This window comes from Cygnus atratus, chromosome Z, assembly GCF_013377495.2.
Source record: "Cygnus atratus isolate AKBS03 ecotype Queensland, Australia chromosome Z, CAtr_DNAZoo_HiC_assembly, whole genome shotgun sequence".
NCBI classification, from domain to species: Eukaryota; Metazoa; Chordata; class Aves; order Anseriformes; family Anatidae; genus Cygnus; species Cygnus atratus.
The window spans coordinates 23,632,815-23,776,993 of record NC_066396.1 but is presented as its reverse complement, the minus strand read 5'-3'; the positions used below and the strand labels follow the sequence as shown (position 1 = coordinate 23,776,993).

Below are 144,179 nucleotides of genomic sequence, written 5' to 3'. Positions count from 1 at the left end.
ATGAAACAGAAATAAGAGACATAATGGCATCCAAAGTTCTTGGTTTGCACAGCAAAGGTTGCATTTTCATTTCAGCAGTTTAGGATTGTTTGATGATTTCTGGGTCAAGCAGCACTGGTGCAGTTGAGCACTGGTGCTGGGCTGGTGCAGGGTGCAAGGTTATAAAATATTCCCATAGAGCAGATCCCGGGCTCCCTGGTCCATTCTGGCACCCAGCCAGCAGCAAAGGGTGAGGAAGAGAAGAGGACCTGAAGGCTGAAGACCACCTAATAATATCCTTAGTCTGTGCTGGCCTGCCTGGCATCCATGATGGTCTGTGAGCAGCCCTGGGCCAGCACACCCCAGGCAATGTGGTCACCATCCCCTCTTCCTCTCCCAAATTCTGCTGTGAGTACTTGGGGCAGCTGTTTTGCTTTCGGTATCATGGATGTTGGGGCTAAAGCCCTTCGGGTTTAAGTGTGCTGCTGCAGACTTAGCCTGTCTTCTTGGCATCCTGGGAACCTCGCTTTGCAATGCTTTTCCTCAGCTCCTGTTAGTCATTTTATTTTCCAGACGAGAAAAAATAGCTGTGTCACAATTCAGTAAACCATCCCTAACCCACACAACACTTCATCACATACTTAACTGTAACTTTAGCACTGACCTGAATGAGATCTGAGCACAGACTCAACTTGCTGTCCATGCTAAATTATTTTCCCGAACAAGGACTGGCAGAAGAATCAATCCTGAGCTGAACTGGGGCTTTGCCAGCTTTTATTTCTTAGAGCTCAGCTGTTTTCTTGGTATTGTTTAGGTTAAAACAAACAAACAAACAAAAATCCAACAGCATTGCAAGAACTTATTTTACAACACAAGAAAAAATGTATTTTTTCTGCTCTGCCATAACTCAGTAACAATGGAAGCGATGAAACTCACTACAAGGATTTATTTCTGGCTGGAAAGCAGAGATGAATATTTTCAGCTCAAAAAGTGAATGTTTTTTATACTCACAAAAGGTGAGAGCTCAGGGTGACAACGGAGGCTGCCTTGTGGTCTCGCTGCAGGCCTGCTAGCAGCCTTCATGCAAAAGCTCCTGGGTAAATGAATTCTACTTACACACATTCTCTGGCAGTATGTTTTTTTGTAGAGGTCCTGCGAACATAAGATCACCAGTACAGGGTTTATATTTATTTTTCCAGCGGTAGAGCTCCAAGCACATCTCTAACACGAAACAAGTAAGGGATAGCAGCGGAGTACAGGGTCAAATCCACCCCCAGATTAAAAATGCAGCACTCGTGATTGCATTAGCTTTGGCTTGGTACTCGCAAAGGCAGCGTTTTCTGGTTGTGTTACAGTTGTGGCCAGGACAGGCTCTCCACCAGCTCTCAGCAACCACAGCTCTCACCTGGGGACGTGCATTTCAGAGCCATGCAAGGAGCAGCAGTAACAGAGAAACCTCCCCCTCTTCCCACATCCTTTGCATGTGCACTGCACCACTGAGGCAGAGCACTTGCTGCAGCACTGCTGACAGCAAGCTGCTTGTGGGTCTGTTGTGCCCCTGCTCCTCTTTCTGGCACAAATCCTGACTCAGCGGGCTGGGTCCCTGTCATGGAGCCCCGCAGCCTGCCCAGCTGCTGCTCCCTAAGGCGCTGCCCATGCTGGGGTGCTGTGTGGAGGCACTGAACTCCTCCTGTCGTGGCCCTGCTGACACGCTCTCCCCTTTCAGACCTCTAGAAAGCCTGCCTACAGCCTCTGTCATCTAGGGAGGTGGATCTGCTTCTTTGTGGGATCTCGTTGTGCTCCTTTAAGAGACTGGGTAAATAATTTCCTCCTCAGAAACTGTTCTGCAGCTTTACTTCTAAATCCCCTGTGACTCACTGCCCTCATGAACAGATTTCTTTAACCATTTTTTATGTCAGATACAATCTAAATTATATTTACATGTGTCCTAGGCTTCTGCTATGTAAAGGATTTCCAACATATCGAAGCGGAGCCTGACGACTGCTTAGGACTAAGCAGTATTATCTGATTATTTATTTATTTTTTTAATAGTGTCTCAAGAATAGTAATCATACATTACTCTGCAGTAAAGCCATTATATAATGACCCATCTGTGGGAGAAGAATCCTCATGAACCTAGCGGTAACAAGGCGACCCATTTTAGCTGCTCGTCCCTTCCACGTGAAGTGGAAGTGCATGGCTGTGTTGCCCAGAATTGCCTCTCCAGGATTGCTGGTGAGAAGGAGAACCCTGTGGGTGGAGAATGGTTTGCTTGAATAGCACTTAGTAGGGATAGGCTGCATTGTTATAAATATCTGTAGCAGCTCAGATTTACCTCTGTGGTCACTGAGGGATCACAGTAGCAAATAGTGTCATTTGCAATCACAGGCTCCATCACTCTCCACATGGGAGGGGACAGCGCAATTTTCATCGAACATCCTTTTACCCCAAGCTAAGAACTGTGCACAACTGATCAATAACTTGGAAAGTAAAACACATCTTTTATTCAAATTAATAAAAACTCAAACTGAAGGATAAGCACAAAGGGTCAGTCTGTGATGTCCTTATGGGCAGAGAACAGCACTAAATGCGGTTCAGTGGAAACAAATAGCGGACACAAGGGACTATGGGGTTAGCCAGTGTCAGTGAAGCACCACAGTCATATGAAATCACAAGAAAGAGAAAGAGAAAGAGGGGTCAAGTGAAGTGGAGACATCTGATATAGCTTCGCCACAGCTGTGTGGAACTGGGTAGGTTTTCCTCAGCAGAGGTGAGCGAGGCACTTTTTCAGGTATTCGGTGCTTGGCACAATGACTGCCCTCTCTCCACAGACTGTCACAAAGACATCCCATTTTAGATGTACCCATCTGAAGCTGCATGATATATTGCTAAATATTTGTTATCTGTACACGTTATATGTAGCTATGTGGTAGCGAAGTACTAGAGACTATATGTGACTACATGTTACTTGCTCTACAGTGGCCAGAATAACAGATAGAAAATCAGCAATAATAATGTAAAGAAGTCTTCCACCTGCTCTGTGAGGTGCTTTTTGAGTTGGCTGCACTTCCTGGTGATCATAAGATTTTGGTTTGTTTGTTCTGGGGGGTATTTTTTTTCTGCAAGTTCCCTCACTTGGCTTGCAGGTATGATTTATAGCTTGCTTTATTTTTATGCAAGAGCAATTATTCATTTCCTTTCTGCATGAAAACTTTCATCTGCTCTTTTGTGCCTGCTTTCCTCTTCAGGATTGCAGTTTCAGATTCAAGAGGTCCTAGCAATAATGGTAAAATTTGCTGGTGGGCAGTTAGAAGACACAGGACATGAAGGCTAGATGCAAACTGCAGTGCTGATGGGGAAAATCAGCCAGGTGAACAACGCCCATGATCCCATACCCACTGCTATGTGAGCCAGATATAAACATGGGGGCGAGGGGGGCTGTCCGGTGTGCCTCCCCCTGGATGTGCATCTTCCCAGCACGAGGCCTTATGGTGATCACTTGCAGGGCCTGATAAGCCTTGTTCTGTTTGAGGAGCTTATTCTCTTTAACCAAGAGGAGACTTAGGGCAGGCTTTCAGTACATAAACAATGAGTGATGTTAATCTCACCTGTGTTTATTACACACTAAACTGTCTTCCTTCATTTTGCGTGTCAAAGACAGACATCCTCCTTTTCTATCCAGCTTGGTGTGCACCCATCTGCAACTGCCAGCATTGCCCCAGAGGTGACTGATGCCTTGAGAAGTCTTTTGAAACTGAGTCCACAAGCTTTCCCACAAAGCATAAACTCTGATTTATCTCTGTGACCATGCACAACTGCAAATACAATAGCCTGTGACAAAAATAACCTCCTAGCACCCAGCCCCAGCTTTTAATTCTGCGGCCATTTCTGAAGCACGAGGTACAGATATTCACAGTTCTGCTGCCGAGAGGTGGGTTTGGAGGTCATTGTGTCCACCTGGGTGACAGCGTACACAGCCCATCAGAAAAGAATATTTTATCCTCCTCTAAGGCAAACTCCCGAAGTGAAAAAAGCGAGACCTAAAAGGATAGCTCTAGGACATGCAATTGAAGGTAAGCTTGTCTCTAATAGCTTCAGGAGCATTCCCCAAGCTTCTCAGCCTATGGAAAGTGCTTATGGATGCTGCAGGTTGGATGTGACAGACCTCAGCACTTCTCACACGTCGTTGTTAGTGGTGAGGTACTAGAAGCTGCACGGAATGAATTTTTGTATTGATACAAAGCAGCTCCCCAGCCTGCTGCTTACAAGGCAGTTTGCGAAACATACATCTGCAGCGTCCCTGCACACGAACAGGAGTTGTCCCATTTCCACAGCTGAGTAAATCACATCACAGAGAGGCTGAGCGATTTCCCCTCAGTCACGCAAAGTCAGAAACAGCACAGGGACATCTGATTCATCTGCTTGGCTCGAGCCATCAGATGGCAGTCCTTGGGATGAAGAAAGCATGCAGCATTTTCAGTAGTAGGTTGTCATTGCTCTACCACAGGGTAGGTTGCAAGGCTGTTAGTAAATGGTATTTGTAAACCATAAAGGACACCATTTTAAGAGGCTAACAATAAGTGAACCATCATCGTCAAATGATTGTTACAGTCTCTGCTCTTCTTGGTACTGGCATCATCACTGTGATCCCCTGTGCCTTTCTGAAACTGCCATTTTTCTCTCTTCTTCTTGTCTCTAAGAATTCCTGCCACAGGTCCTGCATGTAGATTTCTTGGTTTAGATAAATATTTTTTTCAGGGGCTGTAGAGAATAAATGCACCAGTCAACTCTTACTCCCTACCTACGTGCTTCCAACTGCCTACTAACCCTGCCACAAGTCAGCACAATAGGGCACACTGTCCCAATAAAGACCAAGATTTGACTAACCAAGTTCTTTAATAAAATTTGAGAATTGTATAGAATATTTGAGAACAGTGTTGAATAGAAAGAATGGAAATAGAATTGGATAGAATATTTGACAACTGTATAGAATATGATGTCATCTTTTTTCCTTAAATACTCAGTTTGAGACAGATTTAAAACAAAGGATGTGGTGGGATGTAAAAAAGAATCCCAAACCCATGACCTAAATAAGGAAATAAAGAGAAATAAGTAGTGCAAGGAACATTTTTAATAATGCAGGAATTCAGTTCTTCAAGCAGAAAGAAGCTTAATCGATTTTAAATATTTAAACTAGGAAATCTACTGTAGAAAACATTTCAGATAATTCATTCCATTAAAAAATCCCTCAACAAACAAACAAACAAACAAATAAAACCCAAGCCCAACCACATTACCAGAGTTGTGGGTGCACTGGAAAGCTGGAATAATTTAAACCTGGTCTGGTAAGGGACTCATGGAAGGCTCCTGACCACTTTCTGGGCCATTACTTCCTCACGCTTCCTGGCTTCTACTTTCTTCTAATTCTGTTGCCAGCTATACTTTTACAATTAGGATTAAAAATTTCAGTCTCCAAAACTCATAGTAGTTCCCCTGGACTCCTAAGAGAACAAGACTATGACATTTATTTTGCATTCACTGGGAGTGGATCATGGAACAAGATTATGGCTTGTGGAGCTGCAAGGAGCTCTTTCTGGCTCTATGCATATAACTATGCCTGGCCATGCCACAGATATGTGGAAATCTCTGCACAATTAGCTATTCAAATCAGTAGTAGGCAAGGAACAAGAGGATGAGACTCATTGCTGTTTCTTTCTTATCCCCAAGCAAGAGGGGCACTCATGTCCAAGTGTTCTGAGGACAGACACCTTACAGAAGAGGCCATAACAGGCATCGTTGGGGCCAATTTTGGTGATGAGAGGCCACACTCTGAAGACCCTCTGGCACAAGAAGTAACAGCAACAGTCCTTCCACCCTGAGGCCCACCCTCCTCTTCATATTTTGCTTTCATTTCTCATTCAGCATACTAATAAGGAAAACATGGACACCATTCGATTACAAATAGTGCCTTTTATTCACACATATACACGTGTGCTCTGAGAAGAGTCTGTTGATTTCTGCAGCATAAGAAAAACAAGAAGTCAAGATCCGAGGCTAGTAAAAGGAGTGCAATGCCTTATTTTTGTACCATCAGAATAACTATCCCAAGAAACTGTAACTTTCCTGGAGGAATAATTTTCTTTTCTGTACGATTTTCCATGGCAAGACGTTCAATTATAAGGTGAAAGATTTTAAGGAAGCAGAAATGACATAACTCATCCATCAAATATAACACCATTTGTCTTGCAATCAGTGCATTCAGGAGCCTTCCTTGCTTGCTAAAAATTTCTGCTGGGGCTGGTTATTTTGGAGGATGAAGTCATCTACATTAGATATATGCAAAATGATGAAGTCATCCACATTTCTCCGAGCCCTTTGCTTCGCCACCCTGTGGCACATCTGCTGCACGGTGAGAGAGCGAGGAACAGTTGGCACCAGTGGAAGAAAAGACGCGTGCGCACTGCAGTAAGAGTGCTTCTGTTTGCCTGGGAGGCTCCCTTCATTCTGCATGCTTCCAGATGTGGGGTGTTAAATGCGTTTTGGGGCTGCCATTACAAGCTAGGCACTCAGCACTCGCAGCTCTTCAGGTGAGTCTAATGCTCATCTAATGCTCAGTCTTCACCTCAGGCAAAAGGGCCCCGAGGAGCCAGACACCCTGCTGAATTGTAATCTGTTTTGATGCTGCTGGAGCAAACTCCACTGATGAACAGACAGGCGGTGAGGTTGTTTGCTCTTCTAAGTGTTTGTTACCCAGGTATTTATTACTTCACTTGGTCTTTGTTCAGAGTTAAACCCCTCCCCATTATTTTGGTGCTCATCAGAAGTACTGTCATTCAAAAGTTTCATTGCCAACCCTTTGAACAATTTCTGAACTGAGATGAGTGTCAAATCCCATGAGCAAGCATGGGTATTTTCTTCTAGACTATCGGTAGATGCTAACCTGTAATTGCTACCAAAAGTGTTGTAACATCACGAGTTGGCCTCAGGGGCTTGCATAGTGGTCAAAAGATTTAAAAGAAAATATTTCTCTGGTTACTTCATAATCACATTACTCACAAGTACTTTGGAGCCAAGCATAATTTATAGCCAAGTGCAAAAAGTGCTTCCAGGAGATGCCAAGCTTCTGTTTCAGAGACCCAATGAGCCACTTTCCTCGTGGCGGTGTTGACAAACTCTGTCAGTAATGGTGCTCGTAGGTATTTTTCATCAGCTATGGTTGGAATGGGTTTGACTTACATGTGGTGACTCTGATTTCTTTCAGCACTTCTATGATGCCTGACTCTGTTAATGTGCTGAAATCTGGGAGAAGGGGAAATATATCCCCTGGTGTGCTTTCTGTGCGGTGCCTCCCATGTAGAGAGGGTTTCTCCAGTGCCAGGGATGCCTGGTGAATATGTTTACCAGTCCATGACAGTGTGCAAAGCTGATTTCTGGAGGGACTGGGGAGGGCTGTGGAGTGGATTTGGAGTTCGGGATGGTCTGGAGTGTAGGAAGAAGTTTAACTGCTGCAAAAGCATAACAAATATCTCCTTGCCTTCACACATCCACCATGAAGGATTTTGGGAAAAATTGGAGGATGTCTGAATTGCATAATCTTTTCCATGCCTTCTGTTCTATTTTCTTTTTCATGATTTAACATGATTTTTTATTTTATTTTATTTATTTTATTTTATTTTATTTTATTTCATTTCATTTCATTTTATTTTTTTCTGCATGAATGGTTTTGAGACAGCTTGCACTCCAGTGATAGCAATCCTGGTTGGTATTTAGCTATAATTCCCTATCAGCTTTTAGGTGCCAAGGTTCAAGGAGGGGGCAGCATTCCCACAGGTTGCACTTCAGCTCTGCAGCAACAAAAGGGTCTGTGTTAGGCTGGAGATGGAAGAAGAGGTTAACACACAGAAAAGATGTGTTGCTCTGCTGAGTTTTAGGGCATGAAGGGAGTAGTGTTATATCATAAAATGAATTTATATCCCCTCATTCATTCTCCCTGTAGTATAAAACACCCTAAATGTCTCTGCACTTCTCGTCTTATTGGCAAGTATATAAAGAAGAACGGCAAATGATTAAAAGAGACCTGGTGTACTAAATAAATACCCCTCCCCCCAAATAAATAAATACGTGTCTGTGTGTATGTATTAAAAATGCTTGGAATTGTTTTACAATAAACCAAATTAACTCTTTAATGTGATGCATTGGTATGTGAGGTTCTTAGCTTATCTGCTGTTGGAGATTTTATACTGCCTGTCCCAACGTTATGAATACCAATCCTTTCTGAGTACCAGAGGAAGGCTGGGTACCTACTTGTTTAAGTGTTTGCAGCACAAGTTGTTGGACTTAGCTGGACATGGAGGTTGCTTCAGTTTTCCATTCATGGACTGAAAAGATCCATACCTAGACCACAAGAGTTTAATGAAAGGATAAAGTGAGTGTGGGGAAACATATTATAAATGAGATTTAGAACTTGGGTTTGAGAGCACCCAAACAGAAAAGCTGCGCAAGCACATTGATTGCAGTTAATGAGTTTGTGTTTGTCACCATAAACACAGCCTTTAAGACACCTTTAAGACACCTTCCACTAAAGAGTGGCTTTCACAGTAATGCTCACCATCCTACTGTTCCTGTGCTTTTGTAGGAGAGCCTCTAGTCAGCCATTATAATGCCATACTTCATCTCTCCTGGACCTGATCAAGCCTTCAGTGTGTGCAGTATAGCCTCCAAAACAAATTCCTACCTTCTACTTGGCCCGAATGTGATCCTTTCTCATGTGATCAGAAAGATTAGCTCAGCTGTCCTTCAGCAGGCTGGCCTTTAGGCTGTTCATCCTGTATCTTCTCCCCCTGCAACTGCTCTTTGCTGCTTGCCGTGCAGGTGAGTGAAAGGCCCCGTATTTCAGAGACCCAGCACAACCAGTGCCGAATAACTTCCTCAGTGTAATCAATAACTGCCAATAAAGCGATGCATGTGTTTGCAGTATGTCCTGTTGCCTTCTGCACAATAAAACTTCTGTTCTGTTGAATATCATATTCTTTCGACAGCAGATCATGTTTAAAGTTAACTAAGTAAATTGTAGTAATTCCATCACGAATTTCCATTCAGAAATAGCCCTGTCCTTAGCAGATTGATGGCCCCTAAACAGGCTGTGTGATAACAAAGAAGAAAACCCAGATGTCTTTGATAGCAGAGAGGGTGAGTGATCGCAGAATTCACTAGAAAGGTGGAGCAGCCCGACTGTTATCAGGCAGAGAGACTGAAAGGTGAAATATCCATACCTGTGAGTTGGAGATTGCAGAGTTGCCTGCTTTCGGTAAGCCTCCTTGTTTTTAAGGGAGGAATTCGAAGGATAAACTACTCACTGAAGGATTACTGGGTAGGCAGGTGAGGGTTTAACATATTTTTGGAAGAGGACAAGATGGCCCTTTGGCACTGTGTTTAACAGAGACAGTGCTCTGTCTGAGCAGTGCTGAGGAGAGGAACACATTCATACATGCAAAGGTGCTAACGGAGAAGGGGTCTGTAGATAGCTGTAGGCATGGGGTTTAGAAGAGCAACTCAAAATGATTGTGTAGGCAGGAGAGGCAGTTTCTGGAAGGAAATCCCAGGTTCAAGAAGAGAGAGGAAGCACTAGAGGAGTGATGGAGGCCTGTTTCCCTCAGCACTGGCACAGCAAGCAGTGAGCAAGCAGAGAGGGGCTGTGTACAAAAAGAACAATTTTGGCTCTGTCACCAGCCTGTGCATGTGACTACAGACAAATCATTTGCCCTTTCCTGTGCTTTTTTCGTCTTCACATTGTGGAAACGTTCTGGCTGCAGGTTTGCATGGCTCCTTGCATTGGAGAGCCTCAGGTTTTCTGGGGCCTTCTGGCACCATGGCAACTAACTATTACCTAATTACTACAGAAATAATAGAAAGGAGGCCAGGTCCAAGTACAGACACAGGCTCCTGACTGAAAGGCCTGGAAAATGCAGGTAGTAGCGCAGAGGGAAAACTCAAAATGCCCGTGGCCTGTACAAGGAAGGAGTGCTCACCTGCTTTGAAACCTCTGGGTCTCCTTCCCTTTGTCTGTTTCTTTCCCTCTTTCCATTCCTCTTACATTGTGCCTTGATTTTTATAGCTATAAGCTGACATCCAGCAGCTAAAATCTACACGTGTCATTCCCATCTACCGCTTGCACATTGCTTCAAACTGCCTCTCTAGCCCTGTTTCCATGGAAATGGAAACTAGCAGCGTGACCATAAAATAAGAGAAAATCATCAACAGAGAGCAGTCTAATACCTTTATCTTACTTCTGCTTAGTGGCAGCAATAAGGCAAATGATTTCTATCTAGATCTATTTCCAGTGGTGGATCTCAAAGTACTTTCCAAACATAACTGTAGTTAGCTCAAAACATCCCTGAGGCAAATATTACCCCTATTTTATAGCAGGGAAATAGACTTTTTAGACTTGAAGCTCCCTCCCCAGGTACGTGCAGAGTCTTTGTTTCAGTTTGGGCTGTTTAAGCGCTGCACTGCAGTGATGCATCTGACGTGACAGGACCACGATAACATGTTCAGTGATAGACACTATGGCTTCACGTTAAATCCCTTTCCCAAACGAGCAATCTTTGTCCTAGATGTAAAAGGAAGCAAAAGGAACTTTCTTAGCTTCCTGGAATTAGAGATTCAAATTTAATAACACCAAAAATAACAAAACAAACAAAGAAAAGAGTATCTGGCTTTCATTCCCACTTTCATTCTCAGAAAAAAAATGAGATCAGTGAATAACAAAACCTTTCAAGCACCTTTAAAAACAATTGCTTATACCTTACGTCTGACCTTCTCACTCCCATTTCCATGGAAACAGAGCAGAAAAAGATGCAACAGAGTGGGGCAGAAGACAGCTAGGCAAGTATATGTTATAGTTCTCATGACTAGCCTCCAGTTTCAGGTTGGGTGCATTTTAATCAGGGAGGTTTGAAATCTGACAGATATCTGCAGGTGGATCTCTGCAGTCTGAATCTTCACCAGCTAGTCAGATCTCACCTTTCACACTGTTCATATCACAATAAACTTCATTCATTGATAAGTCTTTGCAGCTAGGTCCTTGGTCACAACTAGGCCCTAGTGGAACAAATGCAGCACAGCAGGTACATATGAGCAATGAAGTCTTAAACCAAGTCATGGATATGCTGAAAATAATCCTGTTTGCCTGTCCATCAACCGTTGCATTACCTGTGCAGTTCTGTATTTCCAATGGACCAAATATGTTGCTCTCATTTCATATGCCAGCTGCCATATGGGTTTCTTTGCTTTCTGGGGTGATACAAGCATTGTAGTGGATGATGTTATCATTCTTGATAGTATCATGGATTAATGGGACCTCAATGGCACTTTTCCTGTGGGTATTTGTTATATTTGCCCTCAGTGAAAATTTGCATGCACATCAACATGTCCATGCGAGGAAGCAGACTTGAGATGTAGGTTTCCCAGGTTGAAGAAGGCTCCCAGCTTTCTCTCTTCTTTTCCAGAGCTATGAGACAAGGGAAGGGCTCAACATGAGGAGGGGCTCAACATGACAGAAAATTCCAGAGCAATCTGTAATATGCAGCTGGAAACACTTAAATGGATCTTACCAAAAGGAAAAAAAGGAAGAAAAAGTTTTCCAGAACTTTTTGCTGGCGTTGAGGTGGCCCACAAGGCTGTGTGCATGACGGGACACTTCTGCACAGACTGACAGCTGCAGAGGTCTGCCGGGGTTTGGCAGTTTGCCTGTGGGCATCATATTGCAGGGTAAATCAGCCGGGAAGCTTCCAACAACATCCTTCTAAATGAGGTGTATCCCCTGGGCAAGTGTTCGGTTATACAGAGACAGAAAAGTGGGATTCTGGCTGTTAGGGCCTCACACAGTTTAGCAGAGCTCACTCTCAGGAAAGACTCCTTGAGCAAGAAGCCTGTGTGTGCAGCCTTTAACCAAAGCCATCATTTTGAGATGCCATTAATTCTTTATTACAGCTGCTTTTGAACAACTTCAGGCTCTCCTCTGCCCTCACTGTGGACCAGGCAGACAGAAAACAGGGGAAAAAATGCTCTGCAGCCAACAGCAGCCAGCTGCCGATGGCTCTCGTTAAACCACCCAAAGGAGCTCAGAAAAGGAGACCGAAGGATTTCAGTGTGCAAAGGGAAGCTGATGAAGGCAAGGGAGAGGGAAAGACTCAGGGAAAGAAAAACCACTTGCAGTAGTCCTGCTGGCAGGAGGGGTAGGGGAGAGCAGGTCAGAGTATAGTCAGTCTTGCAACATACTTACTAGGAAAATGCAAATAAAGGGTAAATGAGGGGTAATTGTGGTCTGGTTATGGATATCCTGGAAGCAGACAAATAGGCTGACTTAATTCGGTACGTTATTAACCGGAATTATTCATTCCACCTGGATGATTAGCAAGTCTGCTTATTCCTGTAGCCCATTTGGTATTTCTTTACAGATCTCACAGGTAAATGCAGAATTGGTTACTTAGGCATTTTGATAAAGGAACAAGGTAAACTAGTCAACTTGCTTACAGTGGCTGCCTGCCCAAGGGCACTTGACACAGATTACGTTACACAAAGAAATAATTCAGATGTGACTCTGAAACAACCACATGACTACCACTGAACTTTTATTAGAAACCTTGTTAATTGTTTACATGTGCAATTGAAAAGTCTGTACTTCATTTTGGTTTGAGCAGAGCCAGTATATTCTCCTTGAACTTTACTTGGAGAAGTCTGAGTTTAGACTAAGGAAAGCAGATATACCTTTATCCACAGAGCTAAGATGTTTTGGTGAGGTTCACCTGAACTGCAGAGAGCTAAGAGGTGGTGTTCTACTCCAGCAAAGGAAAGCAGGAACTGCCTTACTCATTGGCTAATTTATTTATCTTCAGATATTGCGCGGAAAGAGAATTGCTGTCCTGGGAGAACCTTTCATTTCTGGCACTTCAGAACAGTCAGGGCAAGCCTGGTCAGAAAAGAGGTGCAGCATTAAAACTTAACTCTTCTTTGAACTATTTATTGTTATTTTTTTTTCATTCTGCCCCATCTAACTTTTCAGTAACATGAGATCATGGCAATCCTGGCAGACTTTTTGTGTTGCCCAATGGAAACAGAGCCTGTAAGCCAGGGCACCCGGAGCTTCTTCTGAGACAGAGAGGATGAAGCTCTACTCTTGGTCGTCTGCCCTGTGCCTGCTGGACCTGCACATACTTCCATGAGGGCATGACTCACCCAGAAGCTTGTCTTGTGATCCAGGCTCTCAGGGAGGCTTCGCATCCTGCATTACTCACATTGGTCCTCCTACCATTATCACAGCTCCACTCCACATGTGTTTCCTTCGTCTTTGTAACTCACACAGTACCTCCACTGTGCAGGCTCCATCGCCAACAGCAACAGGATTTTTAATTTGGTTATGAGTCTTTTTAATTTTTAATAAAAATAAAATAATAAAAATAAATAAATTAATAAAAATATATATTAAAAAAATAATTTGGTTCAGTCTGGAACCCCAAATTCTCCATATACGAGAGATGAGTATCGGTGACTGATAATAGCTCCTCTGCTTCCTAGCCTCCCCACTCCTCGCTCTGTGCCCATCTTCCTGCTAAACACTTCTCTGCTTTTACACCAGTGGTCCATTCCAGGTCACGTTCCCTTAGTCTGCCTTAGGAGGGGTCACAAAGATGCAGATGCCAAAGGGGGGAAGGCTGACCTTCGGACGCCAGCTTCCCCTCGGTCTGTTTTAATGCACAGAGACAAAGTTTACCTCCAGATCTGGACAGGGACACCTCTGCACTGTTTTAGGGGAGAAAGGACCTCATTGCCACACACAGCTGAGAGCCAGTCCTGCAGGGAATGTGTGTCCTGTGGTGTGGGTCCCAGAGTGAAGCTGTTCTTGTCCTGTTAGGTCACCCCACGGCCATGTTTTATGCATGGTTTGGGCAGCTGTGGACAGAACCCTTTCTCTGAAGGCTGTCAAACCTAAGCCCTAGCTTTCTTCCATGGCCTGAAACTCATACATCAAAATAGTAAAGAAGGCATACGGTGAAGAAAAGTACGCTAAATTTGAAGACATTTTTGATTGAATCCTCTTTTGAAAGCAATGTGGCTTGTTTACTGGAGACACTCCAGGCATTCAGAGGAGGGCATCACCTCCTTCCTGGGACAGCCCTACTCCTCCCTGGGCTGCGGGAGCTCCTTTTAGACCTGTCTTGCTGTCACACAGAGGAGCTCGGTTGTAACTCCTCTAAATCACAGTGCCTCCAGGATGCTGTGGTGCAGTGCGGTGTGGTACTGCTGGGAGATGGCAGCAGAGAACCTCTGGCCATGCCCTACTCAGAGACCATAGCCATCAGACACCAAGGAGGACAGGGCTGTGGGGCCATCCATCTCCTCAAAGAGACAACAGCAGCCTGCTTGCTTTGCCTTTCCTGGTGGTGTGGTTGGGAATGTAACCTTGGAAATGCACTTAATTTTCGCAAGTATTACCTTTTGCTTCCAAACATTCTTCAGGAATCTTATCAGCAGTGCTGGATGGTTTTTTGAGTTGAGCTGAATTGCCAAAGCAACTATTTAGTTGGGTTGTGACTCAAAAGATCTGGCATCTATTCAATGCTCTGCCACCAAGTTCATCTGCGGGCATGAGCAAATCCCTTCTTCGTGCTGTAATGCAGAGGGGTGAACCGACAGAGATGTGGGGGGATTTAATTAACTAATGTTTGCTTGTTCAGATGCAGAAATCACCACAGTCCCTGAACACTCTCAGAGGAAAGGGAGCCGGTGGGAAACACTGGCTGTGCAGCCATGACTGTGCAGCTCCAAGAGCTGAGAAAAGGAAGAAATAAGTTTCTGGAAAGTTTCAGCCAGTGCTGCAGCTACCTGAAGCCTCTGGAAATGCTTTAGCATTTGGCAGGCCAGAGGATTTATCAGACTAATAATTGAGTTTATGCAAAAATAAGCAAGCAAATTGATATTACAGTTTTGGTAAGATTGGCTGACACAAGACCCAGGTTTAAATGCACACCTCCTCAGTTACCCTTCAGTCAATACATGCAAAGACCCTTGTTCCTTTCCTCCTGTTGTCCCAAAAGTCCACTCAGTACTGGAGAGCTTAGGCAGCCAAAGAAACCTCAATAGAATGAAATAATAAAGAAAGTGAGAAAAGGGCAAAACCTTGTGAGGCCCTACCTGGAGTGCTGCATTCAGCTCTGGAGCCCCCCAGCATGAGGAGGGTGGGGTCCAGAGGAGGGCTACAAAGATGATCAGGGTGCTGGAGCACCTCTTATATGAAGACAGGCTGACAGAGATGGGGCTGTTCAGCCTGGAGAAGAGAAGGCTCCAGGGAGACCTCATTGCAGCTTTTTAGTACTTAAAGGGGGCTTATAAAACACATGGAGACTGACTTTTCGCTCAATCAGATAATGACAGAACAAGGGGGAATGGTTTTAAACTAAAAGAGGGGAGATTTAGATTAGATGTTAGGTGGAAATTCATCACTCAGAAGGTGGTGAGGCACTGGCACAGGCTGCCCAGAGAAGCTGTGGATGCCCCATCCCGTGAGGTGGTCAAGGACAGGTTAGATAAGGCCCTGAGCAACCTGGTCTAGTGGGTGGCATCCCCGCCCATGGCAGGGGGGTAGGAACTAGATGAACTTCAAGGTCCCTTCCAACCCAAGACATTCTATGATTCTGTGAATGTAGACACATTACTTATTGTCTTTGAGCAAGCATCTCCAAAGTCTTGCTCTGACTCTCCATGAAATGAATCAGAGCTGTTCTCTCACCTCTCCAGCCTCAGACTACTCACAAATGCTGACCAAGCAGTTTTAGCAGTGGGCACAGAGCTGTCAGCATTGTCTGAGAACACACACTAAAGACAGTTCCAGCACTGTAATTCTCTACTCTGCAGAAGATGTTGTGGGCAGGACTCCCAAGCATGGCCAAAGACGCAGGACTGAACTAAAAACAAACCGCTTCAGATACTCTTGAGCATTATCCTTCCAGGGAGTCCAGCCTGACTCCAGCAGTATTTCAGAAAACAGGATGTCAGCACCAGGTGTATAGGACTTGACCAAGGAACCAAGAAGCCTTTGTTGCGTTTGGATGGACCCGTTAATTCCAAGTGCTTTCAGGGGAGGAAAGACACTCTTGCAGATGATTCGATGGATATTAGACTAACCAAGAAAGCCAGGAAATATTTTGCTCTGGAAGCATGCTATCACCTAAAGTAGCCTCCCAAAAGTTTACATATTCCTCAAACTGTAATTTTTCTCTCAGAACACAACATTCTTGTATAACATTTTTTGAGTGATCAAGGGTTGAGGGCACATAGAGTCATTTTTAACAGGTTCCCTTTTTTCGTGACTTCTCAACCAAGGCAACCAGTGCAGAAGGTTCCTCCAAGTCCTACCCAGACAAGCATTCCCTTCCTCTCATATCTTCACTCCGTCTCTATGACCCTCACTATCAGAGTTTAATTGTCTACGCCTTCTTGCTCACCAGCTTAGTCTCCAGGAACAGGGGAAGTCTCCTTACCTCACTGTTTGCTAAACCTCACATATTGGCATTGCTTGTATTCTAGGAGGTTGCTTACAAGTTGTGCCAGCACTGGCATTTGTTCACAGCATATCCTGTTTTAGCAGCCTTTGTATTCACTGCCCTGCCCATTTCTCTCCTCTCCTACTCCTCCACTAGCCAGCCTCAACTCCAGAGAACACTGTCTAATGACATAAAACATAGCAGTTGTAAATTTTTAATTAAAAACACAATCTATTTTGAAATTAAAACAGGATGGCTAAAGCCCTGGAAAGCCCTAGTACTTTACTTATATAGTATTTTTCCTATATCATGTTTTGCTAGTTCATTCTTCTTTTTTAATTATTTTTGTTAGCTTACAGGGATGAAGACCTTTTTTCTTTTTTTTTTTCCTTTTTTTTTTTTTCCCCCCATCATGTTAATCACAGTGGACTGTGTTCAATAATAACAATGAATAACAATGACATGGCAATGGTTTTGGACATAGTAGGACACAAGGAAGCTAAACCATGCTATCCTGAAAGGAGTGTCATGGATTTTAAAACTTACTGATTGTCTCTTACTCAAGTCTTTAGTTGATTAGAACCACCAGAATAAATGAATTTCCAGATTTTGTGTACTTCTTGGTCATTCAGTAGATGTCCTGTCACTTTCAGAAAACACATTTTTGCCTGAAGGTATTCAGTTGCATGAATAACCTATTAACCCACAGAGCATGCAGGCTGGGACAAGGTGAAACATCCATGTAACACTTCATTTTTGAGAGCATATCTTTTTTCCATTCTTGGCTGTACTACTAGTCCCAGATCTATTTTTTTTTTTCTTTTTCAGTCCAGTGACAAGGAGAAAAATAAGCGATGGTATTTTTTCATCTCTTCCACGAATTTCTATGAATTACCTTGCTATAATCCTATTTCTCCTTTATACAATAAACCAGCTGTTCTGATTCTGTTTGTGTACACATGATATTAGGAAAAAAACCAGTCATCTCCCGACTCAGTTGTGGCCTCTCTGATTATGTTCTGATGGAGTCGGAGCATAGTTCAGACTCCATCCTCTCCAACAAGGTGGAAACAAGGGGAAAATGACCAAGAAAAACATTTTTGAAATTTGGCATGCTATTAAGTGGATTTAAGTCCACGGTGTTTCATAACATCAGGATTATCAAACTAGATTATATTGATAGATTATGAGGAAGGAGAGGTAAGTGTGGTTTAACTAGTGAAACACCTCCGTCACCAAAGTGGAATAGCACTCAATGGACTCAGCATGATGTTGAAGGTTATTTTTTTCAGTGCAAGCTGAGTCTAAATAGGCCCTCCCTGCTGCTGTAATCTGTATTAGTTGGCCACAGATTTTTCAAAGAAGATGAAACACTATTTGGTCCTGAATTTCACGTTTATTAAAAGATTTCATCTTCTCCTGTGTAATGTTTGCATCACAACACAAATCATCAGCTTGCTTTGACCCTGACACCATTTTATAGGCTTAATAATAATAAATCTATGTCCTGAAATAGTTTCTGCAGATTACAGCAATCAATCAAAATTCAGGGAGCCTTAAACCATTAATGTCATCGGCAATGATCCAGCACCCCGGGAATCCATCTAAATCAGCCATCATTACTGAAAATGCTCCTTAAGAGCCTTAAGATAAAGGTAGTATTTGGGAGCATAAATTGCAGTTCTATTTTTATCAGCCATTGAGGGATGATTTTTTTTTTTTTGTGTATCTGTTTTGAACAAGACAAAACCAGAACAATTCTTTCTTTTGCCTCATGCAACTGTTTTGGTTATTGTAATAGAAAAATAAAGGCAATACATGGTAGATTGTTTTACTAGAGTGAAACTGAAGTATTTGCTATGTAAAGGAGTTTCTAGACTTTATGAAGGAAAAGGAAATATCTGCCATCTTATGTCCTTTGTGCAATGCATGTTGTAACATTCCTGGTTCAAGGCAGTGCTCCTCAGGGAAGGTCTGACCAGTTTATGGGGCTACAGATATCTACAGATTTGGTAACTTCACACTTTTATTGATATGTAGAAACAGTACAAGAGGACAAAGCAACTTCACTGAGAGATAAATCTGCAGATCTTTGTTCTGTGATTTTCTGTAGCCATCTATTAACAGGCTACCTGAAATCACATCAGGCAAAATCAGTGGCAATAGTGAAATGTTGCAGAACTCAGATACTTTTCCTTTTTTCTTTTTCTTTTCTTTTTTTTTTTTTTTTAATGGGTAAAATTCTCTTTATTTTGCAGTTTGCAGTTTCTGTGTAGTTTTAAATTTAAAAAAAAATGCATTTGTATGTGATTTTATTTATTTGCTTATTTTTGCTTGGCTGTTTGGGTTGAAGTATTCTAGTAAAACAGAAGGGAGGCATGTAAGCGTACAACACATCTTGATCACATCAGTATAGGTACTGTGATCAGAATTGTCCTGAGAGCAGCCATCACATTAGAAAGATCAGAGCTCTGTCACTAGTTGGAATGGTTTCAAGATGCTATTGGTGATTAGGTCTGGCCTCCCAAATTTTCTAGAAGCTAGCTGATCCCCCTGCAGCCTAAACCATAATGGAAGATATTGGGAAGCAACTGGGGCAGTTCAGCAGACTCAATCTTCAGCAATCTGTATCTCAGCAGAGGTTGATCCAGATAACTATAAAACATACTAGTAAACTCAAAGTCAGAGGAAGAATTTTTAAGTCATGCTGGTACAGATAGGAATCAGCTAATTGGTCTGTCCCTGTCAGAAGGCATCTCTGAAAAGGGAACAACTTTTTTTTTCTTTTTTTTTTTCTTTTTTTTTTTTCCAGTGGCCTGATTTATCCACAGGTTTAGTTGCCATTCTGTTGTTCATGCCATTATTTTTTCCCAGAATAGAGCAAACATGAAGTTACTGCATGGATGATTTTGAATCAATACCTAAAAGAAAAGAAAAGAAAGGAAAAGAACACAAAGCCCTGCCTCGGAAAGCATGTTGTGTGTTTCTCTGAAAAGCAGCTTATTTTTCAGCTAATTCAAAGGAGATATATCTACAGACAAGTTTTCAGCCTCCTGTTTCATACAGAGAAGTGGACTGTGTAAGAGATTAACCTTCTCATTCCCTACTTGTAAGGAGTACTTGAGTCTCACTTTGTGGTTCCTTGTTATTGCAACTGCTATAAGTCTCTGATAAGAGATTAGCTGCTGTTCTGCACTTGAAATATGACATTGGCATTGTTTTCTGATAATGGTTCAAACCAAGCTTCAGGTGTCTAGGGAAAAAGATTTCCACAGCTGACTCATTCCTAGTGAGAATTCTCTAAACTCTGCTCCCCATCACCACATGTAAAATTTTGGTCCCACCAGGAGCATGTCAGGGTCCTTTCCCTGAAGCTTGATTATAGCCTGCAGAGTCTATGCAGTAGAGAAAGCTAGGTGTAATGGAAAACAACCAGACATTATTTCTCATCTGTTTTGTGAGTTAACGTGAGAATAATCTATGAAAATCATAATCTAAAGAGCATGCAGCTAAATAACCTTCTCTTGTTCTCCCCTTAACCTTGTATTTCCTAAAATGATACACTTGAGCTTTTACGTCTTTTAAGTTTGATAGCAATATCTTTCAAAAACAGACAGGCAACTGTGACCTTGACAATGTCAAATAATTTTATCTACCATTAGATACCAGTCCTTCTCATTTAACTGATTTGCATTCGGGACTGCAGCTCTCCCTGAGCTAGGTGGCTGTTAATGGGGCCTGCCGCTGTGGCTGGTGATGCAATGAGCTATAAATGCAACCTTTTATTTTAGCTTTTACTATGCAAGTAAAACCAGTTACTGTAAAAGCTGTTTGGGAAAATCAGTGACAAAGACCATCAATTGAATAATGTGGCCCAACCTATGTCTGAAACTTTGCTACAGAAATTGCAGTTAAAGACTCAGGATAGGGAGCAAAAAAACCCTAAGGCCAAGACTTTGAAGGTGGATAACTACTACTTTAATGGAGTAGAAGAACAAGCAACAATGTTCTTATTAGGTTATTTTCTGAGGTTATTTCCCATGCATACTAAACTGGGCTAACAAGGAAAAGCACATGAGAAGGAGCCATGTCGTTTCTTGGGGTTCATGAAAATTCACCAGTGCCATGATTTTGGGGATGTTTTAGGCTCCATCTCTCTGCTGCTACCCATTTGATAGGTAGGACAAAAGCATATTGCCCTGGGTTCTTCCTCTTTTGCATTTCTGTTTGTCACCCCTACTGGGCTTGTTTCAGTCTCTGTTCTATGGCCTTAACATGGTCATATGTTAAGTCATGAAATCAGTATGTGAAGTGGTGTTATGGTGCAGGAAGGTGCCGTAACTGATCCCCCGACAATAATGAAACAGAATCACAGGATCACAGCATGGTTTAGGTTAGAAGGGACCTCTGGAGGTCACCTGGTCCAGCCTCCCTGCTCAAGGAGGGACTTCCAGAGCAGGTTGCCCAGGACCATGTCCAGTTGGCTTTTGAAGATCTCCAAGGAGGAAACTCCCCAACCTCTCTGGGAAACCTGTGCCAGTGCTCCGTCACCTGCACAGTGAAGAAGTTCAAAGGGAACCTCCCATGTTCCAGTTTGTGCCCATTGCCTCTTGTCCTCTCACTGGGCACAGTGAGGCCTCTGTAGGAGCTGCTAGAGATGTGAGGTCTTGAGGGACTCGAAATAAAGAGCAGTGTACAGAAATGGCACTGGGATAGACAACCATTATTCCTGCATACAAGTGCTAAGTCCTTCATATCTGTTACAGTTGCAAGATAAAAACACCCGTAGACCTGGGCAGTAACAAAACTCAGGGATGTGCCAGATAATGATGTAATCCACAAAATGAGGGTAAAACCAGCTTCTTTCTGAGTTGTGTTTATCTTCAGTGGATCAAGCAAAGGTTAATGAAATACCTATATTCTCCAAACAGGTTTGGAAAGATTTAAATCCCTGGAACCTCTTGGGAAGAACATTTGGACTCTGAACAGCTAACTCTTGACACAGTATCCCTACTCTCAAAGGAGTGTTATCTTATCAGGGAGAACTGCTAATTTGCCCTGAGTTGTATTTCTGTGCAATCTAAACAGGAAGAGAGTATTTCAGATCTGGGATGTCTGGTGTGTGGATTCCCTGTAATTATTAGCATTTAGTCTTTTGCTTAACCTTTGGCCTTCCAGTTCTGACTGTCTGGTTCCGGAAATCTGATGGTTTTGATCTGTGAGCCCAACCTGCAAACTGAGACATTGACATCAGCACATCAAGGGAGAAAAGACCAGCAGGATCACCTGTGTGCACAGGATATTATATGAAGTAGACAGTCCTTCTGGCAACTAACTACATTCCAGAGATTTCTAACTCTGTTGGTTCTTTTGAGGAGCAGCCCAGATTCTGTCACGTTGCACTCCGCTGAAATTACATAAGAGAGATTTGTTATTTCGGTGACTGTGTATACTACATCCAGCACATGAATTAGACCATGATCTTACGGATCTACACCTGATCTTTACAAATACTTAAATGTATTCAATAGAGTATATTGCATTTAGTTAGCCATATGCATACAATGTCTCTAAGAGCATAACCTTAATTATTGGATACATTTAGCTCTGTTCCACATTCTTTCTGATTTATACCATAAAGAAAGTGTTATTAAAAACTAACAATCGTGTGGCCTTCCTGAAGATTAATGAAGCCAAATGAGTATAGAAAGACCTGCCTTAAAAGTATATGTGTCTTCCTAAACAAATAAAACCTGATCTTTCTAGGTTTGGATTAGTTTAATCTCAGCAGATTTCAGTTTCCTAATTTCAATGTTCTACAGCCCAAAATGTTAAAAACTGGGGGAGGGCCCAGATCTGCTGGTGCCAGCACCACTGTGAAGTTATGCCATAAGGCAATCACTTACTACAAGTGCATGGCACAGCCTTGTGTCTACTGAAGGTTAACAAGCCCTCTGGAATATCAAGTGCCCTCTGTAGGAGCTGCTAGAGATGTGAGGTCTTAAGGGACTTCAAACAAAGTGTACAGTTCTGAAATGGCACTGGGGTACACAATAATTATTCCTACCTACAAGCACTAAGCTCTTCAAATCTGCTACAGCTGTAAGACAAAGCAAACTGGTAGGGTATGTTGAAGAGAAAAAAAATGGAAAGTGGGCAAAAAGATAAGCCCAGTCATGCAAATATGTGTGCAGGAAAATGCTTCAGATCTCCTGGAGGCTTTTCTGCTCCTAACCTGAAAACCGAAATCTCTTCCTCAGGGAGCTGGTATTCTGGCTCAGTCTTTCTGACTATTTCCTTACTGGTTGAGGCCCAGAGAGAAAACAAAGTAGGTAGAGGCATGCTGGTGACCTGAGAGAGCAGTATTTACAGTATGTGTTTTATGGAGGTGATAGCTTAAAGTCTCTTACTGCTTATGAGGTTATTTCTGAAGATGGAGGGAAGGATTACTATTTTAATTACCATTCTGCCAAACATCTGAAAGGGGTATCTAACAGTCTCCAAACTGTCCAGGTGGAACTGTTGGTTGTCCCTGGATTTTCAGGAGATTAGGCAAGCTATCTGGTGTCTGATACTCCACAGAACTGAGGAGGGGAGTTAAGTTCACTAATGAACAGTAGGATAAAATTCTTTTCCAGAAAATATAAATCAGATCTTGCATTAAAGATTGTTATAAGTATCTCTCAGTCTTTCTTTTCTGTGTAGATGTGTGTCATTCTCATGAGGTTGAGGTGGAGTCTGGGTAGGTGAGAGTACCAGATAGTGTTGCCTCTGCAGCTGAAGAGTAACAGTCCATAGCCAGAAAATATTTCAAGCATTTAGACTTGATGCTGTGATGAGGATCAGTGTACCCAAGGAGTAATGAGGCCTAAAGAACAGATTGGCCGTAACAGCGAAACAACCTTCTTCGTCTCTTTTTCTATCCACATTATTCTAGATGTAATGGGAAGCAACCTCAAAGAGTCACTGCTCTGAAGTGTCTAATAAAATTTCTTAGTCACGCAGTTTGAAATGTGAAGTTTTTCCTCCTTCAAGATGAAGTATCAAGTGGAAGAATTGTCTGTATTGTGGATGATGAATTCTGAGTGCAGTGAGGGAGCAGTGCTGACAACTGCACACTGGAGGGTTTCTGAAAACTAGCTGCGGTTTTGAGTCACTAATTGTACAGCAAACCTGTGCTTGGCCTGGCATTATGCATAGCTATTAGCAGAGATGTAACAGAGAAATGTACCCATTCAGCATTTTATTTTTTAGGGGCTGCCAAATGTTGTGCAATTCCCAGTGGTGATAAACGGTTTTGAATCCCAAGAAGCCAACGCGATCAGAAGGTGCTCAGCACTTCTTCTCTGGGGAGGCTGAGCCAACAGTCTCATTGCAAATCAAGTCCCAAAACAGTGCAGGTAGGGAAGTGCATATCTGCTGGTGGGCAGAGGCTGAAAGGTCTATAATCCCCTGATCAACATCAGCCCAGGCAGACTCATTTGCAGTCCTGGGATAATGCACCACATTTCTGTTTTACTTGAATAAGTTTGTACAAGAAATACATTTCCCTATTTTCTCTAATGTGCACGGCAGCTTGATATGGGTAAATGGATTCAGGGGTTTGCTTCCTGGGTGCTGATTTCAAACCCAGACTGAGAGCTAAGACTCAGCTTTTTCATGGATTTAGGTTCAGTTCAAGAAGGAGATGAGGACATAGTGGATTTTTACTGATTCAGGCCCAGGGTTTCTAAACATACAGGTGAAGTGGGGCATTGTCACTGCTTTAAACCTACCCCAAGCATAGAGCATGATACCAATTTTTTGCAACCCAAAGACTTCTGGCAGATTATGATGTTTGTTGCTGCAGCGGTTCAGTTTCTCTTTGAAGTAAATAGCATTAATAACACAATATTAAAGCTAAGAAAACAATTTCTTAGTCCATACTGGAATGATATCCCATGTTTACAGGGCAGTTCCCCAACCATGCTCCATGAAAAGCATCCTCTTCCATAAGAGAGATTTTTCTGTGCTAGCCCTTTGGGTTCTGTTACCTCTGTTGCATTTCTTACACTTGTGTTCACATGAACTCCTCCTCCACACAGCCCCCCCCCACCCCCCTCACCCCCCCGAGGACCTTCCTGAATGCTTTCTTTGAAAATCTAACCAAAAATTATCAAGAGCAAAGACTCTCCCAGTCTTTCCTGTTACTCATAGCTTTAAAATATCTAAACAGTTTATTTTAAACCACTGCTTGGTCTAATTCTGTGTCTCTAATCAAATTATTCTGCTGCTAGCTATTCCATTGGTAATCCTCACAAAATTGTTTCTTAGCTAAGCTGATTTGTAACAAATTCTCCTTCACAGGCTTATTTCTACGGGCCAGAGCTCTTGGTCCCTCCACCCTGACCCTGAGCTTTTAAAGTCTTGAACATTTCCTCTTGGGGTTGTGTTGCCTTGAAGTAGACAAGGTGATGCTACTCTGCTGAATGGCTCCACAAGCAAAGCCTGCTTCACATGACTTCAAAGTCCATTTGCAACAGTCCTTGAGTTCCTCCTATACCACAGAGATTGGTGCACTGAGGCACCATAATCCACCAGTTGGGATGCTGTTTTTTGCTGTATCAGCAGCAAGCACTTCTTTCATGAGAGTAAATAAATAATGTTCCTGTTTGGTGGGAGAAAACTCAGAGGGAAGAGAAATCAGTCTTCTGCTCACCAGAATGGCTAATTGCTAATAAGCTTCTGTCTCTGAGTCAGTTTAAGAGCAAAAAGCATCTTTTTCACAGTGTAGAAGAGTAGTCTCACCATGATGCTAATAGATACTTGGAACAGGACTTTTTCAAGTGAGATCTCTTGTTAGTGCTATTAGAGTAGATAAATAGTGCCTATTAGGGTATATAAATAATTAAATGGATTTCTGAGTAGGATCTTGAACCCTGTTCTCCTGTATTCCTGGTGAGAGATCTAGACACTGGGCCATCATATCCCTCCTAATTGCCTGTGCTTGCTCCGGGCCTGTGAATGTTTAATTACACCTACAAAGGTGAATAACTCCCACAGAAGAGGTTGGTATTTATGGGGTCTAGTGGTGATAATGGTTGCTGAACTTATTGTGTAGTTAATATTACAATGCTGTTTCAGAAGTGCAGTGTCCTTGGTCATTTCTCCCAGACACTACAAATAGATGCTTGATGATTATAAAGTCTATGGAAATTGGTCTTGTTAACGTTCAGAGCTTTTTTTCTTTTGTGTGTGCGTTTATAATTTTTCACTTTTCATTTTGTATAGATTGGATGTTGTCTCATGCCTTTGCTGAAACAGAGAAAAAGAAGAAATTTGACCAATTGCAATGACAAACTTGCACTGGGTAATTTAGTACACACTCAGACAAATTCCTGCTTGCCTAATACATTGTGCTTGTCAGTTGTAATACTCAGCTGGTTGCAAGAAAAGAGAGGAAAAAAAGGAAAAAGAAAGAATCTGAGGACAGGATAACCCATTTGTATTCCTGGGGAGGGATGAATTTGTTTTTGGTGTAAGAATGTTTTGGATTAATTGTGTCCATTTCTCCCCAGCACTACCTGGATTGAAGAGGTAAAAGTCATCAGTGAGGTTCCTGTGTGCACCCTGGTCTGACAGGCAAAAGCTTTTGCATAGCTTCCTGCCAGTTAACTCATACTCTCTCTCTTCTTTCTTTCTTTCTTTTTCTTTCTTTCTTTCTTTTTCTTTCTTTCTTTCTTTCTTTCTTTCTTTCTTTCTCTCTCTCTCTCTCTTTCTCTCTTTCTCTCTTTCTTTCTCTCTCTCTTTCTCTTTCTCTCTTTCTTTCTCTCTCTCTCTTTCTCTCTTTTCTTTCTTTCTTTCTTTTTCTCTCTCTCTCTCCTCTCTTTCTCTCTTTCTTTCTCTTTCCTTCTTTCTTTCTTTCTTTCTTTCTTTCTTTCTTTCTTTCTTTCTTTTTCTTTCTTTCTTTTCTTTCTTTCTCTTTCTCTCTTTCTCTCTTTCTCTCTTTCTCTCTTTCTCTCTTTCTCTCTTTCTCTTTCTCTCTTTCTCTCTTTCTCCCCTTCTCTCTCTTTCTCTCCTTCTCTCTTTCTTTGTTTTCTCTTTCTTTCTTTCTTTCTTTTTCTTTTCTCTCTCTTTCTCTCTTTCTCTCTCTCTTTCTTTCTCTCTCTCTTTCTCTTTCTCTCTTTCTCTCTTTCTTTTGCTCTTTCTTTTGCTTTTTTGCTCTTTCGCTTGTTCTTTCGCTCATTCTTACATTCATTCTTTCATTCTCTCCTCTCTTCTCTTTTTCTCTCTTTCATTTTCATTCTTTCATTTGTTCATTCTTTCATTCTTTCCCTTCCTTCCTTCCTTCCTTCCTGTGTACAGAGATTCCACTTTACTAGTACTTGTTAAAGTAACACAGAATGACAAAATAGGCAAATGTCAGGAGGTAACAGAAATTTTGAAATGCATCAGATGGAAATGTAATGACTTACCTATGCTAATCCAGGGATGTACAGGGTGATTCTGGTATGATCCTAGGGCTTTTGCATTCTTCCATCCACTCCAAGATGAAATTTACCATTATGGCTGAACACCAGCTAATAATGAAAAAAAAAATCCTCCCAAAAGAGGAGGAAGCCTCCTTAAGTGATTGGAAATTAGAAGGACTCAATTATCAGGAAAATATTTCTAACAATGGGAATGTCATTTTCATGCAACATGAGTTCTGAATATATGTGCAGGCAATTACCCAATCTATTATAGGCCACTGCATATTGGATGGCAGCTACCGAACTCTTGGCTTCAACATGTTTGGATAGAACAGTACCTTAATTCTTCTTCCCTTTTCTGTTAATGGGAAGAACAGCAGCTGGGAGGAACATTTGCTGTAGGCAGAGTGTAGACTGCATTAAGGATCAGACATTTAAGCAGAACATTTCAACAGGGATGCAGAACCCATTTAGATTTCAGCTGTGAACATGTTTAATCTTGTTTAAAACTGAGCCTCTTAGAATGTCTATGCAAAAGCTGGGAAATACTAGAAATTAAGCTTCTGTTTACTTTTGAAGCAAAAGATCATAAGATCACAGTAAGAATATCCCCTTATTTGTTTGTGTTGACAAATACTGTAATTTTAGTACATGTAGCTATGGTACTGTTCACCCCAGAGTTTAAATGTGAGGCTTACATCCTCCTGTGGAGATGGAATTCTGCCAGATTATCTAAAACTTTTATTAGATCAGTCATGAGATCCAGGACACTTAAAAAATAGAAAAATAATATACATGAGGCATGAGTTAGAATCAAAATTCTGGAAAAAAGCCAAAGCAGAACAACACCCCACATTTTTGAAGGCAGGACCCTAAATAGGGATGTAGAGCTGACCATTGCAGCTGAAGCTGTAATAAGCCTAATCCTCAAATCCTTAACAAGTTTGGAATTCAGATCTGAATTATTTCAATAACTTTTTTTTAGATGCTCTTATAGTTCCCTTAATAATAGCTTCCTTGGTTATCATTGCTTCCATTCTCAAAAAGCACAAGAAAACACAATATAAAAGCACAGGGAAGGCGGTATATATATTGAATCACTGGTAAATGTGTCTTAATACCTACCTGCAGCTATGACCTGTAGCAGATTATTTGAAAATGAATACAAATGTAGCGTACACTAGCACTTGTCTTGACCATATTTCAGCTTTCAGCTAGCCACAGTTTAAGGATTTCACTCCTGGAAGTTGTAGCAGCATTTTTTGCTCAGTACTCCTAATGGATCTGTTTGCCATTAATTTGTCCAATCAATCATTGGTGTTCACAGTTCCCTGGGTCAAAGAATTTCACAGTTCAGCTATGTATTCATATTCATTTGTTTTAAACCAACACCTATTAAGTCGGTTTGATGCCCGTGGACCTTGTGTTTTGAGAAGCAGTAACTAAACTTTGTTTGCCTTCTCTGTCTTTCAGAAGCAGTTGTACCTCTGTCACACTTCCTCATCATCCTCTTCTCCACACTAAAGTATAGCAGTCCAGCTAATCTCCCCACTCTGTGAAGCCAGTACACACCTTCAGCCACCTTTGTCATCCTATTTTGGTAGCTTTGCTGGTTTTATTATCTGCTTTTCAAGATGAGGGAGACCACAACAACTTGTAATCTAAGATTTCCACTATGCTGAAACAGCCAAGTTGCTTACCAAATTCCGAATCCCTCTTCTTTGGGTTGGGCCTTTATAAAGGCTTCTCACAGATTATTGTGTGATAAAGCAACAGGCTGAGGTGTGAATCTCCATTGCCAACATGAGAAAAATAGGTAGGTACAGGACTTCTGCGCTACAGCAGTTGCAGTTATTGACTTGTCCTATATACCTGTCTACAATTAAAAAAGAAAGAAAGTAAGAAAAAAACCCAACCCTTTATACATTGCAGTTTTAGAAGAGGAAATGTACACCTCCCTTTGCCCTTACCACTAACGAAGAAACTGCTTCCTCCCTGCCGACTCCCAGTTGTCTGAACAATGAAACAGCAACAGAAAGAGATGAACCTTCCTGATTCAGGTGACCATCACAAGCATATCTTTTCTTCTTTTCTCCAGACTCACTGAATGTGCTTTCATATCAACTGTTTGTCCTACCCTGAAAGTGACTGCTGATGACAAGGCAAACCAAGCATCTGATCAGACTGCCAGTTTGCACTGTGCCTCCATGCCCCGAGCTGATTTTTAGACAGGCAAATGAACATGCAGAAGAATGTTAAAAAAAATTTAAAAAGTCCCCAAACCCAAAAGCTAAGGACATCACTGTGAGAACAATATTTAATCAAAGTTTATAGCTCAAATACAATGGACAAAGAGATCAAGAAACTCAGGCATCTGTAAGAATTATCAGGCTCTCTAACTGGGAGATGCAGGTTCTATTTTCCACCGCAAGTACCACTCAGATGCACTGGGTGCATGCAGTTGGGCACACAAACGGAACAGATTTCTATAACACCAGTACAAAAACTCTCCATGGGAGCTTGTGGCAGCACAACTAAATGAGGCTGATAATTTACACTTTCTCACTTACAAATACAGTATCATCAGTACTAGATAAATTATTGAAAAAGTTGTCAAATAAATTGCCTCATGGATATGATCACCATTGTGCTGGTTGAACAGCATTTAAACAGCTGTTCCTTCAGTGCCCTCCAAAAGGGATTATTTGAGAGAAGTTTTAATGTGACTCTTCTTTCACTTAACTTTCTTTAATGTATACCCTTGGTATAATTCTATTACCCCCTCAGGATTTTTATTCTTCTGCTCCCATGTAAATGATAGGAGAAAACTCTCCTATTCTGGGCTATGTATGCCTTCAAGACTAGGAGGCCAGAACAGTGATTTCATTTGCATTTAATAAGATTGGTAAAGAAAACAGAAACAATTTTAAAATATTTTAGCTTAGCAAGTAGGGGTGGGCTAATCAGTGAGTGGCAAACCTAAATGCCAGCCAAATCCATCCATAGGAACTGGAGATAATTCTGGTGAGATTCTTGTGCTGGGATTAGATGAGTCAGTGAACCTAAAGAGATTTTAGGCACATGCTGCCCCATCATGTATATTAGTCCATTTCTAGTTCACATAAATTTGCACTGGGGTTGGAGTATGCTGGAAGGAGGGGGTTTGAAACATAAGACCCAACGGTCTTTCTTTTCTGTTTTGCAACTTCCAATCAGTTAAAAGTTAGTTAAGCTGTGGCATGTTTTTAGAGACATAAAAGCTTCTAACACATTTATTGGCATTTTCATTGCTGCTGTGTTCAAATGCTCCTTTTTTTTTTCTGATCCAAAAAGCTAGGCAATATTGAACTTTTCAGTAAAAATGAGCCAAAATAAAAATGAAGATCTAACATACCTTTGAGATCTGGGTGGATAAAGTACAGTTATGAAAACACCAGTCCAGTCTGGTTTCTGCATTACAGTCAGATCTGGACGGGTTTGGTTTCCTGCTCTGTTTTTAAGTTGTATCTGTTCAAAGCAGAGTCTGTGATTTCTGTAAATGCATGAGATGGCTTTTCATGGCTGAAAATCCTCCCAGACTTTGGTCTTTTAGCATCCCAAGCCAGACTCACATCACAGACCAATTAGGCCTTGAAAGGTGAATGTTGACCGAAAAGTAGTTCTGATCTAGATGTCACTTCTTGAGCTGTAATACTCAGTAAAGGACCATGAAACCAAACTGCTTAGAGGAAAAACAACACTATCTTTATTGCTACACAATTACCTATCTCAGCTTAAGTCTGTTCAGTTTTCAAGAAGCTTGATGCTGTATACATGGGTTAACCATTGAAGTAAGGACGTGAACTCAGTCTTCACTCGCTTCTGGTGAGTACCATAATGACTGGGCTTATTAAATTTTATTTATTTATTTATTTTTAATCTCAGTGAACATTTTTGTTCGTACAGAGTCAAACCACCAGTGGATTGAAGCTAATTCTTTAGTCAGGTGGAGAAAGCATTCACCTAGTATGCCTGATGTCCGACTTTAGCCAGTGCTCAATGGAGAGTCTCCTAAAGCTCACATATGCTAAGCGACAGCAAGCATGATCACTGTTGGACAATATGCTGTATTAGCTGGAAAATGGAGTCCTGCCTTTCATTTTGAACACTGAAGAAGGTCTGCTGAAATGATAATTCTTGTCAGGGTTTCATATCAAACAAGTTAGGGTTTTTAAGGAGAACTGTCCTTGCTGAACTATCCTTGATCAACCATAGTATGTGCATGCTGAGCCTTACATTCCTGGCCTCTTTCAAGGGCCAAGATTAGATTATTTGTTAGGAATGGATGGAGAATGACAGCATCCCATTGCAGAGTGGGCCATTTATCTGACACAGGAATGTAGCTATGTATTATCAAATGTGTCAGTACTAACAAATACACCAATAACTTTGTACTGATAAAGATGCTTGGCTGGAAAATTAGGCTCTTAATGATCTGCAGAGCAAAATTAAAAAGATAAATAAATCCAAGGTTTTAGATGACTGTTTGAATAGAAAAGCTAATCAGTAACAATGTTGTCATATTTGTGCACCTTGTCTCCTTCCCCTTGCATTCACATAGGTCTAGGAATTTGATCCTCTGAAAACTGGCAGCTCAGGAAAATGTTGGAAGAAGTGCTTTTTCTTCATTTTTTTTTCCCAACATATCTCACAGTCCCTCTCTCTCAGTGGGAGCCAGTTCTCAAAACTCCAGAGCCAGGTTTGCTTCAGAAGCTGCTACAGAGGTGAAAGCTTGCAGAGAGACATCAGATATAAAGTATCTGCTGGGACTGATAGCCACAGGTACCCATTATTTTTTGGTGGGGAGCCTACAGTCAGCTAGTTCAGCCTCATGACTGTAGAGATAGAGCTGACATTAACAATAAAATCAGAAGAAGCCATCTGCCTAGCTTCTTTTGATTTTTTTTTTTTAATCTAAAAAGTTTTGAAGGTAGCAGCACAAAGAAGAAACCATACATTTTTATTTTTATTTTTTTCATAGACGTGGGTATACGTAAAGCAAGGGCTACATACATATTACCAAATCCGGCAGTACTATTTTGAGTTTCTGAGTTTGACAATGTTCTTCAGGTGTGTTCTGATTGTGAACGAGGGCAAAAGTTAACTACTATGTTCCCTTGCAGCCTCGCTGCCACAGAACACAACCTAGGTGTCTGTGCATGTGCATGAGGGGAACAGCTTTGGTCTGCTTTGGCTAGTTCTCCTGTGAGTGTCTGGAATATTAAGATTTGAATACAGTCAAAAAGACACTACTCTTTGCTTTTGGTTGGAGATGAAACAAGAAAACATGATCTAGAAATTCCAGATACTTGCAAGAAGGATGGGACACGGTGATAAGAGTTGTGGTAGGTTCACTTTCCAAGATCCAGAACATCTTTTCTGGGAAACTCCTACAGCAGTCAGTTTCACTTGCACAGCATGGTTACTTTACAGAAGCATGGATCTCCTAGGCTTCTTACAAAGCCTGGGGCAGTTGCCACTTTTCACTAATTTTACACCAATTTTACACCTTTTTTTTTTTTCTTTTTTACAGTTTTTCACTAATTTTACACCATTTTCAATGGACAAATGAAATTTGAAAACGTGGGGAGGGTAGCGTTTTGAAATGAGGACTGTTCATTGGTGCAGCCTGGCTAAGAAGCTGATTATGTACTCAAGTAGTCAGCTTGTCTTCAGAGCCAAGGCCATGTTTCTGGTTGTGTTTAGCTACATAATGCCAAGCACGCCCAGGTGTGCCCACAGGTCCTGCGGTCGCAGTGCCTGCAGCGTAGACATGCTGAGGGAGCATGTGCATTCACATTGCTATAGATGTTCTAAAAAGCAAGGGGGGAGAACCAGGTTTTTGAGTTGCCACAGCTACCGCATTCCCCAGTTATAAGCAATAACAGGAGCTCTCATGAAGCGTCCTGTTAGAGCGTGTGCTCTGCATGTGACAGCGAAAGGAAGATTCTTGTGAAAACAAGTTCTTACCAGGACATTAATGGCAATTCCCTCCCCTCTTCTGAAATCAGCTATTTTGAACCAGCATTACCAAGGAGCTGTTACACAGAGCAAGCCAAGAGTGTGCACAAGCGCCCCTGTGAGTGCCTTGCTCTAACAGACTACAGTGTGAGCCCAGCCCCTGGCCGCACCCTGCTGGAAGCCCATGTGGCCCAGCCAGATAAGAGGCATTTTCTCCAAGGCGAGGTCTTGCATGGCTGTGCCTGCCAGGAATACCGCGGGAAATTGACCATGACAAGATTTCGGTTTCAGTAACGGTGTTAGTAGTGACACACATCAAGACATTTTGAAACAGCAACATCATTTAGTTGTGTGTCTTTGTGTACCAGTTGGCATTTTTAAAATCACTTTATCGTCTCTCTCCCTCTGAAATACTCACAGCCCTGCAGGAAGGTGGCTGTGTAGACGTATTCACCTGCCAGCTCAGTCTGTCCTCATGCAGGATTGTTCTGTTGTCCAGAAACCTTAAGTGCTTACCATAAACAGGTGCAATGCTGTGAACCCATTCTGAGGGTCTTGTTCAAATGCCCTGAGGACTCCTGGTGCTCATGGGTTGCCTGACAATCCAGGACTTTCTTGTTTACATTGCCTGTTATCAGTAGAACAACAGCAGTTTGCATAACAGCTTCTCCTCTTTCATCTCAAGTCTCCTGAAGCTTCTTTCCCAAATGTTGTTCCTGCCTTAGAACATAATCCCACATGTCACTGCACCGGCTTAAACCCATGGGACTCTGCAAGGCCATGTCTCCCATTTCACTGGACAGGGACACTCTCTATGCCAGAACTTTCTTGGCAGATCATTTGCCGATGAAAGGTTTGGTTTAACTGAACTGGAGCATGCATGCATGTAGTGCTACAGCCAAAAAAATACCATAGGGCCTGCTGTCTTCTCGATTTTTCTATATAGTAGATGAATGGGGAATCCCACCAGCTCTCCTGCCTTGCTGCAGAGCTCAGCGTGCCTGGGAAGTAACTTGCCTGAAGTTATTCCTATCTTAGTTTTCTTGTCAAAATATCCCACCCTGTGATCCTGGCCGTGGATCAAATGGAAGGAAAGATCATCAAGTTCCATAAGTTTCCCCATGATAAGAAAGGAAATGCAAATATGGTGACTAACAAACTGATCTCACTTGGAAAAACCAGCAGCATCTCCATCCATGCCTTTTCAGCTGATCACATGGCTGGCAAGAGATCAAATGATTCCCCAGAAGATAGGTCTCCGGCTTTCAGGCAGACTGGCGGTCAGTTGGGCCTGAGGGTGCCACGGGCAGGCCTCAGTAAGCCAGGGCTGAGGCAGTGTCAGGGCTTGCTCTGGATCTGGCAGAGAAGCTGGCAGTATCCTGGCATTACTGCTCATCCACCTTCCTCTGTGTGGAACCCAGCATTAGGGAGGATGCTGCCCAGCATGGTTTTGACCCTGTTACCTTCACAATTATTATGAAAGACCCTAATTCTGCAAACCAACTGAACTTCTCATCCCAAATTAATTGTTCCTTATCATTACGCCTAAGAGCAGAAGATACCACAGCTGGTACTGGAAAGATTGAAACTGAGCTGCCTATCAGCAGAGAAGAGATTGAGTTCATCTAACTTTAGCCGCCTCCAAGCTGCATCTCTCACGTCAGCCATTTGCCCGGGCTCCCCCTCCAGTCAATGGAGTGACTCCAGAGCATGATTCACCACAGCCTAAGAATAGAGCCTGAGGTAGGTGGGGTGAATCACCCTCGGGAATTGCCTGTCTCTCTGTGAAAAGAGCTTTGCCAGATGGCTTTGATGACAAGTCTTTCTTTTAGGTGCTTAAAATTAGAGATGAATTCCACCTCAAAATGTTCAACCTCCATGCCTTCCTGAAACAGAGAAGAGCCAGAGGGAGAGCTGCAAGTTGCATGAGCATGCAAATTTGCCACTGCTTTTAAGTGGCAGCCTTCAGCCCACAGAAAAATAATCCTGCATGGATTTGAAAGGGAAGGTGAAAAGCATCTGTGCCCCAGCACAGTGCAGTTGGCATCCTGCCCAGAGGACATGGTGAGAGGCACAAGGCTAGTTCCTTTGCATCTGCCTTCTAGTATGGTGTGGCTGGCTACAGCTGCTAGACTTGCATTCCTATCATATTTTCATATCATGCCCTCTCAGGTCTTTACTCCCATCCAGCTTCACAATGTACAAGCTGCTAAGAGCTGCTTTACCTGTCTTTTAGATTGGTAAAGCAATAGGCCAGAGGGCACAATGAAAACCATTATCAGTATGAAGCACTGGACAGGTAAGTGTGGTGTACCACCCTGCCACACAAACCAGCCACACATTTCCCTTCAGACAGGTCACGAAATGTGGACTCAGCATGGCTCTTCTACCCAATACCCTGTGGAGAAATCTGCTGAAGTATGTGTGGTGGCTGCCAGATGTAGAAAAGAGGGAAGAAGGATTAATCTAGCTAGCACCTTTCATAGAACATTTGTTCTACACCAAGAACAAGATTTGTGGGGAAAAAAAAAAAAAAAAGTAAACTGAGTAAGGAAATAAACATTTATGGAAGAAGAAATGTTCTCAGGAATGAACTCATTACGTTTCTTCTCAGGCTAGAGTTTTCTAAGGATTCAGGAATATCAGACATATGAAACTGAAATCATCATCTGAAAACTATATTCGTGCCTGGTTTTGTCAATATTGTTTGTTCAAGGACCAGAGGAGAGCAGGTTTTAGATCCTTTTGTGCGTTACCTGTTAAATTTTTCTTCTATCAATATTTGCACATGTTTAAATTGGTGGCTTAAACTCCTTTCTTAGTATGCAAGGGTGATTTCTTCGTGCTAGAAAGAATGGAGTGACAAGATATATTCATGTAATAGTGTTCGGGAGGGAATAGAGCCTGGCACAGCCGTGGATAAAAACGTTGCTTTTTCAAAGAATTATCAGGATGTTTCTGGTCATCTGATTGCTGTTCAGAGGTTAAAGTGCTGGTCCCCACAAAGATTATCCCAAGTTTGAATAGCTGCTGATTGATTGATACCTGTTTACCCAAGAAGTCCCTACAGAGCTTCTATTTTTGGCAGTCTGTGTATTTGAGGACATAGGTCCTCAGCGAGACTTAAAAAAAGGAAAATAAAAGATCAGCACAGCTCCCACAGTTAATGCTTTTTGTTGTTTCAAATGCATTAAGGAAAAGCTCTGTGCCTTTTGTACAACCCAGGTCTGACTGGAAAGTGTGTCTGACTCCATGTCCCTGAAGGCAAAGCAGAATGAGTTGTTTTTTGCCGCCTTTCCAGCCTGTGGTGTGGGCAGGACCCCACCATTTACAATTTCCTTAGTTTCCACCCTCTAAACAAGGGCCCCTGCATAGGTGCTGGCCTTGCTGCCATGCTGGCTGGGGCCAGTCTCAGCTTTGGATGTACAGAACATGGAGGGGAGGAAGAGGAAGGTGGCCGCCACGTCTCCCAGGTGGAGGTAGAGGTGGGCTCTTTGGGCTTGGTGGGACATGGTGGGCTGTTGTGCTATGTGTTGGGTGTCTCTGAAATGTAATCCTCTCCAGGAACATGCTAATACACCCCATGGCTGTCAGGGTCCCTCAGAGGACTCCTGAAAACTAGAGGGGCCTTCCCTGCAGGGGTGTAAAGGAGGGCCGCCATTCTGGGTAGCCGTCAAGGCATAGCAAGGCCTTGCCAGCCATTTTGTGTCTGGCTCCCCACAGGCAGCCGAGGGGTGCCAGCACTTGTCCTGTGTTCCGCCAGTGTGGGGAGGGGGCATTGCCTGTCCCTTTAGTGGGGCTTGTAATAGCCCACAGCAAGAAGTCTAAAATTTCCTCTTCCACTTTGACTCAAAGGGGCCCGTGAGAAGTTACTCATGCACAGGACTTCACGTGAGTCAAGCAGCTCCACGAGAAAAAGAGGATGAAAAGTATTCCTAAGCCTTTAAAAAAAAATCACCCACGTGTAGCTGCACAGATAGATTCAAGCAGTTTTTCACATTCCTTATGAAAAATGTCCATCAAGCCTCAGGAAGAAAGCAGAGAGAAAAAGTAGGAGTGTGTTTGTCTGCAGACAACAAAAATAGAATGACATTTTTGCAAACTATTTTTTTCCAGTCTGCCAAGTGTCATTTCTATACAATGTATGATACAGGCCAGAAAGCTGCTGGTCCGTGGATTTCTGCAGATTATGATCAATCAATCATAATTTCTCTCAGTAGCTGATGATGGAAGATGTGTGATTCATGACCATAACTGTATTTTTAGATGTAGACCTCTCTGGCTACAGGACCTTGTGTTGCTTAGCATATGCTCTGAGAGCAGGAACAAGATAAACGTGGTGTCTATTTAAAAGAATCAGCTTACTAATTGAGAAGAACTGCAATGCACATGTTAATCAGAGATCTAACCCCACTTTCTATCAAGTGAACTAAAAATATTGTAATAGCCTTCAGTCTGTGCTTCTTGTGAGAAACTGTAAGGCCAGTGATGATGTAATTTTTAGTAATTACTTCAAGCCTGTGGTACCTGGGTACCTCAGTCTGGGTGTATTATGTGACTACAGTGAGCAACACCTGGGCAGATTTTGGAATGGAAACCTTGTGAACAGGAATCTCTTTCTGCTTTTAGAGAGACTGGCTGGCTTCCTTGGAGGACCTCTCCTGAGGCAAGATATGGATGCGCCTGAAATGTTAAAACAGTGTATGCCAGCAATGTGTGAAAGAAAACAATGCTCAGAATCAGCCTTGCCTGATCAGTCTCTCCATTCTCCCCCTTCTTCATTGTTACCTTGATTTTCACTGTCAGGGGTAGTCATGAAGCTGGTAAATTACCTCTGGCTACAAAGGTTGACAGGCTGGCTTCATGGAAATCAATGACAAAACTCATTCTAATTTCAGATGAAACAGCACTTAATCTTCAGTATAAAACACAGATGCATTGCTTTTGCAAGAGTATAAGATTAGCAGAACTGTCATTTTGGCACTATTTGGTACAAGACTATTTTGGAGCTAGTCAGCTACTTCATTCAGTTCAATCCATGGGGTGGCTGAGAGTAAGCTGAAATCATTTTCTCCCTAGTTCCCTTTAATAATATGAACACTTGGGTCTCATTTTCGAAGTAGTTCACATATAGAGACAGGAAGCATCAGCAAAGGATTCTGGTAAATGGACATCTCAGTCCTCACTGAAGCCTCAGAAACTGAAATGCAGTTTCAAAACAACCTTTATTCTGCTTGAAGACTTATTACAATTTTTAAAGCAACTTAAAAACAAGACACAGCTCCATCAACTCTATAGCTTGAACAAAATTTCAAGGAGGCATGTTTTCACTGTTGCCTTGTGAAGGCAATTTACAACCCACTTTACCCTCCACCTCCTCAAAGACCATTTTAAAACAAAGTAATCTTAATGTTTTAAAGACATTTAACAGAACAGAGCTTTATTTTTAAAAACAATAATAATAATAAAAAAAAATAGCAGCATCTTGGGCAGCTAATGCAGTCTCATTAGGACAAGTGCAATGTAACGTTACCCACTCCTCCAGTCCAGTTTAGTTTTCCACTGCAGTAAATACAACATGATTCTACATAAAATGTTGCATTTTGGAACCTTGTCCTATGGGAGGCATTGTGCTTTGTGCTGCCCATTCTAAAGTGACCCTGAAAAAAATACTATCAGGATTCACTTTCCCAACTTAATACCATGCATAGCAAAAGCACTGTGTGAAAATCGGCAGAAGTTTTCCCCATTAGAAGCATTTGCATGTTTTCCCAAGCATTATTATTTCATTGCCAATTACAAGACAAAGCCATTTCTTTACTACAGAACAGTTGACACCAAATAGAAAATTTTAAGATTTGGTTTTACAGTTTGATAAGATTTTTTTTTTAGATAAATGAACCATACAGACAAGCTTTTTTTAAAAAAAAAACAACAACAACACAGAAACTCAGTCTTCTAACTGTATTTGGAAACATGCTGCACCCACAAAGGTCTAGTGCATGTGTGTGTCTTTACACAAAATTAATAATATCACTTACTGAATTCAGCAAAATGATCACGTTTGGTGAAAATGCACCTATACTGAGATCTATTCATACATAAACACAGCAAGTGTGTGCGCATATGCACTGATGCACACATGAATATCCCCAAAACTGGAAATCCCAATTTCAACTTACGGAAATCAGAAGCTCCTAATTTTCCCTGCGGGTGTTGGTTCTCTGTGTTATGCCTCATACTTTACAAAAGCCTTGCAAAAGTGCTGCTGCAGTGCAGCATAACTCAGGGATTTAAAATAAAAAAATTCCCCAAACCAAAAAAACATACCAAAACAATTCCCACCCTTGAATCATATTAGGTGGAAAAAGTATACGTCAATAGAAACACAGAAAAGCATTGCGTTTCTTCAGTTATATCCACATGCTTTTTTTCTGTATATATTAGTCTGAGATCAAATCAAAACTGGAGTGAACAATATGGTACATTAAGGACAAACAACTCTGCAGTGAATAGGGCCTTTGGCAGGATGCAGCTCTGTGCATTAAGGAGGGAGGGAAATGCAGAGGCCACACAATACCCAGGTACCAAAGAAACCCCACTCATGCCCACTTCGGGGGCATCCTTGTGAATTGCACAGACCCTGTGTAGGCAGAACTTCCCCTAACGAAGCCCTAAAAGCATTTATCCCCATAACATAGTGCTTATTTCTCATTGTTGCTTGTGCAATAAAAGCAAGTGCCAAATTTGCACGCACACTATTTTTTCTCTGCTACAACCACAGATGAAGTGAAGTAGTACAGCACAACAGGAACAAATGATATCCCGTACTGGGCTGGGCATGCTAAGGATATGGCCCACTGACATAGCAGAGGTTTTCTTAATATGAGGAAAATTAGATCCAAATGCCTTAACTACGATGAAATTTCTTGAGAAATACTAAGTGAAACATCCATTCAGATTACATATATTTTGCTTATAGAGAAAAAAATACGATTTTACTCTTAAAGTATTTAACATTCAAAAATTAATATATGTCTGAAGAATACCTTGGATTGCTACAAGTGTTAAATTGTTGTATATTGAGCTAATTTGTAATGTCAAGCCCAGTAGTATGACTGTCATGCTAGAGTAATTGTTGCTTTTCATAGTAAAAACCAGTTATTAGAAAACCAAATTTAAATGGTCCTATTCTGAGAGGCCTGAAAGGAGGGTGGAATGAGGAATGGAAGGGATGAAGGCTAAACTTCTATTTAGAAAATAAAAAAATCAGAATAATTTTGAAAATGATGACTATCCTGAAACATTTATGTTGGTTGTATCTTGTTTCCTGATATAGATTCTAGAGAGAAAATACATCTATAGGAAAGCAAAGACAACCCACCAAAAAAGCATAAAATCCACATAATTAAAGAAAAAAAAAGCTTTACAGTCTCAGAAATGAAGGGATAATGTAAAAATTAAAAGATAATATAAAAACTACTGGAGACTGGCAAATTCCTCATTATTTTCAGTAGCTTAGTAAGTACTGAATGCTTGGAATCAAAATACATGTATCTCTAAAGCAGAGTTGTTATGAGACAGCTCCATGGGACCTACTCTTTTGATCGTGTGTAAGTCCCTTAAATAGTAATGGGTTTTCCCTGTGCATCTTTGGGGAAGAATAAATTCATCTTAACTTAGTCAAAACTTGTCCAATATTTATGTGAACTTCATTACTTTATCAATTTGCAATGCACAAATTTCCGCAATGGTCATGGCAAAAAATATATAATAACAATAACCACTGCAAGCCACCCACAGTGAATTGTCCCAGAATTACTAGTAAGTTTGCTTTAGTGGGATTCATGTATTTGTTTCCTTTAAACAAACCATAATTCTGTAAGTCTCTAGTGCCTGAAACTATGAAAATGTTCAGTTTGATACTCCCTCAGTCTACAAACTTATGAAAATAATCCAAAATATTAACTATGAAAGCCTAATCATTTTTCAGAATAGAGGTTTTCCAGTCTTATTTAGCCCTATGTTGTATCCAATTGTTCTGAGTACAGGTGGGAGATTTCTTTAAAAATACTAGTACGATAAACAAATCCAGGCAACAGTTTAGAGAAACTTCCTTCATATGAAATGAAAATACCTTGACATGCTGACAAAAATTCTGCCACAGTAGGTCAAGATGTCATTTATTTACTATGAAGTGTGGATTCATTCTGAAATCCAACCTATATACTCCAGTAGCTAAATTTTCCTGTTTTTCTGCAGTCATTATCAGAGAAGGATACACAATTTTTCATCTTTCAAATACAAAGACAATCATGACAGAAGTTCAAAATGCTTCAAAAGCAAACATAGCAAGGTACCGTACTCTAAAGGTATCTCTGAAACAATATTGTTGGACTCAATGATATTTTGTAATGTTCATATATTTTTATTGAATAAAGCAGCTTTGAAGCTTATCAGGCACTGCCCAACAAAATATTTAGTCAAAAAAAAAAAGATGAACTTTTTAAACTTTGAGCTAGTAGCTCAATATTCTATACAAAGAAAATTGTAAAATATTTCATAGTTTTAATTCTGAAGCCAACTCTTGCTGGCTTCCTGTACATCAAAAAAAAAAACAAAAAAAAAACCAAAACATCAAAAGAATAACAAAAAATAATCATCAAGAAAAGTATTTTCAGGCAAAAAAAAGAAAGAAAAAAGAAGGCAAGTAAAGAAGAAAGAAACAAGCTTAACCTGTAGACATGCTCAAGAGAAGACTACAGCCTAAAGAAAATTCAGTATTGCATAGCATGGTCTAAGAATTCAGCTTTCAGCAAACAGAAAGGGGAAAAGAGAAGCAGTTTGGTATTGATAGTTTCCATCAATGATAGTTAGTCATCCAGTATGTACATTATTAAAGACTGTATGCCATTGAAAGTCCTGTTTTCTTCAGTCTTAAATAAATTCTTAAAACAGGATTTTTAAATGTCTAAGCAAAACACTTCCTGGCACTTCACTATTACAATTCCTCCAAACAACATACTGTAACTGAAGTCCTTTTAAAGTGTCCCTTATAAATGAAAGTGCCATTCTGCTACATATCATTCACCAGAAACCAAAAAATCCACAATGCTGTGTGTCTGGATCCACTGAGTGCAGCAACATCAAATCCAAGCCAGGTTGTGACCAAGAAATTCCAATAACCAAATGACAAAGACCTCTTACACCTTGTGTCTGCAGAATCCAACGTTCTAGCTGGTAAAGCTTCAGAAGTGGTCGTAAACAAGCACCATGGTTAAAGGCCTCTATGTCCCTGCAGGGAGATCAGGTTAGGATTTCTCTCTCTCTTGTGTTTTTCTTTTCTCAATTTAAAAAAAGCACTTCAGATTAGAAACATACGTTCACAGCTTAATACTGTGATCTTTCCGACTGCAGTTGTGAAGGAAAGCTCTAGTCCCATCTGAAGACAGATAGCTTTGATACTGCAGCTCAAATTCTTGAGTAAGGCTGAAAGGAGCCTGCTCTCTCCAGAGGCCTCAATGTTGTCAAATCTTTTCTTTAGAAAAAAACCAAACACCCAGAGTATTAAGATCTTCATCGCCTCTGCTGTGCATATACTGGGTAGGCTAGTGTGACATTGAGAGAGTCATTGTGCTGCACAAGTGATGTGTGTTGATAATGTAGCACCAGTTCTTTGAGAGAGTTGTACAAGTTATATGGCTCTGCAAATCCATACCCAGTAGGTGTTTTGTTTATCACACAGTGCTTAACTTCTCCATCCACCCTAAAGACGAAAAAAAAAACACAAAGAAAACACAGTTTTTAGTTTGTCAGTAGAGTAAAATTAAGCTAGAAAATAAGGTACTGGCAATAAATATTAAAATGCTAGTCACTACATAGGATTCCTTCTATAGTTTTCTGTGGTGGGAAAATGGTAACAGCCTAGGTTTAACCCAAATTCCCAGGTGTTGTGTGAGCTTAAGGATGCAGGAGTTAGGCAAGACTTAGTAGCTGTAGATAAATGAGTTACTCCATGCTCTACTTTCCCTTGTTTTCAATGAGCCTCATCTGTGGGGGCAGCACAGGTTTGAGCTGTGTAGAAAATGGAGTGGCAATAAGAATGGCCTCAGTACTTGTTGTCTGCTTCTAAGCAGAAAGATCCAATGGGATCCACACACGTGCAAGTGTGCATGTGCCGCTTGCTCAAGGCGGGTGCCTCAAATGTTTACATCGTTCACATCTAGGGTACATACACAACAGAGCAGGCATAGCAGCCTTGCTTGCTGCTCTCTCGAACCAGGAATGTTCCATCTCGCTTTCCCCGCAGCAGATTTTCAGCTTGGCTTCTGTTGATATTTCCCACATTCCATGTTCTCTCATCATGATGGGGCAAGTCTTCATCATCATCTACCATAGAGTATTGGCTGTCAAAATAAGACAAAAGATGTTTGTAAAACATGTTGCAGAGCAAAAACCATGAATATGCTAGTCCCCCTTTCATATCACTTGGAAAAATTTGGTTAGTAGGTTGTCTCCCTGGTAGAACTACGGGTGTAAACCATGTAATACTACAACATTTCACCTGCTGAACTGAAATAAAAGTTCTGGTCCCTGTTTCTTTTAAAAATACTCATGTAGATGTGAAGATGGACATAAAAGGATGCTGTTTTATCTATCAGAATCTGCTGTGAGCATTTCAGCACTTCTACCATTGCTCCCTGTTTTGGTATACAGCAAGCCCACCGAAATCAATATCCTTTGAGACAGCTTCATTTCTAAAGATCAGAACACTTGGTCAGCAGTGAAAAATCATGCAATGTATTGATTACATCTGCTGCTTGGGAGAGCTATGAGCAGTTGTACAGGTAGATAGATAAATTATTCATAGTGGAGATGGCTTTGTGGAAAGGTTGGAATAGTAGTGTTCTCTTTCCTGACGAGATTATGAAAAAAGCATGTAGTATAAGACCTTCTTTACCAAAACAGCCACCAACTACAAAGCTAATTCAGAGTTTCATAGAACCATCTGAGTTAAACGCACTGTGAAATAAGATGTCTTTGGTTCAGCTATGGGGACAGCACTTTGATACTCTACAGTTCCAAAGCTCCCTATTTGCCCAGCAGCCTGCACTGTCAGCTTTGCCTCTGCCTCTCTGCTTACAATCAGTTGTTCTGAAGAGTCTCAAAGTGGTCTACCAAGATCAGCGATTTCACATATTTTAATTTTTCAGGAAAAAAGGGTTCTTTTGTTTCAGATGACCCGCTATCCAGCTCCCTTATCCCATAGTACTTCTTTGCCCTGCAATAAATTCTAATGCATTCAGTTGTGGCTCTATTTTCAGCAACTAGAGAAAGAGATTCCAATTTTTACTGCTGCTTATTATACTCATTTTTTTCTGCTGTACTTTAGAGAAAAAGTCAAATTCTCAAAGTTTAATTTGCCAGCAGAAACCTGAGCACTTAACAAATCGGAGAGTCACAGAGACAGAGAAAAGGAAGATTGTCTTTAAACAGTTTCACTTACTATTTTGATGCTATGTTATAACCACAGCCTGGCATTGCTCTTTCTGTCTAACTGATGAGAGTACCAGCGGAAACAAGTGTCTACATATTCTCCATTGTATCTTCTCTGAGCAGCACTAAGACTGAGTGAACAACATGGCTTTAAAATGCGTATGCCATTTTTATTCCCTTCTTCTACCAATGCAGCCACAGCAGTTGCACAATTTCCAGGATAACAGCAGGAAACTCAGTAAACCAGGACAAATTAAAATAGACCACTAATGTGGACAAAACTAGAATGTAAAACCAGAAAACAGTCATTGTCAATCTGCTGCTTTTGCTATATGTTCAGCCAGGCAGTGTAGAAGGCATGCACAGGAGACTACACAAGCAGAAAATGTTGATACAAATATTACTCAGACCACTTGTTTTTTCTACTTGTTCACTCTTCACTGTTTACTATTTTTAACTGTGAATTTAAGGCATTTTGATACTATTTTGCAGTTTGCTTCTGTTTAAAATTTGGTTTATATTTGCTTTTTGCTGCCTTTTTTTTTCTTTTTTTTTTTTTTTTTTTCTCCAGGAATGAAGTGAAACATATTCAGTTGTCAGGCCCCAGCCAGAACCTATACTAAAACTGAATTGCTGAAATGACAGAATACTATCCTGCCATTTCCCAGAAAGACTGACTAGACCATAAAAATGGAGAAGGACCACTCTTCAGCACAATTTTATCACCTTCAATAGCAATGTGATACACTGATGTGGGCACCACTATACTAGATAGCACCATAGTATCAACATCTGTAATTGGGAAACAGCCCGCCTGTGCCTAAGAGACCTTCTGAACAATTTATGACATCCCTCCAAGATACCAACACCTTATAATCTTCATTTTGTTAGTAAGAATAAAGACACAGGTTAAGTTCCAGTGCTTTGCTATAGTAACCTGATTACACACTTCCTTGAGTGTGTAAGGCAGAGTAGGGGGTGAGAGGGAATCCTTTCTGATACCTGCATTATGTAGGCTGCCCTGCGTTAACAGTGAACATTGTTACAAGAGACCTAGAAGAGATTCCCTCTGGGTGGATCTAGAATTAAATACGCTCAATCTCACTTCTGTGCAAGCTGATATGAAATACCAGGAATATTTAAATCTTTTAATACTCACTCTTCTGTATTTTCATTTCCAAGCCATTCATTTAGCTTCTTTTGCCGAACACCTTTCTGAGTCAGCCACCTGGACAGTAATACCAAATAAAATTAATTATTAGTTTCAGAAGTTTGATACCAATAAATAAATATATTTGTATTATATTATTATCATATTATACTGTTATTATATCACATTATTATATATATGTTTATATATATGTATACATTTGTGAATTCATAATGATACTTACATCAAGTACTGGTCTCTTGTCTTCCTCAGCTGTATGAGGTCTGGCTTAATGCTGTTCATACGCTTGTCTATCTCTCTATATTCAGCGGCTTGCTTCTTTAAGTCCTCTTCTAATCTACGCCTGCTGTCCACAATTTCACTTATTCGAGACTTCAGTTTTTCATAGTTGTGCATAATTCTGAATGGAACAATGTGGTATGTTATACTCTGATAATGTCTTATTCATAACTTTATGTCTGCTATTTTCTCATATAGACTTTTAAGAGAACAGATAATTTCTCTAAATGTAGCTTCATGCTTTACAAGTTCACATCAACCCCATTTGAAGTTTGCTTTGCTTACAGCTGAACAACTTTAACCCTGACATCTTGCTTTAATTTTAGGCAGATTTATACTTGGCATTATTTCTTTCCTCAAAATCATACAATTTGAAATACACATACTGACCTTTGTATTTCTTTTTCATTTCCTTCGCGTTTAAATTTTTCGATGTATTCCTTACTGTATCTCTCCTGCGTCTGGCACTGCTCTTCAAATATTTTTATTGTTTCATTAAATGCTTCAATAGCTGTTCTTTTCATTTGAATTTCCTGAAAATAAAATAGTTGTTTAAATTACAGTTGTTATCAAACAGAGCGGATGATTTATTGGCTTGTATCATGGAGACATTTCAGTATATTCTAACAGAATGACTTCAATATCCCATTACCAGAATGCATCCTGTCTGCAGAGCTTTACAAAACAGAGGAAACAGGCCTCTGCAAAAGACAACCATGATGAGGCTTTCCAGGAAAGAAAAACTACTAGACAAAGAGTTATGTACAAGCTCTCTTTTGTATAAATAAGTTTTTTATAAATAATTTTTTGAAGATTAGCCTTATGGCAATGCACTTTGCCCTTTGTACCAGCTAATGTCCTTAGAAGTATAGTTGGCTCTCTGAAATAAAATTTTAAGTTACTGGGGTGGACTGGTCTCCAGAGGTCATTTAGTCCATCTTCCTGCCCCTGCGTGGCTAGTCCAGGGCTAAGACTTTGAAACAATTAAGTTCAAATTGCCTGCACACCTCCACCTTTCTTCAATTACTTTCAGGCATATTTTCTGTTTACTTTAAGGAGCAGCCTTGATTCTAGGGGTGTAAAACTGCACAAATTCACCACAACCTCAAGACTTGGCTAATAATTGGATAAGATAAAAGAAGGACAGTGGGAGCTTTTCATTCCTGCAGGGTATCTACATGTCATCACTCCACCCTGCATCAGTGAAACCAGACCTTTCCAAAACTAGTATTAAAGTATTACTAGTATTACTAGCCCTGGTGAGGCCAGTATGCAGATGTGTTTGTAAATCAAGGTGCTTGCTTTGGATGTGCGTGTCGGTCTTGAGCACAGAGTTAGGTTGTAGGTGGTGACTGTTAAAACATGAGTAAGCAATTCCACTATACTGAGCAAGCACGTAAGGTACATTTTCCTCTTTTGGGCAATTGTAGTCATGGTGGAAGGGAGAAGGAGGAAGGAAGAAAATAGCAACACGAATTTAAGTAACAGTCTTCTAAATCCACATTAGACTTCCATTCCCCTTTTGGTTTCAAATCTATTTTACCTGAGATGTTCTTGTGTAGTCTTCATAGAGTCTGTCATATTCTCGGCTTTTTTCTTGGAACTGGGTATTATATTCATGTAATTTCTTCCCCACTGCTTCAATGCTGTCCTCTTTTACCACTTGATCCTGGGATGGTGAACAGAAGAAAAGATATTTGGTAAAAAAAAAACACAATACACTGCACAGATTTCCAGACTGCTTAAAAATGCCCAGATATTTATATGGTAAACGTGACATCTCTTTTATCAATATATAGGTATGATATATTATATGCACAATATGCAAGTCAAAATAAAACTAAATGACAAAAAGCAATTTTCCATTGCAAGTGTGCAGCTTTATAATAAAAATGATATATTTCATCAGCACTGAGTGGGGTATTTTGTAACTTAAATTTATTTCTTAATAATGCTTCTGCAGTATTTAAAGTTTTAATTCTTTATATGCAATTTATGCTGTTGGTTTTAAACAAAAATATCCACTTTTATACCCACTTTATTTTTTCAAATATTAACAGAGCTGAAATTCTTTGTAATAAATGTCTCCCCAGTCTGCGATAATTTCTTTGTAATTAAGTGGAACACAAAGAAAATAGACTAAATTACCTGCTGGTACTTAGACACTGGATACAGTAATTTTACATCCAGTTTAGGATTGTACTGGGCTAGAGATTCATTCCTGTAGTGGTTTATTAGCTCAACCACAGAGTTGAAAGTTAACGGGTCAGAAAAGCCGTACTTCCCATCTCGGTGAAATATTTTGATTAATTTGTTATTTCCTCCTTTCCTGCAAGTAAAGTTTGTTGAAAAGTTAGGCATACTTCTACTACTATTTCCGAAAGAACGTGGTATTTTAAAAGCAGTATTGCATTTTACTTAAGGTATTACAGACCTACTGTAACTGTCTTACCTTAGTGTAAGCGTGTAGTCCCCATGCATTTTGGTTGAAGCATCTCGTACCAAAAAGGTACCATCTGCAGTGTCTCGAAGCTTCTCATTCACTTCTTCTCTAAAATGAAAGCAAAAGTAACTAATCATTTCAGCTTCTTCTCACTCATTTATCCTTTCACCGTGCTCTAAATTCTTGTTTTAAAATAACTTTTTTTTGTAAGCCTTCTTGATCTCCACATAAATAAACACAGTTATTTAATAGCTTATTTAGAATTACTAGAGAACAACTGGGATACAAAAATGGTATATTCTATGTCCCCTCACTGCTCGAACAAAATTATATTCATGCAGAGGTCTTCTGCTTGTTCATACAAGCCTGCACAATTGGAGCAGCCAGTGCTGGTCTAATGTACCTATATATAGTACATTTAAAATGTTGCTAATACATAGCACTTGTTAGTCTGGCTTGTTAACTGTTGTGCCTACAGTTGAGGACCCAGATGAAAGACAAGAAAAAAAATACTTATTTCTTGGTGTTGTCTTTTCATACTAGTATTTCATGCTAGCATTTCATACAGCTGCCTTAAAACAACAGAACAATCACCAACCAAATCATTTCACATATTACATTCTAATGGACTGCAAGTAACTTTTTAGTCATGTATGGAATAAAACCAACTGTGATATGTTTGTGTTGGAAAATATCCTAAAAATGGCTCTTAGAGCTGTAATTTTTCTATACTTAAGCAGAGTACATACAGAGAAAAACAGAGCAAGAATATAAAGCCAGACATGAGAAATACATGTCTTGAGATGTTTTACCTTGAGATATCTCCCCAGTACCATTCAGCATCTTGTAATGACATGTTGTTATTCATGCCGTTGTTAGTTACAGTATTAGGTTTCGGTGGCTTAGGAGGCAGTGCTGCAGATAAAGGGAGAAAAAGTTGATTATAACTCATTGAAAACATGACCATATATTCCTTGAAATCACACATTACTACATGAATGAGAAAAAAAAAAGGAATAGTTACAAAACAGTGTTTTCCACCTCTGACAGTATTTAAATGAGGAATCAATTTTACTGAAATTTTACTGAAAAAAATACAATTCAACAAGAAGGATGTACTGCTTCAAAAAAGTACGTTAGTCTTGCAATAGTATATTTTAAGCAAAATATAACACTTTACTCATCTCCTCTCCCTGTGAGGAAAGCATTTGGATAAAAGAAATCTAAAGTTTGCTTTTACCTTCTTCGACCAGCTTCAGGTAACTATAAATAATAAAACATGTAAGATTTAATTTTGTTTTCTCCTATGTGATGATCTTACACTAATATTGCTGTTTTCTCACCTATTAGCTGAGTAATAAAAGATGCAAACCCACAGCAATACTGCACGTTTTAATACAAGAATTAGCTTTCCATGATCCTCTGCATTCTGTGCAATCATTTGAAAAAAAAAAAAAAAAAAAACACTTTAAGAAACCCATCTGTGACCCAAATATCCTTTGTGTTAATCTTAGTATTCTGCAGAATAAATTGTCTTCCAAATGCCAGGACTGATTAAAAAAAACATCCCCTTTTCTCAATGTCAAAGCTGCATACGTATGCCAGTGGGTGCCAGAGGAAGACACTGCAGCACTCCTGACTTACTAAGAAAGGGGGACTACATTGGGATCAGGATTGAAAATCAAGCCAGCTCTTTAGTTCTCTAGTAAGTACAACATTCCTTATGAACATCCCTGTATGTATATTATGACCAGCTACAAAATACAATGTTTTTAAAGCTGCAGTGAATATAAAGATAGCATAATATTTTTATATACTATGAAAAAAATGATGTGATATCAGGTATGCAGTTAATACTGTTACATTTTAAAATCTGTTTTTCCTAAAGCAATCCAAACCATTGAATTGTAACCATTGATTCAGGAAACATAAGTGTTATTACAGCATCTCTTTTTAGCTACAGTGTGGAAGACAGCAAAATAGCAAAATAAAAGGAATGATATTTTTTAATGATATAATAGCAGAGCTAGAACTACATATGACAGAAAAAAAAAAACAGAAACAGGTCAATTCAGTAAAAAAACATTTAAGTAAGCAGACAGGTATTTCTACAGGTTATGATTCTAATTGCTATAACCATGCACAAAAACACAATTTAATTCTAATTTGTATCAATGACAAAGTAAATAAATCCTACATATCCATTAAGTATTTTTCATCAGCTACCGTAAAGACCAAGAGGAATTAAGTCTTCCATAATAAGACTGCAGTTTTACCTGGTGGATCCATTTCTATGTAAAACATCAAGTCTGTGCCACAATTTATATCTGTCTTAGGATATTCTATATCCAGTTCTTCCATATTCCAAACAGTATTGTACATTTGTATGAGTTTCACTGAGTAAGCTCAGATACAAGAAAAGAGTCAGGCTCTCTTTGTAATGGTGTCTTGGAATTCATTTTAAAACCTATAAGGGGCTGCACTGTAACCTATTACATCATAATCCTCAGCCAATCATGTCAAAATAATGTCACCAGACCACTCCTGTTTCATCATTTTGTTCTACATTAATCTTAGAACAACTTCAGTTTCAGAAAGAGCCTGCATTTAGCAGAATAGCAATATAAACCTGGTTTTACAAGCAAAAAGCCTGAGCAGGCTCTCCTTGTGCGCCCTTATTTCCATTTCATTTTCCTGACTTTGCAGCATGGTACAGTCCAATCCTGGCAGGATGACAAAAGGCTGATATGCTGCAGCACGTAGCTCTTACACACACGCACACACAACACATGCATGCTCACACACAGTGCAGCTCCCTTTGCAGAGAGGTAGGTCACTTCTCAGATTCATTCTCCTACTCAGATGCATGTAGTTTACCACTGAAAAAGCTTTAAAAGGCTTGTGTGCATGTTAAAGATGCAGAAGAGAAAAAGAGCATAGCCATTATATACCCATTACACACATACATACTTAGGCTACATACATTACATACATACATTATTTATCTACATAATGAAATATGGATTAGGTTTTTAAACGGTACAGATTTCTATATTTTAATATGCACACAGATCTGATATACCTAATATTATTATATAAATTGTGCTTACTGCAGAGATGCCACCCCCCTGTTTCATTCTGTAATAAAATACAATTCCAATTGATCTGGATTAACTCATTTTGAAATCTAAAAATCAAATATTGTAGTCTTACATTCATCAGACTTTCCTGCACCGTGCAAGAAAGTCAAAACTGAGCAAGATCTTGAAAAATGATTTTGCTGAACATAAAAAGCCAGTCTGTCAGGACATGAGATTTAGTCTGCCTTTTCACACTGTTTCTCTACCCTGCTCTCATCAAGATATTTATCAAGTTAATTGTCTTTAAAAACAAGAGTTCTTGTCAGTGTCTTCTTCTGAACTTGACTTTATGCCACCAGCATACTTGTACTATTCGGAAACCGTCTCTCTAAGCCCCCCCATCACTGGCAGCACCGCTCTCAGACCTCTTGGAAGAAGCATGCACAGAACAGACTATTGATTCCAGAGCAGAATGCTATGTAAAGCAATCTAAATGCTTTATACTCACTATAATCTATGGGGGCAGAAAACCAGATACCAAAAATAACCACAACAAAGAGTAACTGTAGCAACTATCTGTGCCTACATCAGGAGGAATCCTGATGCAGCTGAAGTGTGCTCTATCTCACAAACACCCATTAAAAAATTAACACAGTTTATACCCATCCCAAATATTTCACACGTATCTACCCTCTCCGTGCTACTCACCATCTCACCCCATTAGACGAGCACTAACATATACGAACATGTCTGGAGAACCAACAGTTAACAAAAAAATACACGCTAGTTTGCTCTCTATATTAACAAGCTGAAATTCATTTTGAAATAGACTCCCCTCCCTGTTTAGGTAGACATGCTCCAAAGATTCCTTCCATTTCCAAAATGAAACAGGATACTTGAACTCATCCCAGACACAAGTCCAAACACTGAGCTTGGAGGTTTAGCCCACCTGCTACCTAAACAGTTGAGTTGCCAAGGTAATTATTTAAATTAGGTTATAAAGATTTCCTACCAAGACTATATTGCTGCATTTAGGTCTAATGTGGGATCGGTAAGATTTTTTTTATTCTGTTGAATAAGGTCTTTCAGGAGAAATTACTTCTCCTGGGTTTCAGTGGTGGCTGAGTTCTGGGTTGCCCATGCTCGTATAACCAGGTTAGTGCTCAGTGTGGACTAGCCTAGCTTGCGGGCAGGAAAAGACAGGCGGCAGATAGGCAATTCCCCACTCCCTGAGTAATCTGCAGGCACTTGACCTTCACTCACCTATTTTAAGACCGTGAAATCTCTACCTGGTAATTGGTTATAGTGAAATACCTCCACAAGGTGACAAAGAAAACACAAAGAAACTCAAGAGAAATTCAAAATCACTTACTTTGTACATTATGCATCGCAAACGCTCGCCCTTGTAATACAGCCTGAAAACACAATCCAATAACCTGAAAAATTAATTGGCTTCCTCTTATAAAAATCTTTAAGAAACAAAAACAAAACAAAACAAAAAACCCTTCTTTTACTAGGAAGCTTCTCTGAAACAACTAAGCAAAAGATAATTCTGAAAAAAGAAGACTCTGCTTTCCAACCAACGTTCCACAAAAATCTCTAAAAAGCTGCAATGTGTAATGAGAAAACCCCAGCCTTCTCTCTCTTCTTAACTGCTTACAGCTCTGTGCTGTGCAGAAGGTATCCACTTACTCTGGTTCATCATTAAAAAGTGAACCTGACTTTAGTACTGTAAAAAAAAAAAAAAAAAAAAAAAAACACCCTCGGTAGCTTGCACGTCTCTCAGAGATAAAGATCTCAGTTTCATGATTAACTTGGGCAGGTTCAAATATTTGCTGAGCCAGGGATTTCTAGTGGGGGAGGGGGAGCCAGATTCAAAGTAAAAGTTGTCAACAGCCAACAAATGGCCAATGCAAGGCTAACTTTCTCATTTTAGCTAAGTAAATGAGAAGACCATTGTAAGCGGCCTTAAAATATTCTGTGTAAGTGGCTGGTGAATACAGTTTTAAAGTCAAGAAAAGCACCAAGAACAGCTAAATACAGGAAGTGGCTAACCTTCTGCAGAAAAAAAAAAAGAAGAGAGATTCAAAATCTTCCTTGAAAAGAGCTGCATCTCTCAGATCAGCCCTGTGCAAGCAAAATAGCCTGCTTGCAAATACAGCATCACCTCCTACATTGGATCACAAATACATGTGTTGCTTGAAGACCCCTAGAATGAGGCCATGAAGCATTTTACCCATATCCTGAAAACTGAAAATAGTAGAGAAAATACCTGTCCATATTCACGGTGTTTGCTAGTACGTCAGGTTTGTTCATTTCCCACAGGCAGGTGGGAAAAGTGACTGTCTAGGGAGGAAGCAGCCTAGGTGAAATATATTTTCTTTGCCTTAAATCTGACTTGCTAAAGGAATGGAACAGCAAAAGACTGCTTCCCTTTGCCTACAGAAGTTAATTTCTTTGCCAGCTATAGTTTTACAAGGAAATAAATCCAAAGTGAAAGGACAAGCAGACTACAAGACCACAAATTCAGAGAAAGGAGTGAAGGGGATTAATATTTTCTTCCCACTTGTTGGTAACAGTGAGCACTGCTGGTACCAGCGGTCCTTGAGCTCAGCTCATGCTCCTTATGGCAGTCAAACAGCACTGAAGTTTCACCCCCAAACACTCCACCTAGCAAAATCCCCACACGCTACAAAATACCACACCTACCGAAAGCCACTTGTAGTTCACAATGAAATCCCAAATATCTTCAGTACAATTTTGATGTTTTGCCATTGATGGATTAGCTTCACCTAATAGAAATCCCTCACTTTTCTAGTCTTAGCCTCTGCCTACCTGAACAATTGTCAGATCTATATATAATTTAAAGTAGCACAGTCGTATACGTATAGCCTACTTCAAATAGAGACAGTAACCTGTGTTTCTGAACTCAAGACAGCACACAGCAAGAGAAGAGGTAAAATCTAACTTCTGACAGTAACTCATACACCTCCTATTTACTGTTAAAAGCTACAGATGGGCTTAATAACATTTTTTTTTTTTGGTTTATAGGACCACAGCACAGATGCATATTCTCAAAGAAGATAAGACATCCCAAAGCCGGGGTCACTTAATTGGTTATCATTTCAAAACACACAGTTACACAGGCAGAGATGAAAGATAAGACTTTGTTCCTAAGTCCATTTCTTTTTTTTTTTATCCCAGTGCCTTGTGCAAAAATGAGTGCCTAATCATCCTGCAGAAAGAATCATGTGTTTTGTCAAAAAAAATCAGATCCCGACATCCACACACCTGCATTTTCACATAATTGCACCACCTTAACTTTTATCTACATTTAAATTTCAGCAACTTGAACGGTACCCATTGAATGTATAGATTTGCATTTGCAGAAAGGCAGCAGCGTACTACTTTTTGCACTCTTAAGCATAGTGTTGTTCTATCAGTAAAGAAATTTGTTTCTACAAAATAATGTATGAAGCAGAAGGAGAATTGATCAGATTCCACAACTCTGTATGTACTTATGTACAAATATACATGCGCACACGCATTAATACGTAAACAATTCTGATTATCCCACACATTTAACCAAATACTTTCAACTTGGTAGTGAGAAATTTAGCGTATGCCCCACTGTCAGAGTCTAAAGCAAGAATTCAGAATAGCTAGGGCTGACAATTAACGATACATTTTGCTGTCCTCTAGACCAAGTATGAAGCTTGACTTTTATTAGCTTAGAAGGGGAGCCCTCTGCCGGGTGAGGAGCCAATGCGCAATAGCCAGTGTGAAATCAGTTCTCCCATGGATGGACTGCCTTGCACACACTCCAAAACACACTCTGCACTGCCAACAGCTCAGCCAAGCCTGTGGTATGATGCAGAGAAGTCCTGACATGATGAAGAAAGGTTCTGGCAATAGATGGCATTTGCACATCCTCCTCCACTGAGCCCCGAGATGCTACAGACAAGACTATGGACTAAGCCTGACCACCACAGGCCAGGGCAGCTTTGAGACAAAATTCCAGAGGAGCAGGACCAGCCTTGATACTCCCCTGCTCTGGTTATTGTGCTGCCAAGCTTGCTGGTATTTTGTTTATCTGAAAGCAAAGTGCCAGCTTTTTGGCAGTGCTGCCAGGATTGCACCTCAGTCCCCAGCAAGTGAGCCGTTAGGTGGTCTCATTACCTCACCTCTTACCTGTGACACAGCAAGTAGTAAAACCTACTTCTTCACGCTTAAAACCTGCAGTATTTTACAGCAATAAAAGGGGACAGGCAGTCTGAACAAAGCAGCTCGAGGTCAGTAGGCATGCAGGCCATTACCGGCTCCAATTCATGTGTACCAGACAGCATGCAGCTCCTAACAGCCACTGCAGATTCCTCAGCATCCCTCCACCCCAGCGTGACCCTGATCACCCCCCATGTTCTCCCCCAGAACCCCCAGCTCATCTCCCATCAACCTACCTGTCTCTGCCAACCAGAGGGTAGCTGGCTGGCTAGCTGACCATCCGGGCACTGGCTGGTCAGCATGCCATGCCTGCAACTCTACCATGTCTTCATATACTGCACACATAATAATGGCATGTATTTTAACTTTGGTGTTTTAACTTTTGCAGAGTGCTTAATGTTATTGTAATTCACAAAAAAAAATACAGAGTTTGTGATGAACATTGTGACAGGGAACAAAAAAAAAAAAAACCAGTCCAGCTTTGTCCAATAGAAAAAAAAATAAAAATCAAATAATGGCCTAACATTAACTCCTGCTTTTGTGCTATGGTGTGCATAGCACCACGTTAGTAACCATAAGATGTCCAATTTAAGATGCTGGTCCAATCTACATACTTTCTATTGTGTTGAGGCAAGAAGGATAATAAGTGAGTGATGTGATAAGAAAAAGGCCCGCAGCTGTGCAAAAGTCTCTTCCCTATTCAGACATCTCCAGCCTCGCATATAATGTACCTATTCACTGCTTAAGACACCACTAGAACTTCATGCACAATTCATTTTAGACTGAATGTTTTCATGCAGGCCTAAGAATAACAGGAAGAAAAAGAAAAAAGAAAAGAAAAAAGAAAAAGAAAAAATAAAGGAGCATGCTATCACTTCAGTCTGTGAAAAATAAAAGAAACCTGGCTACATCGGTTTACCTGTAATTGCCCAATCGTCATTACACCATTTTCAACAAGATTGTTTCTGTTTAAAACCTCTTAACTTCTGTATTTCTCAAATTCTATTACAGATCGTCATTCTCAGAACACTTACATGAAAAAAAAAATCTCTTTCCTAAGCATCTTCGTTTATTACAATGTCTCTAAATGGAAATTCAAGACGCTGCAGTCAATAATCTTGAAGCTGATAATTTTGAAAAATACATCTTATAATCCTCTATAAGAACTATAAAAAACAGAGCATTTCAGATGATCAGGTCACTGAACAATTAAGGTGTTGAACACAGGCTTGTGTCGTAATACTGTAGACTTATGTAGCATTCTATAAAGATTCAAGTTTTGAAAAGTATTCGAGCACTTCAGAGGTCTAAGAGCAGAGACTAGCTAACCACAAAGTTTGAAAATTTGTCATTTTTTTTCAGTGCATTTATAGATATGCAAATGTTCTACTAAAAACATTCCATTGCCAGGGATGGACTGTGAAACACACGCATAAGGAGATCTATTTTTGTAACAGATCATATAAAAAAATCCCAGAAGGACCCTCAAAATAGACAATTGTATTACAAAACATTAATTAATTCAGATGAAATATTAAATACAAATATTTGCTTTTAATGATTAATGCAGTGTCATGATTTTAATGGTTAATGAAATGTCAAACCCTATAAATCTGATTGATACAGCCACATTTCTTCAAGTACTCTAACGATACTCTCAGGATGACTACACTTCGTGTCCTCATTAGTAGTTCTAACATCAACACCTTTCACTTTTATATTTTCCTCATAGGAAGCAACTCAGAGCTATATGCAACTAAGTGATCTCTTAAGAGCAACTTAAGAAACTCTCACTATTGACCCCATCTTTGTAATGCCCCACCCAACCAGTGCCTCAAGCCATGTAAATTTACATATCCTAAAGCATTTGCAAACACATCATTTCAAAAAAAATGCTGTTATCAAACTCTGTAGAATATAGAGGTTTCAACAGTGTATTTTGCTTTTTAAGGCTTGTAACACACGGCAAAGATACACTCATTCTTTAATGATAAGCAGTTATTTGCTGCTTAATAAGGTAAGACAAGTAGTTGTTAAAAGTTTGGACTCTGCTGGTTGTTATGAAACATTAGGAAGGGAAATACACTGCGTTTCTAGAAATGCCTCCTTAACTATTTTTAGAAAATTGAAGAAAACCAAGGAACTATAAATTAGCTGAAAATACATGTACACTAACTGTTAGGCGAAGGTTCCTAACTAACAGAGCTAGGAAGGTTGGAAAAACCTTTCAATCACAGCAGTAGGAACAGAAATCTTTGTTTTAGCCACGTAAAATTAACCTTCATTAGTTGATGAAGGGGCTTATAAAATGAACCTACCAGAAATACTAGTGATAATGCTTTTTTTTGTTGTTGTTGTTGCTGTTTTTCTGCTGCTGTGTTCTAGCTCTTCAAAACATAAGCAGCCCTACAAATGTTACTGCCATGAACTTTACCTTGTACTGTCAATAGAGGTGGGAGAGCTATAACATGCCCAGGGTTCTATTCACTATGGCCCCATCCTTTGCTTAGATATTCTTTGTTAATAAGCTATAAAAGGAATTACCTCAAGCTAACATACAAAGTCCCCCTGCATTAATAATTTCCTTTTCACACAGTAAGCAACTCTGCCTTCCTCCTACCAAATATTTGATTTAAAAACAGGGATTTTTGCATAAGTTAGAGGTGTGTTTTACTGTTCGTTAACTAAATTAGATGCAAACTCACAGAATCGAAATAAGTGTGATCTAATATTAAAACCCCATTCAAGAAAATTTTCTGCACAGTTTATTGATACTGATTAATAAATCTTTTGAGTCTCTGGATTAAAATAATAAATATACGTAAATAAAGAGGAAAATCTCAATTTCTTCAGATGATCTCTATGGGGTATTGTAGTTCAAGAAAATTTGTCTGGGTCTAGAGTGGCAGTTAACTAAAATCTTCAGAATATACTCCTCCCACCCCTACCACTGTATGATACGCATTTTATTGGTTTAGAAAAAATTCCTATTTTTTAACGAAAAAGAAAGGAATACCATGAGGCTGTAGAAACCATGGATACTAAACTGATTTTAATAAAAAGGACAGTTTCTTATAAAACAAATGTTGCACCTCACTATGGAAAATATAAATAACTTGGTTCTGTAATTATCTACTTTTGCATTGTTTCATTAAAAAGAAAAACAATGAACATTTACTGTCCTTAAATACAAACTTTAATATTTAAGAAAATAACACCATAAAACTTTTAAAATTAGGAATTTTTACCTGGTACAGGCTGTCTCTCATTCCATTCACTTGTGATTAAAACCTCTAGGATCTTTATGTGGTGTTCAGTATTATCAGAGCTGCAAGAGATGGATTAGACAGTAAGAAACAGGAAAAATACAGAAGTTTACATTAGTGTTATTCAAAAGAATTAGAAAAAAATACAATAATGCCCTCCACATGGGAAGTCAGGCCAGAAAATTAATTCATTAAACTTGTTTTTGTACGTAGTTAACCCACGTTTACAATACAGAATATAATAAAGATGTCCCACGTACCTTGCTATCTGGAATTTGAAAAGCAGAGGGCTGAAAATTTCAGCTAGAGACCTTGCATTCAGGAGGTTTTTGCTGGAGGCTTGACAAAGTCTGAGGAAATGTTTGAGCAAATATTGGAGTGTGAGCCAATATTGGGGAGGTATATTTGGAGATCTGATGAGTTTCTTCAGCAACTGAGCATATTCCTCTGAGCTCTGGACTTCTGCAAGCAAACAGATAAAAGGCTCTTGATATCAGAACAAGAATATTTAACAAGTAAAATGTAACTATATATGATTCTTGCAAGCATCAATTTTACAGAAAAATAATAAAAATTTTGTCCTTCGTGAGTGCTGCAAGACTTGTTTCTTCTTTTAAAAAAAGTGAAATGCTCAGGGAAAAGTAAAGAACAAGTATTTAAAAGTCAAATGGAAACAGATATGCATTTTGGTAAAAAACCACAATGTGTTCAGAGTGTGCTGGTAGAAGTCTGTCTTGTGTTTAGCGTCACACATGATTGGGTAATTCTGAGATGCACAAGATAAGTCTCACAGGTGCTGTTCTAACTTTGAAGGTTACCAGTAGCAATATCCTGTCCTGGGACATATAACAGAATACAAGGCCCACGAGCTGAAAGCCTGTAAGTTGTGCTTCCTTGAAACGACCACTATGGATGATGAATCTTACACGCCTGCATTTGTCACTTCATAATCTGTTAAATCCCAACACACTGCAGAACACCATGACCTCTAATACATTTACTTTGTCAGCACTGATAAAAAGTTAAAAATTAGCTTTCTGCACACAGATAAGTCCTTGATTTTCCCCCCCCCCAGTTTTTCTATAGTCATTCTACCTCCTAAAATGCAGAGAACGGGGCTATCTCTATACTTTGCATTATGTTAACTTAAACGGATAAGTAAATAATGCATGTCTAGATCTGAACTGAAACAGCTTCCACCAAAAGCAATGAAGGTATCTATTTTTTTCTGAGATGCTGCCAGGTTGTTCAGAATCTTCCATGTTCTATGGGGGACAGCTGGATCACTGGGTGCTCACAATCCTAGCAAAAGCTCCTTTGTTTGACATTTGAAATAATTCGGTGTTCATACCTTGAGCTACAGAAATCATGTCACTGTAAACAGCTGCTGGAATGATGGGATTTGGCAGGTCCAGGAGATATCTCTTGAGAGCATCTGATAAAGTGTGTACATCGAAAGTCTCTAAATCCAATGAAGAGGCATCTAAAGGGAAAGAGCAACATATTTTTTATATATTAGAAATTGGAAGAAATGTACAGGCTTGTGATACGAACTCTTTATACCAAGCCAAAACTGCTAATTAATATCTGGTTTATGGGGAACAACTCAAAAGACATAATGGAAGACACCAATATGCATCTTTGACATAAAGAATATACAGTGCTCAACAGTGTGTGCAGGCCTTTGGCATCCGATGAACTGAATGACTATCACAGCTTGTGTAGCCTTCTGTCATATACAGTGCAGGGCTGAACTCATAATAATGGCAGTGACTTGCTGGATGTTGGCAATGTTGTGGAATCATCAGAATATTTTTAACAGGTCTCTGTTTTACCTGTAAATATTTTGTGTAAGAAGTAAGTATTAATCAAGGCTTTGCTCAAATGCAGGTTCTCTGCTGGCAGCTCCTTCTATTATGACTGGAAGCTTGATTAACAACTTGGGGCCCCATGTCTGTAAATATTTATGTGTGTAAGTGGAAACAAATATACACGTGCAAAACTTGGTGCACCGTAAGTTGGGATTTATCTTGTAAAACCTGGTATCCTTCCAGCATAGTTATGACTTGAGCTAAGGTCTGAGAGTGTCACTAATTCTTAGCACTGAAGCAAGGAATATCAGCAGCAAAAATAAAAATAGGAAAACACAGAAATGCTTAGTGTGAGCAAGATTGGCTTTCCTCCTAAAACATGAAAATCTGGTGCAGTAAAGTCCCAAATGTTTACAAAAAGATGCATGTTTGGTACAAGAATTTAAATATACCAGTGCTGACTGACTTTCCAGAGTAGCCAAGTCCCCTGTAAAATAACTCTTGAGCCTATTTGGCCAGCTTAAACCAAACTGAACAGGAAGGTAGAGGACACAGTTACACTGTGTGTCTACACATACTGTAAAAAAGGCATCCGAGAGAGAGTAGTGAAACGCTTAGTGCTCCTCCTTACCCTTCTTGTTTTCCCCAAAGGAAAGCTTGCAGTAGGAGCTCAATCTTTGTCAGACACCAAAGAATCCACTTGAGAAAATTATGATGGAAAAACTTGTAGTGTGGCTACGAATTCCACAAAAGCAATGAAGCATCAGAGAATCCAACCACAAATTTCTACAAAACAGTTTTCAATAGTTCTGTTGCTCACAGGATGTTTATTTCATAATTCAAGTTAAGTCCTGATTCTCTCAGTGTTGATCCATTCTCTGAAGTACATCCCAAATTATTATAATGAATACACGAGTAAAAATAAACTTGTGGTACTCTGCAACTCTTTGGGTGTAAAGTCATAAACAGATCTTAACTATTCTGTCTGCTGAGCTGGCCAGATGCAAATCAGTTTTGATTTTGGAGCTAAGTAGTATTATGTTGAAGCTACCAGGCAGTTATCCAAATTAATATGCAGAGCATTTTAACCATAAGCAGAACAGCACATTAATGCTGTTCACGGTTCGGAAACAAAGCTGACTTGCACACTGCTAGATCAAGAGAGCAGGCAGAGGAGACCAGGTCTGCTTGTATCCATGTGTCTGGACACCTACTACACTGGCTCTGTCCTGGAAGACTTTGATAGTATGTTAAAGAGAACAGAGAAAGAGACTTTGTTACTGAAGGGTAAAGTCCTGATTTCCCTTCCTCAAACCTAATTACATTTTAAAGAATACATGTAAACCACAAGTTTTTGATCTTAGGAGATAGACAAACCTTTCATAAAAGTACACATTAGTTTCAAGGCTTAACAAGGGATCCAGATAAATTAAGAAATGTACCCATTTTGTTGCTGTAAATAATATAATTAGAATAGTAAAAATAAGGCTTAGGCAGCTAGCACCACAGGCATATCTCCTGTCTCTGCTTTCATGCAGTAGAGGACTAGATGCTCTTTTGATTTGAAGGAATGGTCAACTCATAGTATCATCTCTTGTTCATTTTACTAATAGTTGTAATTACTAAAACTGATGAGAGCTAATTTACAGTATGAGTGGCTTGCTTAGTCCGTTTGGCAATACGGCATGTAGCCAGTTTCATTTCCTAGCTCTTGTATTTTTGTGCTTTTTCATACAAGAGGAAGCTCACAACACACATTGCACCCCAGCTTGCAAAGGCATGGGCAAGCACTCCTGCTACAATAGCTCCTCATCTCTCACAGTGTAACTGACTTTTGTCATGCCAGTATATTCTGGCATGAAAAAAAAATAATACCAAAAGAGAAGGAAGTATATTTCAGAGAAGTTGAATGGGTATGTGGTGTTAGTGGTGTAACTGCATTTTACTGTCCAAAGCCTGAGAACCCAGACTACTGCAGCAACATCAGATCAATTCTCTTGATTTCCCTTCCAGCATCATCTCCGTACCAGGCAAGAAACATTCAGCTATTGCCTCTCACTGCACCAAAAAAAAAAATATGCATGCACAGAACTGCATGTAAACAACTGGCCGTTTGTTTACAAAATATTAACCTCTAGCCTTACAGGAATAGTGTATCTTTCCCTTGCCTCTTAAAACAAACAAACAACCCCAACACCCCCCCCCCCCCTGCTTTTTTTTTTCTGCACAGCTAGACTTTTAGTCCTTGAACAAGCAAGTGGTCAAGAAATGATTAAAATAACTATTCTTGGGAAAAGAACCATACAATGAAAAAAAGACAACCCGCAAAAGCAAAAAAATACCTTTCATATAAAGTGTAAACTTTACTAAGCGTTTTTTTTTTTTTCACTGATACTTGTCTGTTTAGTATTATATTATCCAGAATAAGATAAGCTGAGTAGGGGACCAAAGAAAATGGTATCAGTGTGACCACAAAATCAATCTAGTGCTTTAAGGAAGAGAGCTGTACTTACCACATTCAAGAATTTGTCTTAATTCTGCTGAGCTGCTTGAGCCTTGTGTTACATACAAAGTTGAGCACTCCAGACCTTCAAAACAAAATCGATGGGATACATAAATATTCCAGTGACTGTTGCCATGAGACAACATACTTCTGTTTTCTTCAAATAAGTGCTGACAGTATAAATTAGCAACATTCTCCCATCACCACCCTCCTACTGAATGTGATTGCTTTTCAAGGCTCTAAAACAGTTCTTTATACATGCTAACTGCTGGATCTGCAGACAGAGCTGGACGTTGAAGCTCAAAGATCCCAACAGCCCCCCATTCTCGGTATAATGCTCCACAAGATGACCACAGAAGGCCAGGACTAGGAAACAGAGGCACATATCCCAAGGGAAGAAAACAGCCTGCAGGAGCAGCATGGGAGCCAGATCTTCCTTTACACTCTACATGAATGTATAATATACTCCTCAAAACACTAGGTCTTTTAGGTAGGTAGAAGTAAGAAGCCTGAGTCATGCCACTGCAGGAATGGGACATGGACATGACAAAAGTTCTGACATATCCAAATTAACATCAAAGACTTAACTGAGACTTAAAAGCATGCTCAACTTTTGCCACCCTATGTAGTTAGCAGAGACAGACAGTATGGAACAGGCTAGTCTTATGCTGCTGTTGACTATTCGTAGAGCCTGAAACCTCACAGTGTATAAAGAGGTACGTCACTGGTGAGAGAAAATGTCTGTATATGCCCCATAATATGTCTGGCTCACGCAAGTAACAAAAAGCCTTAGTAGATCACTCTTCAGCCTACCTTTCTTTTCAATTGTCTCCACTATCTTGATGAGGATTGGTGGAGCAACATCAGGAGGTGAAAACTGCTCTGTAAGATCTGGAAGCGAAAAAGCTGTAAAAGAAAAAAAAAAAAGAAAAATAAGCCCAGGTACAGCTAAATTCAACTTCTATTTATGAAAATAATGACGCATAATGAAACCCGTTAATTTTTAAACACGGAACACATTCGTCTTATCAGCTGTAAGAGACTGTGCAAACATCCCACTTGTCAGGCCTAAATGAGAACACTCCACAATTTACCAGAAAGCTGTAAAAAATGATGACGACTGTATTTTTACAGCATTTTCTTTCAGAGATTTCAATCAGTGCTAGAATCACCCTCAATATTACACAGGAAAAGAAAATATAATAAAAGTTTGCCATCTATGGAAGGACAGAAATACAATGCAGGAAATAAAAGAAAAACATTTTGTTCCTGAAGCATTTACATCCACTGCGCACCAGATGAGGGAGCTAAACACATCACCATTTGGGAGCTGCTGATCCACTAGGTAAACATGCAAAAGCAAGAAATAGTAGTAGAAACAAATAGTTCATATTCATACAAAAGCTAAGTGATACCTGTACGTGTGTGTATATATATATATATATTTATATATTTATTTCATTTTTCAAGCTTAATGGTATTAACAGCATAGTTTTATTGAAGCAGGAATTTTCTTTTCTACAATGACCAGTTAAGAATAAGTAGTAGTCTAATCAGAAAGAAACATTTTGCTGATTCAAATAAACCTGTATGCTGATTCTGCATAAAGTCAGTTTTCATGCAACGCAGTTTCTTCAGTAAGACAACATACAAATGAATGTTCTGGCTCTATGGAGTAAGGGATGATCTATCTCCAAATGCATAATTTTAACCAAAAGAATATTTTCAACATTTTAGAGAGGCCCTGGTGAATTCCTGGAAAGCAAAAACATTTACATAAAGATATTATTAAACAGCTGCCAGAAACATCTGGCATTCTTCGATGGGTTATGATTAATAAACAAAGCTTAATCATTGAAGTAAAAGTTGCCAGTTGCCTAAGTGATGGTGATCTCTGGACAATTAAACTCATCATGGACAGACTGAGAACGATACTTAAACACACATACACCTATGCGTGTATGCACATGAACAGAACATATTTCTAGAAGCCTGAAACTGAACTGAATTGTTATAATAATTAAATAGGAGGAAAAAAAAAAAAAGAAGAAACAATAGGAGAATATGAATACAGAGTTTTTAATGAATTTTTTTTAGATAAGCAAAAAATTAAATACACCACAACTGAGACAGCAGGCAATTCTGGCTGAGACCTTACCCTAGTTTGGAAGCAGCAATAACACATCTTTTTTAAACATGCGAACAATTTAGAAGTGCAAAAGACAGGAAGTAAGTTACAGAAGTAGTCTGGAAGTGAAGAAAATAGAAGAATGAAAGACAATTTACATAATATTTACAACCTAGGAGTAGAAGTAGAGCGTACTGGTACACTGAGACATGCTACTTCCAAAAGGAATCAGAATTATGGTAATATAATGATGAAATACTTTCCAGTCCATTCATAACTGAAAAGGATATTAGAAAAATATCTGCTAGTTTAAACAGCTTAACTTAGGATGCCCAGAAAATGAGCATTCAGGAGTCCCAGAGAGTTGCCTCAGCAGATTTCTGGCCTGCTGATGTTACTTTTTCATGACTCCTGGAACATTAGAACAATTCCTGGGGATCAAAGTTCTAATGCTCTACCTGTACCCTGAAAAGACAAGTAAGATGACCTTGATGACTACACACTAGTTAAGTTGGGCAAATCTTGGGCAAAATAGAGAAAAACTTGATACGAGATTCTTATGATAAAACAATAAAAGGCTGCACTGTAACTAAGGACTGTCTGCATACCTTTTAGCGGACAGGTTTTATTAAAAAAACACACATTACTTCCTTCCTTGATGGCATCATAGACGAAAAATGCAAATGAGTTGACATAAACTCTAAAGTTTTGTCAGATAGCGAACTTAGAATAACCCTGCAATTAAAACCTACATACAAACGAAGTGTGTATTCTATAGGTGAAGCTGACCAGCAGATCTCCAAGTGTAGTTATTAATGTAGAACAGACTACTCATGGAGGCATGGATTTCTTCATCTCTTCACATCGTTAAACTACTTCCAGGTGCCTTTTGGAACACATCCTTTAGCTTAACATCATGTCTGCTTCATCAAACCCAAGTTGGGTTCAAATGCAAGACTTTACAGTCCAAGCAGCCTCTGCTGAGTCATGCTGAAATAAAGGCCATACGATTTGTAAAACTGAGATCGAATAATTCTTTTCGACCCCAAACTATGAATCTATCTTATAGCAAGGGCAAATCTACTGAAACAATAAATGAATTACTAGATCAGAATTGTATCAATGGGTATGCTACAAAAACACTCCAAGTATGACATACTAATAGCGTTGCAGAAAGCTAAGGGCATAAAATGTATCCCTTACATGGTAGCAAACCATGCTAGGCAAAAGAGTGGATTTTAAGAACAGAGTTTACATGTTTTTAATTATGAAAATAATTTTCTGCTCCCTTAGATAGCCAGTTACCTTACTCCTTCTTAAGTAACATCAGAGAAATTGCATCATCTCCGAACAAAGATAACATCTCATAACTCCAGCTGGAGGCAGCAGTTCTGTCTAAACTGAAATTGAGCAAGAAAAGGAGAGATGAACAGGGAGAAAGAGAGAGAGGGAAGTCAGTCTGACAGACACTATTCAGGTGTTATCCGTTGTTTCAGGCAGCAGAGAAGACTACGCTTTCTCACACTAACCACAATGTGCCTTGAAAAGATGGCAGGGGATACACTGCAAATGGCTATAAACAAGGCGTATTGAGAAAAATAATTCTATTTCCCACTAAATTTAGATTTTTGTACAGGATGGATGAGTTATGACTGATAAACAAAGCTTAAACACTGAAGTAAAATCCAAGCAAACAAAAAGGGAGAATCTAATGTCAAGGGAAGATTTCAGTTCATGGAAAGACACTGCAGAGTGAAGAAAGCCTACGGAACACAGTTTGTCCCCATGGGACATAAAGAATGAGGTGGATGTAGACCTTAACCGGATTACTTAAACAGAGAATACCTCTGCATCTCCCATACTTTTCATCTACACTTTAAAGAGGGTCTTAGCTTAACTAAATTTCTTTCCTAATCTGTTACTGAAAATCTTTGTTTTACAGTATCCTTAGATCAATAATATTCTTAGATGATGATAAGGAAAAGCTTTTGGAAGTACTTACCTTTACCATTATGTAAAATCTACAATAAGTCTACAGAACATGTGCACATACAGCAAACATTGCATTGGTCAAAATTAAGTATTTCCTACACTGGAAAAATATTAAAAATAGTAATAAAATATAAAAATAGAAATCATTATTTCTGATTTCTTCTCTTCTTCCCTATATCCCATGACAATTCTCCAAAAGTGGAAATTTTTATCCATCAGAGACTGCTGAACTTTTAGATATGAAGAGAGCCTTTAAAATAATAAATAATGAAAATCTACTCCATAAATACATAAGCTATAGAATACTTATGAATTTGACTAAAAATCCAGGATATTCACCTCTCTGTTAATGCTAAGAATACATCAGTGGGTACAAGCTCAATAGCAAAAAGACACATGAACATACACACAAAGTAGGAGTACAAAAAAAAAGTTACCTTCAGCACAGTAATGACAGAACAATACATCTAAACAATACAGTTATAGTGCTCAACAACATTGAATAGATTCTCACTTTATAAGCATGGAGGAGATATTAAGAAATTAATATTACTTAACCCCCCCCATATTCTAGTATTTCCTACTCATTGCTGTCATTTCCCATATAATTACATTACAGCATCATATTGTCTTGTACTTTAAATTCCACAACTTTTGCATAGAACAGACAATTATGTCCATTTTAAGCTGAAGATCTCACAAAACACACATCTGTTAGAAAAAAAGACGTAGCAGTATTTGCAGAACTGAAGCCAGTTTGCAACATCTACACAAAAGACAGCCAAATTTGGGAAGTGCCCTTCATTTTCAAAATGATGATAAGAAATGGCAGAGGCTAACCTGAAGAAAACTACAGCTAGTTTTGGAAAAACAGTTTGAATCCTGTAGCCAGAATACAAGGCATCCTTAAAGAAGTCCTAATTCTAGGTTAGATGTTCTAGAAGAAAATATAGCATGCATATTAAGATATTTCCAGAGGAAAACTTTTCAGATAGGTCACTTTTAGTAAAAGAGGAAGATAATAAAATCCGTCATGCAACCTTCATTTAGTACCTGATTTCAAAAGTATCTTTTGCTTTGAAGCATGCTGTAGCGCAGCACAGAGGTTTGGAGAACCAAATCCAGTCTTAAGAATCTGAGCAACTTTGTAGATCCCTTTACTACAATCCAGTATCAGTTTTTCACTTAGAGCAATCATTTTTGCCCCCAAAATCCTGTGCTTTATTTTTTTTTTAATCCCACTGTCTCCAAAATAATAAGATTCTAAAAAGCTGTCATACAGTTTTCGTGTCTTCTTTCTAGTCACAAGCCTGGTAGTAGGTCTCCAGATAGTGAGGAAGCTTCTGATGACACATGATAAAAGCTGGATTTTCCACTAGCTCTATTTTTACCTTGCCACAGTGAGAACCAATGAGAGGAACCACAAGCCAGGGTTCTCTCCAATCTGTGAACTCTTCACTCTCCCTGATACAGACAGGCCTGAACAGCGCTAAGGCAACTGCAACGTGTGGGAGATGAGAGCATACCTTACGTTCAGGGGTTGCCAACACAGCTACAAAGTGCAAGATGAAACCAGCCTACAGCTGCACCTTTTGGAAGGGTTCTCAGTAAAAAGAGATATTTTAGAGTTAGTACCTGGCAACGACAAGTGGAAATTTAAAGCTGGAATTTGGCTTCAGGAGTTTCTGAGCCAAATCTTTCGTTACTGTTGGAAGAATGAAAATGAATACATTAAAAAAAAAAAAAAAAAGAATGTAACTTAAAATATAACAACACAAACCATGGAAGGTAGTTCAATTTCTGGATATTTTACAGGAACTATATACTAACATTACTTGAATTTAACTTTGAATCAAGATTACTCTGTGCACTGTCTTCTTTTTCCAGAAATGGCATTTAAAATTGTTTATACATACTGCATTTGATGACAACGCAGCTGTACATAAAAGCGTAATATTTGACAGCACAGGTCTTAAGATGATCATAACTGGCTTGTGTGTGTGCAGATACATTCTTTATGTGTGTATCCACCTACATAGTGAAGCATGCAGTCATAAGATTTTCACATATCCATGTCTGAAAGTCATTCAATATGTCCAAACATGAATGTTTCAACCAGCACTAAGTACCATGTATAGGAAAAGTACTCCACTATTACCAGCCATCTTCCCTGAAAGAGAACCTGAATTTCAGTGAGGATCCTGGTGACCTGGCATTGCTGCAGAACAGTTCAGGCAGTGAAATGCATTAAGGCAGCCTGGTGTACTTGGTGTACCATGTGTCCTTCCTCCTAGCAGTCCCCAGGGCGGAGAGACAGCAGTGTGTTAAGGGCTCTCATCAAAAGCCCCGTCTGTGGAAACCAGAGTGCAGGTCCTGTAACACTGGGAAGCACCAAGGGTGCCTCTGCAAGGTTGGTTGGGTGTCCTGGTGCTTCTCACAGACCTTGGTAGTGGCTGCTCCAGACAGGGCCTCACTCGGCCTTCTCTGCCCCTCAGCACCCACCTCCATCAGCACGGGACGAAAGGTTTCATGAACCTCACAGCCCATCAGGGAACGAAATCAGCCTGACTGACGCAAAACCCATAACTTTTAGTGTGGGGGCATTTCATGGTCCCTTGTACATTTTGTTATAGACTTACGAAGCAGCAGTTTTTGCAGAAGCGCTTGGTAGAACAACTATGAGGGATCTGTGCTTTCAGTTCAAGCAAGACAGAAAAAGACTAGTCTGGCATTACAAATAAATACCACAGAGAAATTCACTCTGAGGACAGCAACCTTGCCTTGGCACCTGTAATTTTAGAGAGCTTAATGACATTTACCAAAAGAACAAACAAATACAGTATTTAGAACTGCCCATCCATTATTAGCAAAAGGTTTTGACTGGACAGGGACGAAAGACAAGAAGGTGAGAGTGAAGACAAAGAAGTTTATGTCATTGTGTGTCATAGATAAATCAAGCAATAGACAGTAAAATCTGCTGCAACTGTTGGAAGAATAAAAGACCTCTCCTTATGCCCCTTCTGACCTAGGATGATTCAGGTTTGACTGCAGTTAAATTCTCCTAGGGGCTGAAAACACCACTGAAAATGGCAGGAGTGCTCAACCACCTTTTCCAGTACTCATTTAATTAGAAATATTTCAAAAATATTAATGGGAAAATATGAAAGAGTTTTAAACTTCAGTGAATTTGACACATCATTATGAGTGGTTTAGTAAGTCTGTCTACTATTACTTGTCTTTTATTTTTATCAGATGTCGTCAATCAGGCAGACTCTGTGAACTCAGAATACCACAGAAGCCGTGGCTGATAGAGGAGACTAGATCCAAGAGAAATGAAGAGAGGCAAAGATTATCTCAGTACTAGAAAAAGAAAAAGTCTGTCCCACTAATGCTATCAGCCTTCAGGCTCACAAGAAGCCCATCTTAATGTAGGCTGAAAAATGTCTGTGAGTCAAGACTTATTACTGTACGAATGATCTCAAAGCTCTGAAAAGGAATGGAGAAATAAGTGTCTGCTGGTGACCTTATGTGACTGAATTACAGCTGGGAAGCTTGATGGAAATACTGCTGATTCTAAAACCCTGTCAGAAAATTCTTCTATAATATGCAGCCAGCCCAGTTTACTTCTTCCATTTGTCAGCAGGTGTTGACTATATGCTAGAAGACAGTGACAACTTAATTCAGACGTTCTCTGCTAATGGTATGTTGAAGATATTAGCCTCAGTGAAAATACAGAGCTGTACAGGAAAAACAGTTTACCATATCAGTGGTCAGTCCTCTTTTTCCTTCACCTGCAATGGATAAACACTCAAAGCAGAAAGCTTCTTATAGGGCATCTCAATGGTAACAATTAACTTGTGGATAAACGATACTCTGTTAATATGCTTTTGGATTTCAGTCACTTCTTAAAGCATTCATATTTCTTCTGTGATTCTACATCACACATGTAGGGGGACAAGAATTTTTTTGAAGGGGTTTATTCCAAAAGATAACTGCTGGAATTCTTACCAATATGACCTTCTGAACTTCAACTGATCTCTACACACTGATCAGTCACAAAGCCAGAATTTACAGAAACCCAAGTGTGAGGTAGGTACTGACAAACACCCCTTATAAGCTTGAAAAAGGGCATTTCAGACTGATACTTGTAGAAAAAATGTGTGTAAGTTGTTATATGTGGTACTTAACAGAATAAGGCCATCCAGTCACTTCTTCAGGAAGACAATTATATATATCATGACCGGGCCACTTATAGTCCAACCCACTGAATCTACAAGGGTTAGAATAAAAACTGAATGTTACTTCATTTTTTCTTGGCTATACATAACATGTGGAAAAAGACATAGTTACCTGTATAAATCAACGCTGTAACTGAGACAAGTCACATACTTTGCTTAGATACTTTCCAAGATTATCAGTGCATATATGCAAGCAACGATCTGATTGATAAAAAGTCATGTGTATGGTGATTACGCAGGAAGTTTGGGGAGCTGGGAGAACAAACTCCTCTCTTCATCCCCTTTTATAATGTCACAGCAGCTGCACTAAAGAGAATAAGGGGCAACTGTTGGAAGAAGAAACAACCCAGGGCACATACAGATTAGTACAAGAAACTAATCTATAAACAGTAGATGGCAGAACTAGGTAGAATAAAACTTTGATTTGACATAGGAAGTCATACTTTATAATTTACCAATTCTCTAGAAAGAAATCTGGGGTCTCCTTACCCTTCTGACACAAGAAAATCAATACTTGTCAGAGAGCTGTTGCATTAATCATTAAGACATCATCTAAGACAAAATAGAATGAAAGTTCAGACAGAAAGAAAGAAAAGACAGGCTGTGTCTGACTTCAGGAAAACTCAGCTGCACAAATGTGCAGAAAATATAAAACCACCAAGCAACAGCAGTGTAGAATACTATATTCCTTCATAACAGTTTAATACTTCTAATAGTGACTGCTAATCATGTTTCACACCTATTAATTTAATGTTTCATAAAGCCCTATTTGTATTATCTGTTGAAAGGGAAGTGATGCTGTCTGTACTGGGCAGGAATTCTGTACATAATATTCCATCAGATTAACCCTCAGTAACTTTATGAATTATGAGCTGTCAGGCACTTTTCTCATCTGCGGCAGAATATACTTCTTAGAAATAGGAGCTATAAATAAGACAACAGATGTTCTTTGTTGGCTTCAAATGAAGCACAGATAATTTTTAAAAAGCAGACCGTACTTAGGACCTGTAAAGACAGTATTTTGCTTCCCTCTATGGGTGAGTTTTTGCAGTACTCATTTTTAAACTATAACTGAGCTTAGGATTTGAAATGGCTGCAACTATGTCCAAATAGTTTTAGCAAAATTAGAGAAACAGGAAGCCCTGTTCTAGGGAAAAACTACACAAGCAATGAAAAAAGTCGTAAGTAGAACACATTCTGTCCTGCAGTTCACTGCACTGTAATGCCATACACATGCTTGAACTGCTTTGCAGAAGAAACCTCCCTACAAACTGAAGGAAATGGGAAAAGTATTTGTTTATTCAACTGTCTTTCAAAGTGTTGCCAGGCAAGCAGAAACAGTAAAATAAGAAATAAGCAAGAATGTAGTAAAAGAACATGCCTTTCTGCTTCTAAGTAGAGGAGGACACCCAGTGAGCTGAGATGCTCATGCCAAGCACCGCTGGAGCTACACACCAAGTGGGCAGGGAGTGGGGTCCCTCACTGCCGGTCTGGGAAAGGTGCATCTCACCTCCTTCCAGCACTACGGAGCACAGGGCATGGCTAAAGGCTTCCCACACCTCTCTCAGGGTTTGCAGGCTGATGCCTATTTCCATCTTACCCTTATTTCTCACAGATCACCCTGAGTGACTCACAGGTAGCAGGGTTCTCACAGCCCCCAACTATCACCTGTTTAAGCAGAGGAGCAGGTTAACACCTCTAAACCGAGCAAGCCAGCAGTCCTCTGAGCATGATTCTGAAGACAGAGAATGAAAACATTTTAAGAGTTAACACCTACTCTTCATGTCCTGTTGATATCTGCAGGCTCCCCGCTGGTAGTTTGCAGTTAGAGAGATACTGGCAGATTACAGTAAAAACATGGTGTGGGTACCCAGTTACCACATCCCGAAAAACAAGGTTTAAGGGGGGACCAAGAAGGTACAGGGAGGACCAGCGAAGTGCAAAACACTGCCTTTTTCATCAGGAGAGGGTCCTGTACATTCCCTCCTCCTTCAGGATGGCAGTTCCATGGCTAGAACAGAGCTGAGATCCAGAAAAAAAAAAAAAAATCAGCAATTCTGCCCAATTCTCCTCAGAGATACTCACTGCCAATGAAAACTTAGCTTTCCACCTTCTGGCAGTGCTTTTGTTTGAAACCATACACAACACCACGAAGGAAAAGCTACGACACTGAATATGCAAGCATACTGTGTCTAAGCGTGGGCGTGAGGACAAAGCGTGTTCCACCAACATCTGCATCTCGTGACCTACTTAACTGGTTCCCTTTGCAACTTGCAGGGTTATTATTGTCATTAAACATCCAGATTGCAGCAGTAATACCTAGAAGTCCTTATCAGAATTGGAACAAACCTGTGATAGTTCTGGTCAAACAAAGCCTCCCTTATGATTAGCTAAGCAATCTCTTAGAACTCATACCAGTTGCTCTACTAACCTTTCTGCAAACTCTACCTCCTCTTTCCCAAAGATATTAAAGCCCTGGAGTTCTACTAACTTCTGCATTTCGGTCTTTTTTTTTTTTTTAATAAACAGTGAAATCCTTGCAAAAGTATATTTTAAATAGACTATATGTAAGTTGATACATTTACACAATATTTTACTCTACAAAAAGGTTCCGTCTGCTGCCTGTTATACTTCACAGACAGAAACAAAACTACATTTAAAGAGCACCAAGATCACAACGTCAAGCACTCAAAACTTTCTATTTTGTCTTTTGACACCATGATAACCTTTTTCCCATGAAATTACTCTGCTTGTTTCAGCACACAACGTTTAGCTTGCAAGGGATAGAACCCAGCTGAATAGTTAAGGTACTTATTACCTTGAGCATTATCCAGATTGTGAATGGACACTTGGTCTTCTAGTAGGCTCATATTCTCCTGTTTACTTCCCTCTCCAAACGCAAGTTCTCTATCATTTCATGTCCAACTCAGTTTGCCATGAAAGAGTACTTTGTTCCACAACTTGTTCTCTAACTCTTCAGAACAAGTGAGGAAGGAAATACATACTTGGTTCCTGGAAATTTTGTCACTCACAAGAGAGGGACAGCTGCCTATCTTTTAAGGGAAGGAATGCTGATTTCCATGTCAAGAAGCACTTGAAAATTTTGGTTCTGGCCAGCCACCACCATCTTCTACCTTTTCTGGACAAGGCTGTGGAGAGCGTGATGGTAAGATGACTTCAATGACCTCCATGACGAAAAGCTTTACAGATAATGCCAAGTTCCCTTGCTGGTCTTCTCAGACATTTGGCCCTTTTCACCTAAAAAAGCACTGATATGTTTCCTTCAAAATGGCTGTGCAGTAACCTATTAAGATTACTAACTCAGTTCTCTTCCCACATAACCATGATGACGGTTAGTAGTGGTGCTCCAGCAGCATCTCGTCTTTGTAACAGAAACAGGACTGCAGGATGGACTTTCGGTATGAGATACCAGGGAAACCGGAACTCTCTCCAGAATGATCTGTCTCACCTGTAATGGATCCTTGTTCCTTACTGCTGTTTCTTTCATATTTTTTGGTTTTACTACCATGATTTTTTTATTTTTACTTTTTTTATGCGAGGCTATCACTGGTTTGTGATAATGACTCTACCTGAGAAGCATATTTTAAAACACTCTTCCTATTCAGTAATCAGAATACATTAAACTTCAGGACAGCATTTTATTTTGCTCTGAAAGAATACTTTATTTTGCTACCTTTTTTTCTGTGAAGAAACTAAGGTAGGAGGACACAATAAATCACTCTCTCTCTATAGGCAAGCAATCTAGAGGAAAAGAATAAGCTCTTCATTACTGCAAGAAAAAGATAATGTGTATTACTGTGCTTGAGAAGTCAAGTTGTTTAGATCTGGAAGATTTACATAAAAGTACTGGCAGAAACTGCTGACAGATAAAAGCCAAAACAGTTCCTTCATCTTGGGAATTATGGGAAACATAAGTACAGAAAGTTAAAAATAATGAGTGTACAGCAGTCACACAGAAGAAAAAGCAAACAATGGTAACAGTAATCCAGCATCAGAAGGATTTTTTATCTTTTTTTTTAAGTTCTGGAAACTAACATATTTCAAATCAAGTGTTTTTCCTCCTTTAAAAAAAAAGTTTAGTGCTCTATCTGAAAGGCAAATCTTTTAAGAAAGTAAAACTGGGTTAATCCTTACAGCCATTAAACCATTCGCTGATCTGACACAGATACAGAAACAACAACTTTATTCCTGAACTGTATCTACAGAGAGTTAATCCCACATTCGTCTTTAATTTCAGATGAAGAAGAAAATTCTCAGCCCTTATAATAATAGATTCTCTGAGCCATATCATACACCTGTCAAGGTTTCTCTCCATAGCAATCTTAATGTTGATTTCTCATCCCCACTATATATTACACTGTTGAGATGGTATACAAAAAGGATGTCATGGAATATGAAGTACAAGCACTTACTGAATGAACTTAAAGACCTCTTTTCCATAAATCACTGTTTGTTCCCACTGCACTGCTAACTTTAATTTAGATCTTAGCAGTTAAAGCTGTGAACTAATTTCATGGATCTTTACAAAGCAATCAGGGTCTCAACTGGCTGGTTAACTGAAACAGGACAAAGAACTTTATTTGTGTACTGTCTAGCACATGATGTTGCAGAAACTCACACAGTGTAAAATTTATTTATGGAAGTGTTAAAAAAATCGATAAGAACAACAAAGTGTAAATGAAAAACTGGCCATGAAAAACTAGCATGAAAAACTGGCCATGTTATTTTACATTATCTGCAAAGACTGAAGTCAAGGGCAAGAAAGTATAGAAAAGGATTTCAGTTTGCATTGGTAGTATTCATTTGCAAAAATGTAGAAACAATAGGCAAAGCCTGTCTTTAAGAAAACCCTTAGAATGAACTAAGCATTGAACTCTGATAAAGCCTTGTGCAACCTGCATGAAAGCCTACAGTATTAAAGCATTTCTTAAGGTCTAAATCAAAGAAATGTGTCCCTTTTGAAAATAAGTAGTATCATGGGAAGAAGTGAGGATGAAGGAGGAGTAGAACAGGCTGAAATAACTGCAAAAACGATCTCTACGTGGTCTTGGAAAGCCTAAACTGGAGAAGAGCTGAGCAAAGAAAAATAAATAAATAAATGCATCTGGTTACAAGCTGACATGTCTCCTGTGATTTTTAACTCGTGCTTAAATGAAAGCTGCTGTTCCAGAGAAGACACCAGGGAGGCAGAAGCTCACTTTTTATGTCCTCCGCAAAGACTTGTAGGTGAGAAAGCAGCACTCTGACCTCCCTGCTTCCCTTCCCTTCCTCGCTGCTGCCACTGGACATTCTCCATCTTCTCTAGAGAAACTTCATGGGGAGCAGGATCAGGCCTTAATGCTGTCTCTGAACTTAGGGGAGTACCGAGTATATAAATGAGCATTACACTAATATGCTGTATAGTTAAGTGCTGCAAGTATACCGTGTTTCTAAGGGTCAAACACACACACAAAAGTTTGTCCACCATCCTGATCCTGGCCATGAAGTTAGCTGCTCTTCTAACACATCCACATCTGAGAATATAATGGCACTATCAATACATCTATCCGCATTTTCACATAGGCACAGAGAGCACTTAAAGCTACAGACACTCAGTTGTTTCAGAATGTTGATTGCAGGGTACAATTAAAAAGTAAAAATATATTCCTAAGTTGCACAAGCTGTGATCAAACATGTCAAAGGGTCCTCCAGCTATGACTCAGTAAGAAAAGGGTGGAGGTATGTGAGGCTGAAAGACTTTTGGATGGATGGAATATGCCTTCTTCCACACTGGCCAGCAAACACTGGGAACTATTTTGCCAAAAGGCCAGGCATACCCAGGTTTTTTCCTGCTATCCTACTAAGTTTTAAAAAAAAAAAAAGTAACAAAAATAAAAAGGAACTCTTACATGTCTGTTTCTGTTACTGGGCTCCAGAGGAATTCCTTCGTCATCATCTTGCCAAAGAAAGAACCAGAGTTACCTTTATTTGACCCTAAACAGAAAAACACACCTCTTCCCCTTTTTATTTTACATTTTTAAAGGAAAGAATATCAATGATTTTTTCTTTTTTTTTCTTTTTTTTTTAAATGTTGGCCATGCCAAGAAGCAAAACGATGGCTCACTTGATTCCCAGATGGAGAATCCTTCCAGAAAACTAGTTCCCTGTCGAGAACAGAAGGAAGAGGAATGCATACATTTTAAACTGACCTGATTTTTCTAACAGGCTTATGACTCCCTGTTTTTGAGGGTACTTGCCGGCTACATCAGAACAAGCATCTCTCTACCTATCCCTCCTTCTAGTTACCCTTCCAAACTTGGGTATACAACCCTAAAAACTTGCATCATAATTAGCTCAGCCATGGTATCTTCTTTACTGAGGCACCTACAAGATAAAGTTCCTCAAAAATAGTAAATACAGCAGACAGCTGGTATAACTCACCTAAGCCTTACTACCACTAAGTACGTAATTCCTGCACGACTAAGAATCCCTTCACAGGAGCCCGTCACCTCCCAAAGGGTTCTAATATTTCATGCTAAACGTGCCATGAATGTGCCATTAATAGCCTCTTTAAGAGAGATCAGCTTGAGCAATCGTCTAAATCTAGGTCTTGTTTAAAGGGAAACACTTTTTTTTTTTTGCTTTTTTTTTTCTAGGCAGCATATTTCTTGATTTCTCAGGGGAGCTAGCCCTGCTGCTTCTCTTTTTCTTGCGTTTCAGTACATAAGTCAGCCTTCCACCAGTCAGCTTCTCACATCTCAAACAATGTTCTCAAACTGGGAAGTCTTAGGAGACAAAGCAAAGCAACTGGGTATTCTCATGGCATTCAGTCGGGAAAAAATAATGCACTAGGTGCACTAGGTGAATACGCTGATCTGTGCTGCCAGAGGTTGCAAAGGGACCTGACTGGAGGGAGAAAGTGTGAAGCCATAGGTGTAGACTCCTCTGGATGCACATATATTCAACTTGCTGGGTTTCTGTTTCCAAAACCTTGGAGGATTCAAAACAGTTATGTATAGATTGGTTTTTGTTGTTGGTGGTGGTGTTTTTTTCCCCCCTGCAAAACAGCTGCAAGTTACATATCATAAAATTGCAGGCAGAAATTTATATATACTGAGAGTCAATACCGTATTCATACAACAAGCCAATCAAGACTAAGAGCAAATTTCCTGGGTGCTGATTTGTCCACTGATGCCATCACCTGACAGTGTTTTGTAAAGGAAGCTGCCTTTTTCCTTATTTTTTTTTTTCACTTCTTAAATTTGAAACAAGATAGTAAGCATGGACTAAAGATTTCTGACAGGCCACAACAGGTGACCAAATCACATTTAACGTGACAGAAAACTCTAGATTTTCTGAAATATTAAGTTTGTCCTAAAATCAGAAAAGTTCATGCTTTTACTTTTGAATGGCTATCAACTTGAGCCCAATAGAACAAATTGGAACCACATTGAAGTCTACTTTTCCTGCTTGCTTTATAGCTTCACCATGCTTTATGCACATTACATGTTCTCTCTTTCTCTCTCAGCATTTGGTCTCTTTTTCCTTCTGGCATTCTGTAATCCTGCCAACCGATGAGCTTTGCTTTTAATAAGTAGATCTGCCAACTTAAACACCAGTCTCCTAAGGCAATCAAATAATGAAACACACATGTATGTACTTGCACGTAATCTGTCAAATACCTCTATAGCCCACTACAGACGATTTTTGCAATACGGGGTTTTCATAGGAGCATGCTTTCATACACCCTTGGTTTTCAAAGATCAAATGGAGTGGTTCTTCACAGTCCTGTGTCTTGTTTGTACATACAGATGTAATGGCCTGCAGATTACATATCACTATCTAGAAGGCACACGAGATATGAAAAAATAAGAATACAAAGGATGTGCAGGCAACTTCCTATGAAATAAGCATATTTTCAATTTTTCCATCTTGGTGTAGAGGTCTTGCACAACACATCACAGATTCCTCCACAGCAGAACACTCTTTCCATGTCTTTTGTGTGTCTGGTAAATTAATGAACAACCAGTCAAGAATACGTTTCCTACCTCCCGCATTACTCATTTATCATCTGCATTGACGCTCTCTTAATTTCCACCTTCTAAACTAGTATTTCCCTTAAGAGAAATCTAATGTATGTTGCTAGTAATAGAGTTATCCAGGAAAAAAACTTTGTCACACCAGGATGAAGTTGCATTGCCATACTTCTTGATTAAATAAGGCTGCAGTTTACAGCATTGCAGAATAACGAAGGTTGCAAAAATATCTTTCAAGTATTCAAGTTATTGACTGGTATTAGAAAAGTAGTATTAGGTTTCGAGTACTATAATTTCCCACACAACTTGGCATAATTTGGAAAAATTCCTACATTGTTTCCATTAATCAAAACTACAATACAATGAAAAAAGCAAAACTACTGGACATACATCATAAAAATATAAAGCAAAAGGTATTTAAAATGTGTATGGCTCTAATGCACATATTTCAATTACAAGACATGCTCTATGTTTACACTGAAGTGCTGCAAATTTGAAACTTTAAATTCTCAGAATCAGGAAAAAATTGAGACACCACTAAATGTCACCACATCTGTTCAATGTGAGCACTCACATTCTAGCAATTTTTTTTTTGCTTTTGATGCTTATACTTGGATTCCAGCTTGTGAAGCTGGATGATGCAGGGAGAGGTATGCCAGTAAAATTTGATTGCTCTGCAAGAAATCCTCACAGACTCCCAGTACTCGGCAGCTGAAGCCAGCGGTGGAGCGAGTAGATGGTACTTGTTCGTTTTGACAAATGAAACCTTACATTATCAAGCCTAAAACAGTTCTGGTTCTTGGTTTTAGTTATCTTAATGAACATTTAACCAAAATTTTATTTGAGTTCTGTCCCCAGAATCAGCTTTTTGCAATGCTTTTCTACATGACCTCCCTATTATGAGAGGACTAAACTTAAAACCTTAATAAAATCTTAAAATGGTAGTTACTTTTTCCTCCTTATTTTTGGGCTGCCTTATTCCTCACAGGAATTATGATGCTACTTTTACTCACAACAGTGTCTTGAAGGTGACTTAGTACTTGTGAAGCTCTGTGAAGGTATTATCAGCAATACCGCTGGAACGAGCACACAAGGCAATGAAGAAATCTGTTTCTAGAGAGGAGAATACTGTGAAGAAAAGGGGGCTTAAGACCACAAACTAACAACCAGAATGAAGCAATTCTCTTCCAGTGAAGACCTCTAAAATGAGCAAAGCAAGCATGAGAGGGAAAAGGGGTCAAGGACCTATGCAATTAAAAACTTCACACAGTATCAGACTTCACACACTGTAAGAAGCTGTAATTACAGGTACAAACGCAAGTTTTAAATGCATAGTTTTGCAATCTTAACGATCTCCTCATACAGTTTGCAATTCACTGTATACATGCATATGCACCATGGTAATAAACCTCCATATTTATCTTAAATGTAATAATTTGTTACAATAACAGGATATCGAATTAAAAATGTCACCATACCATTTTGTCACTTTTAAGAAACCCGCATTACTGTCACACTAGTTACCCAAACAAGCAGCCCTGAGAAAAAAATAGCCTTGCCAAAGCAGCATGGAGCAAGTTTTTCACTTGTGTTAGGGAAGATGACTGAATATAATGGAAGAAGATAGCCTGGTGAAAAAAATCTCTACACTGTCATCACCAAATACTAAGAAGTGTCCATCCCCTGTCCTCCCCCCAAATTAAGACATTTTTACTACTGAATTTGCAACTCTTTTTATAATGGACGTACAAATGGCTAAAAAGTAATATCACCTCCATTAAGTATGTACTAAAGGGAGGAGTCTGGACAAGTTAGAAACATGCTTAAAACCATCTAAAAGTTATGAGCTTGATGCAGGAACTACCGAGTAAAATTCCATGCCCTGTGTTAGTGGAGGAGTTCAGACAAGATGATCATAGTAGTGTTTCTGTTCCATCTCTTCACAATCCGTGAATGTACAGTCAGAGAACGTCCTTCTTTACAGCAGTGCTTAGTGTGTCGTATTCCATGCACATTCATATTATATGCAATTTGGTATACTGAAAAAAGATAATTTCTGCAGAACAGAGCTAGAATAATTATAGCATTTGTGCTCCAAACCCTAAAGGCAATGGGAATTTTGTCCAAGAGAAATGAGAGAAGGAACTGTGGGATTTGTCCCACTGCTACTAAACCCTGACTGTAGGTCTGACCCTGTACTTTCTTAAGTCAAAATTGGTTTTGCCACCAATTTAAGGGAAAGTAGAGTAGGAGCCTGCTGCTTCTTGTAAGAATAAGTCTTTTAAGTAAATAAAAAGTACTATATTTACAAGAACAGCAGTACTTTAAAATAATCTTATTTTTACTTTGCATCCGAAGGGATTTTGAATAAAACTCTTTAATACTCTGCTTAGAAGAGAACAGCTCTCATTAACAAGCATGGGCATGTTACATCTACCAGACATTCCACCAGACAATCTACCACAGCATTTGATTGACTGGCTGTTTAGATCAAACAGACAATGAACAGGAAAAAAAAAAAAAAAAAAACCATTCTCATCTTATTGGTGTGTTCTTTCTGTGTCATAATAAAACCCTAGATATTTGTCTTAGAGGAAACATCTGGAGAAAAAACACAACAGTTGGTAACTGTCTTCCCCTTTTTTGCTGAACTGCACATGCAACACAAAGTCCTGTGTCTTAAGTCACCGGGGGGAAGCACCCCAATGCGCTACCCTTTTCAGTGCAAGTTTTAGTATCAGGGACAGAAGGGACTTTTCACTAGCTCTGTGAGACTAGTACAGTCCCAAGCAGTGATCAGCGTTATGTACAACAGATGAGTGCCAAATGTTCCTCTATCGGACAGTCAGAATCCTCCCAAAACCTAGAACACAGTCGAAAGAAGCAGGACTTCATGCTAGTTGTCCTGTAGTAAACACTGTTAAAGTCATGACTTACTATAACAAAGCAAAACAAACAAACAAAAAAGTGTCCTGATATTGATGGGATTGTGAAAATCCCTGATTTTGCATATAAGACTGCAGCTTACACAGGCTAACAAAAGGGTCTTGGAGTTGTCAGCACTAAGTCTGAACCCAAGAGGAAGTTAGAAAAGCATGAAAGTGGTGGGGAATGCACATTGATCTTTCAACCAACAGTAATAAATTATAAATTCAGCAGAGCAAAGAGAATTCATACCCCTGTGCCCCTGTGGACCCCTAACTAAGCGAACAGAGGTCCTTTATCCCCAGATATTTGATATGAAAGTTTTGCTACTGACTGCTTTGAATATGAGTTCCTTAACACTTTCTCTGTTGAACAGGCCAGACTGTGGGGACCTTTGTTCTCAGAACTGGCTTACACTGGAACAAAAGGCCTCCCTAAATCTTTCTTTCCATAAGAAAATTGCTTATGTAGGCTAACGAGCAACTATGTTATTCTGGCTTTGGAACAACTGAATAGATTTGGACTGGCAAGAATATAGTCTACATTATACTCAAACATCTGTACAGATTCAACTCCAAAGTACCCAAGATAACTCATTTCAAAATGTCAAGGAATGACTTTTTCTGACGTTTCTCTCAAGGGAAAGAGTATATTGCAAATAATGCAATAAATATGAAACAAAGAATGAAAGACAGTGTTACAGTAAGAGGCACAGAGCAACCAAATCCGAAGCCAAGAACTTGATGTTTCAGTGGAGCTCCCAAATGGCACCAACCCATCACAGAAGACCTATACATCACCCACACACAGACAGCTCTGGGACCTGTGCTTCACGGACACAGGAGACCATGGGAGCGGAGCACACCTCGCTGCATCCCACCCGTATCCTAATGGCTTACAGCTCTTTGCAGACCAAGGCAGGTTAGAGACCCCTCACGCGTGCACCACCAAGTAGGAGGAAAGCAGGAAATCACAGAAGGCTTTGCAATTGCCTCTGTCAGTCCTCACCTGCACCAAGCAGCTGTGTCACGGTGAGGAAACAATTCGTGGCTACACCTGCAAGCACAACAGACATTTTCACTTCTCCATTCAAACACAGCACATTAAAAATTAAGAATTAGCAACAGAGGACTGGAATGTGTCATCATGGTGTTACACACCATGTGAAAGTAGGAAAAGGACTGCAAATCTTTGCCCTTAACTGCTTATTTCTGGAATATTTCTGGGTAGAAAGATAATGAAACCAGACACAGCCGTGCAACCTTATCTATCACTGTGTATAATTAGTGGTTTCTTTCATTAATTCCCTAATTAAAGTGCTTTGGTCTACCTCCAGCCAAAAGCAGCTCAGGAAGAGAAGCCTTAGAGATGAAATAGTAACTTCACGAACTAAAAGCCCTGCCCTTGACACAGACTATTTGAGAAGAAAGCATAATACTCTTTGAAACATGGGTCTACCCTGTTCGATACCATTTAGAAGTCCTTCCCCATGACTAATCCTCCATACTCATCAGTCCTCTACAAAATGCTATCCAAGTGGGATCAGGACATTGAGGATGAAATCAATGACTCAAGTTTTCTCGTGTACCTCAGCAAATAAATTTCACTGTTGTATTTGTAAACAAGACATGTAAACCTCATACAGCCATGCCTCCTGGGAGGTAGGTTCCGTCCTTGGACTACAGAACTCACTTTGCACTACACTCCCTCCTTTCCCATCTAGCTATGGCACAGGAGTGCTGGAACATGCCGCATCAGACATATCTAGCCCTACAGGAAAGGAGGAGCAAGAAAGAGACTCATGAACTACATCAACCTGATATGCTCAGCTGAAATAGCTGAATATCAGGCAGAACCTTTACATTTTTGAGTGCGCATGCTTTTTTTAGAAGGAAGCATTGAATAGTAGGAAGGGTTAACGTCACATCTGGTCTTCCAAAATAGAGTAACACAATACAAAATCAGTCTAGTTTAAGCCTTGCTTCTCTGTTGCCCAGAGCTGAACGGCACAGAACAGAACTAACTGCCTTCCTTCAGCAGGTCTGCCCGCTACAGGAACGTCTTCCCATCCTGGACACTACTGAGTGACCTGCCAGCATGAATGGAAACCTGCATGTTTAGACCTAAAAAAGGTAGATCTCCCTTCTTGTCCTCGATATCCATGGTCTCTACTGAAAAAGCAACCTCAGACAGCCTCTGGGAAATGCTCTAACCCAGCAAATGATGCCAAACACATATGAATGCATCCAGTGAATTATACAAGCAAATTGTTCGACTGCTAGCTGAACTGTTAAAGACCTTTTCCACCTTTCATGCCATAGCATGCCACGGCAGTTTTGAAGTATAAGATAGTCCTAAGAGATATTTTGAAGAGTACAAACCATACGCAATCACATCTTCCCCTAGCTCATGGTAGTAGCATGCTTTGGAAACTCTGTCCTGAGGACTTTTGATTTTAGATCTTTATTACCTAATGAGGTGTCAGTCTATGTACCATTTTCACATGTTGTCTTGTATGTAAGCTATGCATCCTTTCTAAAAAATTGAATATAAATAAAGAATACTGTCTGAGTGCTGCTCTCCTAGACCGTTGCATACAGCATTTAGATAAGACTGAACAAAAAGCAGTGAAGTTAGTACAGAAATTTATACCTGCCAACGCTTTACCAAGAGACTCCAGGCAACGTTCAAGAATGTGAAAATTTCTGTAGTGTAAAAAAGAAACACATACCTAACAAGACAGCAAAACAAAATAAAAACAAAAATAAGTACTGTCACTGATGAAAATACAAAGTAGGATTGTTTTTAGACATATACTTTGCTAAAAGTAAGAACAGAAGTTAAGTTTTAACCATAGTTATTACTTCAAAAAAAAACCAAATTTTCTCTTTAAGTTCTCTTAAGTACCTAGAGTCTCACCAAATTATTCTCAGGACTTAAAATCTTTCTGCAGTTGAATTCCTTTTTAAAATCCTGTAATTCCCTTCATCATTCTTAGCTATTAAAATAAAGCAGTTCTTTGTATTGTAGCCTTCAGATTGATTTCATGGATGTTCATCATGGAAAGTAGCTTTGGAGCCAGACACAGATGTGAAAGAGCGCATAGCCAGCTGTAGTTACAACACCTGTGTTCTTTCACACAAGAAAATCTGGATGTGTATATGGCATCACACAACTATTTAAGTGGGCATGGCTGTTTGCTCGGGGTGCAGAATGATCCATTCTTGGCAAATATATAGCAGCATGTGTTGCTGAAACTAACAAACTGATGTTATCATATGCAAACCTGAGTAAGAACTATTTGCTAAGCAGTGGGGTTTTTTTTTTCAGATGTTCCTGGATCACAGCTAAAAGAACAGATTGAGATAATTCCAGTTGAGAGGAGTAGGCTACTTCACCTTTGCCTTGTTTTATATCTTGCCCCAGGAAGATTCACGTCATCAAGAGGTATTAAAATACTGAATCTGTATTACAGAAGGTTAAAGAAATTACAGCAAAATCACTCAACACGATGCCCCTTTTGTAATTATAGAAAGGTGTTTCAAAATGAGTGTAATACAAAACAGATAAATTTCTTATAGCAACAAAATAGTAGTGTATTGCTTCCAGTTTCTTAAAATATGTGAGGAAACGCAGTATTTTTTAAAGTAATTGATACAGCTGGGGAAAAAGGGGAAAAAAAAAAAAAACAAAAAAACATTTCAGCCACACAAGCCTATTCAGATCTGAAGTCATCCCTGAGGAACATGAGGAGCTTCTGTGTGCCCTAAGTGATATAATTTTTCTCCAGAAATAGCGATTGGTAAGTAAAACAAAACATTTTCTCCCACACAACATGGAAGACAGTGGTTGTGAAGCTCCTTCCTTCCTCTTGCTTCTTTCCTCCTCTACCAGCAGGTGGGGCCAAGCATCAACCATGAACTTGCCCAGGTCTCACTGTTAATATGAACACTAACTAGCCTAACCAGCATTTTTAATTCCAGCTCTGGGCTCACTGTGGTGCTCACAAAAACTATTTTGGTTACTATCACCCTGCTCTTACCACTAAAAAAAAAAAAATAAATAAAAATGCTTTGTCTCACTTCAATACAGCTTGCAAAATATTTGTTTCATTAGTGGTAAAACCAGATGGTGAGAGCTCTGTTTTCTGAGATGCACCGATCTAGCAGTTTGAAATGTGCCTCATACGCTGAGAAACATGACCATGAGAAAGCTGGTGAGTTTTTCTGGAAGGAACTTGCCCTATTTCTCACTGCAAGTGAAAATTCACCGGCTTTGAAAGTTTGCGACCGTAGGGCATTCTGACGACTCCAGCCAAACACAGGCTTGCTCCCTAACTGGGCTTTTTAGAATGAGTCCGAGGACTCTGGATTGAGTGGCAAATACATTTACCAAATGAGATAGAGACTCATCACTTCACCCCATAATTTCCTTTTTCCATGTGCCTGAATCAGGAGAGATGACTCTTCTCTTCCCAGCTGAGGCTCCAGGCTCACTGCATTCCACTTACTATTGTCCCCCTACTTTACAAATGTAAATAATTTTCAGAAATTCAATCTCTCTACTGGCTTTATAGCAAAATTAAATGCAGAAGCAAATTCTACAGCATATTCAGTTCAACCATGCACAAACGGTTTTCTGCTCTCTGTCAGTTTGGATCCTTGTCAGACATTGCATAACCCCGTCTTTGAAAGGAAAGAGTTTCCAAATGTTCCGTCATTATCTTTGTCTAAGTTGCTGATCTGTATCTGTTCAAGGAGAAAAGTAAAGAGGGCTGCTGGTTTTTTTTGTTTGTTTGTTTTAAATTTATGGTATAGTTTCATCATAAGAAGGAAGAGCTTCTGATTATTTTTAGGCTCTAAAACAGCTCAAATGGTATGAAGTGTCAGCAAACACAACCCTTTTAAGCTCCACAGGAAGTTGCAGGAAGCTCCAAAACATCAAAATAGAAAAACTTCACATGAAGCTCTCTTTTGCCTTCTGCAAACCAACCTTCATTTAAAAGTGAGAATTGAGCATTCCAAGTGAAATCTGGAAGTATTTTGGTCAATTAATCAAGGCTTTATACACCAAAGCCTGTTTAAAATCAGCTTTCAGAAATGTGGTACAGAAACAACACTAAGAAACAAAGTACACGGCCATATCAGTCTGAATAAAAGTTCAGAAAACGCAGCTGGACTCAGAACAAATTATGCATTTTTCTTTTTCAAAAGGAGTTGTGTGAAATGGGGCTAAGTAAGAAAAATCAGCCCTATGTAGCTGCAATGTAAAAAAAAAAATTCAAGATAAAAAGAAGAATTTGTCATTTCAAGTCTCAGTCACATCAACTTCAGGGGCTCTGGAGGAGAGCGTGAAGATGACCCTTCGCTGGGTGTCCATGCTGGAAGTGTCTTGACCCCTCCAGTGGCAGCCATTCACCCTGCCTTGGTGGGAGATGGAGCATGGGAGAAAATGCTGGGGCACCGAGAGCCTCACACCAACCATACAAATTAAGTCTGCCTTTTGGTAGCTCTGACCCGCACCAAGCCTAAAACTGAAAGGTGCTAGAGACTTCCTGGGGCCCCCTTATTTTCATATCTTTTCAGATGCAATTAAAAAAAACCCAACCCACCAACAAAAACAAATTCAGACTAAATCTACCTCTTCATTGACAAACTTCAGGGGAAGACAGACAAAAAATGCAATAGTCCTAGAATTTCCTTCTGGTATCCTCACTTCTGGTTTGATCAGTTTGTTCCAGCAATTTAAATGGGTTATCCATAAAATAAAAATCTGGAGAAAGATTTGACCTAGGTGTTAAAATAAGTAAGTTAATGTGTTAACAGAATTTGACACCATTGGTAGTTTTATTTGCTTTCAAATTAGCTTCTAATATTTAAAAGACCTTTCTATTTATAATTAAGACTGATAGCATAAGACAAACCTGACGAACAGCTCTGCCCATGTTACCAGCCCCATTGATGTCATGCTTGATTAGGTGCCTGCAGTTACTTGCATCTGAGTGCTTGCAGCACTGTGAACACTGGCAGCATTTTGCCTAAATATTGCAAGTTTGATCTAAAACAAAAGAATCTGAACATTGGTGAGCAGGTGACCACACTTGAAAAGACTGGGAGAAAACATTCAGAATAAATATCAAAGTATTAGAGATTAATGAAATTATTAGAAAGTAATTTCTTTTGAAAATATATATGCATATGGTAAAATTAAAAGAACTTGCACAATTAAGTATAAATTCTTAAAATCTCCAGTTCAGCTTCTGATATTCTTATTCACCACATACGCACATAGGTATGTACAGAATCGACTCTTCACAGACTGACAAAAGTATACAGATCACAAATAACTAAGATACATTTAAGAAGTCTGTTTCCAGTTCCCCATTAATTTGTCATTTTGATACACAACAGTTTCAAATCATCAAGCACTGAAAATATAAACTTGACTGTATTTGGTCAAGCAAGTTTCATACTACGCATTAATTTATTTGAAATACACTCCCAGGGTGTAGAGACAAGTATCATCCTGGGAAGAATCTTTTGGCCCACTGCCCGTGACATTGGCTGCTGGACAATATTAACTGCGCTATCCCCTGCACCATATTTTATATGCAGAAACAGCACAGCACCCTGAAAGTCAGATGTACATTGCTATATTATTCTTGTCTTTAACTGAACTATATTTTTTTCTGCACCTCTGGTTTCATCATAGACATAATTTTTTGTATTATTTTGCTCAATTAAAAATTCTACCTTCTTTATTTATTTTTAATAACATTCCCTCCATGCACTTCTCATATTTGTTCTAATATTTGAAGCACTCTCTGCCTTAGTTCTTTGCTACAAAAAGAGCTGTGAAAAGACACTTCAAATTAGTGTTCCCAATTTCTTTTAAATTATTTTAAAATTAAATACATGATTTTAAAAATAATTACACCTATCTCTTGAGCCATCTTGAGTTCAAATTTCAATGTTTCCCCTACTTCTTGTTGAGGAGGGTCTAATCCCTGTTGCTAAAGCATTAGCGAGTATGCCTAGCCATTTACATGGAGTTCGGAATCTTAAATTCAAAAAAGGTATGGGAACTTATATATATTAATCAGAAAAATACATGGTTGTAAGCTCATTCTTAAAAATGTTGGAGCATGGCAGGATCATGCATGCAGGCTTTATCTGAGGTTAAGATTCCCAGTTAAATTAGCACATTTTCTTGTTTCAGATCCCCCCAGTCCCAAAATATTAAGAATAAGCACATGTAAATAGTACTCTGTTCTCGAGGCAATAAAATTGAGATTAGGAGAGAACTAGTCACTGAGGCTTGGGGCAGTGTCTAATCCCATGGAAGCAGAAGAGGGTATATTTCAGCAGAGCTCCCCAAAACCTGCAGCAGGGTTTCACAGGGGAGCAACTCCCAGCAGCCAAAGTTTCCAGAAACATCTGTTATGAACACAAACCCAAGGCAGGCTCAGAAATGGAGATTAACACCAGGACTTCTCATCACAGTGCTGTGGCCAGCTCACAGCATGGAGCTGAGAATGGGAGCACCAAGCACGCACGAGCACAGAGCCCAGGCGAGTTACAAAGCACTGCTGGAAGTTCAAGGCATTAAATGCATCAAAGCCTTAGGTGATGGTTACCTCACTGCAGCAGGCACACGTGAAGAAATCAGATTTTCCTTCCACCCTCTGCCTCTCCAAATGACCTGCCACTGCTGAGCTGTCTATACAAAGAGCAATGGTTATCCTGCAGCTACATGTGATGGAGGCAACCACCTCAGCAGGTGGGTTAAGTGAGAAAGCAAACTTTATCTGATCAGCACATGCTAATATCTAAATCGGGGAATTATCAAAGAAGAAGTTCTCTTTCAAATGCAAATATCCCATTTTCCGAAGCAATCAAATGAGGAACCATGAGACTTGTGTGACCAGAGGCTGAAGGTTCGAGGACAGTATGACCTAAAATGCCAAAACACACCCTTCTGGCTCCTGTCTGGGTGTACATACACCATTGTTAGAGTGAAGGCATTATACACTTACAAGCTATTCTTGAGTGTTTGAGGATATTGTTGTGCTAAACAGTTCAGGTCTACTCCTTATTAAGTCTCCACCAATACGGAAACACTTCTTCCAGGTTTCCACTTTGTTGCCACATACAGTTTTCTATATTTCTGCTCTTATCTCTGTTGATTATCAACACAGCCAAATACGAGATTGTAACAGGTGATGTTGCAAACATTTTTAGGGAGGCAGGGAGTAACAATACTATTCAGGACCATGGTGTCACTGTGAGAATAAGCCACATACTGTCACTTGTATTTTCTATGGCTAGAAATACTGAGAATTTAAAGCATTAAATGTTGAAGCAATATGAATCACTCCAGATTTTTGAGAAGTGAAAGGCCAACATAAAATCCACCCTAAGCTGCACGTGGCTTGTTTATACGTAAAACTCTAATATCTCAGTGTCAATCAATAAAGCAGACAAATCACTCTGATGAGGGCTTTTTCATTTTGTTTTTAAATCTACAGGTTTTCCAATTCTTATGTCTTTCTTCTGCTAACAGGAGAATTCTAATCAAATTCTGTCTGTGCTCTGTCCAACATACTGCTGCAAATGTAGGTTAGAATGCGATTTATGTTTAAACAAAAGAAGATACTTCCTTTGTTTATATAAGTGCTATTTTAATACTGCATGCCCTACCCTGAAACAGACAAAATTAAATATGAATTTCTCTTTATCATCACTCTATTGTTCATTTTTAAATACCTACTCTCACTTTTAATGCCACATGAAAACCCTCGTGACAAAGTACATAAACAGTATGTTCCTATCAAATCTTCTGCTGTTGGCAAGAGAGTCATGTGCAATTTGTACCACCAGATTCACCAAGAAATTTCTTAGCAGTGAGTTTGATGAACCGCTGAAGGAAATGTGTCCATCAGATTCTTGGAAACATAAAATAAACAGTAATCTGCTCATTCTCCATTTAAGCCTTTGCAGTTGTGAATTTTAAGTATACCTTTACACCTGTAAGATGTAGCTCACAGTAAGGCACTGAAGCGACCAGTAACTGAGGCAAAGCACATGAGATCACAAAGTATATGAGCTAAATGTTAAAAGCATGCATAATTCTTCATTGACTGAAATGAGGCAGGCACTATAAAAGCCTGACCAGCACGTGCTGTAAACACACATATATACAGTCATATAAGGCAATGAAACAAGAATATCTGAAAAATGTGAAAGACAAACGCACACACACACACACTTTCTGAGAACAGTACTAACCTTGTTGCTCATTCTCTGCTTCAGCTTTTGCAGGGCTTGGTGCGACAGGAAGGGGTCGAGGAGGACGAGGCTTTGGAGTTGGGGGAGATATTTTTTTTCTTCCAATGTATTCTACATAAGTTCCTGGGAAATCCCCCCTCTCCCCTGTGGTTTCATTAAAGCCATTTAACCAACCAATCTCTTCAGGCTTGGCTTCTTCCCCTTCACTGAATCCAAGCGCTAGTAAGGTACCTTTATTCACAGTTAATATATCTCCTAAGTGCAAGTCAATGTCTTCTTCTCGCTCTTTCTTGTAGTCATACAGAGCTCTGTATTGATATCCTTCAGCACTCATCTTGGCAAACGGTTTAACATTCAAAAGTGTTACTAAACAGTATCAAAATGCAATTGTCCAGTTATTTTTATGTACAGGTAGATTCAAGATGTACTAAATGTGATAATAAAAATGTCAATAGCAATGTCTAAGTAATAAAATCCACCAGAGAATCAAAAAGCACCAGGATCTACCATTTCACTACTGATGTTTTTAATTCATGCATTTATTCTAAGTCAATGTCTGTTGCAGAAGAATGTGTTCCACTTCTTCTATGTCTAGCAGAATTCTTCCAGTTAGTTCCTTTTCTGAGCTTGCTGGCAATTCTGGGTCTCCATACTCAAGTTCAGCTGATTGTTGTAGCCAGTCACACCTTCTTCTAATGAACTTGCCATAGACTGCACACGTACCTTAAATATTCTGCCACGGAACTCTGCATGCATGCTCTTCCTGTAAAGAGAAGAGAAAACTTGTATAGTCATTTCAAGTTCTCTTGATGCTTGCAAACTTGAGATTCTGCTCACGCTATAAGCTTTCTGTAACCCTGACAGGGATTGTGTGTCCCCCAAAAGAGCCCTGAACAACACTCAAAAAAATGCAACCTCACACACACACACAAATCTGTCAGCTAATGCTCACACTTTCATAAAGGATATGTCTAATGACTTGAACCAAATTTTCATCCCTGCAATACAAGACATGCTGCTACATATTGCCTGCTTCCTTCTCGGTGGCTTATTGCTACTGAACTCTCTGAGAGCGAGAGGGCTAAGCCCTCGAGGTATCCCTGCCAGGGCAGTATCTAACCTGGCAGGAAGGTTTCACTCGTAATCTCCCCGAAGACACACAGCTGCAACCCCTGCTCACAGAGGTGCCAGGACAGAGGTGGAGCTCACTGCAATTAGTGCTGACGCACCCAGTGTGCTGGGGTACTCGACCTCCTGCTGCCGATGCAGAAACCATGCAACAACCTCCAACCCAAAAACTGTATCCCCAAAAGCTATAGGAGGGAGGGGTCTTTTTGTAACATGCGAGAGAAACAGAATGTCTGAAATGCTTTTACTGGATGGGCACCATACTTCTTAAAAAAGAGGGCCTTCTCCACTCTCCCACCATCCATATGTTATTTAATGTGTTTACAGTAAAACATTGAAAAAGCAACCAGCAACTGAAACGGGCACACCCAGACCACCTAAGCAGCACTAGCAGGAGGAAGGTATCAGGGTGTATGCTTAAATTACACTACAGGCAAGAGACTACAGGCCTAAGCGTTTGACTCAAGGTTGCCCGACTATAAAGGGAAAACATGATTAAAAAAAAATAAATAAATTTAGAAAACAGTAGTTTAAAGACATATAGAACAGTGAAAGTTTTCTAAACATTACTTCAACTGTTACTCATTTTCATCTACTTAAAAAGTCAAGCCCAATCATAACTCGAAACACTACCCTGGGAACCAGAAAGTGCTAACTATTCAAAAGTGCATTGAAATTCCTAAACTGCAGCTGAATAAAAGACCTGAGGGGGCTACGTAATACCAGTAGGTAAAATATTAACTGCATACTGTATACTTAATGCCACAGAAGGCTGATTTATTTTTTTTTTTTTAAGTAGCACTCGCATACTGTAAAGGGACAAGAGTAGACAGGGCTGGAATAGGGAACCTCTGACAGCAATTTTCCACACTGTTTTCTCTAACGTCTCAGTCATCAAGCCATTGGAAAAGCGCTACTCAAAAAGCTAAAAAGCGCTTGTAAGAACGTATATGGGCTTCCCTTTTCAGTGCATGGCCTGATCCCTAATTTGTATGGGGCTCCTCTTCAGTCCATCAGGTCTAAATATAATTCCCTGCAGGTTGTTACGCAACATCTCGTGTAACAGAACACATAAGAAAGTCTTGCAAGTTCTTGAAGAACTTCCTTATCATCCACTGCAACCAGTTTTGCTGTAGGAAAGAATATTCTTAGTCTGAATTAGACTTCTCATTTAAAAAAAAGCCTACACACATGTATGTATTCAAAAAATTTTCCAATCTATCCATAAGAACTAGGCATCCAGCTCCCACCAAAATTTTAATGAGAAATTTCTGTAGCCACTTCTGAACACCCAAACTATGTGCCTTAACACACATATTACCAAGCACCACAGACTCCAAAATTAACATGAAGAGAATTTCCCTGATATTTATTTTGCCTTTTCTGCCAGAAGAAAGTGTACAGACATTAGCTGGAAAGGAAAAAAAAAGGGAGGGGGGGAAAACGATGTCAAATCTACAGCACAAGTATCAATTAAATTGTACAGAAGTCTTTCCAAAAGCATGGGTTCCTCTCATAGAGCAAGGAAACAAAAGACACTCACAACGTGGATTTCAATGTTGGGGCTAATCTAAATGTTTCCAGTCAAAACCAAGAGTGCACAGCAAAACCTGCTAGAAAATTACTACTTCTACTACATTAAATATTCCGAAATATTTATTCTTTTTAAGAAAGGTTCAACAAGTGCTCTGCTACAACTACTCATTTTACTCCTACTGCCTACAGGCATTTTGGCTGCTAACCAAATAAGTCTTCTAAACACTGCATAATTTAACTGACTTGACCTACTCCTCTGATCTTTTATTATCAAATGTATCATAGCAACTTTATGTCCAGATATTTAAAATGAATACTTGTACGTCTTGCACTTGATCTGACAATGCAGAATTTGTCATGCTGTAAAAAAATGTCTGTGACAGTTTTGAAGCGTATCTTTAAAAATAACTCAAAACCTAGATCGAAGAGAACAAAAGGTGTGATTTACTTGCATGCTAGAACAACTCAATGCAGTGCTGGCAGCAAAGCTTCCCTAAACCCATCCTCCCTGGGATGCAGAGCCGCAGCACTAGTCTGTACATACTGCCCAGCACCGCTCTTGGTACAGCGTCCCCCACATCCTGTCTCCTGACTGACCTATGGCATGCGTACCTTTTTACATGCTCAATACCTGTGAAGTCCCAGAACGGAGTGTGACTCAGACCCCAAGAACCTTGCAGACAGCCCTAAAGCAGATGGATGAGCAAGTGGTATTTCTCCATAGCAGCCTGGTAACACTGCAGCGTCTCCAAACAGCCCTATTTGATAGTTCTTCATTTTCTGCTCTGTTAAGATTCTGTATAAACAGACTCCCTTTACTCCAAGTGGACTTACACAGTCTCTACCCTCAGACATTTTGAGTCAAACTGATTTAAGCTGATTACTCTTAAAATAAATAGCTCGGAGACATCTTAAGTACAGGGGAAAAAACAAACCAAACACTTTAGGCAAGAAACATTGTTGCATTTGAGATGATGCATTACTGGATTTCCAGTTGGCGGGTGGAATGGAAAAGGAGGAAGAAGTATTGTAAGAGAATCAAATGCTCATTTGTTTTTTATTTACTGTCTAAGAGCTTGATCCCAATGAAAGATTCCCGACTTCAGGCAGAATTCTGGTCTCTCAACAGAATGGTTTATGTTGTGCATATCAACAGCTATGAACTTTGACATTCACCAGAAAGTTGCAAGAGGTTCACGTAGATTTAAGTAGTAAAGGAAGGGGACGTGAAAGCGTCCCCTCTACCCCTCCTTCTGCCCCTGCTAAAAACGATGGCTGGCTCCAACCCCACTGGTACCCAAGCATTTCCCCTCACACTGGCACTCCTTTGGGGACTGAGAAGAAAAAAAGGTTTTACTGGGTGAACCCACGCCACTGCCAGCCCAACCAGAGGGGCGTTTGTGGCTGTTACTGATCCTGCACCCCTGGATAAGACAGCGAAGACTTTCTTTAAAATTAGTGAATTTAATAACCACAGCTCCTAGTACCGTCACCCCTCTCGCACTTGTGATCCCTCTAATGCTTATTCCGAGGACTTCCAGTAACTTCCCTTGCACAGGTACTGTGGGGTTTGGCGATGGAAGTTCAGGTACCGCACTTCGGGCGGCACTGAAGCAACGGGAACCTGCGTGCCATCGGGGGACCTGGCTGGGAGGCTGGCTGCTCTCCCCACTAGGTGTCCGCACACCTGTAACTCTCTTAACTCCAGCCTCGGCTGTCCCTGAAGTGCGATGCTGCCGCTCTCCGAGGGGAGATGGCCGAGGCAAGCATCACCCCGGAGCGCGATTTTCTGCAGGACAGCGAGGTCCGTCATATAAGTATTCCTAACACTTCGTTATTTAAGCCTTTAACCAACTTCCAGCCTTAGAGAGGGAGTTTTTAAGCCCGTGGGATCTCTGAACCGAACAAGTCCAAACCAAGAAGCGCGTTAACTTGGCCGCACCACAGAGCACGTCCCGCTCCCAACCCCTCACAGGGGCTGCACGTCCACGCGGGCGGGCGGGCGGGGGGGGCGCCGAGGCCGCTTCCGAAAAGCCGGCTCCAACTACGGCCGTACGCGGGGCCGGGCTCCCCACCGGACCCCCAGGGGCTCGGGGCTGCGGCGGCGACGGAGCCGCGCCGGGAGAGAGCCGGCAGCGCTCCGCCGGGGGGCATCCCGGCCCCGCCGCCGCCTGCCGGCCTCGCCCCGCGCCCCGGCACCGCCGGCGGAGCCCAAGCAGGAAGCGCCGGGCCGGGCCCCGCCGCCGGGAGAAGCTCCGCCGCCGCCGGGGCTCGGCGCCTTCCGCACGGCCACACGGGCGGGCGAGGCGGCGGCACCCCGCTCCGCTCCGCACCGAGCCGCCCTCCCGGCCGGGGCTGCCGGCGGGGCAGAGGCAGGTGAGGCGAGCGCGGCGGCTCCGCTTTACCTCAGCAGCAGCAGCGGCGGCGGCGGCGGCGGCGGCGCCTCCCTCCCTTCTCCGGGGCAGCCGCCGCCGCGTCGCTCCGCTCTCCGCAGCCCGTCTGTTCTGTCCCGTGCCGAGCCGAGCCGAGCCGTTCCCCTCTTCCCCCGGCCGCGCTCGCCGACCCAGTGCTGGGCTGCGCGGTGCCCGCCGCCGCCGCTGCCTCCGCCCCGCCTCCGAGCCGCCCGGCGGCCGCCCCCTGCCTGACGGCGCCTAGGGGCGGTGCTGCGCCTTCGCCGCCGCCCGCCGGGCCCCCGGGACCCGGTGCCGCCGGCCTGGGGCTCGCGGGGGGGGCCGAGGTGTCCCCCTCGAGGGGCTCCTCCTGGCCTGCCCTGCCCTCCGCTCGCCAACCTTTGGCCGCCCTGAGCCGTCGGGAGCCCGGCGACCGTCCCGAGCGCCTGGCAGCCCCGGCCTAGCGAGAGCAGAGCCGAATGGGCGGGGGTGGTGGCTGTCTGAAGCAGCCCAGATCTCGGGGTGATAGCGTTAATTACCGTCCTGTGGTGCCAAAGTCTGCCGGGCTCCGTGCGGAACAGAACGAAATGACATATTCCCTGCCCCAAGGAGTTCACAATCTAACGTGGATCTGACAGCACGAGGGCGTGACACAGCACCGCGGGGTTGCAGCAGCAGAATCGTGCTGTTGAGGTGTGCGTACTGTGTTCGGACAGGCCTGTATTTATCTCTAGATGCTAAATATGCGTACATATGTTACCGTGAGTCAGTCCTTGTAGGTGTCGCTGTGAAAGGGGAGAAAGTGATTTAGGCCCAGGTGTTACACATGCAGGGAGGTGAGTGCAAGGGCGGCCGTGCAAGAGGCAAGCTGAAGGCTCATCGACGACAGTGCTGTGGGATGGTGAACACAAGTGCCCAGCATGCCCCGACCAAAAGAAGCTACATGAGAGATATGTAGGCCTTCAAAAGTAAGGACGAGGCATCTGTGGCGCAAATGGGCGCTGCTGTGGTCAAGGGTTCAAAAAAGGATGGAGCTCGAACCAGCCAACTTGCTGAAGAGATGGCTTTTGCAGCTGTGCTCAGCAGGGGTTTTAGGAAGACAATCTGGGTGTTAAAGAGGTGTAAATAAAGATGATCATGATTATGAAGGCAGGACATGAGGACACAGGCAAGAGATTTACTTGCTAGGACAGATTGCAGGGATCAGCCCTTCTGTGTGGGAAACAGACTGGTGAAGTCTTCTCCAGCCTGAAGTCTTACGACAGAAAGAGAAGTACAAGTTGGCCAGAGGGGAAGGGAAGAGAGCCTGGCTTTCATTTAGCGGCCGGGCAAGTTAGCTTATGGTCTGATCACAGGCAGCTTAGAGAAGAAGTGAGAACAGTTTTACTACAACACACTGTGACAAGTTCTTGTGAGGTACAGTAGAGGTAGTGTGCATTTCTGCAATCTTCATGCTTTTGGAGGTATTTTTGCTGAAAATGTTCTAAGCCAAGAAATTTGGTTGTACTGAGTGTGGAGAAGAAATTGAAATCTCTCATCAGCTATAGTTCCTTTAAAGCATACTCCTCTGTGGCCTCTTCTTTATGCTTTGGCGTCGATTTTTTATTTTTGTGTTTTTCCCTTTGAGTTCCTAACTTTGCATGCTTCCAAGAGGCACTGGAATATTTCCTGACTCCTATTAATCCTTTCTGTGTTGGTTCATTAGGACTCAGTTCACTTCAGATCTGCAGATGAGAGAAGATGACAGCTCCTAAGCCCTCTCGGAATAGCAGCACGGATCTGACCACACAAGGGTGTGACAGCACTGCAAGGCTGCAGCCATGGGGTTGCAGGATCCAGTCCCTGGGAAACAGTAAAAATGCTCTCATTAGCCTATCTGGCAATCGAAGCACGCAGAACGCATTTTAAACTAAACAGCCCATTTGGAATACGGACTGACTGGTGTTTGTATGTAAGCAAGAGCATTGCTGTAATTTAATTACGGCGGAAGGTTGTTGAGGGAAGTGACGGCTCTCATCTCTTACATTTTTCCGTGGGATTGAAAATGCAGGCAGAAGCAGAGCTAAGAAAGAATGTTCCGTTTCTTCTGTCCAGACTACTGTCTCTGGCATTTGCTGTTGCTGAGGGCAAAAACAGCATTGATTTTGAAGGGGATTAGACAGACTGGCTGGTTGGAATGCCAGTCCTGGGCACTGGCGTGACAATGGGTATTTAAGGGAACTAAAAGCCTCATGAGTAATGGTTCCCAACTGATGCAGCTAGACTTGTCCCACAGGTGAAAGGCAGAGCTGGAGTTGGTAGCTGCGCTCCCTCCCTGCTGGCATGGCATCCCTCACTGCAGGGGAAAGCCTCCAGGGCAGGGTCAAATGGGCCTCCTTCCTTCTTCCCTTCTCTAGCAGCGGAGCATGCTTTCCTTACCACATTTCCTCCCTGAACTTGACTCTTGAGTTCACCTGAGGCACCTGGCTTGCTTCTTTTTCTCTGTTAAGCAAGGAGAGAAAGAAACCCAGAAGGGAGAAAGTAGGCAGTGCTTACTGTTGGGCCTGGTGTGACTCCTCTACCAAGGTAACTCCAGCTCCCTTTCACCCCCTTCCCCACAGACCCCAGCATCATGCCAGTGTCTTCAGGGATCATTTCCCCAGTGTAATCGTGGTAGTTGAAGGCTATGCAATGACGTTTGCACTGAAAACATTACAAAGCAGTACTTTGGTGTAAGGCTGGATATGTATGGGAGGAGGATTCATAAGTTCAAAACCTGGGTCCTTCTTCAGTCAGCTGCTTTCCAGGAGGTCTTGAGGACTGCATAAAGCTTTTATATATAAAGCTTATAGTGGGAGTAATGCACCTAGACATGCTTGATTAGGTACAGATTTCTTGAGAAGAATATTTCTTGACTGGAAGTTATTGGCAAAATGTAACCAGGACTGTTTGTGGAAAGAAGAAATGACAGAAAGGTGAAATATGGGTAGAGGGCAGGGTTATGAAGGTACAAGCCATAAAGGCTTGTGCTTGCTAAGGAAGACAACTTTAGTCTCCATCCATCAGGAGATCACCTAGAGAGCATTTCTGCTAGAGGCTGCATCGGAGAATGCAATGTAAAAATGAGCGTTTTTTTGCAGTTGTTTTGAGCCTTTATATCTTACCTCTGGGCAAGCTTTCTGTATTAAAGGTCAGGCAGCACTGGAGGGAATCTACCCTGGAAGTTCACTTTCCTGTACCAGAAAAGAAAGTTCAGCTTGATCTTAGGAAATACTGAAGTATGGAGATTGAGAAGAGAGGAAAAAATGCAAACAGTCAACAAAGAGGATCTGTGGGGAAAATAGAGTTCACAGGGCATCAGATCTGTGTCACTATAACTGGCAAACTCCATTTCTCTTCTCTGCTGACACATTTTAAGTAGGGAGATTTCCTTCTATTTCTTCTAAGATATGAAGGCAAATCCATTTGTAAGGTAAGATACCTAGTTCAGTGGATTTTCTCAGTGCTGAATGTGATCTCTTGGGATAGTTTGGGCAAGGGTAGACAAGATAGTGCAAGGGACTTTTATTGAAATCTACCTTAGCTGTGACAAATGCTGATGACATATGTCATTTACTAAATTAGAGCAGTCCTGTGACTCCTGACATAACACCATACCATCTTGTAGCAGTGGGGTTTCAGCCAGCTGGTTTGAACGGTGAAGTTGAAAAGGAATCAATGTTTATATTCTTTCATGCTCCTCAAGGTGAAAATGAATTCACACAGCGTAAGTGTGCAGTTCTATTAGCACACATTGCTAAGTGACTCATGTAAAATTCCCAAAGGAGTGACCATAGTTAGTGTAGGTATGAATTAAATACAAAATAAATAAAATGGATCACAAGAAGGACAAGTACCAATGCCTGAGAACAGCGCTATTTTTCTGTCATAGTTAGCACAAAGAAAACATTGCTGCCCAAAACTGGTTTTAAATATGTTTCAGAATATGAAACAGTATCATGAAACACAAGTTACTTCACTGCTTAAGAGAATTTTAGCATATAAAGGGAAAGAATGAGCTAAAAATAAGATAGAGGAATCTGGGAAAGAGAGAGGCAAAGCTCACTATAATACTAAAAATCAGAGAAGTAAGCCTGACAGCCTTCATGTTAAAATGGGAAGGGAGCAGATTAACAGCGTGCCAGTCATGTTGGACATAGCAGAGCAATTTGATTTGCATTTTATTCCATTTCTGTGGGAAGGTTAAAATGGGTTCTACTTGGCCAAAAACCTGACATCAACAATAAATGTCCGTATCTGAGCTAATCAGCCAAATCTCCATTTACAGATATTTCCAGTTTGTGATTCACTTATGAGGTGAATGCTATGGTGGGCATCTACAGGTTTTGTTCATTCTTAACATACACATTGACTGAGGAGGTGGAGAGATCTCCATCACTGAAGGTTTTTAGGGGCAGTCTGGTCAAACAGCTTCCTGGCTTAGATTCTGGTTGTCCTGCCTTGGCCAGAGAGATGGAATAGGTGACCACTGGAGTACTTTTATCATTCTGAAAGTGCATGCACATTTTCTGAAGAAGACACAAACCCTGACAAATCATACTTTCTCTTAACTAAACTTTTCCACCAGCAGTCCATGTGGCCCAAAAATCACTCCTTTGGCCACACCTGATATTCGAAAACCAGAATACTGTAGCTGTGAAAGCAGAAGGCCATACCTTTGCAATTTTATCTTTTAGCAAGCAGTTCCTCCAGTATGCTTTGGAACACATTTCTAAAACACAGAATTAGTGGAAAACAAGATTTCTGTGCACAAATCACAGCCAGAAAGTATTTTATGCTCATTAGAAGTCTTCAAAATATTTTGCTTAAAATAGCCACTATTATTAATCATCTGGAAGTTGATTTTTAATGTATTTTTTTTCTAGTCTCATAATTTTGAATTGTATGAAAATTTTCATTTGCCGAGAAGCCTTTTTAAATCTAACAGAATTATTTTTTCAGATCTACAGGCTATTAAGACAAATAAATAGACAATGTTTTTCCATCTTTGAAGCAGAACATAATTGATAAAATAGCGTTATAAATATCATATCTGCAAATGCAACATCTGTGTTTATCTTCCAGCCATATAAAATTACATAAACATAGATTCTGCTTTTTATGAAATCTATGAGTAATTCCTCCTCTGCTCTTTCTGTGCTTGTACGCTAAGTGATAGAAAAGTGCAGCCTTGACAGCCGTGCAAGACTCATGTCTTCTGTGTAGACAAGTGGTGCAGCATGAACAGAAATCTTGGAAGTTTTCATGTGTGCTGTGTCATTTGTGCACCTGATGTTGATCAGACTGTCCAAATACAACCAGGAGGAGTAATAAGACCCCCGTGAGTAATAACGTATCAAAATTTCCCTGGCTATCTGTAGATGTGTTTTCTGTTGAGACTGTTTCCCTAAAGATGCCTTTTGTAGGTTTCAGCATTGACATCATATCCCACGGAAATTTGCATCCTGCAGTAGTGAGCTCATTCTGAGAAGTAGATGGAGTCTAAATTAGGCAGGGACCATCTAGTCATGTTGCATCAGCTTCTACAGAGTAAGAGTTGTCTTGGTTTCTTCCAATAACGTCAAGGTGGAAGAGATCACATTATTACCAATCATCTGGGATATCCTGGACCCTTAAATCAATTATTCATAAGAGTCACTGATCACAGTAAGTCTCAGTATGGGTACTTGATAGATGGCACCTTCCTTTCTTTTACAAAGAGCTTAAGATGTAAGACCAAGCCTTGGAAAACTTGCCAATTTCAATGTGTTGTTGTAGAGCCTGCAAAATTCACTGCAATATGGGCATGAATAATCCAAATTCTGCCAGGCAGGAACATGTGCTGTTGCTCCTACATAAAATACATCTTGAGTGACATCTTTAACAATTACAGTTCTAGGAAGCAAATATAAAATTAGGGCTCATCCTGTGAAGTTAGTAGGAGTTTAGGGCCAGCAGAAAAGCATATTCGGTTTCGTTTTGCTGGTTGGGCTAGGAAGGTACTTCTTTTTTATTGTAGCATTAAACAAATGAGTCTATTGTTTAATCTGATGGGCCAGAGCTATCATTTTTCTAAACTGTGGTTTGAAATTGCAATATGATTAATTAGCTAAATCATGGTATTCTGTAGCAAACTAATTGCACAGCAACAAGGCTTCTGCCTGCACAGCATGACAGCTGTCATTCTAGCAAGCCCCAAATGATCGTGTAGGTGCTGCGAAGTGCAGCTCAGAAAGAGAGCCTCCCTTAAGTCTCCATTAATTGAGAAGGCTGAGAACATTTGCCTCTCACTTTTTTTCAAGTGAGAATACATGGCAGAAAACTGCTTTACTATTTCTACCTGCTTCCTACCTCTTCTCCAGTAGGATCAGCAGAGCAATATTAAAAGTGGCAGTTCCACCTTGCTGCTACAGGGCAGTGTGATTCATCATGGGTCTCCCCAGTACACATGCACACCAACACACACGTACATGCAATTGTTCCTTTTCTGTGCCTGTCATCTGCCTGTGTTGTTTGTAGCAACAGCATTGTTTCTGTACAACAAGAAAATATGTCTTAGTGTAAAAATGTTACAAAACTATTAAATAAATATTAACGTAAAACAAGCAATTATATGATAAGTTAGTGTTTGGAACCCATTTTTGTTTGCATGACCTAACTTTGAAGCTATCCCTGCTTGGAGCAAATTGGAGAGACTAGACTAGATGACCCTCAGAGATCCCTTCCAAAGTGAATGATTATGTGAGTCTGTGATTCTGTGAAAATTGAACTGGTTTTATTTTCATCTGAAATGTAGTAAACTCAATGTATTTATATCTGATATTTCCATAAGGACAATTATTTGTTATATGCTATTAGGACACCTTTTTAAGAATATAAAAAGTAGTATTTGACAAATACATTTGAGTTAGTATATTTCATTATAAACTTAATAGTTTAGGAATTACTTGCTTTGAAAAAAATAATAGAAAAAAATAAGAAATTTATTCTGGGAACAGAGTGGAGCTAAAACCGTGAAGAGCTCATATCAAAACAATTCCATCAGCTATTTGCTAAACGGAAAAAAAAAAAAAAAAAAAAGCCAACCAAAGAAGTCCTCTGTTACTAGCTGAACAAGAAAATGCTATCCTTGGTGTTCAGTTGTCATCTTCATCCTATCTACAAGCCTCAGAGTAACAGAATAATGTAATGTTTTTACATTTAGCAAAAGTGGTGAAACCTCCTCCCATTCTGACTTTATCTGTTAAACCACAAAGAAAAGGGGGGAAATACCACAGTTTTGAAGTAAGGTTCTGGGGTCTAGGGAGAAGAATGGAAATTCAAAGATAAGGGTGGTAGTTTCTGCCCATTATCCACCAATTTGTACATTGCTGCTGCACACTTCTTATAAGAACAAGTATTTCACTTCTAGTTTTGGCAATGCAATGCATTTTGGAAAAGGAGAGCTTTCCAGTAACATTTAAAAGAAAGTGAACTGGACTTAGAACAGAGCCATGTCATTCCTGTCAGTATTTGTTAACTAGTGTAGAGGCTTGGGGTTTTGTTGTTTTTGTTTGTTTGTTCTTGGATGGGAATGGGTTTGGACTGCAAACAAAAATCAGTGGCTGGTGCCGAGATACCAGGATCCCCTCCGATCATGATGAAGAAGTCAGTTAAGTGGCCCGGAGGAGGGTTTGCTCTGTCACTGTACTTGTTTGTCTGTGCCAGTTCCCTGAAGCAGAAACGATGTTATGAAGTGCAGTTTATTCGTGCAGCTTGCTGCTGAAAAGAGATCCCTTGATATGATTCAACTGTGACTTGTGGTAGGGTCACCAGCATCATAAGAGATGGGACTGCCCTCTGGCCCGTTTCCTGAAGCATTGCTTTTTAAAGCAAAGGAATTTGGGGAACTTGTACTTCATCAGCTGTGTCATATCATAAGTCAGATCTCACAGGGATCTTGTGACAGCCTTGAAGATGTAAGAAATAGCCTGAAGTCAGTACAGAAATGGATTGAGACAGCAGCCAACATAAAAAAGTTGTGAATGTGACACACAAAAAATGTTTGACTTTCATAAATCCTTCTAGAGATAAAGATTTAGAAGAAGCAGAAGATGATGATGGCTTGGGTATAGGAAATAACAAAATGTATTGGCTGTGGGAACAGATTGATATGGTGAGGTGCACTGCAAGAGCCATCATGGTTAAATGCAGCATGGAAGAATTGCTGGTACAGCAAACCTTTTCTTGGGAGATCACGAGAGGAAGTGCTGTTAGGACAGCATGACATGTTCTGAAACTCTGTCTGTTCTTGGATTGTGACAACTGAAAACTGGGGACTGGACGCAGGGAATAGACTACGGGAAGCAAATCCCCCATCTCAGATTGCCCCACAGGACGTGAGGACTACTTCCCCTCCAACTTGAGGCCAGAAGGCAGAAAGTTGTGGTCCAGGGAGGCCAGTATCCCTGCAAGGGGGGTGGCTTCTCCCGGTGTTTGTACACTTGCACAGAGACCTTTACATGCCACAGTAATTTAGATACTCACAAGTTCATTGTTACCCAGACAAACTCCAGGTTGGGTGGTCCTGTGATATGCCCTGCCTGAGTTAGTTTCCTTGGTACAGACACAATTGGCTCTTGGTTGCTTTTAATAATAGCAACATGGAAGAAGCTGAAGCGCAAAAATGTGGCTAATACAAACCAGATGGAAACTGAGTTATAGGAACATGTGTGGTAGATACACCTGTGAGAGAAGCTGTAAGCAGCTGCTCTTCCAGTGTTTCTGCTTTCAGCAGAGAAAGGCAGAGGGGGCTTGGGTGAGCAGTGTGTTGTGTTGTACGTGCTGCAGGATGGTGCTGTGCTCTATGGCTGGGGGAAGGCAGGGCCTGCTGAATTTACAGCCCAGTATCCATCTCAGTTTTCAGTCACTGAAAGTTTCCCCTATGTCTAAATTTTTTGGGTTTTGTTTTGTTTTTGTGATTGCTCTTGGTCTACAAAATAATGCAGGGAACATTAGAAATAGCATTTCAGCTCTTGTACTATGGAATAGTGAGCTGAAAAAAAAAAAAAAGCATTCAAAGGAAGAGTCAAGGAGTTTACAGATACACTGTGGGCTGGGAGTCCTACCTTATTTTGAATTGGAAAGTATCACATATTCTGGATTTTTAATAAAGAGTGGCATTTCCATATAAGGACTGTGGCCCTATAATACAAACTTGATTTTATTCCACCATTTCTAGTGGGAACAAGGACAGGCTGGATAGATGTCTGATCTCTGTATCTGGGCCCCATATAATAATATAACAGCTAAAACGGAAATTAAATAATTCCAGTAAACCTGGTGAGCTTATTTCCTGCACAGTGCTATATTTCATACAATATCAGCACTGCATGGAATCTTAGTGAGTCTTGGCAAGAAAAAGCTGAAGAGAGAATTTTTGGAGGTAATCTGAAATAGATTTCACTTCGTATGCCAGTATTCTTTCTGAAGCTTCAGTATTCATACAAGAATCATCTCTCCCTCTGTAAAGACAGCAGGATTTTCAGTGTGTTACCCTGGCTATCTCAAGTCAAAGGAGATCTACACAAGACTGCTTATGCTGAGTGATGAAGCCACTGTGACTCTAGGAAAAGAGTTCTCCTCCATTACCATTTCCAACTAAAAGGACAGATTCCTTCAGTAGCTTTGCTGTAGGGTTGTCTTCAGCGCAATAGATGTGACCGCATGATTTTAAATTGTCTTGTGCCCTGTGGATAGATGTACCCGTGGGATCTTAGGTGGGCAAAGGACTTGGATCAGATTCCACTCCAATGATATTGATAATCAATGTGATTGCATTGTGGGAAACCAGTTCCCCCTCTGTGCCCAGCACAGCAACTGCCTATGCCATGCCCAGTCTTGGAAACTGTTATGGCGCTCTTTCTTTTGGAGGCTTCGTGTTCCCTGTTAAATGATGTAGGGTTTGACTAGCAAAAGTGGCCTTGAATCAGTGGTGCTGTTTGGTAGAGCAGGGAAGTGTGGTAGCCCTCAGTGCTTTCTCTGCAATTAGACTCCAGCTAGTGGGAGTAATTTCTGCTCCATAAACTGCATTAAGCTGCATTAAAAAACACACAGGTCCACTGGAGAGAGCAGAGCAAAGGTGAGAGACCCGCTAGGAGTCTGCATAGTTGGTCTGTTGCAAGTGAGCTCCCCCTTGGCATACTAACTTCATCCTTCATCTGATCTATAGCAGCAGAATAAGCATACAAATTCTTTCTTCCCATAGGTGCCAGTGCAATATAGACCTGGGGTGGTGGGTCTAATGTTTTTGCCAATTCAGCAGTCTTGGATTCTCACCTGCCTTTGGTTATTCTGTAATCTGAGTATAAATGGTCATGCATGCAATCTGTTCTGTCCACCCCACCTGGCCATAGCTTTGTGCTGGAGCCCTCTCATCTACAGAAGAGCCGGACAAAGTCCTGATGTGGTACAGTGATGGATCACCAACTCAATCCAGTAGGAGTTTGATTCATGAATAATAAGAAAAAAAGAGCTTTATATGGGATAGCTTTAATGTTTGAATATAATTTTTAATTAATAGAACTGATTGTTTTCAGAGGCAGATGCAGCCTTCTGCGTCATGCCACAAAGTTGCTGACTGGTATTTTATTTATGTGTCCACTACTTTGGATGATGGCTTTGGGTGGAATACATTCCAGTGAACATTACTTAAAATTTCAGGACATACCCTACATGTGAATCCTTAGAACACCACTGCAATAGCCAGTCCCACAAAAGAACCAAATCCCATGGTCCCATGTCCTTGTGTCAGGTCCTGATGAAACCCACTTGAAAATTCTCAGCTGAGGTGAACCAGCATGAATTTATTTATCATAGAATCGTTAAGGTTGGAAAAGACCATCTGGTCCAACCATCCCCCTGCTACCAATGTCACCCACTAAACCATGTCGCTAAGCACCCCATCCAACCTTTCCTTAAACAACCCCAGGGACAGTGATGTCCTGGGCAACCTGTCCCAGTGCCTGACTGCTCTTTCGGAGGAGAAATGTCTCCTAATTCCCAACCTAAACCTCCCCTGGTGCAACCTGAAGCCATTCCCTCTAGTCCTATCACTAGTTACCTGTGAGAAGAGGCTGACCCCCAGCTCCCCACACCTTCCTTTCAGGGAGCTGTAGAGAGCAATGAGGTCTCCCCTGAGCCTCCTCTTCCCCAGACTAAACAACCCCAGTGCCCTCAGCCACTCCCCACAGGACTTGTGTTCCTTCACCAGCTTCATAGCCCTTCTCCGGACATGCTCCAGGGCCTCAATGTCCTTCCTGTAGTGATGGGCCCAAAGTTGAACACAGTACTTGAGGGGCGGCCTCACCAGAGCAGAGTACAGGGGGACAACTTTTATTTATGCCACGGGGTGATTTATTTATCTGGGTTCATTGCTAGTAACAGGGTGTGATGCAGATGGATCTGTTTAAAGGATTCCCTTTCTGCAATGTTATGAATTTAAAGTGTTACTTTGACAAGTGACTTGTCATAATTATTCATCTTGTCAATAGATAAGATTTCATTGGAGTTAATCATTGGGCTACCAGACAGGTTTCTTAAATAGTCACAAGTGCACATAGCCATATTCCTGTCTGCCAATAAATATACTTTGCTCTATATGAGGAGAGAAAATGTGGTGTTAGTTATAAGCCATATATAACACAGAAATATTACCTTAAATACCTCGATCCATTTTTATACTATCATATAGGAAAATGAAGTCTTCAGCAAATCCTTTTTTTTGTATTAGGAGATATTTCTAAGAAGAATTATTCCCTCAAATAAATCTCCCTGTTAAGTTCTAATAATTCTCCTGGTAGAATCCACTTTATATATTTGAGTGCTAACATTTACAGTACATTTTCTCATTTGTTTTTAAGCCATGCTCAAATTAGCAATTAACTAAAATAGTTGCTTTTGTAAATGGAGTATAAGAATATTTAATAATTTATATTTTTCTGATTCCAGAGTGCAACAGTGTGAAAATGAATGACTAATTTGTTGTTGATATGGGAAGAAATTTTAATCTTTTATGAGAACATCTTGGCTGCGGGTGTGCTTATCTATGAGAAAGAGAGCTGGAATTCTTCAGTGGGAAATGTATGAATATTATCTGAGGCAGTGTTGAAAGTAAAAATAATTGAGCAAGGAGCTAGTTACAATTTCCTCTTCTGTGTCTAGGATTTTTATCAGCCACTTTCTAAGCAAATTGTTAGCCCATATGGAACCTAGTAGTATTTCAGAAACATAACCATTCATTTATTCTTTGAACATTTATAGGATTGAACTGTTACAGGATTCACAGATTCCATTGGTACAAATAAGCTAAGAGGGAATTTTTTTGCCCAGATCTTTTGCCTAGAGAACTTGTGGATGTCCTATCCTTGGGGATGTTCAAAGCCAGGTTGAATGGGGCCTTGGCCAACCTGGTCTAGTGGGTGGCGTCCCTGCCTATGGCAGGTGTGTTGGAACTATATGATCTTTAAGGTCCTTCCAACCCAAGCCATTCTATGATTCTATGATATTTTGGCTCATCTTTTCATAAATATTCCTAAAAACAGGATTTCATGATCAGAATAAGCAACCCTGCTCTTCTAGTTGGGATTTCAGAGGAGCTATGTGCTTATCACCTTCTAGGGTCATTTCCTTGTGTCCTGAAGTTCAGTTCATGCTTCCATTTGAAGATGTGCAGCATGAATGTAAGCGCAGACAATGGTGATTGCAGAGTCAAATGGATGCTGTGTCCTCACCCGTAACACTCCCTGGTGCAATGTCCTAAGGATATTTTTCTGTGTTCTTCCTTTTCATAGGTGTAATTGAGACAAAGAAAAGAGGTAGGAGGCCCTGGTCAGCGCCAGCAGCCTTGGTTCTCTTCTTCAGGTGTGTGGCCCAGGGCCCCTCTCCAACATGTGTATTTCCAAGAAATAAATAAAGTATGTTGGTGTAGTATCTACTGCCCAAATAACTCAGTGAAACATAGTATACAGAGGCTAATGAATTTAAAGGTCTGTACTGTGCCTCACTCTTTTGTTACTACTGTTGATGACCTAGTGGTCAGTAAAGAAATAGAGGGTACAGCAAAGAAACTTTCCTAACAGAAAACAAGAAGTATGACATGGCCTCCCTGCCACTGTGCAAGCTTGTACACACACACACACACACACACACACGCTACACACATGTACCTCCCTGCCACCTACCTCATTCCCCAGACGCAGCGCTGCATTGCCTTCACACTTGGCAGTTTTCATGCTCACACCCTCCCACTGTATAAGTCACTCCTTTGTTCAGACAAGGAGACAAAACAACTGAATGTGCTGTTTAACCCATGGACAGTATCAGCTGTCAAAGTGAAGTGGTCATTGTCTTAGGCAGAAATAGTGACTTGTGTGTCTTAGTCCCCTTTTTTAGCATATGTTTTAGCGGCTGCCTCCCTGTTCTTCTCTTACCTCAGTGGTTACCAAATCTCAAGATACTAATTTCACCTTACAATTCCTGCCCCAAGGACAGGACGCCTTTCTTTCTGCTTACACAGTACCTAAGATTACAAAACTTCAGTCTGGACAAGCCTTCTGAATGGTATTGTATTATAAATAAACATCGACTGCTTTAGCTAGCCAATGGAATAACTCCAGTAGTTGAGGAAGATTTTCTTTATTTTCATATTTTGTACTTTGGACATAGTGACAAAATGTAGACTTTGCAGATCCACAGATGTAATGGCTCATAAAAAGTCATTTCTTGATCCTTCTCCTTACATTCATCTTCTTTTGTCTAGGTGGGGGCAAGAATGGGAATGGAGATTGATAAGAGCAAGGCCTGCAAAGGCAAAGTAACGTAAAGGGAAAATAAACTGTCTTGGAAGAAATATGTTCGGGGTCTTAGGCTATTGCTTTTCCTGTTTTTGGCCTTGTCATTTTATTCAAGACAGAATGATCTTGTCAGCTTTCTGTGACTGACTCTTTTGTTTCTCTTTGGGAAATGATACAACTGGAAATTAAAACCATTTCAGAGAGAAGATGTTAACAATTGCAGTGACATAGATTTTTATCCTGTCTTTACGTGTTTTCTTTGGGGGAAGGGGGGAGGGAAGAGGGAGAAAATCTGTTCTTTTCTTCTTGTGGTCAAATACCTCTTGTTCCATAATTACTTGTCTTTAGACTTAATTCTTCTCTTAACTGATTTCATAGCATTTCCTATTTTCTTTGCAGAAATGTAGAAAAAACACTTCTGTACCTTTTGCCAGTTTTTCTAATACACTTTCAGTTATGGTAGATTGTAGACAAAGTGAGGATGAAAAGGATTATACTTCTAGTTCATGATCTTCATGCCAAAATGGATCCATATAGAGTGTTCTCAGTGCCTTCAACAACAGCATAGTAGGTGGTTCTTCCATGCTTATATTTCTGGTAACATTTCATGCTCCTGTAGATATTACTAAAATCGTTTCTTGATATGTCACCCCAGTTTAGCTCCATTTCAGTCAAGTCACATCCCTTTGTGACTACAACAGAAAACTTTATCTCTGATTTGGTTTTTATTTTCAGGAGTGCTACTCTAAGAACCTCTGCTGTGCCAAATGGATATGCATGAATATCTATAAATTTAAGGAATGTATATGGTCCTAAGCATCCCTGAATTCAGATACAACAAAGTACTGAGAGTGACAACTTGAACTGTGCAGGAATTATTTAGGTGTTTGTGATCTTTCAGCAGAAGTACAGGAGGAGGAGTGGTGTATTCTGACTCTTTTATGGAACAAATATTATTTTATTTTCTTGTGAGAATTGATCATTTCAATATATAGCTCTCCTGTGGTTTTCCTTATAATGGCTGTAGAGGCAAGGGAGGATGAGATCCAGATGGGGAGAGAAAAGTAGGGTACAAAAAGTCCAGTTCCTACAGCAAATGAGCTATCTTACCTCCCTCCTTCCTCCCTACATATGCCATAGTAATATGCAGCTGCTTCAAGTTGTTAAAGAGAATTTCCCTAGCAAATGGGGAAAGGAATTATTCAGCTTCATTTTCTTTCATTTCCTCCCAACACTTGGTGAATGATTGGAATGAAAAGCCTTAAACTGCGCATTTTTTTTTCCTTTTCCTTTTTCTTTTTCTTCTTGCACTTACCTGGAAAGTGGCATCCCAGGATGTACAGTCCACAAGCTTCTTGTGCTTAAAGCACATGTATTAACATTGCTGCTCCCCTGTCGGTTTTCCTTTGCAGAGTGGATGCTATTGTTGGCTACAGACTCAAATGTCATCTGGGTTTGGATTCTTCCAGCTTATGATTTCATCTTTGCAAATGCTGAGTTTCAGAAGTCTGTTTATATGCTCTGTAAACTGAAATGTTCAGTCTGAAATAGTTTCAGATATTAAACTCTAATCAAAACATTTTATGGTTGAATTATGCCTGCTTCCACTGTTATAAAAATTCTACTAATGAAATTGCATTTTAATATTTTAGACTAGATGCCTCAAGTTTGCTTCTTCATGCATTTCCTTCACCTGGACAACCTGCCATCTCCAGGGAGCAGGACCTAGGATTCTGGAAGGTACGTATTATTTCTGTGACAGATCAAACGAAATAACAACATCAGTATTGCCATTTCCAAGGAAGGCTTAATTGTGGGGAATTTGCTAGTTTAAGTCAGGTGCAACCTTTAATTTGGTAGCTACCTTTGGAGATCATGCAAGTCCTTTAAATTCCAGGATAGTTGTCTTTGTCTGATGTTACAAAATGAGGTGGTCAGAGATCCTTTGAATTGCAGTAGGCAGAAAAGGTGACGGGAAACAGTTCTGCCCATTTAGAGATTCATCCAAGTCCTGCTATAAGGACTGGAAAGATACCCATTGACTTCACTGGGAACTGGATGAGGCTCTAAACGTCAATAAAATCAAAGAAGTCTCACAGTGAATCGGCCTATCTGGCACACATTAAAAAAAACGATTGTAAATTTCGAAAATGAGTCTTCTTGCAACGTAGGCCAATTGGTCAGCTGCAAACTTGGCACAGCTGTGAAGCATGTGTCCTGGGCAGTCCGCAGGAACACGATGTTCTTTCTCACTTCTGAGAGCTATGGAGACAGAAAAAAAAGGACTCAACCCAATGCTGAAGACTAAATGCTGAAATAATGGAGCTAACTACTGAAATTAACAATATGCAAAGGTAACGCTTCTTTTGGAAGAAACTAACAAAACCCCCCAAAGTTGATATATTTTACAGGCAAGTGTTCTGCTTCATTCTGTGTCTTGGAAAAAAATAACAAAATTCAGAGAATTTTCTGGCAGAAGCTGATGGAATTTGACCTTTATATCAATGCACTGTAGAAATCAGGCAGAATTCCTGAAAAAAAAATACTAAGCATGTAATTTTCATCCTTTAACCATCTGTGGGGGTAGTGAAACTCATCCAAAGAGAGGGGAAGCTCCTGAGCCCCAGGCATCCAAACTGTTATGCAGAACTGTTGCTGTTCTGTCTTCAAGTAGAAGTATGATTTTGCGGCACAAACTCCTTTCTGATGCTTTTTAAAGGCTTGTGCAGTGGTTGCAAACTCCAGAAAGAAAATGTAGACTGTTAACTGCATACAGACACAAGAGCAAAAATGGTAGTCGAATATTGTGGTTGATGTAATGTGCAAATAGAGCACAACACATGCACACTTAGGCTTGAAAGCAGCCACTGCAAAACTGGTTTTGATTGCCTTGATTTCCCACAAAGGAAGCTTCTCATGCTTAGAAAGCGGGAGTAATGTCATTAATGGCAATGGAGCTACACCACAATAAAAGAAATGTGAGGTTCGGTATCTGTACCATGCCGCTAAGCCATAATCTCAGGAGACCTTAAGTCTAGCATTCTTATAGCTCAGCATTCTGCAATTACATAGCAAAAGATACTTCAGAATTGCTTCTTTTAAGCCATTCAAGGAAAATTGCACTGGTAAAACAACATGTCACAGTATATATGATTATTAAATAAATATCCCCGTGACCTAGATGCCTGCTTCTCTCCTATAATAGCACCTTTCTAAGGACAGTGAAATCCTGAGAAGTCTAGTTGCAGTTGCTAAAGGGACTTGAGCATTTGTTTTTTAAACAAAGGTATTAAACAATCATTATTTAAAAAACAAGTCTGTGCAATTTAAAATTAGCATTTTAATTTGGGGATTTTAGAACCCCAAAGTTTCATCTGCCTTTTGTTTTGCTTTTTACTTCCAGCTGTTTTATGTGATCTGGAGTAGTCATCTTCATCCTCTGCTTCCCTGCTGGCTCCAAGTGACTTTGTGACTCTGCTCCGTAGAGACTGAACCTGGCTAGCACAGAAAAACACATGGAAAGATTGTTTAAAGTATCATTTTAGAGCTCCCATTTTCACTAATTCAACGTCTCTTTCAGTGATAGAAATTGACCGCTAGTAGCTTAAATTGACTGGTGGATATTAATGGTCCATTTCCACCTCTGTTTCTATGGAAATAGATGTCAGTCTGGTGAGGGGGAAATGATTTTAAACATATACTTCATAAAAGCTGTCATGTACCTGATGTCCATTTTTCCCTAAAATCTGACTCAGAAAGGTTTCTGGTAGCAACAACAAAGCACTGCTGACTGGTTTCAGCTGTTAGTGCAGGACTGGGCACCAAACTCATTTTTCAAACAAATGCAAAACAAAATACCAAGTCCAATGGCTTCTAGATCATGACTTGTCATTGTCTTGCATCCTGTGTAATAATTCACTCTGTAAAAAAGTATGCATAAAATGCTGTGAAAATAGGATGGGAGAAGCACTACAAAAATGAGATAAGATGACTTCACTCCTGCATTAAGTATTCTTGTAAAGAACAAGGCAGAATGTGAAGGAAATGTGGGGAAGAAAAAATGGCAAATTTTAAATATCTGCTAAATGGAGCATAGACTTTGTTGGGTACCTTGGCTCTCCAGAGAGGCTTTACAAGTAAGTAGAAGGACATTGGCTTACAGCAATATTTCTTCAGTTTTTTTTTTTTTTTTCAGTTTTATTGTTGAAGTTCTGTTTGATTCAACAGATACAAGTTTTGCTTTTGTGTAAATGAGATCAAAACTGTTCCTAAATACATAGACAAAGCGTAAAAGGCCTTCTCATCCCCCTCCCTCCCTCATTTTTGTATTTTTTGTATTTCCAGAACAAATTATAAAACTGATTATGCTTCACTGAAGTCCATCTCTCTGATCTGTGTATATGCATGCACACGTGACCTTGGTCTCGTATGAAATAAATAATGAGAAGGGATAAAAATGGATGAGTATTTGCACAGATTAATAAAAGAGAAATAAAAGCCGCTCTTCCACCTTTCTAATTTATCTCTCTGGCATAGAGTGTGGAGGTAGAGAACACCTGTCCTAACATGTGTGCCATTTCAGCAGATTTTGTAAAATTGCCACACTGTTGTTTTCATGACTCTGTGATGGGTTCTCTCATTGGTTATCACCTGTGTTTAGGTTATTTGAGTCAGATGTAATCTAACATGCAACATGCATGTTTAATATCTGTAACTGGGTGTACTGTAGAGTCTCAACAGTGTGGCTCCTGGTAGATTTAACATACAGAGCATTTTGCATAGACCATGACCATAAATTCCACATGTGGTTCTCATCATCCATAGCCGTGGCCTTCATGCCTCTCTCATCTCACCCTTAGTCCATTCATGTTGTTGATCAAGTGGCAGCATATTTCATTGAAAACAGAGTGCTGACCAGTTTATAACTGGCTTGAGCAGCAGCCTTTACATAGATCTTAATGTAAAGTTATCTATTTGACAATATGTCACAATAATTTTCTCTGGAAAAGATCTTTGTCCTGGAATAGTTCTCATCTGGAAGAAAGGTGCACTGCTTTGTGGCAAGTTTGTATTTTCAGAATCACTGAAAATGAATGTAGAAATAATTCTTTCCTTGTATTATTTTTATGCTTTTGGAAGAGGGGTAAGAAAAAGAACCTTGATTTCTGCCCCCTCACCCATGAATCCCCAACCCTGGCAAAATGCTTTGTTGCTGTCTGAGGTAATGTTTTTTTTCACAAGCTACAGCCCCTTGTGAGATCACACTTCTCTTGCTGAGCTGCTAGGATTTGTCACAAGAATCCCTGATCATCGTACCATAGAGAAAACTGAAGTCCCAGGGCATGAACATGCTTAACATCTATCAGATCAATCAAATTTGGCAATGGTGAGAAAAGGAAAGATTCAGCTGAAAACCAACAACATATTTACATTATGTTGAAAAATTCTATTAGTTGAATTAAAAAACACAGTTTTTTGTTGAAAAGAAGTTTGGACAAAAAAAAAAAAAAAAAAAAAAACTTCTCTCAACCAGTCATTTCTGAAAGGCTAACACTCTGCTGATGGCAAAGTATTTGGTTGCTAACTTTTGTACAGATGGCTGCATAACATTCACAGAAGGAATGATTCTAGGAGCCAGTTTTTCAAATGTCATCTTCTACATATGTAAGTGCAAATGGGTCCCTGCATATCACTTGTGCATGCAAATGCTAGACCTAGCATTTGCACATCAAGTGCAGATCAGCTTCGGGCATTATCCTACAGATGGACAGATAAGGTGTGAATTGCATTTGTTCAAAGCTACAAATCCCTTCAAAAAGGTGGTCTCCGGGTTTGTCTACTCCCAGCAACTCTGTGCTGCAGAGGTAAACAGAGATACTCCTACACATTTTTGTGGAGAGAGCCTTTTCTTCCTCATGGTATGCTCTTATTATTCTGTTTTCCATAGATCTGCTAAACTTTGGTGAGGCTTTGCATTGCAGAAAGCTGGACAAATTTTTAAATTATTATTGGAGAGGGCAGTCTGTAATTACCTGCTTACCTCTGCAAAAAGCTTGGCAGGAAGGAAATATGCTAGGTCTGTATTAGGAGCCTGGGTTATCAAAAAAAAAAAAAAAAAAAAAAAAAACAACCACTTTAATGACTCTGTATCTATCACTAATGATGCATCTTTGGGAAGTTACCTTATTTGTGTTTCTGATTAAATATAGTTACTGTGGGACGCAAGTCTTATTTTTTCAGTCTACTTGTTGCTGAAAATATCTGCCATAACAGCTAAGGCTAAGAAATTTTAGGCCAGATTCTCAGCAAGTCTAAACTGGCTCCGTTGACTTCTATACGGAATATTCAGTCATAGACTGAAAATAAACAGCTTAATTGAGTCTCAGAGTAATTTGGAATAGTGTTAAACTGCTAACAGGCTGCTATACATAGATGTGCAACCACACATGCGTTAACTGGACATGCATCAGATATCACATTGAAAGTTTTATCAGTGCTTCACTGAGCAGTAGAGAAGTAGCAAGGTTTCACTCTTACTTATGGGAGTAGCTGCAGATCTTCAAATAGTATCGCTTTAAATGTGTAACTTAAGAAATTCCCTTTTGCCTGACTGATTTTACTCAGTATTTTTATTTCAATGGAAAATGTCACAGATGTTTTCTCTGTCTAAGCACAGCTCTTTCCGTGGCTTCTTTCTGTATGTGATGAGAAAAGGGAGGCACAGAACATTATTTTTAGTTTTCTTTATTTATAGATATTTATTGTTAGCCTTGCTTCAGTATTCTTGGTCTTTTTTAAGATGCTCAGTTAACTGTGCCTTAGTTCATTTGCTGGCTGTTTGACACCAATAATGTTAACACAGGTGAAATAAAGTTCATGAAAAGTATTGAATTTCCAAAAAACAGACAACTTAGCAAGTTCTCTGCCAGTCCAGTCATATTACTTTGGGGGACTTGGCATGACACACTTGGTTTTCTAGTTAAAGGTAAATCTTATAGTAAGAGATGAACTGAATGTTGCAGTACTGCAGTTTGGCTAGTAAGCCATATGTATGTGTATGTATATATATATATATATATTAATCAGATATATATAAACAGGAACATATATAACCACCCATGAAGACAAAAAGAAAAAAAAAAAAAGGAGTGTAACTTTCATTCGGATTTAGTAGGAACACAACTCAGATTAGCATTAGCTTTCTGAATAAAGGCAATGCAATGATTTTTAACAGATTTAGCTTTTTGTGTGTGCATGGCTAACTTCAAAAGACAATGTCACAGACCAGCAGGCCTGAAATAGCATATTGTGAGCAAAGTTTTCCTAGTTGTAACGTGACAACCAACAAAGCTTACAGTTATCAGGCTGGACGTAGTGACAGCTAAAACAGCTGTTTGTCTTCTGAATGAAAGGAATGAAATGAACAAATGAACGTTTCCTCCCTGTCCTACTCCCCACACAAAAAGATTCAGAAAAAAAAGGGGCCTTGGGACATTATTCTTCCCCTTTGAACTTAAATCCTCAAGGCTGGTTTATCCTGTCATTCAATTTCTGTAGCCATCTGTATAGTGAATATCACGTAATCCTCAGAAAAGAAGTGAAGAAACTAGGCCTAACCTTGAGTAATTAATAATTTTGCTAAGAAATGGACCAAAGAAGCACTGCAGGACAGTTAGTGTTAAGAGATGAACTTCATGTTTTACTGTATCATCCTCTCCAGAAAGTCGAATTTGTTGTGGGGTGCAATTCAGTTCTCAGGCAGCACCTGTGAGTAACATTTCTTTCTGCTGTTCTCCCTGAAGTATTATCTGGCTGTGCCTATTACTGACCGTGGAAGACAAGCATCTGACATGAACAGTGACGGCATGTTTCTCCTGCTTTGAAACAAAATAGTGGACTACATAATCTCTTGATATCCCTTCCCTATCCCATTTTTGTTGTATTATTGCAGGCAGTGTCATGGTAATCACAGTTTGAATGGATGATGGAAAAGTAAAATTACACTTAATTAGAATTAAAGTCCTATTTAATTGTCATTCAGAAATTCATTAGCAAGAAAGAAAAACAGAGTTGGAAAGAAAATGGTCCCTGTCTCTGCTTGGATCAATATAATACCCTTGAGGAAAAAAAATAATTAAAATTATTCCATGATGTGAATATGTTGCTTCGTCTTTCTCCAGTGCAAATCCTAGTTTAGGTGTCTTTTGCTCTACCATGCCAGTGATAAATAACTGATGAATTAATAATTGACTTATATTTGCAGCTAAGTAAAATCAAGATCAGTTTCTGTTATTACGTGGAACTGTGTTGCAGGCCTTAATTCTGTGCTGGCCATTTAATTTCCAAGATAGGAGATTAATTTCATTTTTTTTTTTAGTCCACCTTTCACTTACAGAATTTGGGCATCCTTTTGTGAAGCCTCTACAAAAAAATGGAACTGTATGCAAGAACTGACAGCTATTCAGAAGAGACAACAAACTAACATGAATTCATCTTGAAATCCAGATTTCTTAAATTCAAGTTCTTTGACTCACAGTTAGCTATTATAGGCTTCAGGAGAGTATCAGGATGAATCATTTGTAGTAAGGTGTGGAAGAATGACATTCTGAGATAAATGTGATGTAACTCCCAAAGAAAGGTAGGTGAGGATCTATAGGCTGTTATACATGGCAGTTATAACTACCTTATCACTACTCTTTAAATATGAAGAAGAAAATAATGCTGCAGCCTAAAATTTGAGCTGAGTAAAATGAGCACTGGTTAATTTTTCCTTGTTGGGTAAGGATTTCCACCACTCCACTCCTTGGACTGCACATTGGGGCATAAATACAGGCATGAAAATTTTATAGTTAGTCCTGTGAGAAACTCACACATGGAAACGTGGAAGGGGGGAGACTGTAGATAATAATTTAAAATATTTCCTCTGTGACTTGAAGGTACAGGAGAAACATCACATTTTGTTCTTGAAGTATGAGGTGGATTTCAGCATAGTGGTGAGAGAGGAAAAAGAGAACATTTATGTTTCAATTGGGATCAGCCTCAGCCTATACTCAGCCTATACTAAGAGCAACCACAAATGCCACTTCTTATATTTTTAGTATTGATCTTTACTACCTGACTACTCTGATGTGCATTGTTCATATTCAGACCCTAGTTTTAACATTTGTGTAGGCCCATGTCCTCTCACGTACATTTTGCTGCATTATGCCCCTAACTGAAAAGCAAACAGTTCTGTCCTGCATCTGATACCATCTCCTCTTTAAGAAGATACCACCCCTCATTCAGTGACATTACTTTATAGCCACTGTGTTGGCTCCAAAAACATCAGTCTCCTTTTCTGTACTCCTGCAGCTCTTTGGAACTTGTTCCTGGGAGTGGAATGCAGACTAATAAAATTTCAGAGTATGTGAGGTTTATAAATAAATTAAAATACTCTCATCTGAAATACTTAGAAGGACTTAATGTTTGCCAACACTAACTGTAGGCATGCAGTTATATACCACTTACCATCTCTTTATGACACTGTGACTTCTTTAAACACTTCTTCTTCTTCTCCCCTGTAGTCTAAGCTGCTGCTGTAAAACTTTCTCTGCTCACAGCATTCATTGTTCTGCATTTTAGTAAATATTTATCCAATTTGTAGATGCTGCCTGGAGCCACACAGGTGGGAAAATGCTTACAGTGAACTTCAGTTTTTCCCACAGAGTTTTCTGGTGCATGTTACTTTCACTGCCTATGTTCAGCTTTAAATGTATTTCAGTAAAAGAGAAGTAAAAGAAATGCATGTATTCAATTCCTATTGAGAATTATCACCTAAATCTACATGTTTTCAGGTAGTGGAACAGGTCTGCTACTCCTTAGTTGTGAATTGCCATTCCACAACTATTTCAGCATTGTAAGAGAGTTTATGGCTTTGGAAATAGAAAAAAGAGGTCAAGTTGCATATGTAATAATCACTGAATGGTAAGCAGGATTTTTAGTGTGCTACAGGTCGGATAAAGAGAAAGCCTCTTTCTTATAGGACCACTTTTTGGTTCTAAATTTGTACCAAAGCCTTTTAAAAATAATCAAACAAACAATTTTCATCTAGAAAAGCCAAACAACCCATTTACTTGATTTGTTTTGCTTTTCTGAGCATGATCATAGATTCTACTTTATAAAGTCTTCAAGATCCTGTTGCAAGGCATAGGTAAGCCACTGGATCTGGGAGTGTGGTGGGCTGGACACATGTACAGGCTGTGCTGCCAGGCAGGTTTCAGGGTACAGGAAGATGGAAATCCTGTTTATCCAGCCTTTGTGCACAGGGGGAAGCATTTTTACTAGAAATAGATTTTTCTCTAATCTGAATTGGTCAGTACACCTCATTGCACTTTCAAACAACGGAATGAAACTGAATCTCAGCTCCCACTGCAGGGCATCCTACGGCTCAATCCACTGCTGCCAGTGTTTCTGACTCAGATTTGCTACTGTTTCATAAGCAGATACTTCTGTGTTAAGATCTTTTTATTTTTTTACTTTGGCTTTGATCCCATCTTCAGGAGTTTCCATTTTCAGTCCGTAGCAGAAGGCGGCCTCAGAACACATTCAGCTTTCAGGACACGTAGAATGTGTGAATCCATCAAACTTGTCAGGTGGAAGAATGGGGATTTGATAGGTTTATACAGATGCTAGAAATACTACTTATAAAAAAGTTGCTCGCATTTTAAAATTTTATTTGAAAAATATCTATGCTTTATTGGCACTAAAAAATAAAATTAGTATAGAATTAGAATTTCAAAGCGAAGCAGACCAATGCTTCTTCCTTTTTGCAACACAGCAACTGTAAGTTTATGGAGTTTTCTCCAGTAGAGACACATATGGCAATGTGAGATGTACTAAACAACCAAGTAGAAGATGACTTTTTATGTGCTTACTCTCCGATTGAGTTCGAAAGCATTCCCAATACAAATACAATGGCCAGAGGCCAGCAGCACAGCTAATCAAAAGGGTGGGAATCAGACTTGAGAATGAAATGAGACAAAACATGCAGAATTTCTTGTGGAATGAATTCTTAAACCCCAAAGGGTTGTTTTCATCACTGTGTTAGTTTCAGTGTTATCAAAATACTTAATTGCAATTTGGATTTTTTTTCCTAAATGTAAAATAGGATTTTTTTAATAAGAAATCCAGTTGTTACAATAGAAAACTGTAGAAACATAATGAATTCCAAATGCTTTTGCTTTTGCTTTTATTGAGTTAGCATGTTTTGGTAGAAAATAAATCCATGAAGAGGTTTCGTATCTTCTGTAATAACCACTGTACTGGTAGTCATTTTTGTCTTATGCACCCTAAAAGCCAGAGGCACAAATTTGCCTGCTGTTTAACATCTTTTTTTTTTTTTTCTGGATCAGAGTACTTGCAAGTGCTTGCATCTGTAAATAACAAGCTCCAAAAGCAGAAATTCCTTCACTTCATTTTATAAATTGGTTACTGCCTTAGCCAGAGTAACTTTTTAAAGTCAAACTGTAGAGGTATTTAGAAGCTCATCCATCACTTCACTGTTACGGGTATCACTGACACCACAGCAAATTGGTGCAGAAGGAGAGACGTTCCCTCAGCAATACCAAACACAAGGCTTCCCAAACGCAATGATTTTTGTAATGGTGTACTTGCCCTGAGTAGCACCAGTTATCAGAATTAGTTTCTTACAGAATGGTTAAGATGTTCTATAACAAATAAGTCTCTCTCTCCCTGCAGTATGGATGTTTCCAGTGCCTAAAATCCTATTTGTAATGGCAAGAGAACACCCATTATCTGCAAGGTGTGACGTGTGTCTTCCCTTTGCAATTAATCAGAGTGGTGGACAGAAAGTGTAAGCAGTCAATGAGAACCTGACTCGTTTGTTTGCAGGCAGAGGTCCTAAGTGCAACTACAGACGTTGGAGCTGGAGAATGGAGGTTCAGGGTCCAGTCCCCACCCACTGAAGTCATTGGCGAGCATCCCATTGCTGTTGGAGGCAGTACAGCTAGACACCATCCAGTACACTTTGTATCTTATTAACTTTCCCAGCTGAATGAATAACAATGAATGGCTTGAGTCCCTAGCTTAGTCAGTTCTGAGGTAATGTCCCAAATTAGCTTGCTCCTCAACCTTGTCCATAGATAATTAAGGAACTGCTACGTCAAATTCAGTCTCCATGAATGACACTTTGAGGATTGAATCTACAGGACCTACATGGCTAAGTGGATGAATGTATGTATACATCTTGACACAAATCCCAGATCACAGATACTTACATAAATTACTTAGTTACTTACAGGTCTGGGGTTCTGGGCCTAAATCAACTGAACTGGGAGTTGCAGCAAAATCCTTGTATGTGAGTAAGGCACAAAGCCTATGCCAAATAGGTTATTTCAGTTTGCATCCTATGTACGGCTGACTTTAGTATTTGCATACCTTCTCTACCCTGACCAAAACCAGAAGAGACACCCTTTTTAATCTGCATGGAGATAACTGAATCCATCCAGCAGCATCACTTATGAATTACTTTGTTAACACATGTCAAATACACATTAACTGCTTTGTCAGTGGTTAGAAACAATGGCAGCTGAGCACCAAAATAACTTTGAGATCCAGGTATAAGATGCATAGCATGTTTTCTTTTAGACCTTTGTCCTTTATCCCAGAGCAGACATTAGCATTTCTTTTTATTGTTATTATTATTATTATTATTTAACTGTAACTGTGATTGGCTTGAGATCAAGTGAGTATTTTTAGTTTAATATTCTAAGCCAGTATGTTACTTCTTCACAGTACTTTGAAACTACTTCAGATCTTCCACCAGAGAAAAAAAATTAAGTTGCTTATTGCCAGAAAAATATTTTATGGTTTTTAAGCCCAAAGATATTGGCCAAAACAAGACCTAACTGAAAGTTTTCTATCTATATTGCTTTCACATGCTCTTCTTACCATCTGTAATTTAAATGATATTTGGGCAAATGTCATTAACCCATCTTTTCTTCAAGAAACTTCTGAAAGCTGACTAATAAAAGTATACCTGAAACTTTTAGTTGTGTTATTTTTCATATGATGGCATTTTAAGTAGATCTTTGATTACAAAATAACCCCCAAAACAAAATACAATTTGCTTATTGTACTTCTAAACCAACATAGCTCTTCCTACCTTCTTCCAAATATTTCACAAATTTTTATTTATTTTGAAGATATTAAAAAAATTCTAGTAACCCAATATTGTCAGCTTCTCACCATTCCCTGTCTCCTTAATGTACTTCTCAATGCAGAATTGCAAAAACAGCATGAATAATGCATTGCCTCAGCCAGTCATATAATTTCTTGGTGACTTATTAATATAGTTTATCAGCATCATATGTTTCTTATTTATTTATTTATTTATTTATTTATTTATTTATTTATTTTTGTAATAATAGTAGTTACACAGGATTTGGGGTGTTCTCTGTGAAAATCATTGGGTTATTTTCTGTAAAAGGGTTCATCATAAAATCACAGAATGGTTTGCGTTGGAAAGGACCTTAAAGACCACCCAGTTCCAAGTCCTGCTATGGGTATGGACACCTCCCACCAGACCAGGCTGCCCAGAGCCCCATCCAGCCTGGCCTTGAACACTTCCAGGGATGGGGCACCCACAGCTTCTCTGGGCAGCCTGTGCCTGTGCCTCACCACCCTCTGAGTGAAGAATTTCATCCATTCCTTCTTAATACAAGAGCAAAATGGATCTTGGAAATGCACAGAACAATGCAATGAGGTTTATTACCCATTAGAAGTGCTTAGCGTTCATTTTAGCAGGGAGCAGAATAACAATATGAGAATTGTTCAGGCAGAAATGGATGGAATACAAAGTGTTCCTCCTCACTTCATGTCACACATAAATTATTAACATTTATAAAAATTTCTCTCTCCCTCAGTCATCTCCTGTTAATGCAAGAAGAATGATATTATATTTTCCTAACACTTTCCTTTTATGCAGCCTATAGTAAGGGTCTTAGCTGTTAAAATAGGATTGTGCCAGCAGTTGATTGCAGGTACAGTGAACTTCCCTCCTTTGTAGAATGACCCAAGTTCTCAGATCTATTCTGTGTTGCATAATGTTGACTCCAGCACCCAACTCAGAACACAATTCAGAAAGTACAAAACATGCCCTAATCCTGAACTTTCAGCTGAATAATAAAGTAACCTTCCCTTCTCTTGCTTCCCATTGCACTTTATTCTCTCCTCTGCCATGCCTTTCCCCTTCCCCTTCCCCCCCCCCCGAAAAAAAACAAACAAAACCCAAACCAGTCCTAACCTCGTAAGGCTATCAATTCCTTCACCACCCAAGTGGCAGGTCCACGTGGTTGAGCAGAAGCCTGCTGCAGGGTGAGGCTTTTCATACCAGCAGTGTGCCCAGCAGTACTTGCAAAACAAGGTGTGAAAACCAACTGATATTGCACAGAGAGTGCTTTTGCCATGTACTAGCAACTTCCTTCCATGCTCAAGTCACTGGTTTTGTTTAGATCAGTGCCTTACTTTATCTGGAATTTTTCTTGCTGCTGTGGAACTGATAAGGTTTATTACAAACAGTGTAGTTTAGCAGACAACTTGAGTTGGGAGCTAAAAACCTAGGAGTCAGTCTCCACTGAATGGTTTCAGGCAGTCCCTCCCTGCTTTACAACTCATGAGTAGATAAATTACACAAAGTTCCTTCATCAGGTACTCAGACACGGAGGATGAAAATTTCTACAGAGAGCTCCCAACTGGAATTGGCCTCACGTGCATCAAGATAAGGCAATTCTGGATTTAATCATTTCTGCTAAATTTCATTTTGCTATTTGGCAGCATACTGCACAGAGCCAAAAGCAATGCCCTCCTCCCCAAGGCGTTTTGAGGTTCTGTTCTCCTCGTGTGCCAGCCATGACGATATCCAAGCTGTAACACTTCTCATTTTGTGGGTTTCCTATCAAGAGCCAGCAGCTGCCCACTGGTCTCAGAGCACACCTCAGCAGCAGGCAGCCACGCGGCTCCACTTGAGTACTGCTGCTTATCTCAACTGGCTGCAACGGCAGCTGGTTTCCTAATCCAGCTGCAATCAAACGGGTCGTTGATCAGGTATTATAATCGTGAATGTGGCAGTTAATGGCTGGGAGATGGATGCTGCAAATGCTATTTATTTATTTATTTATTTATTTATTAATTAATCCCTGTGGTAGCTGTGGCACACGACAAGGCAATTGTTCCTGAAATGTTGTGAATCCCGGCCTAGAGCTCCATCCTTCTTTCCATGTTTTCTGCTGCTTCCCCAGGCATCCGCACTGGATCCTGGCACCCACCTTCTGGATCATCCCTCTTCTCCTGCTCTTTGCTCTTGTTCCACACTAATAGGAATTGTTGCTTGATCCTTTTCCTCTGCTGGGCTTGTTCTTTGAAAGCTTTCTGTAGGATTAGATGTATTTCTCTCTGTCCTATACGGAAGTGTAATTAGTTTCCCAAACAATCTGGTCTTTAAATAAGAAACCTTTAATGTCTTTAAAGGCAGTTGTGAAGATCAGATTTCTCACTTGAGTAAAAGTTGCCTTTCACATAAATCACCCGAGTCTTTCTGTACCACCCTTCTGTCCAGGACCACAGTATGCAGGCAGATACCCATATGGTTTGCGCCATAGGCTGAGGGCTGGCAGCCCAGCCTCATGCAATTCATGAACCTTCCTAGCCTCCTAGTGAGATAATAAAAAAGTTTTGGTTTTTAATTTTCATCTTTCACCTACACTCCCCAGCTTGCTGAATGGGTAGGCTCTGACCTTGTTTCATGTGTCTGCAGAAGCACTTGCTGAGGACTCATGGTGGCCACTGGAGCTTTTGCTGAAGTGTTTGTTCAGCCACAGTATATCTGAAGCCAGAAAGACAGTCTAGGTCCCAAAGAGAGTGAGTAAGAAGGACCCTAATTTGTGGAGGTGGGAGCAGGCCACATATGCAGGACTTTTTATTTTTTTACTGGGAGGTTGCACACTAGTCCTGCTGTAATTATTCCAGGCAGAACTGCAATAAAATCAAAATGCCAGCAGTATTATGATAAATTTTGCAGGAATAATTACAGATATTTTTTGCAACTGCATCCACTCTGCTGTGAATAACTCCCGTTCCATGCCTCTGAGCTTTGTATGAGCCCCATATCAAGGCCAAACACAGACTGTAATGAGCACAACTCCTCTCCTTCCCATTCCAGCTCTTACAATATACCTCTGGCAGGAGTTATGCTATGCTCCTGGTAGATGCCAGCCTGTGGCATCTATCAATGTTAACATTTGCTTTCTAATCTGCTTAGTGGCATGACACGGTTGGGTGAAAAACACGACATACCTCTTCTACAGCTGGGTACAAAGCTAGCTGAAGCAGGCTGCCAAGTTGCTGGATGTAACAGAACCATCATCCTAAGGAGTTTATCAGGCTGTTGCTTGCAATTGTAGCATGATGTGACTTGCTATGGACCAGTGCTGCACACCAGCTAAGAGCCAGTTGCAGCTGAGAAGTTAAATTCTTTCCAACCTCAATCGTTCTGTGACTCTGTGATCTCTGATCTTTGTTTATCTTACCCATGAGTAGTAGAAGAAACCTACTTGTGCATTTTACCCAGTGCGTGAGTAGAAGAGGGAACATTCTTCTACTGTTCTTAGGAAATGTCTTCGTCCATTCTCCTCTTAAGAAATCACCCCCAGAAGACATCCTACACAGCAGTCTAGTTACAGTCCACGAGTATCTTTGGTCTTTGTGGGAAATTAGCAGTCTGCTTCTGCAGGACTAGTTCATTACAAAAACTGATTGTTTGTTCTGACTTTCTTAGGGATCTCCTCTCTAACAATCTTGTGTTGAAGAGATGATTGCTATATGCTACCTCCCCTATCTGCTCAATCATAAAAGTAAATATCCTTGTATTCTCCTCCATTCACTTTGGTAAAAGTAGTAATATTCTTGAGTAACAAAAAAACTGTAACATCCCATATTTTTTTCCATCCATACAGAAAAAAACTGTTGTCCGTGTTCCTTCCTACTGAGTTAGCAGAAAGTCACAGCAAGATAAGAACACTCTTTATGGACAATTTTGTTGTAGGAAAAAATAGGAAACACAAAAATCTATACAGACTCTGTCATTATAGTGTAAGATCAAACCATAACCTCTGAATTTCACAAGGAGCAGCTTTCCCCTGTCTCTCATTTTCTGATGTCGCAGGCTGCTTCCTAGGAAGCTAATGAGCACCAGGTGATTGTGACCTTTTCCAGCTGAACTTTGCCCTTTCAATCTGTAGCCCTAAGAGCTTTCACACTGGTCATGCTGTGGCAACAGAACTTAGCTCATCCATCCTGCACCATATTTGAAATCCTGTTATTAGATAACAGCATTAAAAACACCACCACCAACAGACTTGGAGCAAATGAGCCACAGATTCACTTTTAATTAATATCTTTGTTCCTAAAGGCAAGAGTTTGATTACACACAGAGCGAGAACATGCAATGGTTGCGAATGCAGCTGAGAAATTAGTGTATGAGTTATAATAATACATTGATGATAAAGGTTCCTGTTGCTTGTGCTAAACTAGACATTGTCGTGGAATATTATGATATACTTCCTATAACACATATGGTAACCATAATGTGCTGGAAGAGAGCTGTATCTATTTTGGTCATCCTTTGTGCTTGACAGCTCTCAAGGTGACACCAAATTATTCTTCTGATCTTACGGATTCCCATGGAGCTGCTTATCAAATGTTGATCTGAAACATGTGAGAAGAGTTTCTCTTTAGGTAACACAGTCAGACAGCATATGGAAGTTAGACTACATGTAGCTCACGTTCTTCATATGAAATCAAATTCATTAAGGGATTATACAAAACCCTGAAGTATCGGAGTTACAGGTGTTTGACCTGTGATGCATACATGTTAAGAGTACATATGGCCAGCCAGCTTCCTTCAAACAGAGTGAAGGCTGACACATTTCTTGAGTGAAAGTACTATGTCAAGAATAACGCAAGCAAGAAAGTATTTCCAGTTAATATTTTCAGAAAACAGAAGTGGTGTAAAGTTGGACCCTCTGGGGAAGCATATGTCTGAGCAAATCTTACTGCCTTTCAGAGGTCATCCATGACAAATGATAGGAGCTGTGCACATGTGGTCCTAAACACATTCAGAGTAGAAAGGAGCTTCAACAAGCATGAGGTAAAGTTTTCACCTCAAAATATTCATCATATGACAAACTACATATCTGACAGCAATATATGTTTGCTGTTTCACATTTATGCAGTGTGAGATGTTATACTGGCTCTGGCTGGGATGGAGTTAACTTTCCCTGCAGCGGGCCATACAGTGCTGTGCTCTGCACCTGTAGCTAGAAGAGCACTGGTATCACACCAGTGTCCTTATCTCAACCCATGAGCCTTTTTTTTTTTTTTTTCTTTTCATCATACTTTCTTCTGCCCCTCTTCTTCTGAGGAGGGGCAGTGAGAGGGTGATTGTGGTGCAGTTTGGCTGCCCAGAAGGGTAAAACCACCACAGGTGCTTTGAGAGACAGCTAGAAAATTTCACTCACATGTGGTACAATTGCTGATATAAGGTGAGGATTAATAGAAAAGCTGCATTAACACAGAAAACCAGCACACACCATCGTCATTCATGGACAACCTATTGATAACCAGAAATGGTTTATCAGGACTTCAAGGGGACCTCAGTCTTTTAGTAATGCTAGCCAGCTCAGACCATGGTCCTACATAGCACAGTGCACTGTAGTCAGCTAGGAGCTGGATCTTCCCCAGTTTGATATCTCTGAATATTTTTCAGCACTGCTTGAACAAGGAGTGTATTGAACAAACTGTTCTAACATACAACTGTGAGGTAGGTGTTTCTCTTCTAGAAAATATTAACAACCTCACAACAGTAAAGAAAGTTAGTATTTTTCGGAAATAGCAGAGTTAATTTGAGAGATTAGTGAGGAAAAGAGTATTGGTCATTAAAGACTGAGCAAACAGATAAGAAATGAAGAACTGGTCTCAGAACTCAAGATCAATAAGAGATGCTAGCTAAGGCATGTGAGAGGTAATAACATCTAATTGGTTGTCTGAAATGAAAATGAAATCACCCCCAAAAAAGCACAAGGCAATCTGAGATAAAAAGAAATGAGAATAATGTAAGGTTTTATGTAACCATTTTTTCTAGAACTTCTCAGAAATTTCCAACATGTATCTTCTTTTGTAATTTAAAAACATTAAATTAAGAGCATGAAATCAGCTCAGAGGAAAGTACTGGTCTGGGAATCTGCGAACTTTTCCTACAAGGTAGGCTGTAAAAGTTGCCTGATTTCTCTCAGAAGATTGACAGTTTCCTCACTGTATGCTTGCCACCCACCTGTAATGCAGCCTTAGCTTCATGACCTAAGTATAAAGGGGTTGGCACCCCTGGATGTGCCCATCCTGTGTGCTGCCCTCATGAGCAGCAGGCTGAGGGGTTTCAGACTTGCTAGGTGGATTAGAGATATCTGAAATGAAATGCTTGACATGATTTCAAAATAAAAAGCCATGGAAATTTCCCCTTTTCAAAAAGCTTTGGAATTTCTGAAGACACTTTGGAGCAAGGTAGTACATCTTTTGCTCTGAATTTTGTGATATTCAATAGAAAGCAAATTCTTTCATCAGCTCTAGCACTTGTGTAACAGAACTGCCACTGCTCTTTCACTCTCTTTAGCAACAAAATGGAGTTATATCAGAAAATCAGCATGGCAGGGTTAGCACTACAGGCCATGCTTGACTTCACATAGCTTGCCTGTATTGTATAGTAGCATTTTGTCTCCATTTTTCACTTTATTTTTTTTACTTAATATGCATTGGTAATGTCAGATTTAAAACCTTCCTGAGAAGTGAATGCACAACCATTGGCAAGCAATTACTAAACACAAGAAAAGACAAAGGCATCAGAAGAGGAAAAATGTGCATTTTCAGGATAAATGTAGGCCAGGAAGAAAAGTTGCTTTTGAAAGTATGCTTTGGTGGTTTAACCCACTTAAATCTTTCACCCATTAACAGATAGTGTATTTTTAAGTTTTAAGCACAACTTCTTTTCCTAGATTTGTTTATGGAGATTTAGAGAACAAAAGGTAAGGGGGGGTTCGATGACTGAACTTTTCTGGATGGGAAGTGAGGATGAGAAGAGAACTAAATATTACTAAATCAGATTAAAAAAATAATAACTACAAGAACAACAACAAACACAGAAGAATCTCACAGATTTAAATACTGACCCTTTAAATATGGAAACAAAGCAAGTGAAATGTAAAATGCTAAGTGAACATAGTTACAGTTGGCAGCTTCCCCCTGAATTGTTTACATAACCAATTACATGTTCCTATTTTGGTTAGAAAAGCAGAAACTTTAGCAAACTCTAGTAGTTCTTTATGGCAAAATCATACAATCCATATCATAACACGCTGATTAGTTGTGAATGTATGGAGGTTTCTCTTTCATTAAAGCAAGGTTATTTTCCTGTTTGTATGTCCACTGAAGGTCTGGGAACATCCCTGTTCTTTGAGCAACTCTCTGGTAGGTTAGACTTCTGACTTGACAAGTCTGATACAATTATTACTTAGTGATAAATAAAAGAGTGACAGCAAAGATCTTTGTTTGCTTCTGCAATATTGCAATTTTAATTCCTATTTTAATGCAATATTCAGCAATGGATGTTCTACAAGCAGCAATGCATTTCACTGCTGTACAAAATGTAGATCACAGCTGTGATGGCTTTTCATCATTTTTGGCTGTAAAGAATGTTAGAAGCACAGGCTGAAGGTTATGGGTCTAAATAAATTCTTCTTTTTCAAAGTAAAAAGAAAACCTAGGTCAGCAGTTAAATCAAGAGACTTCCAATGTCAACCTGTCTCCTGTCCTTCCTGTTTGCCAAACTGTACTGTGTTACATTCACAAAGGAAAGAGTAATCTCTTCTACTAATATTCAGGCTTTGTCAAACAGACTGTAAGCAATACAGATGTTGCAAAGGGCATTCACTTCACTTCAATGTGCAATTACTTTTTACATCTGATTAGGACCTGGTCTGGAAAAAATGTGTTGGACTAATTCACCTAATTTCATTTTGACCAAACATAAAGGGAAACCCAGTGGAACAGACATATCCTATGCATTTCTTTAACCATGTATGTTTCTCATGAGGAATATGCAATGAAATTAAACTTATGGTCAAAAGAGAAAATAAGGGTATCTCCCTGCTATCTCAGATCCGTTCAGTGGTCTTCCTTAAAAGATGTGAGATTTTGTCCAAACAAGATGATTGCTGTTCCACAGTGAGAGGGTAATTTAGATGCTCATCTCTTTTCCATCATCACTAGTAATATCAAGAATGAAGGCATGAAGTTGCTGGCAACTGAAGTATTTGCAGCCATTCTGTGTCAGTGATTCTGTGCTTCTGTAATCTCGGTTCTTTTCATGAGCCTGAAAGAAGATTAATTTTGCACTCTAGGAAAATAGATTTACTCTATTCACTGTGGAAGAATTTTAATGTTCTTTACTGCTTAGTTATGATGCTGGAAAAACAGGGTTGTGTTGCCCAGGCTTGTGATGGAGGATAGAATCAATCTTCTGTGATTCTGGACTTTCAGTTAGAAGTACAAGAAAAAAGGTTGGGAGTTGTTATGACTTCTAATCTTTTGTTGTTTTCAGCTTCAAATCCAGTGTCACTGTACATACATGAAATACGATTCACAGGCTAATAAATGCTTTTGTTTGCTGTTGCTGTCATCCACTGAGCACTCCTGTAGAACAGTGCAAATATAGGCTCTGTGTCATGTTATTGGCTTTCAAGGCACGAGTGTAGGATTCCTCATAGTGTTAAAGCCTTTCACAGTAAATGTCTATGCTATAAATTTTGATGTGCTTCCCAGCTGAATGGATGCTTTGAGTGGAGACAGACTGGCTGGAGCTAAAGTAGTTAGCTTTGATTTACCTCTTCTCTATTATTCAATCCTATTGAGAATTTTGAGTAGTGATATCAAGGCACGTTGATTGGCTTCAGTTTATAGATTGAAATAAAATGAGTGATGTTTAACCTTGGTCAATACCATGCAACCTTATAATGATATTAGTGGGATGAAGTAATGTGTAGATTTGTAAGACAGAGACAATGAAATATGATGTTTGCAAATAAATCCATTGACAGATGAGTTTTTCCTATTAATCATTCAGTGTGTGTGTTTTGTGCAAGTCCTTGAGGGGTTTCCAGTGTTAGGGAAATACTTGTGAAGAGTCTGTGTGTGTGTGTCATTTCGTAAGCACCATTTAAAATTAGTCTGATTTGTAATGTTTAGTTTTCGTATCTTAGGCATATTCGTGCAGTGCATCCCAGCAGCTTTTTTTCCTAGAGCTAAAGCAGCTCCTGCTCTCCAGCACTCACAGGATTTTAGTCCCACTTGCTGCCTTCTATTAGCTGCAAATGTAGTGAGAGTTAGTTAGTTAGTTGCAAGTAATCCAGAAGAAGTAATTCATTTTCTAAATCACTGCTCCAACACCTTAGGTTCCCCCATAGATACCTGGGTGCTTCTAATATTTCCCTTTATAGGAAAACATACATATTTAAGGAGTTAAGTAATTTCCGTGCTAGTTTTAACTGGCTTCCTAAAAAGCAAAGCATCATTTCTCCTTTCTTCAGGAAGTGATCAGTGATATCAGGGTTACTTTCCACATAATTATTAATGAGATTGATTAACAGTTTTCAATTCATTAATCCCGTGCAAAAATCCTCTGTTCAGCTACAAATCATACATGAGTTTTAACTGGTTATCGATACTGACACTTTTAAGGACCATGCAATAAAAAAGGCAATTACTGGTGGGAAGAAAAAGACAGACATGCAAGTGGCCTGAAAAAGATCAGTGGTTCTAAAACCAAGCAAGTCCTTGCCAAAAATATTTCAGGGGGCAGCATGTTAGCTTTGTGTGAATCTTGAGGGGCCATCTGAACAGGAATGCCTGTCAACTGTGGCAGCTATAAGTTATAGTCCTCTGAGGACATATTTGGTCCTCTGCATATTTGTCATGCTGTCTGGTGGCCCAAGGTTAAGCCAGAATTAGGATATTTATATCTTGAATGTTACTGTCACCAACCAACACCAGAGTTAGACACAGTTAAACCATATTTGGCTATTGCGTTAGGCACTGTGCACTCGAGGGAAATTTCCCAAAAGGAGAGGGGAAGGTCTGAGTGATATCATCTGTTACCGTGCAGCAAAGCAACAGTTAAAAACAGTTAAAAGCGTGTATAATTTTGGTTAATGTCTATGTGTTCAGTGAAATAGGCAATTCTCACAGATGCATCTCTTGTTACTGTGAACCATGCCGTGCTGTTGCTCAGGCAAAACTCTCAGCAGCTGGACGTGGAGCATGATCCCAGGTACTCAGGCCTTATTTTTTATTTGTCACGTCCTGGAAATGAACTAATCTGAACAAGGTGAAATCTGGGGTCCTTACGGCCTTTCATTTAAATAGAAGTATTTAAATGAACCCATATTTTATCCTTTCTCGTCTCTGTCAATATTCTCAGACTCACCCTTCCCATAGACTGACAAAAATTCTTAGCATTTAACTGCAGAGCTATATCAGGCTCCAGCTGAACTGGAAATAGTAGCAACCCTGAAGTCTCTGGGTCTGTCAGAGACTTTGAAAAATCAAAGTGTGTGCAACACAGACCATGTAGACAGAGGGAAATTGCAACAGGTGATTTAGTATGTATCCTGAAGGCTTGCCTAACATGTTCAGGTTAATACTTGTGTTTTGTTTTTTTTTTTTGTTCATTTTTTGTTTTTATTTTTATTTTATTCCAAGTGCAGAAGATAAGTGTGAACAAATAGAAGTTTACAGAAAATTGGGAGTTTGTCAAGTAGAGCCAGATACAGCCCACTGAGCTATCGAAAGACTGTAACATAGTTCCCATCCATGAGTTGCAACAGTTGGGAATTTCCTTTTAAAAGACTAGCAGTGCAGGTTTCAGATGATTTGCTCTGGTTGGCTGGCTCAGGATTTTGGCTGTTGTGTGTAATGCAGGTTAAAATATTCCTAAAATGGTATGCTTGGAAGAAAGGTAGGGTATAGTTGTGTCTTTCCTTGTAAAAAGCCGTGCAGCCAGTTGACAGGGTGCCCTGGCAGCCTAGGACAGCGTGAGGAGAAGGAGAGGAGTCCTCGCAGGTATAGGTCCCAAGATGTAAACCAAGAGGCATGCACATGACCACATCCTTTGAAGTGGCTGCTGAACCAAATCAGCTCAAAAGAGCCTGGGAACAGCTTTCATCACCTACCTCCTTGGTGCCCTTCCTTGATTAGTGTCAATTTGCTTGGGAGTGGGGGCTGAAAGTGGCTTGCCTGGATGCCACTCCTTGTTCTGTCCCTAAGGCAGGGTTCAGAGAAACACAGGCAGCGAATCTTTTTTTATTTGTGAGTATTTTGCATGTGGGACTAATGTAACCACCTATAAAATTGGCTGTATACAACACGCACAACTTATGTGCACTTGTGTGTGCAGCTGACATAATTACTGTGTTGGCAAGGCACCAGTACCCGGGGTGGTTTGGAGATCCCAGGCTATCAGCAGTATGCAATGGCTTGTCTGCGAGCAGTCTAACTGCCGATGTAAGTAGTTCTCGGTACAATATGAAGTTTTGAATCTAAGATGCCCATGTTCCAAGCAGCAGAGTAGATCCAGCTGACTGTAATTTACCTAACATTTTCAGAATGAATTACCATTATTCAGGAAGGCAGTCATTCTCATTTCTTGGTGTGCCTCTGAATCACTTGAAATACATTTTGGCTTTACCAAACCATGCTGCTGTAGAAGAAAAAAGCTCAACACTGGCTTCCCCTTTACTGCCTTGTATTGATAAAACATGCCCAGAGATTTGCGTACGCCTTATTGCATCAGTGTCCAGTATAATAAAAATGCAAACCATGTCTCTCTTTGAGCAGTCTTGTGAGTCTTACAAGCAGGCTACTTCTAAAATCACTCCATTACTGATTAGTGCTGATTGGTTATAATTGGTCACTTACTACAGTTTGTCTACTTTTATACCAACATTGCAGAGCAGTAGCTTCAGATATAAAAATACAAATCTCACAGAAAATAACTATTTGAGAAATCCTTGGTGCTCATATGTCAGAATGCACATTCATTCAAAGGAAAACTGATAGTAGAACTGTTTTTTAAAAATCTCCCAATTCAAAAATTCATCAAAATATCCTCTTTTCAGAATAAGGTTAAAAGAAAGTGGTTTAAAACCAGTGGTTTGGTTTAAAACTGTTTTGCATTTCAAAATTGTCAAATTACAATATGGAAAGAGAGGGGTAGAAGATGAAACTAAACAAAACTGTCAGGCAAGCAGGCTATAAAATCACATGAATTCAACTACAGGAGGAACTTCTTGTATAGCAAGTGTATAAATAATTTAAGGATGTATGCACCAAATTAATACCTTAAATAACTGCTTAAAATCTGCGGGCTAACATGGCTCATGCTCCATAGAGTTACAATCAGCATTATTAGCTAAAAGTACCTTCTGGTAGCTTCCAGCACCTAGTATGATTTCCTGGAGTCTCCCAGGACTTTGACCTGGTGCTTGTGAGCCTCTTGCAAGCCCATTAGCCAGCATTCAGGATCCAAGTCCAGGTGACAAATGTATGCCGAGGTGTGAAAAGACCAGCATTTCAGGGGTAAACAGGCAGACTCATTGCCTACCACAAATAATGCAAGACATTCTTGACAAATAACTACCTGGCCATCAGGAAGCAGCCAAACTTCAACATTTTCCTTTTGCATTCCATCGCTGCTGTTGGTAACAGTTCTGCTGATGAGCTTTTCTGTCAGCAAGATTCATAACCTTGGATCGTCTTGGACTACTCTGTTTCAGAGACTCTGCTTTCTTAAAGGGCATGCTTTCCCATTACTGCTTTCCGTAAGTAATTCTTCTGTGTCAGTAGCTGAGATCATCTATTCTAATGCCAAGCCAGTTACCCATAGACCCATACTATTATCACGAATAAAATCCCAGCATCATATAAGCCACTATGTGCATAATTCTCTAGTAGCCTTGCATTCCACAGCAATCTCAGTGTGCTACCTAGTGGGTATATTTGTGTACCTGTCCTAATTCTGACATGACAAGAAGCACAGACAGTTGTTACTGTACTTTCAAAAATCTTCTCTAAATAACACAAGTGTCCCAAGACTGGATAAAATATTCTCAAATCAATGAGACTTACACACCATTCTGACATCATTCAGTTTAACATCTCTTTTAAGGAACTAAGAACTACATAAGAATCTCAGCTCTTGCTAAAAAAACAAACAACAACAAAAATATATAAATAACAGTCAATACGTATATAATAAGTAACAATATAAGTAACAGTCCACAAAATAAGTAACCAAATAAGTAACAGTCCACAAAACTGGCCTTTTGAACAAAACCTTACGAAGGAACATTGCAGGTTCAAATGTATTTCGGTAAAGAAGCAGGTCCCTGCATGCATTTTTATTTAAAATCTTATTATTTTAAAAGCATTATCTTGAGCATTTTGTGAAGTAGATCAGAATCATAGAGTCATAGAATGGCTTGAGTTGGAAGGGACCTCAATGATCACCTAGCTCCAACTCCCCTGCCATGGGCAGGGATGCCACCCAATAGATCAGATTGCCCAGTGCCTAGTCCAACCTGGCCTTGAACACCTCCAGCGACGGGGTGTCCAGAGCTTCTCTGGACAGCCTGTGCCAGTGTCTCACCACCCTCTGACTGGAGAATTTCCTTCTAACTTCTAATCTAAATCTCCCCTCTTTTAGTTTAAAACTATTCCTCCGTGTCCTAACATTATCTACCCGAGTAGAGTCCTTCTCCATCCTTTTTTATAAGACACCTTTAAGCATTGAAAGGCCAGAATGAGATCTCCCTGGAGCCTTCTCATCTCCAGGCTGAACAGCCCCAGCTCTCTCAGCCTTTCTTCACAGGAGAGGTGCTCCAGCCCTCTGATCATCTTTGAGGCCCTCCTCTGGACCCGCTCTAACAGCCCAACATTCTCCTTGTGCGCGGGGCCCCAGACCTGGATGCAGCACTCCAGGTGGGACATCACAAGGGCAGAGTAGCGGGGCAGAATCCCCTCCCTCCACCTGGTGGACACCCCTCTGTTGATGCAGCCCAGGACTCAGTTGGCCTTCTGGGCTGCAAGCACACACTGCTGGCTCATGCTGAGCTGTTTGTCCACCAGAGCTCCGAAGTCCTTCTCTGCTGGGCTGCTCTCAACAAGTTCTTCTCTCAGTCTGTGCCCATGTCTGGGATTGTCCCAGCCCAGGTGCAGCACCTTGCACTTGGACTTGTTGAACCTCATTAGGTTCACATGGGCCCACTTCTCCAGCCCGTCCAGGTCTATTTGGATGGCATCCCTTCCTTCTATCATATCAGCTGCACCACTCATCTTTTTCTCCTTTTTTCTTTTTTCTTATTTTTGTTTTTGTTTTTGAAAAGGCTGACAAACTCACCATTTGTTCCATGGCAAGGAACTCTAAAGACATTCCAAATCTCTAGATTTATCAGTGAAAAATGTCATCCAGTACTAAGGTTTAGATGCCCATATAACTTGCATAAGCATATTTCTAGAACTGTAAGCATTTTGCTGCTTACCAAATGTTATTTTTGCTTTACGTTTCATGGAGAGGCAAAGCTGGTGAGTAAAATTAATTATGGAGATATAGGGAATTCATATATATACATATATATATACATATATATATATATGGATGCACATACCTGCAACAGAAGATATAAAACATACTTAGGAACAATCTGTTATTTCCAAGATGAATGCAAAAAAATACAATATGCAAATTTCAATTTCTGTTTACAAAATACATAGATGTTTGAAATGTTCTTTTACATATGATATCAGGTTCTGCTATTTCCACTGGCATAGGATTTTTAGTTTAATGTAAAGTTTTTTACCATGGGCAATTCTGAAAACCATACAAATACTGCAGTCACTCTCCTTTGGCAAAATGGAGTATCAGTGCTATGGTACCAAACAGACAATAGCAGGTTTTTTCTACGAGGTTGGTCCTTAATGTGGAAAAAGTAATACACCATACATTCTCTGCACTACAGTTAAAAATTTGCAAAACTTATTGATAAGGTCATAGTGCAGGTGCTAGCATAATAAGATGAAGGACCAACAATAAGGGCAAAGAAGTGATTTGGTGATTTTAATTTTCAATACTTTCTTGAGGCCATTACATTTAGAGAACTAAACTTTAAGAGAGTTTTACAAAATTCCTTAAATTCATTGTTAGTTTAAGCTGGATGTTTTTCAAAATATCTTTTGTATTTTTGGTGCTGACTCAGATGTGAAAAGATCTAAAGAATGATATACAATTTGTAATAGCAAAGATCTGATATGTTATCAACCTTTTATTGACACAACTGTTAGGCATTTTTTGTGCACGGCAAAGTCTCAGAGCACTTTTTGGAACATTGTAAATCAATCCAAGCTATAACTTCTTAGCACATCATATTGTCATGAACACTGCAATGAAACCACTCCACATTTTTAGGAGAAAAAATATTTTTTTTTCCCTATGGAAATTACTTGAAGTTGGATTATGAAGACATCTCAGAATTTGACCCTGTAGTGATTCATAGCAAAAGCATCAGTTGGAAATGACTTCTGAATAATAAGAGTTTAGTATGAAGTTGATTAAATAACATCTGTAAACTGCCAATGCAATGCAATCAGAAAAAAAAGGCAAACATGATACTAGATCAGGAGAAATACTTCCAACAGATACGGAATACTCCTACAATCAGTGTACCAAGAACTCACGAAACCTCATCTATACAAGAACATTCAAAGTTGGTTTGCCATATTTGAGAAAGATTAGTTCAAATTATAGTGAGGGAGAGATGGAGGGGAGAGGGGATATTAAAGGAAGCTATAGGACACTGGAAGAGCCTAGTTTGTGTCATGTAGTAAAATGCAGACTACGAAGGAGTATGATAATTTTCTAAACGTACCAGTGACGAAGAGGAGTTATATCTAATAGGGATGACATCGGCACAATCAGAAGTAGATGGCTCCTAGCCATTAAATTAAGAGATTCTTTCAACAAAAGCAATGGAGCAAAACACTAAGCAATCTTTAAACTGGTGATCTGTTAAATTCTGGGAGTAACAGTATGCCACAGTGCATGCAGTAGTGGAAGTCTGAGCTTTAGCACTTTGGAAGTCAAATCCAGCATGCCCTGCTGTGGAAACCAAACTGAGAATCAAGATCTGTTTTTTTTTTTTTTTTTTTTTTCTTCCAGTGTAATCTGTTTCTTGTGGGAAATTCTAGTTTATCAATTAATATTTTTCCTAGTCTGAATTGGAGTTTCATCTTACTCTGAAACTTTCAAGATATTTTTTCCCCTAAGATTTCATTCTTTGCCCAGACTGGAGGGTAAACATTTTCTTGCGAGAAAGGAAAATTTCCTTTGGGCAGTTGTTAGCAATCATATTTACATATTGCCTGACAGGACTGGGAGGTACTGATTTGCACCATGATTCCCTTTGCTTTACAATATATTCTACTTCCCAGTAAGCCAAGAACTGTTTTGTATATTCTCTGTAATAGCAAATACACTTTTCCACCTCGTTCTTACTCCAAATCAAAACTAGTGGAATAATCAGATGACACAACATATTTATATTACATGAATTCAATCAATGCTGATAGGTTATTCAATAGCTTTCAGAAAATAGCTAAAATTGGAAGCACAGTAGCTGACAAACCTAACAAGTTTAGAAATCTTTCTTTAAAGTGAAAGAAAGGCAACATGTATAGAGATTTTCCTACAGTAAGGAAAAACTATCTCTCATTCATGAAGGAAAAGATACTGAAAATGTTCTCACTAATGGCCATTTTTGGGAGGTAAAAAATGTGGTTTAATTCAGGTGATCTCACTCCTTTTCCTTGTTTTAAAAGCCATTTGAATCGATTGTAGTCCAAAAGAACAAAGAACCCTTCCAACAGTGATGAATGGGGCAGTGTTCAGGATGGATCCGATCCAGACTCGAGAAGTGCTGGACATGTGCACAGTCCAAACAGTTGAGCTGCCCTACAGCTGCTGACCCTAGAAGCCCTGAATTTCTAAATGTTTGGCTCTGTGTCAGAAACCCTAGGCCCTGAGGTTGCTGATCCCAAGGCAGCTCCACGGCAGGGCTGCCTGTCTGCCCTGGAGCTTCTGTCGCAGGCACACTGCAATGGGCATGGTACACCCTACTGTCAACAGCAGCACACGCCTTCAGTATCTGACTGAATGAGCTGGAAGGAGATTCTTAGAAAATCTGACTTTTTGGAGTTTTTGTCTTGAGACCTTTTCTGACAATGATATAATTCTCAAGATAGTTCTCCACTTGACTGGAGACTGGAGGGACATTAGAGTCCCTCAAGTGCAGCTAAAGGCAACAATGCATTACACAAACCAGGGAACTCTTCTAGATTTTCCTTCCTTCCTTCCTTCCTTCCTTCCTTCCTTCCTTCCTTCCTTCCCTCCTTCCTGCCTTCCTCCCTTCCTCCCTCCCTCCCTTCCTTCCTTCCTTCCTCCCTCCCTCCCTCCCTCCCTCCTCCCTCCCTCCCTCCTTCTCTTCCTCTCTTCCTCCCTCCCTCCCTCCTTTCCTCCCTTCCTCCCTCCCTCCATTCCTCCCTTCCTTCCTTCCTTCCTTCCTCCCTTCCTCCCTTCCTCCCTTCCTCCCTTCCTTCCTGTCAGAGCAAGGCATTTTTACTTGCACTGTTCAGTCAAATCCATTGGGTAGTTCTGGTCTGAGTTTTGCAATCCCTTCTGGCTTGTACAGATAACGTTAACATAATGAAAACATGCTTAATTGTCTAGTTGAACTGAAGCTAAAAAGCCTGAAATAACAGCACCAATAGTTCTGCTATCCATCTTCCATCCTAAAAAATTGTTAGCTCTTAAACGTACATTGGGACAGGCAGCAACAGTTAGCTGAGCAGAAATGTGGGAGACGAGATACAATTGGAGTTGTCTGCCCGTTTTATGTCCAGGTCTGGATTAGTTCTTAGCTGTCTTCTTCAAACTGCTTCAAACTTCTGATCCAGCTTCCTGAACTTTTGTTTGGGGTGCCAGGTGACTTGCCACCCACCTCGAACCTTCTCTAGTTTCCTCCTGTGCTCTCAATTCCCTCATCAGTACTTGAATGCAACATCTAAACATCCATCAGTGAAACAGGAGACGTTTCCTGCAGCTCTCTCCTTGCACTGTCTCTCCATGTTCAGCTACTGGCCTTTTTCAGCATTGTGCTTGTCCGGATCTCAGCTGCATGCCAGTGTTTCCTTTCCCTGGCTGTCAGGAAGCGTTGCATATGCCTAAAGCAGGGGAACAACAGGCAGAGTGATGTGAAAAGCAGCAGCATAGCTGTAAGGCTTAGCACAGTTTTTAAAATAATCACCTTTTATTTAAGAAAAATGACCAGAGGTGACAAATAGCAGAAAAGTGGACAGAAAGAAGATGTTGGTAGAGATAGTGAAGAGCTTTCTAAGATTTTTCATGTCAACTAGTTAAAATGAAGCTGCCAGGGAGAAAGGAGCTGTTTCAACAAGTTTTCTGATTCAAAAACTACCCTGAATTTCCAAATCTATTGGAAGTGATTAACACCATTCTCAGACATTTCAAGCACACACAACTTTCTACTTGCCCCTTCATTTTACTTTTTCCCTAAAAACTTTGAACTAGTTTATAATAATGCATAATTGAATATAAAAGGCCACAGTCAAGATGAAAGATTTTTAACATGACAAAATAAAATGATACAGTTCATGTGATCCTTTTTATATACATATATATATATATTAGTGTATTAGTTTATGACATTTTCCTACTTTTCAATTCGTCCTCCCATTTAGCATTGGAGAAAAGCTGCAAAATGTCAGAAACTCTTATGGAATGGGAGAATAATTTTCTATCTTCATTTATCCAAATCATATATATAAAAAAATAATATTACTCTTGACTCTTATTTTAGTTTGCCTTTCCCTTAGTTTCTCTTTGGTCACATGAGTATGGCTAGAGCTATCACAGCATGACGTGTCAGAGTTCACCGACTCACACAGACAGAAAGCAAAAATATTCTGGCTATATGATGAGAATAAGCTTTTTATGTAATTTCTCAAACATTTCTCTTCAATACCTGTCATTACATTTAGAGCACATGAAGAGCTCTGGAAGTGTCAAAAGAAATGAGAATCTGAGAGCATGTCTAAATATAATGCTTTGTTCAGGCCCAGAACAGTGAATTTAAAAAAGCAGCTCACAACACCACTCGTGTTTTTTGTTATCTGGGGTCTTTCGGTTAATGTAAATGGCTGTGCAGCTATTGAAACTGGTATTCATGAAACAAAAAAATAATTCATAATATGAAAGAGGAGAAAGCTACTACATTTTTCTCCTCTGACTAAACTGAAAGTTGTTGTTGTATTTACAATATGCAGTATTCTGGAGAGAGAAGGAGGTTTGTGTGGGACTGGCCTCCCAGAAAGATCAAGCAGCAATGGCAACAACAACTTTGTTGTTTCGTGGTTTTCAGAGGCGCATTCAAAGCCCTTACAGTAAGAGTACATTAAAAAAAATCTTTAAAGAAACACAGCCAAATATTACATTTAAAGCAGAAATGAAAACATGGTTTAAAATAGCCTAGAAAACACATTCCAAAGAGACACCCTTCTAGGCTCTTGAACGAAGCTAGGGAAGATATCTGCAAGTTAGAGCAGAGAGTGGTCTTGAAAATAATACAATCAAACATTGTAAGAATATCTTTAAGAGCCATTTTTAGAAAACCTTTTTCTTTCTTTCTTTTCTAATTTTGCATAACTCTAAGTAATTCTTTATGGTGCTAAAGCACAATATAATTCCTAGTTAAGTGTTCTTCCGACGCTTGTAAGAAGAGCCACATTGGCTACATTTGCTCTGCTAAATAAATAGGGTCCAAGGAAGTAAGCAAGAGTGTTGTACTCATGATTGCTCACACAGATTGGTTCACTCTGCTCTGTTTGAGCTATTCTGACTAGCACTGTCCAAGGCAAAGCTACTCATGTTTCTAGGGTCAGCTGCCTTGAGGGACTGTTCCCCCAAAACATCAGTGTAGAGGCATTATATCAGAGCTCATTCACTCCACAGCACACGGTCCTCAAATGCAGTCCCATCAGCCTTTGTATCCTCTGATGTTTTCTCTTACCTCCTTTCTACACTCCAGGGCATGCCGCAATTACCACGAATTTCAGCCTATAAATATCCACTCTGGCACTGCATTTTCTTTGCATTACTTTAATCAGTCACAGGCCCTCTTTCCAGAGACTGTGTCATTGTTCCC

General features: G+C 40.0%; 1 protein-coding gene and 1 long non-coding RNA gene across 5 annotated transcripts; one reads left to right on the top strand and one right to left on the bottom strand.

Annotated features, from left to right (window-relative positions):
- Nucleotides 1-38,177: 38,177 nt before the first annotated feature.
- PIK3R1 (phosphoinositide-3-kinase regulatory subunit 1) lies at nt 38,178-97,090 on the bottom strand. Of its 4 annotated transcripts, XM_050716233.1 has the most exons (17): nt 96,917-97,079; nt 91,848-92,610; nt 64,055-64,147; nt 63,252-63,326; nt 60,279-60,410; nt 59,188-59,389; nt 58,910-58,989; nt 49,173-49,275; nt 48,370-48,468; nt 48,066-48,246; nt 47,461-47,586; nt 46,308-46,450; nt 45,862-46,038; nt 45,627-45,695; nt 43,207-43,377; nt 42,690-42,737; nt 38,178-42,266 (listed from the first exon to the last, which is right to left on the bottom strand). In XM_050716233.1, exons 2-17 carry the CDS (start codon nt 92,179-92,181, stop codon nt 42,059-42,061), a joined length of 2,241 nt encoding a protein of 746 aa, XP_050572190.1. In that variant the 5' UTR covers nt 92,182-92,610; nt 96,917-97,079; the 3' UTR covers nt 38,178-42,058. The 4 variants fall into 4 exon arrangements, with proteins under 4 accessions (XP_050572190.1, XP_035409555.1, XP_050572192.1 ...); XM_035553662.2 differs by having other exon boundaries at nt 38,178-42,737; nt 96,917-97,090; XM_050716235.1 differs by lacking the exons at nt 58,910-58,989; nt 59,188-59,389; nt 60,279-60,410; ... (2 more) ...; nt 91,848-92,610; nt 96,917-97,079 and adding an exon at nt 52,813-53,471 and having other exon boundaries at nt 38,178-42,737.
- A 162-nt stretch (nt 97,091-97,252) lies between these two features.
- Nucleotides 97,253-114,936, top strand: LOC118251495 (uncharacterized). The gene is made up of 4 exons (XR_004779834.2): nt 97,253-97,596; nt 98,607-98,848; nt 112,404-112,491; nt 114,155-114,936. It is a non-coding gene; the product is annotated as an uncharacterized LOC118251495 (long non-coding RNA).
- The last annotated feature ends 29,243 nt before the right edge of the window (nt 114,937-144,179 follow it).

What these genes read in the sequence shown, in the direction of transcription:
- PIK3R1 (XM_050716233.1), bottom strand. Translation starts at nt 92,181, where the DNA reads ATGAGTGCTGAAGGATATCAATACAGAGCTCTGTATGACTACAAGAAA. An exon ending in ACTACACAAGAACATCTCAG is followed by an intron (nt 46,451 to 47,460) that starts GTAAAATAGATT and finishes TTTTATTTTCAG; the next exon opens with GAAATTCAAATGAAAAGAAC. An exon ending in AATGAAAAAGAAATACAAAG is followed by an intron (nt 46,039 to 46,307) that starts GTCAGTATGTGT and finishes TGTTCCATTCAG; the next exon opens with AATTATGCACAACTATGAAA.